This window comes from Calonectris borealis, chromosome 8 (assembly GCF_964195595.1).
Source record: "Calonectris borealis chromosome 8, bCalBor7.hap1.2, whole genome shotgun sequence".
In the NCBI taxonomy this organism is placed as follows: Eukaryota; Metazoa; Chordata; class Aves; order Procellariiformes; family Procellariidae; genus Calonectris; species Calonectris borealis.
This window is the reverse complement of record NC_134319.1, coordinates 29,078,799-29,213,021: the sequence shown is the minus strand read 5'-3', so window position 1 is coordinate 29,213,021 and position 134,223 is coordinate 29,078,799. Positions and strand designations below refer to the sequence as shown.

Here is a 134,223-nt window from a genome sequence, read left to right as displayed (position 1 = left end):
TGGTCTTTACTGCCCTCCCTGAGGGAGGAGGCTGGCGTGTCCCCGTGTCCCTGCTGCCCTCCCCTTCCTTCCTGGGGGCTGAACAGAAGGGTTTTCCCCTTGCAACCTGGGGAAAGACTCTGCCTCTGATGATGACGTTTCATCCGTGCAGGCTCTCGGGAGAGGGAAGCCGTTGCGAGAAGAGGCACACGGTAAATTCAGATGGGCTGTGGGGCCGGGGGCTTGTCCCCATTTCCTCTGCAGCCTGGAGGAAAGTCAGGCAAGGTCAGGGCTGAAGCACACTTGATTCCTGCCCTGAGCTTTGCGAGTTCATTCAGCGCATTCCTGAGCGAGCGTCAGTAACATAAATTCAGCATCTTTCTGCAGACAGCTTCCTCCTCTCCCGCCTGCAAGGGGACTCTCCTGGATGCAGCGCTCTGCGGGATGCTGGCACCGTCACAGCGAACAGATCTACAGGTCCTGGCCGGAGGGTTTCAGCCAGGTTGTTTGGAGATTTTCCATCTGAGTGGTTCCAGCAGGAGTGGGTTTGTTCCCCGCTGCCTGCGTCTTGGCTGCCCCCATGCAGGACCCAGGAGAGGGGAGCCTGCGGACGTAGAGCTGGGCTGGGTGTGTTTGCACGCTTGTTTCCCTGCATCCTGGGAAGATGCTCGTAATGTCTAATGGGGACTGGGGGCAAATGCATCTTAACGGCTGGATCTTCCCCCTCGTGCTGTTGAAGGAGATGATGGTGCTGTAGGGGAACGTGGGGACATCGCAGTGCCTGCGTGGCAGTGGGTTACGTGGGTCCTGAGCCCTGTCCCTGCCCCGGGAGCTCACCAAGTGCTGTGTCCTGGAGGTGGTGTGCACGTGGGGCACAGACGATGAAAACTGGGCAGCCGCTGCGCACACTTGTCCTGCTGCCACGCTGGCCCCCAACACCGCGTTGCACTGCGGCTGGCCCGGCCTCTGGCCACGGGTGTGCGGGAGGGGCCACGGGACGGGGAGAGCTTAATGACAAACTGCCCCGCGGTGCCAGGAGCTGAACTTTGCCACTGAAGCCCGGCTCTGAGCACAGCCTGTTCCCCCGGGACACCCTTTCCTTCCCCCGGAAAAGCCAGGGGAGAGCCACCGGTGCCAGCCGCCCTCCGCACGGCCTCCCCGCTGCAGCCAGGGCTGGCTGGCGGCCCCCCCCATGGCACCCGGCTCCACCGGGGGTTTGAGAGCCGTCTCGCGTCTCTCCGGCTGGTTTGCTGCCTTTTTTTGGTTAGAGCACTGCGTCCCGCCTCGCGGAGGTGTCGCGCCTGCTTGATGGAGGTTCACGTGCTCCACACCAAGTATCTGCATCCTCGGTGCCCGCGTGCAGCCTGCTGGGATGCTCACTGGCCCTGGGCGGGCTGGCAGCTACAGCCCCTTGGGAAGGGGACACAGGGACAATGACGATGTCCATTCCTGCTTGCAAGGACAAGTGGGATGTCCGTAAACCTGTTTATCGCAGGCGTGACAGTGCTATCTGCCCTGCTCGATAACGGCGGGGGCTCGGATGCCTTTTAAAGGAGAGAAGCGACAAGTGGATAGTCAGAGCTCCAGATAGCGGGCGCCGGGGCCAGGCGGTGACGTGCCGAGCCCCGGTGGCATGTGCTGCCTGATGAGACCCAGCTCCTGCCAGCCCCTCGGCACGCTCTTGCTCCGATCCTCCATCTTCCCATCTCTTGCTAATCCTTCCTAAGCCCCTTCCTAAGCTCCCCTTTCCGAGCCCTGTACTTATCCCTGCCACCCTTCGGCAGCGAGGTTGGGTGCCTGGCATGTGTAGGATGTGTCCCCCCTGTGTGCGGCTGCCTCCTCGTCCCAGCCAGCCCGGGGCTCCTTGTTTTGGGGAGCAGGTTTCCCCCGCTGCAGGCAGGGTGCTGCCCTGCTCGCCCTCCTGCGCAGCCCAACCTCGGGCGGCTGCAGGGAGGAGAGGTGGCCAGACCCGGGCTGGCAGGTGCTGCACATCCAGGAGGGCTGTGCAGAAAAAATAAAACAAAAAAATAAATGTTTTGCCTCATTTTATGAAAGGCTCCTCTGTCGTATCCCTGAGCACCCCCTGGGAACCGCTCCCAGGCCACGGATGGGAGCCCGACCAGTTTTGCCATGAAGCTTCTGCCGAACAGTGAGGACTGAGGCAAAACGCAGGCAGAGCGGCCGCAGCCGGCGGTCACTGGCCATCGCTCGCCACAGCCTGCAGCAGCAGCTGGCTGCTCTGCCATTTGTCACCGTGAGCACCTGGCCACAGGCTGCCTCTGGGACGTGGGAGCTTTAGGGGTGACAGGAAGACCCAGCGTGTCACCCTGGGGGGGACCCTGACACGGGGGATGGAGGGGGCCGGGCTCGTGGGTGCCCACGATGCACCAGCTGAGGGTCTGCGTGCTGCGCACGGACGACTGTCCTCTGGGCGAACCCAGCCAGCAAGGGGTTTTTTTCCTTAACCTTTTTTTATTGGATATTTTCCGCCCAGTCTCTTCTTGCCCTGTAACAAATCCAACTGATCCCAGGTGCCAGAAAATGTGAGGCACACAAGCAGAGGCGAGCAGAGGAAGGCTTTCCAGCCCCGGCTCCCCGTACAAGAGGCTCTGTCTCGGTGCATGAGTTTTTTGTGGTATTTGCATCTGAAGGAAGAAGAAAGAGCCGAGGGGAGTCAGCACGGGGAGGGGGAGAGGTGAGCCAAAGGAGAGGCAGCCTGCGGGGAGTTACTCCTTATTTATTCCTTACTTTTCCTTAATCTCCCTGAAAGCTCTCCAGTTGACCTGCCCTAGGATGGAGTCCCGTGCCTTTTGAAGGCTCCCGGTGGAGGCGATCCCAGCTTCACAGCCGGGGCTGGCCCAGCACGGTCAGCAAAACATCCCCCCGTCTCGCAGCCCCCCCTTGGTGCTGGCACCAGCTTTAGGATTGGGGCTTGCTTTGGGCTCGGTCCCACCTGGGAAGGGGGATGCTGGAGGGATGTGGTTCCTGCTCCGCTCCGTGCAGCATTCCCTGCGGGAAGGGGGTGAGTTAAAAAGCCCTGACCTCATAGTCCCCAATTTATCAGGGAGGGGGGTGCTGGGCTGCCAGGCGCACCATGGACGAAAGCCCCCCCGGCCCCTAAGTGGGTAATTATGGGCAGGGCCAGACCAGCAAAGATCAAACACCAGTGCCCCGCGATGCCACATGTGCTGGGCCGGGGGAGCCAGCTGGCCGCAGCGGCTCAGGAAACCCCGAGGCTGCACGGGGCCGGGCGCCATCGGAGGAAAATGGGTCACCTGCCACCGTGGGGGCGAGGGCTGGGGGGGACGGTCCCCTTGGCGGGGACACCCCTCGGTGTTGGTTGTTGCGGGGTGCATCGCCCCCCCTGGAAACCTCCTCTGGCGGCTGAAAAAGCAGCTTTGGCGCCCGCTGCGAGGGAAACCCTGGTCAGCCCTCGGGCCCCCAAATTTCTGATGTAAAATGTATCATTTGCCGAAGGTGACACCAAGGTGACAGCACCCAGGCCGGTCCCCCGCCTGCTCCTCCTGGCCTTGGTGTGATGGCAGATGTGTCCCCAGCCTGGGCATTAATGCAACTGCCTGGGGACGCAGCACAGCAGGGTCAGGGATGTCCCCTCTGTGCCACTGTGCCACCACATGCATCCAGCGTCCCCACCGGCAGCAGGCTGTCCCACGGGTGCGCTCCCATGCCTGGCACCGGGCATGCTGGCCCCAGGGAAGCTGTGCCATCCCTGCTTGCTCAGCCATTGCCACTCAAGTCACCCGTTCCGCTGTCCCCATGGCCCCGGGACAGCCCTGCCCTTGGTGTGGGAGTGTGCCAAGCCTCAGCCAAGGCAGATTAAGACACGACCAGCTAAAGCCACTTTGCTCCTGAACGAGCATATCCTCTTGGGATTTAGCGCATTTGCAGGCGGGGATTCACACCTTCAGGTGATTTGTCTTAATTGCCCCCAGCCTCTATGTGGGAAAAGCCCTTGGTGGGTGAGAGCCTGGCTGGGTGCTGGTTCTGCAGCGCGGCCGAGCCCTGGGTTTCACCTGTAGCTGCCCCACACATGCTGTCAGGTGGGTGCAGCCTCCCTCCTCCTCCTCCTCCTCCTCCTGCCTCCCCAGCCCCCAGGGCTAGGACACCAGCTGAGGTTTCCTGCAGATCTGGAGGATTTAGACAGCAGACCCTTTCTGGGATGTCCCTCGCAGTGTGGGAGAGGAGCCACTGCGGGCGCGGGGACGATGCTGCTGGTGCCGTGCTGGCCCCTGCCTGCTGCCATGGGGTGCTTTAGGGCAGCAGACACACCGGGTGCTGCAGAAGGACCCACTCGAGTGCCCGTGGGGCTGAGCCGGCAGCGGCAGCTGGCCTCCCAGAAATCAATAGCTCCACAAATCCCCAGCTCCACAGATCCCGGCGCCGGGAGCGGCTGCCGGACGGGGCCTGGGCGCGCCAGCTCCATCCTGGGGCACGCAGGGCTCAGCCACCCCTCCCTGGGGCCGCGCGGGGCCAGGGCGTCCCGGGGGCACCACCGCCACCTGCCCCTGCGCGGGGACCCCGCGGGCCACAAAGCCCCACATTGTTGTGACAGCAGCTGGGCGCGGAGTGACAGGGACGCCTGGGTCCTTCCGACCCGGAGGGGTTCGCGGCCGATGGAGAAACCCCCTGCCAAGCATCCCCATCGTGCCCGGCCCCGCACACTCGTCACCCCGTCACCCCCTGGAGCCCTGGGTTCCCTTCCCAGGGCTGTCTCTGCGCCTGGGGCCGGGCGGGCGCTTGGCAGCCGCACCAGCTGCCGGCAGAGAAAGGAGGAATTAGATGACAATGGCGGCGGAGGAGAGCCAGGCTGCCGGCTGATGAATAATGCAACGGCTTTGCTTTTGGGAGCAGCAGATTTCCTGTTTACCAACACCCGGCCCGGGCCTGCGGGGTGGCGGTGCAGGGGTGCAGCCCCCCAGAGCGCCCCAGCCAAGGACCCTGCCGCCCCACTTGCCTCCCCTGGATACCCCCCTCCTGTGCACCCGCTGCCTGCAGCAGCGCTGTGGTGCAGGATCCGGCCATCTGGGCACAGAGGGGCTTCCCCTGGTGCAGGGGGTCTGCACCCCACCATGGGGCACGTTTTAGAGGGGGCAAAGCCGGCACTCCCGCCTCGGCATTGCTTCATGGCTCCCTGAGCATCCCTTTGCAGCAGCGGCAGCCGGAGGGATTTTTGACATGGCGTTTCCATGGCAACAGAGCAAAATGGCGCCAGGAACCAGGGGGCTGCTGGGCGCTGTGGCAAGGCAGCCTGCGCTGCCAGAAGCAGGGTTATGGCGGGGAAGGGCCGAGGGTGCCGGGGCAGCAAGCGCGTCTGCTCACCCTGCAGATGGGGTGGGAGATGCTTCAGCCCCTCTGCTGTGGCTGGCCCCAGGACCAGCGCCCTCAACTCATGCCCTGGGGCCACGGCATGCCTGTGATGGGCAGTGCTGCCCTGTGATGCCATGCTGTGCCGTGCCATACGTGCCATGCCGTGCTATCAAGGCCACCAGGAGACCTGCCTTCCTCTTTCCCCTCGTCGGCCTGCCGTCACTGCTATCTCCGCTCCCCCGGGGCCTCTCGCCCTCGTCCCCCCGCCAAGGTCTCCCGTATCAGGCCTGTTGTCCTGGCTACTTAATCTGGGTTTCTCGGTTACCCCATCTGGAAAAAATGTGTCTAAGAATACCCAGCACAGGCACGGCGCTCCCCGGAGCGGGGGGCTGCTGCCCACCCCCTCTGCATGCGCCACAGCCCCTGTGCCCTCCGCCCCACCTGGGCACCGTCCCACCAAACCTGCTCCTGCACAGCCGTGGCTGTGAGCGCTCCGGGGGGCTCCGGGGCCAGGGTTTCTGAGGGTGGTTGCTGTCAGGATGCAGCCGGTGGTCTCTCGACCACTGTATTTGGAGCTGGGCTTCTTCAGACACCAGTCTGCCACCCCGAAGGACCACAGCAATGGCTGGACACCCCTCTGCAGCCACACAGTCCACCTCTTCCAGCCTAACTGTGCAGGGCTGCGTGTGTGCACCGAGAGTTTGAAAGCACCCCCCAGGTGCTCCCCTGTCCCTAAAAGAGGGGACTAAGTGTCCCTTAGCTGTCCCTAAAAGAGGGGGCAAGAGGGCTCCTGTGCTTGCTCCATTTCTCGCACAGGCTCCGGGGCTGGGGGACGCGGCAATGGGACCTGCTGGTCCCGTGGGTCCGTGCCAGCCCGCAGGGATGCAGGACTCACGCAGGGACAGGCAAGGTGGCACCGCTCGGGCGTGCGCCGGAGGGGACCGGGCACAGGGCTGGTCAAAACCCACAAGTCACGTTGCTTAATTGCAACGTTCTTAATTTTTTTCCCGGGAAAGGCGAATGGTGAGCACTTGCATCCTTTGGGCTTTCGGAGGTGGGGAACAGGGCTGAGGACCGTACACCTGCCGCGCCCGGGACCGCGCCGTGCCGAGCCGTGCCGGGCCGTGCCGAGCCGGGCAGACGCTCCGCGGGCAGCCCCGCCCCGGCCCCCCCCGGGCGGCGGCGGGGCCAGTGGGCGGGGGCCGGGCGGAGCGGGGCGCACGGCTCGGCTCGGCACAGCGCGGCACGGCTCGGCTCGGCTCCGCTCTCCCGCCATGGCATCCAAGTGCCCCAAGTGCGACAAGACCGTGTACTTCGGTGAGCGCATCCCCGGGGCCCGGCCCCGCATCCCCCTCCCCGCGCCGGGGCGCATCCCCGGGACCCCCGCTCTGTCCCCGGTCCGGCGCTCATCCCTGCCTCCCCCTTCCGCGAGCCCCGGTGCATCCCCGGGTCCTCTTCTCCTTCCCGGTGCCGGGGTGTTTCCCCGGGTCCCCCGTCCCCAAGCCCGGCGCATCCCCGGGTCCCCCGTCCCCAGGCCTGGCGCATCCCCGGATCCCCGCTCGGCCGCGGCCCCCCAGCACCCCGTGACCTGCCTGGTAGAGGCTGCTTCTCCCCCGGGGCCCCCATCGCAGCGGCCGCGGCCCCCCTGCTCTGCCCCCCTCCAGCCCCCCGGGCTGTGCTGGGGGATGCTGCTGGCTGGCCCTGGGGCGGGGGACACGGGGGGTATGGGTGGCGGGAGGGTCCCGGGCACCCTCCCCTGCTCCCTGGGGTGAAGGGAGGTGAAGCAGGGGATGAGGAGCCCTGATTGAGGTGTGTGCCCGCAGCCTGTTTTGGTGCTGGGGTGGGGCTCATGTCCCCGTGTACCCGCTGGCTTGGGTCGTAGGGGAACCCAGCCCATCCAGCATGGACAGGGTGCCGGGCAGGGGGCTCCCATGAGCGGGAGGGGTCTCTTGGTGCAGAAGAGCAGGCAGTGGCAGGTGCAAACAAAACCTTCTCCCAGCCAATTTGTTCCTCTTCCCTGCAAACCTTACTCCAGGTGTGCCGTTCACCCCTCCCCATCTCGCCTCTCACCCAGCCCTCTGCGGGCTGGGGAGCTAATGAATGGTTTGGGGTTTCTACGGGACTTTTTCAAAGGCAGCATCTGGGCTTAGAGGTCCATCTCGGCATGCCCGGGCTGGGTTTGGGCAGCAGCAAGTCCCTGCAGGTCTCCGAGAGCCCTGTTTGGGGTTATGGCTGGTCAGGATCTCTGGGAACCAGGGCTGGGGTGTCTCCCGTTGGGCATCCCGGGGTGAGTGCCGCCGCCCAGGTTGCAGAAAACGCCGGGGGCAGAGGTGGGAGCGAGGGCTGATCCCCTGCCTTGGTGCCTCACTGCCGCTCCCCGAGGAGCCTGCCCCAGCCCGCTTCCCCCCTGCGCGGCTGTCCCCGGCCGGGAGCCTCCCGGGGAGCGACCTGACCCCCCTGGCCTCGGGGTGGGCATCCTCGGGGTGGGCATCCTTGGGGCTGCACTGCAGGCTCAGGGTGGCTTTGGGGACGGATCCAGCACTCCAATCCAGGCTGCCTCCTGGAACCTGCTGGCCACGGGGTCCAGCTGGCCTGGCCTGGCGCTGCCTGCCTGCACCCCTTCCTGTCCGTCTCCCTCCGGTGCTCCAGCGTCCAGCCCCTGCTGCCTTAGCACGTTTGTTTGGTAGAGAAATACCAAAGGGTGCTGATGGTGCCTGGGCGTTTGAGGCATTGGTGCTTTCATTCCTTTCCAGCCATCTCCAAGTAAACACAGAGAAATAGGAATTTGCTGTCTTCCTCCTTTAAATAAACCTATTTGTGTGGGGGTGGGAAGGGCTTGGCCCCTTGGATGTCTTTCCTTGTGTGAATCTTTTCCTTTTTAAGCAGAAAATAGCGTGTCCGTCCAGCCAGCTGGGCATTGGCCCGGGGTCAGAGTCACTCCTCTCGCTCCAGGGACGAGCCTGCCCTGTGTGGGGGGGGCTGGGGCCAGGCTCGGGGACCCCCGCCTCACTGCCGGAGGAGGCCAAGCTGTGCCAGGAGGTGAAGCGCCAGCCCCCAGCAGTGCCCGCGCTCTTTCTCTCTCCCCATGTTCTGGGAGACTTGTGGGTCTCTTGGGGACGTGATCTGGGGGGGAGCAGTGCTGTAGCCCATGCCCCCAGCTGCATGCCGGCTCTCCCTCCCGGCTGGGTTTCTGTAGGTGTAGTGTCCCTGTCCAGGTCTCTGCTGCTCCTTGGCTTCCCCGTTCCTGCCCCCCGGGGGGACGCCTTGCCCTGCAGGCAGGGAGGAGGCAGGTGCCCGGCAGCGGGGGAGCGGCAACCCCCATCACACACCTCCCCGCAGGGACCGCGCGGCCCCCGCTGCCCCTAAGAGAGACCGGGGGGTGAGTTGAGATGGGAGCGAGCCAAAAACTTCTCTGTGCTTGGTGCTGAGATAGGCTGGAGCACGTCCTTGCTGGCGCCTTGAGCTTTTCCTTGAGGAACCGCCCAGGCTCTGGCAGAATAAACCCGGGTCCGTTTATTTAATGCATAGAAACTGGATGCAACCTCTGAGCCGTCTTCCTGGGACGCGGCTCCTGGGGTTTCCTCCCGATGGACCGCGTGGCTCGGTGGGAAGGCGATGGGAACGCTGCGCCTGGGGTTTGGTAACGCTTGTGAATTCCTCGGCTGGCCCGAAGCTTAACGGGGAGGTGATTCATAAAGCCCCGCTTGTTCGGGAGCGCTCCTCGCCTGTGCTGAATGAACGCTGGCAACTATAACTTCTCGAATGCCTGGGATTGCAGCCGTGGGTCATGTGTGAAAAATGCCACCACGTCCCGTTCCCGGCCCTGTGCAGTGCCCGAGCGGCTGACCAACGCCAGCAGTCGTGGGTACCGATGGAAAACTCATTTCCAGCCTGCCTGTTGCTTCATGCTCCCTGGAAAAATCCAGCGGGCTCCTCCCTGCACAGTCAGGAGGATGTGGGCGTTTCCTGAGCTACAGAATGAGCTTTTTTCCTTTAAAAAGCACAGGGAAATATAAAAATAGTTTTCTGGCTTTTTTTCTATTTTTTTTTTTTTTTTAAAGCAGGCTGAGGTCTGTGACATTGTTTCCAGGAGCGGCTGGGGCTAACTTTCCCGCTTTGGGGAGGTTGGAGGGATGAGGTGAATGTTTAACCGGCGGAGCAGCGCTGCCGGCGGCTGCCGGGGCCGGTTCCCATCCCGCGCTGGCAGGTGGCGGCGGGTTGGGGTTGGGGTTGGGGTTGGGTTGTCTCTTCTCCAGGAAGCGCCGGAGGGACCAGAGTCGCCTGAAGCCAAACAGCCGCACATTTCCCCAGCTCCCTTTTGCATCGCTAGCCTTAAATGAGTTTTGCAGGGTCGCCGGGAGCCCTGGCCAAGCCTTTCCGCCTCCCGTCCTCTCTTCCCAGGGAACTGCGGGGGATCGCGGCAGCGGGGGGTTTCCTGTTTTCCCATCTCAAGCGCGAGGCAGGCGAAAGCCCCAGGGATGCGGCAAGGACACGTGCAGCAAGGTCTGCTGGTGGGCGGCTTTTGGGGAGCTCTCTGCACATGTTGGGGTGTTTGAGGGCCGGCAGGAGGCTGCCGCGCTGTTTGTTTGGGAAGGAGCATCCTAAAAGCACGTGGGAGTCACCCAGTATCCCCTGGCTTGTCCCGGCTGTGTCTGCAGCCGGAGCAGCAACGCTGCTCTCTGGGGACGGTTTGCCCATGGGGTGCCAGAGGGGGACTAAGGACATGGACACATCCAGCTGGGAAGCAAGGAGGGTCCAAGCCTGGCATGCTCGGAGGGGCAGATGCCTGACCCCGCTGTCACGCTGACGTCCCGACTGTGCTGGAGGAGAGGGGTGCGGCAAGAGACGGGGTGCAGTGAGGTGTGGGGTGCTCTCCCTGCAAAGCACCGCGCCGGCAGGTCAGCCCTGCAGAAATTCAAGCTGCAGAAGCCGCTTTGCAATTAATGAGTAACCGCTGTCCTTGGCTCCGGGCACTGGCTGTAGGGAGACGGTGGCCTGCCAGCAGCCGGGCAGGAGAGGCAGGAGGGCTTTATTTCGATTGCAGCCGTCCCTAACAAAGGAAGCGGCTCTTCAAGCGCAGCCGGCGTAGCAGTCGGCACGTCAGCGTCGGCACGGCCCCTGGCTTGCCAGCCCGAAGGCTGGCTGGGCTCCTTGGGTAACTGCCTGCTCCGATGTCTCGGGGCGGCTGCTCTCGGAACGTGGACCTTGCGGAATGGTAACTAAGGATGCACCAGTTCCCTGCTCCCCACGCAGGGCCCTGCTGGGGGGGGATGCCTCTGTGGGAAGCTGAAGGATGGGCTGATTAGCATTAGCTTTTCCCTCAGGAAAACAGCGCGAGCTATAGAAAATTATCTGTGGGAGGGCGGGACGGGACGGTGTGAGGTCTCGGCCCCCTTGCTCTCGCGCGCTGTGAAGTGCTCGCTTTGCTGGAGCTGCCGGGGCTCCTGCACGGTGCGGTGCCGGCATCTCGTATGCGTGTTCGCAGGCAGGTGCCTGCCTTGCAGGGAGCTGGGGCTCAGCTGCTGTGGGACACAGGGATCCGCGTGGATGTGCCTGCAGGGGTTGGTGCCGGGGGCCCTGCTCTCCCTGTGCCGCCAGCCTGCGGGGGCCGTGGGTGCTGGAGGCTTGGGGCTGGCAGGCAGCTCTCTGCAAGCCTGACTGGTCCTGAGTGACTCCGTTTGGTGTCTGGTTTGTGGAGCTCTACACCCACGTCTCAGGTCCCAGGCAGGTCTCGGGCAGAGCTCCTTGTGTTCCCGTCCTCCCTCCCTGCCCCTGGCAGGAGCACAGGGATGGGGAGAGGTGAGGTGATGGGACTGGAAAAGAAAGGCAAGGGAAGGTGGAGCAGGAACGCCCAAGGGAGAGGTAATGGAAAATCTGTCGCTGCAATGTTGCAATCAAATACGGAGCCTGGAGCGTGTGCCGTGGTGCCACTTTGGGCTGCGGTGGGGTGGTGGTGCCCATTGCTCCTGGCAGTGGGGTGGGAGGCCCCGAAGCAGCTGGGGAGGTGATGGTGGGGCAGGTCCTGGCGCGCGGGTGGGGAGAGCTCTCCCACCAGCCTGCCGTGTGCTTGCCGGTGGAGCGCCGGTGCTGCGGCCCCCAGGGAGGTCCCAAGCATCCTCTCCCGCTGCCGTCTCTGTTCACAGTGTGTTGCCCACAGCCCTGGGCCAAACCCTGCCTGGAGCTGGCTGTGCAGGGAGCCAGCAGGGCAGGGAGGTGAGGAGCCGTGGGGCTGGAGGGGCACTTAGGCAGGCTTGGCTGCTCCAGCATGTCTCTGAGTCCTGCTCTCGCTGACACGGGCCAGGAAACTGTCTCATCCTCCCGGCGCTGCCCATCAGAGATGGTATCTCAGCGCGCAGGAGGAACACCATGCTCTGGACCAGCAATTACCCCAGGAGGGGTTTTGCTCGCATGCCCGCCCGTGCCCCAGCTCTCCGCTGGCCGCTCTGCCACTCGCCGCGGGGCGAGAGGAGGGCTGCAGGCTGCCTGGGTTCCTGCCGCTGGCCGGGGGTCCTGCCTGCAACGCCTCGCGTGTGGGTCTGCGCCGCAGCAAGAAAGCAGCTGATTTCTTGGACTCAGCCCTGGCTGAACCCAATGCCTGGCAAGAAAGACTGCTGATCCTCTCCCCGCACAGCCACGGTCGAGCTGCCGGGTCTCAGAGCCAGAGGGATGGATGCATCCCGCACGAACGCTGCTTGATGAAGTACAGCAACCCTGTGGAAAATGGAGAGGGACTTGCTGGAAGCTGCCCTGGCCCCGTGAACCAGAGCGGGAGGTTGAAGGCTCACGGCCAGGAAAGTGCCTGCAGTAGGTGAGGTTTTGTCGGCAGAGAGGCGGGGAGCGGCGGGGTGGACGGGAGCCATGCCATGCATTAGGGCTGCGGCTGGAGATCAAACAACCCTCGCTCGCGCCCGAGTGGCTCGGCTACACAGGGGCTCGGGTCCTGGGGAAGACCTCGCCTTCGCCTCTCTGCTCGGCTGGGGTATTTCTCGTTCCCCCGCCCGGCCGCGCTCCCCGGCGAGGCCGTACTGAGCTGGCTTTGTTGCGCGCTTGGAGGGAGCCCAGCAAGCGAGCGGCTCGGGGCCGGAGGGCTTGCCTCGCCTTGTTGCGGGGGAGCTAAATATATATCTGTGTCTTGGCCACAAAACCACAGTGCGGCGTAACCGTCGGCACCGGCTGTGTGACGGGGGAGAGGAGCTGCCTGGCCATGCCTGAGGAGGGCGGGAGGGGATGGGGCGGGGGACATGGGAAGCCGTGCAGACCCTTCCCAGGGGACCGGCGGAGAACCACGGCTGGTGGCACGGCCCGGCACGGCCCGGCACGGCGTGGCAGGAAATCCGCAAGCTGTCCCTCCGCCTTTTCCATCTCCCGGCCATGCTGCAAGGGGCTGGGGAGGGGACGAGGCTGCCGGCTGCCTGGGCTCTCGGCTTTGTTTCCAGCCATTTACCAGGCTCCTTTCCCTGTGCTCATCTCTCTTATTCATTCCTTTGTGCCTGCGACCGCTTTGAAGCACATCTGCGGTTGGTCTGACAGCATCCCTCTCCTCCAGGGATGCCTGTCGCTGGGTCCCTGTGGGGATTTGGCATCTTTACCGCTGGACTGGGCTTTGTCAGCCCTTCCCCGCGTCCTCCCAGGGCTGCGGTGGGGTGGATGGGGCACAGCCCAGCCCTTTGCAGAGACGCAGCTGCAGCTACGGTTGCTTTTGCTGAATAAGCCTCCGGCTGGAAGCGGCGCTGACGTCAGGCTGTGGAAATACCTGTGCGAGGGCCCGGAGCCGGCTTGGCGTGGCCCCCGGCACTGAGGCTGGGAGGATGGATGCTCCCTTCCCACCCCGAAAAGATGTGCCCACCTCTGGCCCGCACCAGCTGCCTCGCCCGGGCAAGGCGGGTAATGAAGGGATGAGCCGCGTTGTCTCTGGGGTGGGGCTGCCGCAGAGCCGTGGGGAGCGGCTGCCTCGGCAGCCCCCTCGTGCGCTTTCCTGCTCCTGGCCTCCGATCTTCCCCGGCTCTGGTGGTGTCCCTCGTCGGCGTGGGCTGCACCCCCTGCACGGTGCAAATCCACCCCATGGCTACGTCCTGCAGCTGTCCGTGTCCCCGGCCGTGCCTCCACCTCTCCTCCGCGGGGGCATTTCCCCTAGGGGAGAAGTTTATTATCGATGGGCACCCGGTGCCCACCCACAGCGAGGTGGGTAACCCAGGGCAGGCAAACCCCGAGGCCAAATTCCTGCAGGCGAGTACCCTTAACTCTGCCCTTCCCGGGGGGTGCTGCACGGCTGGTTTAAATTTGGGGGGCTTGAGGGGAGCATCTTGCCACGGGCTGAGTGCGTAGGTGCGGGATCCAGCAAGCGGGGCGGGACGTGCGTGCGCTCGGTGTGACGCTGAGAGGGTGCGGGTGCTGGCCCGTCCCTTCCCGGCATGGCGGGGCATGGCGTTCGGTGGCGGAGGCCGGGTGCAGTGTGACGTCTGGCCGAGCGAAGCCTGCACCGGAGCCCTGTGCCATCCTGCGCTCCCTGTGCAGAGCTGGACGGAGCCCGGGCACTGCTTCGCCCCAGGCTGCTCTTGCAGTGCCGGTGGTGTGGTGTCCCCCCGGAGTCAGGGGGTGCGGAGCAGGGCTCCCCCCAGCAGCTCCCCGGGGGTCTCTGCCGCAGCGGGAGGACGTGGCCAGAGACTTCTCCTCTGGAGCTGATGCGATGGTGGAGCAGATGTGGCCGGGTGACAGGAAATCTGGGCGCTGGTGCTTTCCCTCCGCAGTGATTTACGGGGCAGCGCGGCCGCGGGCGGGACGCCGCTGCCCTGGAAATGGGCTGGGGTGGCTCCAAGCTGCTTCCTCTGCTCAGCGCGAACAATGCCGCCTGGAAAGCCGTCCCGGCTGTGCTGGCCCCGACCCCCGGGAGCCCCTTGTTTGCAGCCAGAGGATGCCTGACCAACCTCTGCGTGGCATTTCCACCCGCAGGCAAGGGGTAGCCCCCGCGGTTCCCGGGCTGTCCCCGTGCCCCGGGAACAGGACGGTGCACTGGGCCACCTCCTCCCTCCTGCCCCGTCCCCTGCCAGGGGCTGCGGGTGCCAGCGAGGTCCCTCTTGCTCTGCGTGGCCCAGGAGTGCCTTGGTGGGTGGATTCATCAGGGAGCAGCAGGGATTTACTGAAATATTACGGAAGGGGGACATTGGGGGGGCATCTCATCTGAGGGGGCAGGAAGGAGCTGGCGTGGGCTGTGGCCGGCTGTAATTGCAATGGCCTCCGGAAAACATCCGCCGGGAGTTTCCTCCTTGCTTTGTACGCAGGGCTGCGACGGCGCTGAGCCGGGGCGGCGGGGGGAGCCGGGGGTGACGCAGCCGAAGCGCAGCCTGACCCGGCTGTGCATCCGCTGTGACAAAGCCGAGTGGCTCTTTGGCCCCGAGCCCCCGGCTCGGCTTTCAGCCCATCACGCTCCATTTCCCTCCCTGGTCACCCCGGGGAGGCACCCGTTCCTGCCGGGAGGGCTGGGGCCATGCAGGGCTCCTGCAACAGCCCCAAGGCAGCGGGGTACCGGGACCTCTGTGTCCCCCTTGCTTCTGGGGAGCACTTGCAGGGCTGGGGGGCTGTGTGCCCCCAGGCGTGGCCGAGGGCTGCAGAGGAAGGGGAGGGCAGGGTCTGGCCCTGGCCCCTTCCTCGTGTGCTGCCTGCTGTGAGCAGCTGGGGAAGCACGAGCCCTCCCAAGCCCCCGGGCTTGGGGGCCAGCAGGGATTTGCCCTGGCAGCTTTAAGCAGGCAGGCACAGACCCCCCGGCTGTGGCGGGGCACCCCTTCACCCTGCCATCCGCTGCCACCTGGGGTTTGGTCCAACAGCCTGGACTCGTGCGTGGCATCAGCGGGAGGTTGGTTCGGAGCTGCTTCCAGCTGATGGTGGTCCCCCCAAGCCCGTCCTCCACGTGCTTGCTTGGGGATGCTCTCGGGGCTCCCCTGCACCCCGGTGTGATGGCTCCGGCTCTGCTCCCTCGTGCTGCCCTCCTCTCCCACCGGCCACCCCGCTTTGCACCGGGGCTGATTTTTTGGGTGGTGATGGCAGTTGTTTCAGCTTATCTTGGCCCTGCAATGTGCCCCGGACGCAGCTGTTTGCCGTGGGAGGAGGGTGGCCCTGGAAGCCAGGACCTGCCCTCGGGGAGCTCTTGACCCCCATCTCGACCTGATGCTAACAGGTGACATTTGCTGAGGTCCTCGGGGGAAACCCGCCATCGCAGAGGAGGTCGTCTTGTAGCGCAGGGCCGGGCTCCGGTTGCGCTTTTATTTGCTTGTTAAATATTTTATTTGCCTTTTCTGATTTAGTTTTACGGTGGCTTTAACTGGATCACGCTGTTTTCCAGCTGTCTCCGCACATGTGCAGGGGAGAGGGAGGGTGAACGGGAATTGGCGGGGGGCACGGGGCAGGGAGGAAGGGGGGACGGCGCGAGGCCGGGGATGCAGGACGAGGACTGGCAGCCCGTGCTACCTCCCGGGGTGCTCCTGGAGACGTACAGCTCGGGGCCAGCCGGAGGGGGTGCATTCATGTAACCGGTGTCCAAGCATTTTCCTTCCCTGAATTTGCCCACTGATGCTTTGAAACTGTTTTCGGTGCCGGCAGCAAGTTGCTCCGCAGGTTCGTGGCACTCTGGGGCAATGCAGGGACCATGCCCACGTACCCGTCTGCATGTCGCACCTGCTCCCGGGCTGGGGGCAAGCGGGGAGCACCCGCATGCCCAAAAGACGGGTGTTTTCCAGGGCCAAACGTCCATCCTCGGTGACAGTGGAGGCTGTCTGCCGTCCTGTCCTCCTGGCAGGCGGGTGTCCTGGGAGCAGCACCGGGGCAGCTCCGGCCGAGGGCTGGAACCGCAGCTGAGGCTCCCCGGGAACGCTGGGCGCGTGCGGGGAAGCGTGACGAAACGGGTGGCGTGGGGTGGGCATGGTAACACCAAATATTTGAATGGGAGCAGAGTCATTCCGGGAAACGTGGTGGGTAAAAATAGACGCAGGGAGTAGGAAGGCAAACGCTACCGTTGCTGGACTGGTGCGTGGGAAAGGGCGTCTGTGCGATGGCAGAGCCGGTGCTGGGGGGGTCAGAGGCTGGGGGGGCCTGCGCCCATGGCCTTGAACGGCCCCAGGGGCCCTGCGGGCTGCAGCAGAGTGGTCCCTGCAGCGTGGCTGATTTCCACAGCGTGCTGATGAGCAGCCCCCCTCGAGCGCAGCCCCCCGTGGTGCCTGGAGCCTGGCTTCCCCAGGGACTTTAGTAGGTGCTGGGCAGTCGCTCACCCCTCTCATGTGTTCCCTGCAGCCGAGAAGGTGTCCTCCCTGGGCAAGGACTGGCACAAGTTCTGCCTGAAGTGTGAGCGCTGCAACAAGACCCTGACCCCGGGCGGGCACGCCGAGGTAAGAGCCACTGGGCGGACGGGGTGGGGGAGCTGTGCTGCCATGCAGGGGTGGCCTGGTGGGCTCTCCAGGGCTCTCCAGCGACCCAGGGATGGGGAATCCCAGGAATCGGGCTGGGGCAGGTACCCGATGCCATGCGGATGGGCTGTCGCTGCGGCACGCAAGCCCAGGAGCGTGCACTGTGGCTTCAAATGCTGCTGCTGCTGCTGCGACCTGTGGTGCTCCAGAGCTCTCGTGCAGTCCTGGGCAAGCCACAGAGTGGTGCTGGTAGCACGTGTGGTGCCCCAGCTGTGCCACCCCAGTGCGGGCTCCCGGGCAGCCTGTGGCAGGGCTCAGCATGCCCCAGCAAGCACTTGAAGCAGCTCCATGCACCAGGCGGGCTTGTTTGGGCATCGCGCTGGCTTCGAAGGCGTGCGGGTGCTGAGAGCCTGCACCGGAGTGTGGTTAAAAACACCACAAATCAGGGATATGCGGGTTGCCATGGCGATGCTAACTCAGCACTGGTGCTTTTGGTGCCCTGGGGCTTGCGCTGGAGTGCGATGCCACCGCGGCTGCCCAGCGCTTGGGAGCACGAGGGTGCTGTGCCAGCGGTGGCAGGTGCTCGGGCCTGGGAGCAACTGTGTTCTTCTTGTGCGATGCCCCAGTGTGACACCCCGTGCCCTGGGTTTTGCGCGGTGCCTGTCATGCCAGAGCGTCACCAGCTCTTTAGCGCGGTTTTAGCACGCGGCACAGCTGGGGAGCGGGCGGCGGCGGCAGGGACAGCCGTGCTGGTTGCCACCAGCCCCTGGGGGGAGTGGGGCTGGTCCTGCCAGGGAGGATGGGGTTGTGCGGGTGGATCTGTGCTTTGGGCCGGGTTAAGCCTGGGGGATTTGCTGCTTTTCCGTATAAGGCCGGATTCTAGTCCCATGGGGGATGGCAGCCAAGCCCCCACCGACTGTGCCAACAGCTGGATTTGGCCCTTCCCTGCTTTTTCTCCCTCCTTTCAAGCCAGCGTGTCCGGCCGGGTGGGAAAGGTGTCGCCGGGAGACCAGCGAAATGTTTACCCTCCCCTCCGGCATGGTAACACTGCGAGCACACTCATATTTATGCCTTGCGTTATTTTGCAACTGCCTGCTGCCAGCCCGCTGCCGGGTTGCTCCCCCAGCCTTGCCCCCGCCCGCTCCCAGCCCTCGCCTTCGGCACGGCACCGCTCGGGGAGGCGAGGGAAGGGACGTCGCTTCTGCTCAGCTGCCGCCCTGCCCGTTTTGGGCAAGGCGTCCTTGCCTGGCAGCAGAGGGGATGGAGGGCAGGAGCCCGAAGCAGGGCTGAGATGCTGAATGGAGCCGAGCAGGCGATGGGGTGGGTTAGTGCCTGAGGACGGGGTCCCAGTGGGTTTTCCACACAGGGCGGTGTGCGTGGCGGCCCCGCTGGCCCCCTGCCCCAGCCACAAACGCTCTTTCTTTTCTCTTGGACTCGGTTCCCGGTGGCCCCTGAGAAACGGCTGTGGGGAGCTCCGGGGCTTATCGCCCGCTTCGTGCCTTCCTGCGATAATCGCCCCCAGCCGATAGCGGGGCCGATGGCGGCTGGGCTGGGACCAGCGCCCGCGCGGGGCCTCTGATCTCAGGCCAAGGCGAGGGGGAGGCGAAGCTCGGAGGAAGCCCCGGCGCTCTGTGCGCCTGACAACGGCCTGACTGCGCACAGGACGCTTGACGGGCGAAGTGACGCCTTACTGGGTCCTGCCGGGTCGGGGCTTGGAGATGCCTCTAGCTGAACTGCCGCCGGGTGCTGGCGCTCCAGCCCCGCGGTACGGCACGCGCAGAACAGCCGGAGTGTTTGATGCAGGCGAAATCCTTGAGTGCTCGGTTCGGGTTGGGCTGTCGCTGGCAGACCCGCAGCCTGGGTGCATTTTGGGGTGTAGGCATGGCCATGGTGCTCTCTGAATACCAGTGGGGATGGAAGCAATCCCGAGGGAACCATGGTGGCCGCTCGGCATCCTAACACTCCCCTCTCTCTCCCCAGCACGATGGGAAGCCCTTCTGCCACAAGCCCTGCTACGCCACGCTGTTCGGCCCCAAAGGTACGTCCGTGCTCCCCCCGTGCCTGTGCAGCCATGGCCAGGGCTGCAGGAGGGACCAGGCCCCCCATCCCTGCTGGCGGGGAGCACCCCAGGAGCCAGGCTAGCGTGGGCTGAGCATCAAGCCAGCACTTTGCAGTCCCAGCCCTGCCGACCCCTTATGCAGAGGGAGAGGAAAGCTGCGGGAGGGAGGGAGGGAGGGAGGGATCCGTCCTGACAGCTTTTTTTTTTTTTCATATTTAAAAAACAAATTCCCATTCAAACAGAAGGTGGAGTCGCTCTCCTATCCCAGACGTGGCTGGAGAAAGCCTGGGTCAGGAGAAAGCAAGCCGGGGCCGAGGTGCAGCGGTGTCCGCAGGGGCCCTGTGGCTCAGCGGGGCTGGGGGAGGTGGGACAGGGGCTGGGGGAAGGATGGAGATCCCGAGTGCTCCCAGGCCACCACAGCCTCTCTCTGCCCCACTGCAGGAGTCAACATTGGTGGCGCCGGGTCCTACATCTATGAGAAGCCGCAGATCGAGGGTCAGACCGCTCCGGGACCCATCGAGCACCCGGTGAAGGTGGAGGAGAGGAAGGTGAACGCTGCGCCTCCCAAGGGACCCAGCAAAGGTGAGGGCAGGGCAGGACGGGCAGCCTGGCCCTCCGCTGTGGCATTCAGCCGGTCCAGAACCACTGCGTTTGGTGATGGTGTGGGGTGCAGGGTGTGTGCGGGGGGTCCTCTGCACTCGTGTGTCCCGGCTGAGATGTCCCCCCGCTTCCCACGCCCATGCCCTCTCTCCTTCCAGCCTCTAGCGTCACCACCTTCACCGGGGAGCCCAACATGTGCCCACGCTGCGGCAAGAGAGTCTACTTTGGTAAGGTGGTGAGCGGGCAGTGGGTGCATGCCCCGGGGTGGCATGGCCCCACGGTGCTGGGGCTCCGTGCAGGACCCCTGGGGCACGCAGAGGGGCTGGGAGGGGGTTTTGGCTCAGAGATGGGGTTGGGGGCACAGAGGGATGTGCCCAAGAAACCTGCAGGGATGGGTCCTCTTGGAGGAGCTCCTGGGTGCAGGGCTTCATCTGCATCGTGTCCCCTGCTGTCACCTCCCAGGTGGGTGGTGTGGGCTTAATAGCTGTCCTCGGCCAACCTCTGTCCCCTGCGAGGCAGCAGAGGGGTGAGAGAGATGCGGGAGGCTGGGGTGCACAGGGCTGTCTTGGGATTTTATATGCAAAGGTGATGTCCCCACGGGGCGTGCTCCCCCTCGGCATGTGTGCAGGGGGGCTGGCGTGACCCTCCCTCCTTGTCCCCGATCTAGCCGAGAAGGTGACTTCGCTGGGGAAGGACTGGCACCGTCCCTGCCTACGCTGCGAGCGCTGCAGCAAGACGCTGACCCCGGGGGGCCACGCCGAGGTAAGGATGTCCCGGCCCCGAGAGCCCCGGGCAGCGCACGGGGGATGCCAGCGGGGCATGGCTGGAGCAGCTCCTGCAGCCTGGGGGAGCGCTGGGGGTGCTGGGGTGCGGGTATCTGCAGGGGACGAGCAGAGCGGGAGAGGTGCCCAACCAGGGGCATGTGTCCTGGGGACTGGCCTTTCCTCGGCCCCCCACCCCGGGTGACGTGCTTCTCTCTCTGCCCCGCACAGCACGACGGACAGCCATACTGCCACAAGCCCTGCTATGGGATCCTCTTCGGGCCAAAGGGTGAGTGCCTGGGGGTGCCTGGGCTGGGGAACCGATCCGAGGGCATGCGCCCCGCCTGGGCTGCCACTCTTGATCCTCGTGCCACCACCCAGAGGGGACATCTCCCCGGAGTGTGCCACCTTCCTGCCCAGGTCCTCACCCTCCTGCGTCTCCTCCTGTGCAGGCGTCAACACTGGAGCTGTGGGAAGCTACATCTACGACAAAGACCCTGAGGCGAAGAACCAGCCCTAGACGGCGTCCCCCTGCCCGCCCGCCTGCCCGCTCTGTGCCCCCATACTAACCTCCTGCTCGCAGCCGGAGCAGACCCTCGCCAGGCTGGCCACGGAGCTGTGCTCTCTCTGCTGTCTCTACTCCGGGCAGGACGGCCCTGCACCCCGGGTTATATATCATAGTCTCTAATATAAGCTTCAGTGTTTAAAGGCAAAGGTAGAAGGTGTCTGTGGTGGTTCCCAATGCGCTCTGCCCTCCCCAGCCCTCCCACCAGCCCCCTGAGCACGGGAGGCAGCAGGGCAGGTGTGGGGATGTCACCGTGTGCAGGGGACGGCGGGTGGCACCCGAGGGGCTGAGACCGGGGGGAAGGTGGTGGCAGGAGTCCCACCACGGGAGGGTGCTCCCTGCTGTCCCCGCACGGAGGGCGATGGAGGCGGGTGGTCAGGGCGCCCAGCCCTGTTCCTCGACAGCCGCTGGGGATGTGCGGGTCCCCTGAGGGCTCTGGCTCATCTGGCAGCACTGCCCTTCTCCTGCCCCTTCCTGGGGTCCATGCCCTGGCTCTCGCTCTGCCCGGGGCCCGTGGCTGACCCCAGCTGCCGTTGGAGTTGCAGGGTCTGGCACCTCCCCGCATCCCCATCCTTGCACCCCCAGGGCACCCCTGTACACGCACCCGGGCAGGTGCCTAACTTGCTCTGCTGGCTGGTTTGGGTTGGTGGCCCCCCCCAGCCTGGTCCCCCACGGCAGCAGAGCCCATGCTGGGGGGGGGAACCCCGTGGCTGCAGCCCTGGGGGAGTGGGCTGCTCCCCGCCTTTGGAGGGCAGAGCGCATTGGGCTGGCGGCTCGGCAGCGGGATGCCCGCCTTGCTTCCCAGAGCCGGAGGTTTCTCGTTGTTGTTTTATTTATAAGCAGTTGTAAATGTGCCCCTTGCTTTGGAGAATGACACGTGCCCCCCAGCCTCACCCGTCCCCCCCCCCCGTGCACGCCCAGCCCCGCTGCTGCCCAGGAGGCCGGGGAGGGGGCCGGTGCAGGGGACCTGCCGGGGCGGCGAGCCCTGCGGTGCCAGCACTCTGCTCTCTCTGGGCTCCCTGCGCCGCCGCGGGGCTGACTTTTGTTATTTGCTGACAATAAAGGTTTTGAGAGATGCGTTGTACGGCTCAGTTGGGCGGAGGTGGGGGAAGCTCTGTGCGCCATGCAGCATCCCTCGGGTCCCTCCAGTAGGACAGGATGGGGACCCTGCCGCTCCTCCTGGGGCAAGACAGAGCATCCTTAGCCCCAGCCGAGCCCGAGGTGCCCAGGCCAGAGCTGCTCTCGGTGCAGCACAAGCCGTGGCTGCTCCCCAGGCTGTGAGCAGGATGGGCTCGTAGGAGGCTGTGCTGGCCCTGCGGATGGGATGGGATGGGATGGGATGGGACGGGACGGGACGGGACGGGACGGGATGGGATGGGATCCTCCCCAGCTTTGCAGGGCAGAAAACTAAGGGAGGGATGTTACGTAGGAGGTGACACTGTTCCCCCCAGCCTGGCTTGCGGAGCAGGCGCAGTGCCTGAGCGGGGCTGCTGGTGGGAAAGCCCAGCCCGGCGGCAGCAGGGCAGGAATGCAGTGCGGGGGCACGGGCCACCCCCTGCCCAACCCCTGGGAGCTGCCATGTCCCCGGCCAGATACCAGCCCCGCTGCCAGGCCTGGTTTTAGACATCCAGCTATTCCCCCTAGGAGCTCGGTGTCTGGAAAGCAAGGCATGGAGGCTGGGGCTGCCAAGGCAAACACCAGCTCTGGGAACCGCTGCTCCAGCTCGTCCTCTCCAGCAGGTTCTTGCAAGAGCCCCGTTGGGCTGCCTGCTGGCTGTGCCCCCCGGGGAGGCAGGCACCCCGCCGGCCCCGTTTGCTGGGGAAAACAGGGACCTGGTGCCCCTGCAATATCTTGCATCCTTGCAGCAGCCTCAGCCCTGGAGCTGCCCCATCACCGTGCAGGAGAAGGGTGGGTGGGTGCCGGCCACAGCCCCCGGCCTTGCCCCTCGCCCGAGCATGGCTAGGGAATGCAGCGGGTGCTGCAGAACAGGAACGCTGGCTCTGCCCGTGCATCGCGTCTGCGGGGAGCGTTCGGCCGCAGCGGCGTCCCCCGGGCTCAGGCACCGCTCTGGTGTACGCAGCAGCCTTGTCCCCTAAAGCATCCGAGGGGTCAAGTCTCTATAGAAACCCCGCCAAAACACGAACACACACAGCCAATTCCCCGGCCCGGGAACCGCGCTGCCGAGCCCTCCGTGCCTGGGAAAAGGCTGTGTGCCGCTAGGATCACTGCCGGGAGAGGGAAAACCAGAGGCTCCCGCACCCGCTGCTCTGCCGGCTCCTTCCCTGACCCGCAGCAGAGAGCTGGGCCCTCGCAGCCAAACTTTGACCCATGTAGCAGCAGCGGTGCTGGGGTGGGGGGTCCCCATTGCCTGTCTGTGACCCGGCACAGCTGCCAGTGAAGCCCTTGGCACGAATCCAGCTCTCGTTGCAAGCGTTATTTACCATCATTAATTAATGCACTTAATACGCCAGCCTTTTTGCTAGCCTGTAGCAATCCCCTGCAGCAGGGAGTTTCCCCGATGGACTGCACAGGCTGATTTTCCTCCCCACCACCCCGTCTGCAGCTCAGCGGGGGGTTCACCCTCCTCAGCACCCACCTGGCCCCACGCCGTGCACCCAGCCCGGCCCGGCAGCCCTAACAGCATCCTCGCCATGGGCACTGGCCCCTCGATGGGGGCCGGGCAGCAGGGTCCCTCCCCAGCGCCTCCGGGGGGGATGCTCGCTGCAGGGGGGAGCCGGGGCCTCACCTGAGACCGAGAGCGTGGCCAGGGTGGGATGGGAAGGAGCTGATACAGGGCTGCTGGGATTAGTTAAGCCAGGGGTCTTGAGATAGGGGGGAAGGCAGTTTGGGGTGGCAGGGATGGGAGGGGATGCCCTGATGGCTGGTACTTGGGTTAGTTCTGGGTGTGAAGGGATATGGGGCAGGGCAGGTACAGCAGCCATCAAACGCAGGATTTTATCTTGGTTTGGGGATGGCTTTTTTTTTCCTTTCTTTCTGTTTTTTGCTTACATTTTCTTTTCCCCATGAGAGTTTTATTGGGGGAATGCAATGAAATTAAAAATAGACAAAATTCAGCTCTGCTGCGCAAGGGGGTGCGGGGAAGCCTGCATCCATCACGGCTTCCTGCTACCCCAAAGGGGACAACCCGGCTGCTCAGGCTCCAGGTGGGTGATGTTTCTTCACTGTCCCCCCACCCTGATGTGGCGGGGGGGCTGGGCACCCCTTGTGGCAGAAGGTGACCCCTAGGGGTGTGCCACAGGGTGGGTGCTAAGACCAGGACGCTGAAGGATGTAGCCGGGCTTTGGGATCCCACGCGGGGTTATCTGTGTGCGTGCCGAGGGGTCGGGGCTGTCCCTGCGCTCCCGGGTCCGTGTGGGGACCGGGGCTCTGACACAGCAGAGCGGCGCTTTGCTTGAGCAGAGAAAGCAGCTCTGGCCTCTAATCCTTGGTGCATTTTTGTATTTATTTTTGGGAGGCCTATGTGAGCTCCTTTACTTGAGTCTTAGAAAACATCCTTCCCCTCGGGGATGTCAAATATTTTATTTTTTTTTTCAGTTCAGACTTGCTAGTGGGATAAAAAAGTCAGAGGGCTCTGGTGATTATAGGCATGCTCTCCAGGGTATGGAGGAAAACAGAGAACAAAGTGGATGCAGCTTTGCTTGGAAGTCTCCCAAGCCCTGTGAACTTGCCCTGAGCAACTACCCTTGCTGGCTCCCAGCTTTCCCGGGAGCCAGCGGAGCTCAGCAGGGAGCCGTGTCTTGCAGCTCCTCACTGGGCGCAGGGCAGGGATCCCACCAGCTGCCTCGATGCACTGGTGGTCAACCTGTTTTGAGGGCAGTCTGGGTGATGGGTGCCAGCCCCGGTATCCCCGAGCTGCGGGAGGAGGAGGATTGTCACCTAGTGGTATTTCTCAACAGAAGGCTGAGGGTGCCCGTGCCACCAGAAACGGGGTTGCATCGCTCGCGCTGTCGCTAGTGACCCAGAAAAGGGACCAGTGAGTGTACAAAGGCTGGTCCCAGAGGGGCACGGCAGGCTGCACACTCGGAAAACACCAGGGAGGGACTTGGCGGGGGTAGGAATGGTGAGGGCAACCCTGGGCTACAACATCTGAGCTAGTCCGTGCAGGGAAGGGAGATGCAACCATCGCGGTGTGGAGGGGCTCCCGAAATGCAGGGAGATGGCAGGACAGCATGGCTGTGGCTGGCAGCACAGCTCTGACGTGCCGCGGGCTGGAGCAGCACAGCTGGGCAGCGAAGCAAGACAGATTTAAAGCATTTGCTGGGAAGTCAATAAATAGAAGCCAAAAGAGATGAAGTGCTGGAAGATGTGATTTAAGATGGGATATTAAAAGTGACAGCTTGCTTCCACGAGGGCCAAGAACCGGCTCCCATACTCCCTGAAGTCAGTGGTGTGGCTCTCCCTGGCTTGGCCGGGCTTTGGCTCGGCCCCGGGAGGAGGTTAAAGTACTGGGTGTAAATACTGGAGAGGGTGTAGGAGAGCAGGCAGGGATGAAGGAGGAGGAACGGCGTGAAACCAAGCAGAGGAGGATTTGGGCTGTAAATCCCCCTGCCAGTGCAGTGCACCGGGCTGTCGCGCAGGGAGAACTGCTGGTGCAGGCTCCGGCCGTGGCACTGGTGAGGAAGGTGCTGGCTCCGTCCCTCAGCGACTTGTTACTGCCTGGGGGCATCCATGAGGATGTAGGTTGGGCTCTGCACAGCCTTTATATCACCAGTCGGTGTCCTGGTGGGGTGAGCAGCCAGGGGACCGCCCTGGGGACTCGGGGGGCTCCTGGGGCTGCTTGCTGGGGGAGGAATACCTGTGCTGGTGGGACGGAGGTGTGCACGCTGCTAACGGGTGTACAAACCTGCGGCTCCTCCTCTCCTCTCCTCTCTCTTGCTCTGTCCTGACCCTCTGTCTTGCTTGGGTAAGGCAGAGCGGAGCAGCTATACCCCTCTCCCCTCCCTGCGCCGCCACCACGGCATGACCACGCCGAGCAGCGTGCTGACAGAGGGAGCAAACACCTCTGCACGCCTTCCCCTTCGCCGCACCTCCAGTGAATTTTTAACCAGGAACAAAAGATGTGGCGTCAACAGCCTTGACCCAGCCCAGGGCAAATGGCACTGCTGGGCGAGTGCCCCATGCCAGGGCAGGGCTGGGGAGGAGGTCCCTGGCACCGGTCCCCTGCGAGCAGCCCCTGAGCAGTGCCCACGCTCCCCGCCAGCCCCCAGCACGGATGTGCATCTCCCCGGCAGGCAGAGGCGATGCCTCACGGGTGCTGGACAGCTTCCCAAAGCAGCGGGCGTTGCTTCCTTGATGATCCTGACTGGATTCGATAGCCACAACAGAAACAGCTGGGGCCGTGCCAGGAAAATGCACCAAACCCTCCCCTGGCAGGCTTTAGCCAGGAGGTTTCCTTGGGCTGCAACTAATGGAAAGCTTGCAGAAAAGAGCAGATGGTAGCGGAGACTTTGGCTAGACCATACGCAGGGAGACGGAGGGAATGGTGCCTGGATGAAATCGGAGGAGATTTTCCATGCTGCTGGGACTTGGAGGGGCTGGAGAGGCGGGTGAGGGCTACCGCACCCTTCTGTCCCACAGATGGAAATCCCAGATGCATCCCCGGCATGGCCCTGCACGGGCAGCCCCACGTCCTCCCGGCGGCAGGGCTCACCCCGTCCCGCCGAGCCCCTGTGCCACGCGGCAGCACCTCGCCGGGCTGGGAGCGGGCGCCGGGGCTCCCGTCTTTGTTATTGCTCACGCAGTGTAATATTAACCGCGTGATAATCATTTACACCCTGGCTCTTGAGATTGAGAGCTGACCTGACGAGTGACTGCTGCGGGCGGCCAGCTGCCTTAGCCAGGCTGGAAACGTTTTTAGAGTTTCTGCTCGAAACAGCCGTGCGATTGCCCGTGCCCGCGGTGGGACGGACTCTGCACCGCGTCCGGGAGGGCAGCGAGCACAGATTTTGGCACAGCAGTGAGCTTGTTTCGCAGGCTCAAACCATTCGGGGCTTTACAGCACCAGTGGCAGCATGCTGGGGGGTGTGCTGGGCTCCCCCGCCAGCACCCCCAGGGTGGCCTTTTCCGAGCCCCTTCCCCAAGCCCCTGGCTTCCACACCGCCTTTCCTGCTGCCGTCCTGTTCCCAATTACTCCCAACCGTCGGCCGCCTGTCAGCTTTATGAAGACGTACCCCAGAGTTTTTCCTTAGGGTGTAATTTGCCCTGACAGCTGCCTTCATGCTGTTGTTTTCCCGGCTGGCCGGTAATGGGATTAGCCGCGTGCAAATCCGGAGGTGATGGAAGGCGAGTGGGCGGGGGGGGTGCGCTGGCCCCCTGCCGCGGGGAACCCCGTGCTGCTTCGCAGTGCTGCGGCGCCGGCATCTCGCGGGGCTTTTGATGGGATCATGCGTCTGGCAGCTCCCCCCCTGGCTTTTTTTGAGCCACCCTATAATTTTCTTGTCTAATTAGAGTCCCGTGCTAGGCTGGGTAGAGCATATTTTATAACAAATCACCTTGGCTGAGCAGGCCCTTGACGTGCACAAGGGCTGAAATACGGCCAGGGAGGGAGATTTTGCAGGACTCGCAGTTGTGCGAGTGCTGGGAAAACACCGGCCGTGCCTCCAGGCCACCGCTGCCCCGTGCGCCCCGCCAGCGCGGCACCCTGCCGCTGCTCCGCGATTTTCCTTAGTCATGTTTTTTGCGGGGGGGGACCCAGCTTGGGATGATCTGGGGCTGGGGAAGGAATTAGAGGAGGTGTCCTAACCCTTGGACCGGAGTGCCGCCAGCCCCGGGGTTGTGCCTTCACTGGTGCATCGGCTTCCCTCCCCCGTGCAAGCGTGCGTGGGGGGCCGTGACGTGAGAAGCGTGGGAGCCCCTGCCCCGCTCTGGCAAGGGGGGACAGGAGGGGAGCCGGGGGCTGCTGCCCTGGCAGATGGGCTGGTTTTCTACGCGGAAATAGCTGTTTTTTCTTGCTGTGTTAGCAAAACAAACCCAAATCGGCTTATGTTACCCGCCCTGCCTGCTCAAATGCCGGTGACTTTTCCAGTCATTACTCCGGTAATCACTGGGGGCCAAGTTGCTCGAGGGGGATACCTGGGCAGGCAGCGTGTGCCCACAGCTCTGGCATGCTCGGGAGCTCTTGCCTCGCAACCCTGCCCTAAGAGCTCGGGAAACTCTTGGGCGGTCCTTGGGGGCTATGAGGACCATGCACCAAATATGCTGTAGATGGACCCGGGGAGCTGGTGCTGGCTCTCGCCGGTGCTGGCTCTCGCTGGTACTGACCAGGGAGGGGACTCTGGCCATAACAACACCACCCAAACAAATAAACGGGACCAGGTTTTCCTGAGAGCCGTTGCTATGCCATCGGGGAGCGTTGGCGCCTGATGCTCCAGGATGGAGCCTCACCCACAGATTCCTATCAGAGGGCACAGACAGCTGAAGCATGCTCTGCTCTAATAGTTAAATTAGCTGGAACAAGGCCTCCAGATAAGATAAAGCTGTGGTTTGCTGAGGAGGCTGTTCTGCGTTGGCGTTGGCTGGGTTGTTTCCCTGGCAGGCTACAAACCTTGCTTTGAAGCAGTGCTTGGGCTGGGACCTGGCTTTGCTGAAGACACCACCCCTGCCCCTCTCCTGCTGCTCCTTGGAGCTGTCTCTGCCCAGCACCAGAGCTTGCCCGCTGCCTGCCCTTGCCTGTGTCCGCGGGCACGGTGCCACGGGCAGCGTCCCGCTGCAGAGGGACGAGCTGGCCGCTGCTCGCTGCTGCTCTGAAACAGCTCACAGATGGTCGCAGCATGGTTTTGGCTCCCGGGGGGGACCCTGGATGGCAGAAGGAACAGTGACCCCAAACGTCAGGCTGCCGCAGCGTTTCCAGCCAGCTCCCTCCAGCGCGGGCCGGCGGGGGCTCGGTTTATTTCCCCCCTGCAGCACGCTGATGGGTTTCACACCCCGGCATTAGGAGTGTTTATAGACTCGCTCCCTGTAAAATGAGCAAGAGGCCACATCCCACGGGCTCCCGAGGCGCTGCCGAGCTCCGGGAGCACCTGCAGCCCTTCCTCCTCCCTGCCAGGGGCCCTCCGCCAGACGGCTTTGCTGTGCTGCCCTGCCGCCGTGCACGCCTGCTGATCGATGGGATGAGAGCGGGGTAGGGCGACGAGCAGGACGCATGCATGGCCCCGGCGGGGTGCAGAAACTGGGGCGGCCGACCCGCAGCATCCTTCACCTGATACTGGCTCACCGTAATTCCTGTACAATTGCACGGCGTACCATGCGCCGACACCACGCTTCGGCTCGCCCCTTCGTGAAGCAGGCTGGGGGTAGCCCAAGGTGTGCTCATCCCCACAGCAGGGCAAGATGGGCTAAACCGGGGGGGCTGGGAGGGGTGGCTGCCAGGCGTAAAGTGGCAGGGCTGGCAGAGAGCAGCGCGCGGCTCGGCGGCGCCTGCTTTGTGAGAGCTGCTGCCAGTTTTGTGCCCGCTGTGCTGTGTGAACGGTCTCCAGTCAGTGCGTGGGGGAACCGCTGGGCTCTGCTTCAGCCAGGTCAGTGGGTGTGCGGTGCCATGCGGGGGCACGGGCTGCCCCAGCTGGGGCGGGAGCGTTCCTGCCACAGGAGGAGCTGGGCTGAGTGGTCCGTGGGGACCGGCCGCAGGGCTGGGCCAGCTGGAGGAGACCTGCAAGAGGCCAGTTTTCAGCTGCCCGTTGGCACAAAACCTGCCTTAAAAGGGAGCGCAGCTGAAGACGGCTGTCCTAGCTGGGCAGTGGCCTCAAAGCAGCCTGGCACCATGTGTGAGGGGAAGCAGGGCCACCGGAGAGGGGAGAGGACATGCCCTCTCCACTGTATTTCGTCAGGGTGCCAGCTGCACCCAGCATGGTGCAGGGAGGGGGTCCCAGCCCGGGCAATGCAGCCGGGTGCTCACCGGGTGCTGCGGCTTGGCGCAGGGGCACGTGGTGTGGCTGAAATACGGCGCTTGCATGTGTGTGGTGCCTCGGGGTGGGAAGGACAGGGTGGAGGCAGCAGCCCTTGCAGGACACCTCTCTCCTCCCATGCTGTAAGACACTGTCTCAGCGTGACTCACACCTTAGCCAGGAACGGGCTTCCCAGCGATGTCCCTGCCAGCGTGGGCTGCTGACAGCCCTGCTGAGCCCAGCGGTGCCCTTGCAGCAGCGTGCCAGAGGCGCTCCCCAGCCTGCGGTGGGGCTGCCAGCAGGTGGGGTGAGCCCGGGACCAAGGGCAGCAGCGGGGAGCATCAGCAGGACAAGGGCTCCCGCTGGGAAGGGAGGCTGGAGCCAGGCTGGGTCATAAAGCAATCCCAGCTGAACCATGAACTGCGTTTCCAGGCGCAGCTTGCCGCCTCTCCTCCTGCACCCACGGGTGGGCTCCGGTGTCAACAGGGCCCTGTTTGTGCCGCTGGGAGGGCGAGGGTGCCCTGCATTTCGGGAGGCAGACACTAGGCGTCCTGGCTCTGGGTTTCACAAGCCCTCATGACCTTTGCAGCACAGCAACGTGCCCTGGGGAGGATTGTTTCATACAAAACAGACCTTTGGATAGGCTTTTCATTTCCTTCGCAGCCAGGCACAAAGGAACAGCAAGTCCTTGCTCCTAATAAAACGATAACAGTCAGCGACGCAGATGGGCTGGTTCTCCATGGTAAGCGGAGCCGTGTCCCGCACCCACGCCATTCCCGAGGTCCTGCAAGAGGGGGGTACAGTCCTATAGCTCCCTCCTGCTTCATCTCGTACCCCAAACTTCCCCACAGGCAGGAGACACTACCCAAGGGTCGACTTTTACACTCCCTTGGGAGAAACAGATCTGTGCTTGGAGGGGGTGAGCCCTGGTGGTCACTGCCCCATGAATCTTTATCTGGGAGCGTGGTTAATTGACAGATGCCAATCATACCTCCAGCCCCACTCAGAGCAGGGCTCTCGGCCACTCGCACAGCACAAACATGGGCAGGGAGCAGGCAGGGAGCCAGGGTGCAGCGACTCGGGGTGCAGAGGGGGCAAGACTGCAGAGTGTGGGGTGTGCAAGGGGGTGTGGGGAGCAGTGGATGTAGGGGTGCAAGGGGTATAGGGGTGCCAAGGTGTAGGGCTGCAGGATGCAAAGGGCACGGTGGTGCAAAGGGTGAAAGGGGTGTGGGGTGCAGGTGGAGGGATTGCAGGGGGCAAGGGGTGCAAGGGGTGTAGGGCTGGAAGTGGTGCAGGATGCAAAGGGTGCAGGGCCCCACCCTGGGAGCCCCTGCAGGGCTGTGCCCTGGGCGGGTGCCTCCAGCTGCGGGCGGGGCCGCACATCTGGGCGGGGCGGGGCGGGGCGGGGCGGCCGGGCAGTGACTCCGGCGGGGCCGGCGCGGAGCATCTCACAGTCGGTGCGAGCGGCGCCCCGAGCGAGCCGAGCCGAGCCGAGCCGAGCCGAGCCGAGCCGAGCCGAGCCGAGCCGAGCCGAGCCGACAGCATGCCCAAGTGCCCCCGCTGCCAGAAGGAGGTCTACTTCGGTAAGGGCTTCCTGCTCCCTCCCCGGCCGCCTCCACCCCGCGGGGACCGCAGGGCTGTTGGGCTGCTTAAGCCGGAGTGTCCTCATGCTGCATCCCGCTGGGCTTCGGGTCCCCGGGCACCCCGGTGCTGCGGGTCCCCGGGGTGTCCCGGTACTGCATATCCCGATGCTGTGGGTTCCCGGGGCACCCTGATGCTTACGGGTCCCTGTGCACCCCAGCGCCACGGGTCCTGGGTGCTCTGATGTTGCGCGCCCCAGCACTGCAAATTCTTGGGGTGCCCCAAAGTTGCACACCCCTGCCACTGTGGGTCCCCGGGGTTCCCCGGCTGGGTGGCCCTGTAAATCCACTCAAGGAGAAGGTGCCTCGCTGCACGGTGTGGGGTGCAGTGGGTATCCCCAGTCTGCGGACGGGGCCGTGGCATGGCATGGGAGCTCAGCCCTCTCCTTCCCACCATTGCCCGCAGCCCCGTGCCAAGGCAGGCAGCTGGGCCAGCCCTGAAGACTGCTCAGTTTGGAGCCCAAAGGCCCAGCTGATGCAGCCTGCTGCTCTGAAAGCCTGGGCAGGCGAGCCAGCACCTTCCCAAGGGCAAATCCTGCCCTCGGGCACGTGCCTGGGTCAGTGGGTTGCCCACATGTCCTGTGTGGTTTAGCACAGCAAGATGACAGCCCTGGGATGTTATTTTTAAGCATAAAAATAAGAGCCGTGAGCCTTGTTGGACTTCTGTCTGCTGCTGGGCTTCAGGCAGATGTCTTCCCTCTGAACCGGGGCCCTGAAGCTCCAGGCTCCTGCCCCTTCTGGTGCCCTGGTCCTGCTTTCCTGCCTGAGGGTATTTGGGGTGTTTGAGCTTCTCACCCTGCTGGCAGCAGCTGCTGGAACAGGCAGGCTCCATCTGCCAGACCTCCCCTCTTCTCTGGTTTAGCTGAACTTGGGGGGGTTTGCTGGGAGCAGCTTGTACACACTCCCTGCTTTTTAATTTACTAGAGACGAGGGATCTGTGACTCGAATGCCGTCCCTGACTTCTGCTCTCTCTGCCTTGTTTCTGCTCTGCTTGTGCATGTGCCCCATCTTCCACTTCTGCTCTGCCAAAGAATTTGGAGGCTCAAACACAGGGGCTGCTCTCCCTGCCAAACAGCCGTGTCCGTTAGCGATGCCCACCCTGGTTGTTGTGCTGGGGCTGGCATGGGCGCTGCCTGGAGGGCTGCTGGGGACGTGGCTCCTGCGATTGGGGAACATCTCTGCCTAAACTTGAACTCACCACTTGCAGCCAGGCTTTGAGGTTGGATTTTAGCAGGGTACAGTTCAAGGCTTCCTCCCGCGACCAAGGGTCCTGGGGCACCTCATTTACCCACGTGGCTTGATGACAGGAACTACTGAGGTGCTGGTGTCAGTGTCTGCCTTTCCCGTGTCCCTGTGGATCTGTTTCGATCCCAGATGAGCTGGGTTTGCCGTGCCCACAGGCGCGGCCGCGGAGGTGCCGTGACGGGGCAGTTTGGCCAAGGAGGGGTTTGGCCAGGTGCTTATCAGGCTGCTCTTACGAAACCATCTCTATTGATGCAGAGGCTGAAGAGGGTTCAAGAGCGGCTGGAGGACCGAGCTCGCTGCCTGATTTCTGTGCCTGGATATAATGAGTGCTGGCAGAGGAGGCAGAGCAAGCCCTGCTCCAGGGCACCCCGGGGCTCCTGGAGCCTGGCAGTCATGCTCGGGCATGCCTTGGGCTGCTTTTGGACAAATCATGTCTGTAGACAAGAGGGGTGAGGGAGACATGATGCCAAGAGGACTGGGGATGGCGTTTGCAGGGCCACCACCAGCTTTCCAGAGGAATCTTGCCTGCGTGGCAAGGGGGGGGTCCCCGCAGCCTTGGCAGAGCTCCTGCCTGAGTGTTGGTGCAAATGCTTGTGCAAGAGGTAGGGAGGCTGAGCTCCGTCCAGAAACCCTGTGACAGGAGGGCCCCACCGTGGGCCAGGCTCGCGCTCCTGGGGCTGCCAGGGGGAGGACGCTGTGGCCCCTGCCAGGCTGCGGGCACAGGAGGCTCTTTGTGCCGCTGGGGGATGGCAGCGGGGCCGCCTCGTGACATTTGGGCACTGCCCCCGCTCCCACCTCTGCAGCCGCCGGCTTGCTTCTTGCGTAAGCTGTTGTGGGCATATTTGGACTCCAAAGAAGAGATGCTTCAGGCTGCCGATGGCCCCCCCGGGGCAGGCGCTGCCAGCAGCAGCTCGGTCCCATTGCTCGACCTCCTTTTGCAGGCATGGGGAGAGTGCTCGGACCTGGCTCTGACAGGGTTCCTGTGTAAAGCTCTGTTTTATCACTTAATAAATCCCCAGGAGCGCAGCTGCCAATAGGACGAGCACATGCGTCTGCAGAAAATACCCTCCGCCCCCACTGTGCCACAATTAAAAGCCACCCTGTTTTCCCCGCTCTCTCCATAAACACGTCCTGGCCCCAGCACACAGCACGTTGTCCCCCCTGCAGCTGCCTGAGCCCCGGCCAAGCTCCAGCCCCACTCTGGTTTGCCATGGTGTGTGTCAAATCGGAGCTGTGGCCGGAGCGCCAGCGGCTGGAGGGGACCGGTTTGGGTCGGGGCAGGGCATGGCGATGGCTTTGCCTCCCTGGTCCTCGCCAGCATCCCCCCTTCGCCCCTGCCAACTCTAGTGATCACCTGGCTCCAGCTGGCTGGGCAGAAATTCATCCCCTTGCAGGCTGATGTTGGAAGGTGGGAGGCCCCTAAATCTTTGGAAGATGGATGGAAATTGTTCCGTCCACATGGATTCACCCTGGGCATAGCACTGCGGTTTCGGATCTGGGCGCCTGGATGTGCATGGTGATGCGTGTGCACGGCGAGCACTTGGGTTTGAAACACGGTGCTCTCTCTCCTGGACAAATAGACTTGAGAAAATGCCCAAAAATGTCCTCCCGAGGGTTGGTGGCAGGGAGGCCAACCTGCCAAAACTGATCAGTGCCTCAACTAACCCATCTCCTTTCTGTGGCAGCCGAGAAGGTGACTTCTCTGGGGAAGGACTGGCACCGGCCCTGCTTGAGATGCGAGAAGTGTAACAAGACCCTGACGTCTGGAGGCCATGCAGAGGTGAGGTTTGCGGTCCCCTGCAGCTAGGGGCTGCCGGCGGGGTGGGATGGGCAGAGATGGAGCTGAAGGGTGGTCGGGGCTGATGCTCTTTCTCTCTCCCTGCAGCATGACGGCAAGCCGTACTGCAACCACCCCTGCTATGCTGCCTTGTTCGGGCCCAAAGGTAGGGTCGCTGTGGCTGGAGTGGTGGGAGGGAAGGGAAGGGGGCTCAGGGCACCTGCATCCCTCGGTGCGCTCGCCGTCCCGCGGCGAGGCTGACCCTGCTCTGGCTCTTTTCCAGGGTTCGGCCGGGGAGGAGCCGAGAGCCACACGTTCAAGTAAACCTCAGGTTGGTGCCTCCCCTCGGAGCTCCCCTCCTGCCTGCGGCTGGGCGGGCTGGCCGGGGCTGTCCTCCCCAGGCAAGCGGGGAAGGCAGGCACGCCACGGCGTCTCTGTGGGCTGGCTGTGACTCCCAGCCCTCGCGCCGGTGCTCGGGAGCAACCTACTGGGTGCCAGCTCCTCCTCTCCAACCAGCCCCAAGCAACCGTCAGCACCCGCTTAGCTCCGGCAGCGGACACCGAAGGCTTTTGCTTTGTGGCCTGTCGGCAAAGACGGGGTCTGTCCCGGAGCACCGTTGTCCCTGGGATGTCTCCGCTCCCAGCCCAGCCTGACTTCATCCGCCCCTCTCTTCCATCCCTCTCCAGGTCTGACGGCCAGGGTTCCCAGCACAGCCCGAAGACAGCATAAATGTACCGCGACAGACATGCATTTTTGTTTTTAATTCACTCTGTACTAGACTAGCACATTAAAAGCAATAAGTAACCGAGGCTGGGGCTGGTGTGGAGAGGGGCTCCGCTCCAGGTGGAATGCTGCCGGGGTGGGGGCGTTGGGACGCCCTGCTGGATAGGAAATTTGGCAGGTATTGCTGAAGGCCGCCTGGAGAGGAGACCGCACCCTTCCAGCCAAAACCCAGCCCTGCTTCTGGCACCCAGCTCTCGTGGCTAGGCCCACAGTTGTATTCTCAGTCTTTAATAAACCCAGTCCGAAAGATGCTTCCCCCATGTAGCAGCTGTGCTCTCTGTAACAGGGGTCCCGCAGGACTCCCTTGCGAAGCGCTTGCCGCTTTCTTGAGGACCCAACATGGCCTCTGGATCAAGCCCCACACCATGTGAAGGCTCCATGTGCTTTTGCTCCTGGTGTGCGCAGGGTCCTGCCCGTGGCTGCCCACCCCAGGGGCTGCCTGAGCCCTGCGGGATGAGAGCAGCCCCCGGGTGCTGTGGGCACTGGGGCTGAGCATGCCCCAAGGGAAGGGCTGGTGGGTGTCATGCCAGTGCTTCTCCAGGGTCAGGGTCTCCCTGGGCTCGGGGGGAAGGTCCTACCCCACCCATGGCCTCACTGGGTCTGTGTCAAGTCATTTGCAAAAGTCTAGAGCGGGGTGGCTCCCGCCGTGAGCCACCTCTTGTTGCCTGTGGCTGTCTTGGGGTTAAAGCATGCAGTGCTGCTGGACAAGGGTCTGAGAGTGCTGACCCACAGTCTCTCCGGCACTCAGCAGCCTCCTGGCCACGTCCCAGCCCCTGGCAGTGCCTGCTGGAAAGCCATGCCCCGGGGCAGCCCCCAGGTCTTTGCTCCTGGATCTGAGATGGCACTTCGCAGCCCGCAGTTGGGGCAGGGAAGTGTCTTGCTGGGAGGTGGTTACTGTCACATCAGGCAAACCTGGTGTTTGCTGCTTTTGCTCTGAGCAGCCATACAAAAAGGCCAATGCAAATTTATACAAATAAAGCGGGAGGTTACCTGGGAGGCAGCGCCAGCCTCCCTCGGTGGGGAAGGTAAAGGTGCGGTATTACAAAGCGAGAGCTGGCTTGCAAGCGCTTTGCTCTTCTATGTTTCAACCTCTTTGCCCTGCTGGAAGAACAGCACTGACAGTAAAAGATGTCGACTTGAGGGATGTTTCTAAAATGGTTTCTTAACCATGTCTTTCCCTAACCTGAACCACCCTATTTACATATTCAGAGATACTTCACAACACACTGGGATATTTTTGTCTACGGTTTATGCGTGCATTTCCTTAGAGACTGCTCTGCATCTTACTGTCACGCTGGCCGTACTGGGACTTGGCCAAAACCCTCAGGGGTCAGAGGTACATGTCTAATGTCAAAATCTTCAGTGTGAAAAGCAGCCTGATCTGATAAGCATTTTAAAACTTCCCGTGTGCTTGATGCCAAAAGGCTCTGCACCCGCTAGGCACAATTTAGCGGGACAAACGCGGCCAGCCGGCGCTGCCTCGCCTCCCACCCAGTTAGCACAACAAACGCAGGCGTCCGTGTCAAAGGCAAACCCTGGCTATTGCTGTGCGGCCACCCCCATGCCTCCCAGCCAGCCAGGTCTCACAGGGCCCCCTGCCCTCCCGCTTCCACGGCTGCCCTCGCCAGCAGCCTCCCCGGGGTGCCAGCACCCACGGCTCCCAGCCAGCGAGACACGGTCCTGCTCTGCACCTCCGCTGGCACCCAGCCCGCCCTGGGGCACTGGGGACGTGGCTTTCCTCTGCAAACCGGGCTTCAAAGCAAACTAGTGATATAATCTCAGCAGCCTTGAGCGTGCCAGTGAGATACCGTTTACCCTCAGCATTAAAAATAATGGCAAACACAAGCCTTGTCATCCTCTGGGCTTGCATAAGTGTATCCAGCTGGGAAAGGGACCCGTGAATTGGGCTCCCGGTCTTTCCCAACAGGGCCTGGCACCAAAACTTTTCAGGAGCAGCTAATTCCAGGTGCAAGGGGCCAGGCTAGAAGGGACAAGCAGGGAACGAGCAAGAGATATTGAAAAGCAAGCGCTGCTTGGGGAGAGGCTGGGGTGATCCAGCCCATCGGCTGAAAGCCCTTTCTGTGGGCAGTGGCCGCAGCTGTGGCAGGACGCAGTGTGTTGCCGTTCTCAGCGTGCTGCCTGGTTTGTTTTGGTCCCTGCCACTGATTTGCAGTGTAGGGGTGGTGGCTGGGGATGGCTTTCCCTGCCCTGGGTGCATGGAGGGATGTAGGAACTGTGCAAGGTCTGTGCAGCCTCAGGAAAACTGCAAAAAAGCTAAACCCGATCCTGCAGCTGCCTCCAGCAGGCTCTGGGAATAAGCCCTCGGGCATTGATTCCCAGTGCAAAAAGCTCCTTCAGGCTGTCCTATTTCTCTGCCCGCCCTGCAAGAGGCACTCCCACTGAGATGGCGTTTAGCCCCTGGACTTGCTGTCAGGATCCTCCCCTCCCAGTGCTGTGCTCCTACAAGTCACGCTCTCTGCCTGCTCCAGCCTTGATGCCGTGTGGTTGGGCAGTTCAGGAGTGGGTCACAGCCGCAAGGAGCCTTGGTCAAAGAAAATACATGATAAATTGATTTTTTAAAACTCTCTTCAGTCTTTGGAGAGGAAGCAGAAACAGCTGTATCACATTTGGATAGGAAATCCGCGCCCGAGCCAGGCACTCCCCTCCGATGCGCAGCGAGGCTCGGCAGCGGCCGGCGTGCCGGGGAGGTGGGCTGTCAGCAGACACAATCTTTTCTCCATTGAGCAGTAAATCTCCGTGGCCTGGAGCATGAGCTGCGCAGACAGGCAGCAGCGTGGCTTCCAGCGCAGCTCGTCTGCCATGCTCTCGGCTCTGAGCCCCGGCGGGAGCTGGGGACGGGCAGGGACAGTCCCTTCCCTCCCAGCGCGGCGATGCCCTGGCTGTGCTGCTCCTGCAAGAGGGGAGACAGTGAGAGCAGGGTGCTCAGCGCAAATCCCAGCTTTTCGGGGGGAGCAGCCGAGGGATGCTGGCTCGGTGTGCCCTACCCGCTGTTCCCTCCACTCGAGGCAGAGGGGAGACCCTCGGGAGGTGGCTGGCAGCCCCCATGTCCCGCCTGGTCACCAGCCAGCAGCCACGGGGATATCGCTGCTCTCGCAGGTGGGGTCAGGGCACGGCCCCAGCCCCGAGGTGCCCATCTGGGACAGCAAAAGGTGTCAGATGATTTCCAGCATGGTGATGCCCAGCACGAAGGTCCCCTGCTTTAGTGACCTGAAACACCACCGTTGCTGACCCCGGAGGAAGGGACTGTGCTTCCTCTGCCATTATTTCGGAAGCTTGGGCTGAGATCAGTGAAGTTTGTGGATTGCTGAGCCTTGGTTGCTATAAACACTTCATCACTGTGACAAAAAAAACAAACATCACCCGTTCCTCTGACAGCTGGGTGCGGGCGAGCCCCAACGCCCTGGGGAGGGAAGCAGAAGAGGTTTTGGCAAAGGACAGGAAACAGGATGGGTTCAGAAACCAAACTGCCGCTGTTCCCCGCCCCGGCTCTGCGGCTTTCTGTACAGAAGAAAAAAGGAGAGGGGACAGAAAGGGAGCTGGGGGGTCCTTTAGCTGATCTATAAGAGATGGGGGTGTTGCTTCAGCCCCCAGTGGAGGCAGAGTGCAGGCAGGAGGGGCCAGTGTAGGTTGCCTGGCCCTGCATCTTCCTCCCAGCGCAGATGGAACAGACCTTAATCCGAAGAAGGGGACAGATGTGTCCCCGAGCCCACAGCTGGCAAGGGGGACGGCTTAGGCTGGAAGCCTTACGCAGGGTGCTGCCCTCAGCATTGCTCCCTAGAGCTGTCCTTAGCGAAAGCAGCAGCCTGGGGACAGGGCCGTGTCCTGCCAGTGTGGCCGCGGGAGCGGGCTGCAGCTCACATCTGGGCTAACACGTGCTGGGGAGCCGGGGGGTCTGGTTCAACGCTGCCCCGCTGAGACACCAGCGGGGCCACCGAGCCTCCCCTGCCAGCTCTGATGAGGACATTGATGTGACACCTCCGGCACTTCCCTTGCGGTGATTTTGTGTCTTATCCGTGCAGGCTCCGGCGCCTCGGGGCCACGGCAGCCCCTGCGGCACCAGCGGGGCCAGGCACCTGCCGTGGGGCGAGCGGTTTGCTTCCCTGCCGGTGTGTTTCTGCAAATAAAGCTGCGTCCCCTTCAGGGACAGGCAGGGCGCAGGCAGGGCTGGGGCAGTGTGACACGGGGGCTGCGGTGCAGGGGTTCCTGCTCTTTGCTGCACGGGGCTCATGGGGACAAAGCCAGTCTGTAACTGGTGGTACCCAGCTCATCACCGCTTCGGGTATTTTTAAGGCTGATTTGTGTTAAGTTCAAAAAGCACTGGTATCTTATGGGAGAGCAGTCGAGAAAGTGTCTGCCCATCTCCTAACACCTCAGAAATCTGCCGTCTTACCTGGGTGATGGTAAGAGGGACCGTGCAGCTGAAGTCGGGCAGCGACAGCTCTGCAAGCTCATGCGGCGAGCTGGGACTTCCCGGCCCAGCTCTGCAAAGCAGCAGGTTGGGGAAGCCCCGTCCCACCAGCGGAAACAGCTTTGCAGAGGTGGCAAAGAGGGGGTCAAACCTCGTTCCTGATGGAGAACAACATCCCCAGCAAAGGGGAATGAAGCAGCTGAAGATACTGAAGGCAGAGGGGCTCTGGGTAAGGGAGACGGCCAGGGCTGTAACGAGAAGCGGACGAGACCATGAACCATGGTACTGGAGGCTGAGATCTGACCAGAGAGCAAGGAGAGGAGGGGACGGGCTGTTCCACCATCACCCCATCCCTGGTGCTGACAACCCAGTGTTAGAGGGGAGCGGGGCGAAGAGCCTTGGGGATGTTTGCCAGGTTCTGGGTGGCTTTCCCCAGCAAGGAGCCTGAGAAGAAAAGTTGGCATCAGGCACTAGAGCTGTGTTTTACTTTCACACCTCTTGTGTTATTTTCAAGGAAACAGGGAGAGTTTCCAAGAGGGAAGGTATAAGAGCTTCACACCAAAGCCTCTGTCTGTCTTTGGCGAGTCTTGGGTTAAAGGCCCACGGGGGGAAGAGGGCAGAGGGAGTTTCCCTCCGTGCAGAGGAACGTCAACTTGGCTAGTTAAGTAAAAAGGAAAGGGTGAAATTCCTGAGAACAGAGAATTGCAAGATCTCAGATCTTTTTATTCTAATCCTTACCAATTCACTTATCATTCTGAAAGTGCAGACCCTGCATCAGAGGGCCTGTAACGCCAACGCCTACAGTAAGCATCCAACTGCCGGGAGCTGACCTTGACTTTTGGTGCTACAGCCCACCCACAGGCCTGCGCAGACTAATTCACTGTGTCCAGGAACACCTGCGCTGGAGTATTTGTGTGGCCGTTACGGTCCCTCTCGGGGACCCAGTGATCTGTAACTGTTACGTGATGCGACTCGGCGTGCTAAACGTGTGCTGGCCATCCCAGCGATATCAGCACCCCTCGCACCCCCCAGCGAGGACGGTGCCAGGCGGCAGCTCATTGTTCTCTGGCAAGGAGATGCCTATTTGCCGCTCTGAGCGTGCTGACAGCTGGACTACAACAGCAGAGGTCCCAGGGTGGCCGTCTGGAAGGCACCATCCTCCCCCCAGCCAGGGAGGGCTACTCGGCTGACGGAGGCACAAGCCCCCCCGCTACACAGGCACTCTGCGTTCACAGCCCCGGTGCGGCTCTGCTCCTTCCTGCTGCCATGATGTTCGCCCTGCTGCCAGGCCGTGCCTTTTCCCACTCGGGTTAACGCGGCGTCCCAGCGAGGGGAGAGAACGCGTGTATAAAAGAGCCGGGAGGGCGTTGGGAAGGAGCTGGAAACGTTTGCAATAGGAAGCGGCGCAGCCTGCCTGATCTGCTCAGGGTGTGAAGCGTTACGGCCACCCAAAGCCTCCCTCGCAGGGGCAGGGAGCGCGGCTGCGCGCTGCTCTGACGGCTGCTGCGGGGAGGAGAGGGGAGAGGAGCGAGGAGCTCTCCGGCTGCCCTGAGCTGGCGGCGGAGCGTGGGAAGCACCGATGCATGGCCTGGGGGCCTGCCCGGCAGACAGGCTGGCTCCCGCCTGCGCCTTCACGGGGATAAAAGCATTAAAAAAAAAAAAAAAAAGAGCAAAGGGGTTGTTTTCCTAGGAGGAGAGCTCACACCTTCCCCTTGGCAGGGCTGGGCCGAGGTGACATCAGGAAGCCGTGCTGCTGCCGGAGCGAGCAGAGATCGCCGTTATCGCATACAATCTGCATGAGGCAATGGGACGCGGCCGTCATCTCTGGCAACGGCCGCAAACAGTGGGGCCGTCTGCGGCGGCGAGTTGCCATGGCGCGGGTGCAAACAGGCGCCCTCGGCCCTGGCTGAGTCACCCGGGGCGGAAATGACCCCAGCTGACACATCGCGCCGAAAACGGCCGGCTGTGCGGCTGCGCGGCATCCCGCGAGCCCCGGGAACCGAGGGAGAGGGCGAAGCCCGGCGACCTCTCCCCAGGAGGAGCATCCCTGGCCTCCCAGTATGTGCCCGGACCTTCCCTTCCCGTTGTGGTCTCCACCCCGCGCTCGCTGCTGGAGCAACCCGCAGCTCGGCTCTCCCAAAACTGCCTGGGCGCCGGGGCAGAGCTGGGGCGCCCGGAGGAGTGGCCGGGCAGGTCCAGCTGATGAGCAGCTCCGTCCTGCTTCCCCTGCCGTACAGAGGATCCTGGAGGCTTCCACCGGTCTCCTATGACCGCACATGTGCACACGGTGACATCAGAGCGGTGTGCTGACGTCAGCCAGTCATCACTTGTTTGCATCTGTCAGTCCCCGTGGGACTGGTGCTCGGGACAGGGGAGGTGACAGTGGCCTGGATGCAGCGGGGCAGGGGCCCTGCTGCTGGTGGGGTGGCATCGCCCTCCCTGCTGGGACAGCACGCCGGGGGGTGTCACACTGTCACCTCCTTCATCTGTCCACAGCACAAGGTCCATCTCTGCAGCAGGAAACCATCGCCTTCCCATCGGCTTCTCCCACCCTGGGAAAACCGCCCCGGCAGCCGGCAGAGCAGATAAGTGGGGCCTCACATGCCGGGACCGAGCCCCCGCCGCGCTGTGCCGCGCTGGAGAGGCTGGGATTTGCCGCCTGGCGTCCGACTCGCCCATGGCCGGGTGCCAACCCTCCGCAGCGCCAGGCGTCTTCTGTCAGCTGCGCCCACGGGGCTGCGTGCCGGGGGAGCCGCGGGGCCGGGGACCAGGGGATGCCGGCCAGGAGGGCGGCCAGCCCGACTCCAGGGCGCCTCGGGGCTGGTCCAGCCAGCGGGACAGAGGGGCAACACGGGGCATCTCGGCATGCCGGGATGGCGGGCATCCCAGCTGCCGCTCCCATGCCGGGTGATGATGCTCGCTGGCCAGGGGACTGGTGCGTTGGCTGGAGGACAGGAGCCCAGAGGCGGGGTGATGGGCAGGACCACCCACCGGTGCGTGCACTGGGTGCTGCAGGAGAGCCCTTGTCTCGGCAGCAGTAGAGCAGGCAGCTGCCCCGGGGAGGAAAGGCCTAGACAGAGGAATGTGTGTGGGGACAGGGATGGCTTTGAGCAGGGTTTATGGAGTGGTCAAGAAAACACAGGAAATTGTCTCCAGCTGAAGGTCCTCCTGCCCGGAGACTGCAGCAGGGACGGGAAAATAGGCAAGCGATGTGTCACGGAGGGACCAGACAGCGCCCGATAGCAGCAAGGTACGGAAAGCCGAGAAGGATGCCAAAGACAGCAGAGGATTATCCAGGTCCGATAAGGGTCTGGGCAATAGAAAAGGCCTTTATGGGCTGTTGGGAACCAAAGGCAAGGAACCGTATGGAGATGCCAAACCTGTTAGGAAGGAGGATAGAGATTGCTGAGCTGGAGCTGGACGAGGGATAAGGAAACTGCTTTCCAGGCCATTAGGAAAGAAGGAGGATGTGAGACAACAGCTGCTAGAGAAGATATTTTAAAAATCCTTAAGCTTGGATAACTCACACCCAGGGGTCCTTTCAGGGCTGGCTGGAGCAGCAGCCAGGATCTGCGGGACTGGGAGAGCACTAACGCAGCGCTCGGCGTCGGAAAGGGCTCCCCGGCACAGGGGTGGGAGGCAGGAGAGGCAGCAACCAGAGGGAAAGAGTGCAAACGCAGTTCATGGTAGCAAGTGGGGGGGTAGTGAAGGTCTTGTCGGACAAATGCAATTTCTCTCCTTGTTGTGAGCAGGCGTTTGGCTGCTAGAGGCCATTCCCTAGCTGGAAGGAATTTCACGTGTTGTTTCATGGTGTTCAGATGTTGGAAAAAAAAAGGGAAAAGCACCGTGCTAGATCCGTAGATAGCACGTTAAATGGGTTATGAACTGTGTAATTGGCCAAGAAACCATCAGTGGGGGTTTTGAGGAGGTCTTATGTATAGGCACAGGCAGGATCCCCGCTGTGCTGGCGGAGCAGAGCGGCGTCCATGGCACGCATCGCTTGTGGTCCCTCTGTAAGGCCTGCAGTGGGAATCCATCTCAGGGCCAGGTTTCGGCCACGTAAACCCCAGCCAAGAGGTGGACTTTTCATCTCAGTGCCTCAGGCTATCTCCCAAAGGGCAGAATCGTTTCTCCCGCGCTGCCCCCCCAAGGATTAATCTCTGGGATTGCTTCAATTAAGAGGCCGCCTGCATCACGCCCCATTGAACTGAGAGGAAGGTGGGAAGCCGGGGATTGGAGCTGAGCCCCTGCTGCCAAAACCGTGCGCTCTCCCATCGGCCGAGAAACGATTTCTTGGTCAGACAGCAGCAGAGTCCTATTTTTGGAAAAGCCGAAGCTGGGGTTTTGCAACAACTCTTTCAGCCAGGAAGGGTGGGGGAGGCTTGCAGGGCTTGCTCGGGGTTTTCGCTGGGCGGGAGATGTGGCCGTGGCTCAGGGTGAGCCTGCCTTGCCACACGCGGGTGGCAAGAGGTGACCTGCACGTGTGCTGTCCCCTGGGCGCTTCCCACTCGGGTCACTTCCCAGGGGAGGCAAGAGGTGAGTTCCTTGCCCTAAGGCATGAGCACAGAGAGAATAAATAACGGCCAGATCAGTCAGCTGTAAGAAGCCAGGGAGAAAGGCGTTGGGACGCCCAGCCGGGCGGCGCCGCGCAGCTCCAGCGCACCCCTCCGCGGGACGCGGCCCACGCGTGTCGCCCCCGCGCGGCGCAGGGGCCGCCGGTGCAGTGCTCCCTCCCAGCGGCCAGGGGGCGCTGCAGCGGAAGGGAAGGGGCCGCCCCGCCGCACTGCGCATGCGCCCGCCGCGCGCCGGCAGCGGGCGGGAAGCGGCGGCGGAGCGGGATGCGGCGGCAGCAGCAGCGGCAGCAGCGGGGCCGGGCGCTCCCGGGCGCCGTCGGGGCTCTGTGCCGGGCCCTGCCGCTCCGCGCCCGGCCCGCCCCCGACACCCTCCGCCGCGCCAGGTTCGACCGGCCGCAGGCGGTGAGCGCGGGCCGCCCCGGGACAGCCTTCGCCGGCGGCCCCGCTGTTGCCTAGTGCCCCCCCCCCCCGCCCCGCTTCCTCCGCGCCCTCCTGTGGGGACAGGGACAACCGCTCGGGGCGGACCCCGGCTGGGTCTCTGTGGGCGGGCAGGGATCCCCGTGCGGAGCCGGGCCCCGCGTGGGGGGCCGGGGCCGGGGCCAGGGCCAGGGCGGGGAGGCTTCTGTGCGGGCCCCAGCCGGCACTGCGTTGTGTGACTCTCTGCAAACTCGCTGCTCTTGGAAGGGCTTTATTTTCTGGTGGTTTTAACTTAAAGCTTGATATTTCACCGTGGTCTGCAGCACCTTTTCTAGTGTCACCTGAGGTTTGCTTCCCTTCTCTGTACACCGGCTCGGTCTTTCTGCTTCGAGGCTTTACAGAGCGATGCTTACGAGGCCTCTGTCTCACACACAGCGTGCTCCACTTGCTCAGTTAGATATTTTAAGCATTTTACGAGTGTTGACTGAAATTCAACTGTAAGAATCACTGTTTCAGTTTGTCAGCGTCCTGTCCTTGTGTGGCCAAGAAATGATTTCCAGTTCCAACTCATTGTGTGCTGCCTCTTGTTTGTGAGTTTTTAATACTATCATGGTCAGATCTTTTCAGCGTTTTCAAGTGCTTGTTGGACTACAGGCGAGTTTTGCCGTATGTGGTTATATCAGAGCAGATAATTTGGAAGCCGCACTCCTGTATGCCTGTGCCTCAAAGTAGAAGTGCTTGCTGTACAGCCAGCACTGGTAGCCCTTCTCTTTTTGAGTGTACCTTACTGTAGGTAGCATTCATACGACAGCTAATACATGAACCTGCCTGACTCGATAGTGTTGGCAGGATGCAGGTGTGCTCTTCCATGTAACAACTGGTGCTCAGGTATGGGTTTAATTGCCTAATTAAGGCTAAATATGTGGCAGATCTTTTGCCTGCTGATCTCCCCTCACCCTTCTCTTTTGCAGAGCCTGGATTTCTGGAGGCTGCTCTATGCTCTTCTGAAACAAATCCATAGAGGCAAGTGGACCGAGTCTGATGCCACAGGTAACCTAGTCCGTCTGGCTGACTGTGATTTCTGTCTGTCCCAGGGAACTACTGGGGCTGGTTTTGTAGCATCTCGTCTTGGGCTCATTGCTCCATTTTGAATACCTTAGTTTATGCCACTGACTCTTATTGTTGCATCACAGGTGTGCAGGCAGGTTTACTCCTCTTTGGCTTGCTTTGTCCAGGAAATGGATGTTTTTGTGTCTGCTGGGTGTTCTTGCTTCCCTTGGACATTTCACTGCAGGTAAATCTCTGCAGTGATCTTACGCATTCTCTGCATCTGCAGAGGTAATTACAGAAATAGATTTATTTTTCTTTTGATCTCTTCTTTCCCCATTCCAGATATGATGCATGATTCTGTGGTTAATTTTTTATCAAGTCCTATGTCAGGGCCATGGATTTTATAGCATATGAACCATAAAGGCAGTGTTTTGGGTTGAAGTTCTAAACAAAACGAAAAGTAAAGTGTGTGTGACTATTTTAGAGGGACCATGAATATCTCTATGGACAGGGCCACTATTCCAGAGAGAAGCTGAGCGCAGGTTGGCTTCTCACAATGACAGAGCATTATTTACTTCTTAAATGTACGTATTTCAAGTATGGTACCACTCCCCAGACTTCTCTCGTGAAAGATGTTTATCTAGGGCCCTTTCATTGTCAGAGGAAGTTCTGAGAATGGAATCGTCTGTGATGTCCTCAGACCAAAACCATTTAAAATCCACTTTTGCCCTTGAAAGCAAAAAAACCCAAACAACATTGTTTAAGCCTCTGAAGAACTGGGAATCTGATGGCTCTGTAAACAGAGTTAAAAAAGGCTAAGCATTGTGGACAGTATCTCTCCAGGAGTGTGGAGCAAAAACAGCATAGTTTTGGTGGTAGCTCAGCAGGAGATCAACATGGTTGTGTGTTGCTCACAGGACTGCTATTTTTCATTCGGCTGTTTTTGCTTTTCTACTCACAATCTGCTGTGTATGATAGGTCAAGTTATTGGCTGTCTCCTACAGCTTTGTGGAGGTGGTCCTGCACAAGTGCGGCCTCCTTGAATCCTGGCTGCTCCTATACTAACCGCTTGTAGCATTTGGAGACAGGATTTCCATGTGCGTGTGGCAGGTTGCTGGCTCTAGAGAGAGCAAACCCAGCCTCTGCTGGTAGATTGCGAGGTAGGAATGTGTGGGTCTGATTTTTAAGAAACTTGTTTAGTCACAACTTGGTGATTAAAGCTGAAACTCAGGTTGGATAGCCATACTGTTTTTCAAATTACACTAATTACCTTTGCTTGGCCAAGTGAATGAGTTGTCTGCTGTGAGCACAATCAATATTTTACTGCCTTTCTTTTCTGTCCCCGCTCCGGAGCACTTATGGTCTTTCATGTATTTATTTCATGGAAATGAAGTGGAAGCCTTGGGCATAGGGACTAAAAAACTTTCTCAGGTTTGCACAGGATCCTGTAGCACAACAAAGAATTGAAACAGATTCTTCTAATCCATGTCCAGTGCTTTAGTCCATGGATCAGACATTCCTTTCTTTGCTGTTTTTGTACAACCTATTAATTATTTTAGGTAAAACAAGGAGAGCAGCAGTTGCCAGATCCCAGAGGAAGGCTGTGAAGTATGAGGGGTGCTGTGTGCACAGGCATAGGAACAGCTTTCTGGAGAAGAGAAGCCATACTCAAATGGTCTTGTACCCTTTCTTTTTTTTAGGCTAAAAGTTTTTCCAAAGGAAACACTGAGCTTGGCCTGTAGTCTGTGTTTGTTATTGGGGTCAGAGTGGTTCTTCTCACTGCTCTGTAGAGTGAGACCTACATTTCAAGGACTGCATTCCAGATGTTGGGCATTTGCAGCTGTGAGGTGCTAGAAGAAAACAATGCGTTGCAAGGGCAGAATGCTCTTACAGATTTTGCCCATGGAAAAGGACAGATTTTTCCAGAAAATTTTTCCTTGGTCTGGGAAGTCCTTTTTATCAAGTGACTTTCAAAGTTGCACCCCAGTGTGTATTTCTGTTTCAAGTTAGTGTTTTCATTAGTCAGTTTTTGATCTGATCTTGTCATATAGGTGAATTAGAGGAGATTAAAATTTGAATAGAGCTTTGAATAGAACAGCTACTAGTCATTCCCTTGTAATGGCTGTGATGTGATATTGTTTAGAAAAACTTTCTGCATCATGTTTTTAAATGGTTGATGTATTTTGTTGCCTAGCTAGCAGAAAATAAAATAATTTGAAAAATCACATATAAAAAAAAATCCACACAGTTTGATGTTTTAAAATGTAGGAATTATTGCGTTCTTGCAAAAAGAAACCAGAAACCCCACTGAAGCCTGCCAGGCAGTGGTTATAAAATTCTGCAAATGGCTCTTTTCATTTCTCATTTTGGAAGAATTTTTTCTTCACACAGTAAAAATCACTTATTGTAAACTTTGGTGGGAAGCCATTAATACACTCCAGCCCCTTAACCATGTCAGAACAATGGGTCTCTCGTCAGTGGAGTATGAGTCAAAGTAAGCTGTGTGATATTAGTCCGGGCATAACCTCACTGATGAAGTCATGATCCGTGGTTTCATGCTGCTCTTTCTTCATAGAGGCTGGGAGCTGATAGACTTGGTTAACAACCGAACAACCACACCAGGTGCAATATGCATTTGGATAGTTGGAGGAAATGTTTCTTTTCTGGAGTTGCAATTCATTTTTTATAGTATGGGAAGGAGGTCTGGAGCTGCAATATATTTTTGTTTGTTTGACAAATGAAGCAGAAAATGTTCTTCTGCAGCAGTAGTTTCCCATAGTACCACTACCTATGCAGGTGTTTTTTGCCTGAGTGCATGAAGTAATGTATCTGTGTCTGTTCTTGTACTTGATTTAGTTCCTTTCCATCTTAGCCAGGCTAATGCATAACCCTTATTTGAATATCACGTTGTAATTCACTGAAAATATTCTGCAGGATTCATAAAGCGGAAGAGCACAGCTTGAGTATAGTTTTTAGAGAGCTGAACCCTGAGGTTCATCCACAGCTGAATGTACTTTTATAAATAATGCACATGCAGAAGGGGATTAGTTGGAAGGACTGTGTGGGTCTTTCTCTATAAATTGCCTGATCCTAATGAAATGCTGTAAGAAGATGTTGTCAAAGAGGAGATGTTTGAGTGACTGGTGTTATCTGCTATCTGAGTGGTGTTTTTTCCTCTTTCTCGGCTGCACACTATGGAGGAATCCATCTGGGTCTTGGGTACTTAAACAGCCTCTACTGCCATTTATCTGAGCAGCATTTCCTTGTAAGCAGAGCACTGCAGAGATGAGGAAAACTAAGTGACTTCTCTAAGGTCATGGAAAGGCTCTTTGAGCCCCAGTTCCAGATCCATGCTTTGACCGCTCACCCACAATTCCTGCCTGATACTCACGCCAATCGTATCTTCTCGTGTGAGGGCAATGTGTTGCAGAGGGACGGATGAAATAGGGGGAAATAAAGGACCAGAGTGACACAGAAATTCAGGTGGCGAATTGCCTTGGTGGATCTGGTCCTGAGTGGTATATCAGAGCCGGGGAATGGTGATAAAGGAAAAAACCACCTGGCTTGCTCTCTATTCCTTCTCTTTGATATGTGATTTCTTGGGGAGCTCCCTGAACTGCAGATGGCAGCATGTGATGCTTGTTTGCTTCGAAAAAGGAGGAAAGTATGTACTGATCTTCCTTCCTTTTGGAGTATTTCTGCCTTTACCTGTTATGGCAGTTCCTTTCTTTACAAATGCACAAAGAGAAGGAAAAGGCAACATGAAAACCTAGCTCATGAGAGAATGTTCAAGAGTGATCAAAATAAAATCTCTAATATCTGAGTGCTCCCCTGGGCATGAGGGATTGGAGTGCATATCTACAGCAAGATTTTTAGCAAACCATAGACATTTCTGCCACTCTAGCATCGTGAAGGGAAGCTGCTTGTTTTTACGTTCACAGGTTCTGCAAAAAGAGCAAATGGAGTGATGTAGGTGTTTGGATTTCCTTTTTGTGTCTACAGTGCAGAAACAAGCTAGGTTTAAAAACAGTTGTCCAGCTGTCATGTGTCTCTCCAGAAGCTCTGCTACGCAAAACACTAGTCCTGCAAAAAATTAGTAGCTCTGCACCATTGTGTCACCTGCTTAATCATGCTCCTGATCTTGTTTGTTGTTCTTCAGTCATGGTTAATGTCTGTGTCAGGAATTCCTTTGTAGCTTTCATGTGGCTAATCATGTATTCCTGCTCCTACTGCTGAAGATGTGTAGTAATCTGTATAACGGGTTCAGCTGTTCAGTTGGGACTGAGGAGCACTCTGGAAGGAGGCATCTCCTTAGGGATCCACACTTTTGTTTCCCTAAATCCTAAAGTTGGTCAAACAGTGCGAACAATATACCTTCCTCTAGTTTCTCAAGGTGCAAAGGGCTTCGTGGCTCTTTATGACTAATGGCTTCTTCCAGCCTCAGCAGAGCTGTAGCAATGTACTGCTCCTATAGGGTTACTAGCATAGGTCAGCTTATAGCTCCTCCCTGTGTCTTGGCTTTGTATTACTTTTGGTGGATAAGACTCCTTTAGCATTTTGCCCATCAAGTTAGATCAACCACTCTTCACCGTGAGAGTCTCTTGTAATTAACACATTACTTTTGAGAGCAACAGGATTTTTTTCTTGTTTTTTGTTTTGAAGTTGGTCATTATGTGGTTTTTGAGCTTCAGCAGTTGACGCCAGACAAAGATTATGATATGTGTCAATGCTAAGGGATCTTTTTACCACAAGTGGCAATGAGCAGGCAAATGAGTGTGTAATGTGATGAATTGGTATGTTAATTAAGGACAGCAGTGACAATCCCTGATTGTGTGAGGTTTGTACTTCCTGTTATTTTTGTGTGTGTGAGTGTGTACCTTTTTTATGAAACCCTACGGAGATACTGAAGCATTACACTGGAAAAGGGGAGCAGCTTTCTTCCTTATTGTCAAAAGTGGATGCCCAGGGGAAAGGAAAGGGTAAATATAGAAGGATGCTTTCAGGGGGTATTCTTTCAGCCTCCAGTAATTTACATCTCAGACTTCCCAAACCAGAGAGGATATCTTTGTATATCATAAGCTTCCATGAACTCCTGTTCTGTAAATCCAGTTCCTCCTTGAACCTGTGTAACTCTCAGTGTCCATAGTGTCCCATGGCCAGAAATTTCAGAGCTTTGCTGTATATGTGAAGAACATCTCTTTAACTTGTTTTGACTCACATGCTTGCTAACTTTGTTTGGTGGCTCACAGTTCTTGTATTGGATGTCGAGCAAACAAGTTATTCCCTATTCACCCATTCCACAGCACTCATGGTTTTAAAGAGTTTTGTCATATCCACTCTCAGTCGTCATCTTGGCCTATGCCGTCAGTTCTTACAATGAAGCTGTTCTGTACTTGTGATCATACTTGTCTTTTCTCTTTGTTTTTTTCCAAGTCTTCTGTAGCCGTTTTGGGACTGAAGAAATAAAATAACACTGAATTTGAGATGTGGGGTCACAGTGGGTATAGACAACAATATAATGTTGTTCCCTGTGTTCTGTTTAATTTCCTTTCTAGGTTTCTCACATTCAGTTTGCTTTTGGATGCATATGAGAACCAAGTGTGATATTGTCATGAAAAATCTTACCATCTAAGATTGTGTTCCTGAGTCCAGTGGTCAGCTCCAAGCCCATTTCTATGTCAGTAAAGTTAGGATTCTTTTTTCCCCTTGTGTACATAATTTTTCATTTTTTCTAAAAATAATTTTATCTGTCATTTCAAAGTTTGGACTCATTACGTTCTGCAATCCTTCACGATCTGCCTTCATTCCTTACTACTGAGTAATATCACGTCAGCACCAAATTTTCTGTCACTATCACATTGTCTGTGTGTCATTTTGAGTTGGTTGAACAGCAACTGTTTAGCACAGAGCCCTCATGTGAAACCACCATTTGTTCCTTCCCTCTGGTTCTTGTCTGCTAAGCACTTGTCACTGATTCAAGGACCTTCCCTGTCTCTCCACCGCAGTGGCTTAGTTTCTTTGTGCTAGTTGAATCCCACTGGGAAGTCCAAATGTCCTGCATTGTTCAATCTTCCTTAATCACTTGCTTGTTGTTGCCTTTGGAGAACTCCAGTAGCTTTTTGAGCAGGACTTCCTTTTACAACAACTGTTGGTTCTTCCCCAGTATGTATTGTTTCTCATCGTGCCCCCTAATTATGTTCTTTATTACAGTTTTGACTTAGTACAGAGCTGAGGCTTACTGGTCAGAAACTTTTTTAATAATAATCTTCTCTGTGTTTCCTCAGTATTTTGCAGTTCTGAAGTGCCTGTCTTGTAGCTGTCAGGTAACATTTGCTGGTGTGAAGGAATACGGTTCAGAGCATTTCTGAGAATTAAATGGTCCATGTGGTCTGGTATGCAGTGTGGTGTACTGCATTATCTCTGCCTGCTCACTGGTGCTCAGAGATTTGCAGCAGGCTGTGAAACTCCTATCTCTAAATTCCAGTTTCATTCAGGAGTAAAGTGACTCAGAGTGTTTACTAATTCATAGCATGCTTGGTGGCTCATAAAAAATGAATAGGTGAATTGGAGTCCTGTTATAGTGGGGATCGCTATTTACCTTTTTTGCCTTTGTTAATCTCCAAGAGGCCTTGATCTCAACTTTAAATTTCTTCTTTTCCCTTAAGCAGTAGTTCCTGTAGGTCAGAGTGAGGCAGCATAAGAAAGACTTTTACCCTTTACCTCCTGTCCTTTATCAGTTGTTGATAAAGACTGTAGTCTCCACTGTCCTCCACTAATCTTAGGCTTGATTAAAAATCTTGCTCTCAGAGGAGACAGCAGTTTCTGGAACTGAATGCATAAATGCATTGAGTAGTGCAGTGTGTTATTCTTAATTGTTTTCTTCTTTTCAGATAACCAAATTAGGTTTGTAAAATCAGCGTTGTGGTACCATGGCTATGGCAGGCCAGAACTCTATCGGCTCCCCTCCGACGGCTCAGCGGGTAGTCGGGAGCTGCTGCTGGCATTTTCCTGGCTGCTGCACAGACTCAGCCTCTTGGAGCAGCTTTTGGCTCGGAACAGAGTAAAGACTGGGGATGAAACCTCTGTGTGCACGGTGAGCATGCTTGTGTTCTTCCACCTTATCTGTCCATAAGTAACGTTCTGTGACAGCAGCCATGTTATCACTAGTGTGTACTGTGTGGTGTCTTGGTACCTTTACAAATAAATGCCTTACTCCAGCGTTAAAAAAGCTTAAAGGGGCCAGCATCTGGAACCCGTTTTCTTTCCCTTCTCTAAACTTTCTGTGTGCAGGTGATCTGGGTTCCTCCTCTTTCTCAAACTCCCATCCCTGCCTGAATTCCCCGATTTTTATTTCCAGTATAGATGGGACCAGTGTGGAGGAGTGCAAGTAAGTGAATGCCTTTGATCTTTGTGCTTCTGAGTTTTGTGCTTCTGGACTGTAGCATGGGTGGTTCTACAGTGTAGGCAAACAGGTTTGCTGTGAATGCTGGGTATGTTGGCATTGGTTAGAGCAAGTAATCCTAAGGCAGTTAGTACTTTTTAAAAACATCGAGATCTCAAATGGCAGCTACTGCTCTTGGGGTAACTGATGACCTTGTAGCCTCCTTGAGAGAACAGTGGGGGATGTTGTTGTGTTTCCATCAATAAAAAGATGTTAGCACATAGAAAGCCTGTTCTGAAGTAAGCTAAAGATAGCTGTGTGTCTGCTTTAGCTGCAATATATATACGTGATTAAAAAAAAAAGCAAAAACCCCCATAAAAACAGTCTAATAATGTTTGGTAATACTGCTTTTAAAATCCATTCCTTGCATTTAAGACTGCATACACGTGTTACTGTATAGACAATTGCTCTGGAGCGTAGAGTGAGAAGCTCAGGAGATAAGATGATGTTTTTTCCGTGTTTATATCTTGTTTGTTGCAAATAAACTGTCCCTGCTCTTAACACAACAGATAAAGTAGGCTGAGTTTAAACTGATTAGTGCAATGCATTAGTGTGGCCAAGGCCTCTCTAGATGGTTGTGAGTTTACTCTAATCATCTTCATGTGGTCAGACATTAATTGCTGGTCAGTCTGGTTCAAAATGACAGGCTCACAGAATTGTCTTAAGTTTTGGCAAAGGACATTGTAGGTCAGAAACCCTACCTGCTGATATCTTGTAATGTCTAAGACCTTGTGGTCTTCATGATCCCATATACCTGCTTCCCCTAGGTGTAGGCTGCCTGGTTTTCTAGAATCTTTTTAGGGGACAACGAAACAGGAAAGCGAGAGTTTGGAAGGCTGTGATATAGATACAGTGTCTTCAGAAGGAAACCACGTGTACAAATGGAAAACAGCTCAAAGGGAAGAGTCACCTTTGTAACAACATTATTAACAGTATTTTGAGAAAATGGCCACTCTTGCTACAGTACAATTGTTTGCTGCACAGAAGAGGGAGCACAAGAGGCTGTGCTTGGTGCACTGGGTGTGAGTGGTGGTGCCCTCTGGTGATGTGAAGGGTGCCTTGAGACTAGGAAAAACACACTTCTGGAGAACTTTTTACTTTAAACTTCTCTTATCTTTTTCTTATTTTTCTTATGTGGTAGCAGATTATTTTTTGTGTCCTTAATTTCTATTACAAAAGAGTGATGAGTGAAGTATAGCAGCGACGTGAATTCAGGAAATGGGGCAGCACCTATGTTATTTTCTCTGAAGGTCTTAAGTTTTGCAATTTCCAGAAAGAGAAGAACGAACTATGATAATACAATATTATCTCGTATGGCCACACAGAGGCACACTGAGAAATTTATTACTGTGCCTTTCACTGCAATTCTAACCTGCTCTACCTGTGTTTCTCAAAACGCATGGAATACACGTTTTATGTTTTTATCCAATAACTGTCTGAAACAGTGTTTGGAAAGGTTTACAGGTCTGGAAAATTTTTTTCGATAGGCCAGACAAAAATTGTATAGGCTGGGAGTTGGAGTTAGCATGTGTATGTAAAGCTCATTGTATTAATGGCAACATTTCTTGTATGGTGTTCATCTAGCAAGTTTTCATACTCCAATAGAAATAATGTTCATGGGGAAAAAATAATAGAACATAGTTACAGGGGAGAATGTGTAAATAGTGTATTTTGTGATTCTGTATTACAAGAAAGTTAAACAGAATTGTGAGGGACAGGTCTTATCTTTTACTTCATCAATGAGGCATTACAAAACCAATAAATTCAACCAGTAAGACCCAACGAAATTAAGATCTAGGAATGCACAGGTAAGGAGGTAATGGTGAGTGTGAAGGAGAAGGTGGGTGGGTCATACACCTCATTTTGATTGGTAAGCCAGTTCCTTGTAAACCACTCATGAAAACCTGTTTGTTGCATAAAAGTATGACAGTTTTGTTATTGTTATATGTTGTTATTTTATAGCTATTGTTATATTATGGGGTACCTTCATGTGGCAAAGTCTACTCATCAGTCAGACAGTGATCAACAAGCCCCTAAAATCATAGTAAGAAAGGAAGAAGATGGGCTTGTCAGTTTGATACCTGACATCTTGTGAGTTAAAGTAGAACGTGAACAATTGAAGTGCTGGAATTTTGACTCTGGGAATGTTAAATTCTAGGCATTTGTGATACTTAAGCGAAGTGTTGGAAAATCTGTAACAAATTGTAAAGGTGTTGCTAAACATGCCAGAGGTGTAGTCTTAGCAGTTGTAACTCTCTTCTATTTAAGTAAATTGAAGGAAAAAGGTGAAAGAAGAAGGAAAAAAAGCTTCACTAGAGAAAGATCTGTCTCAAAAAAGAAGAAAGGAAAGGAAATGCTTTTTAAAACAACTGAAATTCTCAGCTGAGAAAGAGCTTGAAAAATCTTCCACCTCATGGAGTCTTTTTTTTAAATGGTTGTAAACAATTGAAAATATTTTCCTGAAATGAAAATGTTGCAAAACAAAAATCCATGAAATAGTATTTGGTTTGGTGCATTGCTGAGATCTCTGTCAAAATCGGCAAAGCATGAAAGCCAGTACTTACTGGCAAAGCACACCTGTTGGTCTACTAGTGAGAGTAAATGTGAAGAAAATCCTTACCCTTTGTCTTCATCCAGAAAAATGGAGTCTCCAGAATTGTAGGCATAGCTGTAGTTCAAACTGATATTCATGTGGTTTGCTTTTAGAATTTTGACTGAAGAGTGGACAGGATCTGTTGTATGAAGAAGAGAGAATGCAGCCAATCCCTAAATTAAGGGTGCAATCGTGTTCTGATTATTCTTTCAGCCTAAGTTTGAAACAAAACCTACAGCCTGCTAAATTGCTGATAATATGCCAAATACCCAACATATCAAGGGCCAATTAAATTAATTCCTTTCATTTCATTTCAGATTAACACTCTCTGGCCTTTTCTTCTTTGCAGTTCCTTAGCAACACAGTTTTCTTCCCCTGCAAATTGAACACTTCCATCAGCTCTAGAGGATTTCAGGCTGGTTATTTATAGAGGGACAAGGGTATTCATGACACATGATGGACATGGAGCTCAGCCGCTGCATGGAATTCGTAATCTTATGATCCTGAGCTGGGGAAGGCTTCCACAAGCTTGCTTTTACATGCATTTACATCTTCAGAATCAAAAGTTAAGTGATTCCTAAAATTATAAACTAAACAGTGGTGAAAGCATGATGAAAGGGTTAAGATGGTAGGAGGTAGTGCTTAATGTGGCTAATGTAATTAAAAAAATAATCTTGAGGTAATTGTTGATAAGGACAGGTATGGTTAGTAACCTGGGATGGTTATATGGGTTGACTGCTTTTGTGTGTTAGGTAAGAAAATCCTTCAGGGCACCTTGTCTCATGTAACTTCCAGCTCATTTTTTTTGGAAGGGTAGTGCTGCAGTCTCTCCTGAGCCAGAGCACTGTGTGCCTGCTGCAAGATGCCTCACTGAGCAGGGCTGAAGGAGCCACTGCCCTCTCTAGCCTTCCATCCGCGGCTCTCTTCCAGTGTGTGAAGTTTATAAACTGAGGGGGTTGACAGTTAAGAGCTGACTGGTGCCCGTGTTGCTGTGCAGGAGGAACAGGAGAGGGAAGAGGGGATCGATGGTGCATGTCAAACTCTAGTACCGGCTGCTGTAGTGCAAGTCTGTTCCCTCAATTTACTGTCCTGATCTGTCAGCAGGTTGGTGACTCCAGAGGCAGTAAGTGAAAGTTCAAACCTTGCATTGGTCAAAGCCTTGGGAAAAAAAAAATCACTAATTCTATTAGATCTATAAAGACTTAAGTACAATCTGAATTGGAGGTTCACATCTATTTACTGAAGTGTCTACTTGGGAATTCTCCCCTGTTGTTATTGCCTTAAAGCACTAGGCAATTAATTGATGGACATTGTCTTCAAAGGCTTTTTACACCCCTTGTGGATTTCCATCTCAAATATACACTGCTGTGATGTCAGTCTTAACAGCTTTTGTTGCTCTGGTAATCCTGTACATGCAGATGATTCTCAAGTGCCATTCTTTGATTCCTATTTACGCATGAAAATCCTAGAGTACAAAACACATCTGAAAACTGGTAGGTGAGACGCTGTCCTTCACTGAACCTGTAAGGCAGACCTGGGGAGTTCTCATATTCTCTCTCTCTCTCCGAGAAGCAGATAATTGTTTGATATAAACCTGCCTTTTTAGCACATTCAGTATTTGACTAAATTTTTTTTTGCCTCGCTTTTTAAATTCTAGTGATGTCATCACAGCTTTCTCCAAATCTATGATGGTTTGTGCAGGTAATAGCAGTACTCTGTGAGCATGTATTCCTTCTGTTTCCGGGGAGGAATACTGCCTGTACTAGTATTATTTCTACAGCTGAAATTAATCTATGTGTGTCCCATAATTTAATTATGTGTGGAGGCTGTTGAGTTTTTTAGGTGGGGCTAGTGATGTTATATCCCTCATTATCACCAGGATATGTTGTACAAACACTGGTTCTTGGTTCCACTAATTCCCTCTGCCTGCCTCTTGCCCTTTGAGTGAAACTGAACGCCTCTCCCCTTTTGTGAATTTATAGTAATCAACAAATAGAGCTATTATGGCTATTATAGTTGGAATTCATGCGTGTGTCTCTAGCATGCCAAAGAGAACTCAGTTTAATTACTTCTGGTGGGGAAAAATGAAACTAAACATGCCTTCTGACTCTTAGGTTTGCAATTTGATTAATCTTTTGTTTGTCATGGTCTAGTTTGGCTCACTGGATATTTCCAATATAGTGTAAGGCTTATGCTTGGTCTAATCTTGTTGTTGAAATGCCTTTCTCGTATAGAAATCTTGACTGACACTGCTGTTCCATAAACCACGTTATTAGAGGAAAGTGTTAATGTACCAGCCAAGCTTGATGTTCCCCCCAGCAGAAAACCAGGAAACCTTTGGCACTAGTGTCAGTAAATATAAATTTTCTGGGTTTTTTTCCCCTCTTCACCTATTCCAGTGGGGGCGGAGGAGGGAATTTTATTAACCTATTGATTCTGACTCAGAAGCATAATTACTTTCCAGATCTTTATGGGCTATATTAGTCTGTCAGCTTTCATTTTTTGATTTCCCTCCCTTATTCCCTGTGCTTACACTTCTGTTCTCTTTGTCTTCCACGTAACTCTCACCATTTATCTTTTTGCCCTTCTTTGCTACTATTGTTGCCCTATTCAGTAGCTGCTAAGGAACACTTTTAAAAAAGCTGTCCCCAAAACCTGAACAGAGGGCAGTTTCTCCTAAAGTTTCTCCTGCAGAATTTCCCTCACCTCATTTTTGCCAGCGAGCATCGCTGCTTTGTCCGGGGCAGCCTGGTGTGTTTGGCCTGTGCGCTGCACCCCTCGCCTCGCCGCTTCTGCTGGGGTGGCACCGCGGCCAGGCCCCTGCGGCTCACTGGGCTCCTGCGTGGCTGACAAGGCTACTGTAGCACTCTCGTTGCACTGCCACCCGCCCTGTGAAGGCTTGTACCAGAAACTAAGGGCAAGAAACACTTGAATTTTGCTTTTCTGCCTTTTGTACTTTTTAAAGTCACTTCCTGAATAGGTAATTATTGAACCCTGAAGTGTTAATTTTTATCTCCTTAGTTACTGATATTGCGTGTAGTCTTAAGCGTATTTTGTGGTCAGAGGTGATTAAATTAGGAATATGTTTTTGCCATACAAGAACTGGAGCACATTTCAGTTTGAACTCCTGAAATGCACTTTTTTTGGTGTGTTAAAGCACAAGTTACAGGTGATAGTTAAAATTGTCTCCCTGTCGTTCCGCATGTGCATATGTACATGCTATTCCTTCTGATCTTTTGTGGTTTTTTTAACTCCATGCTTCGGACTTGTCATGGAACCTTTTCCCCAATAAAAACAATTTCCTGTGGTGCACGGGAGAACGAATGCTTAACAACATTTATTTTTGCCTGACACAGTGAATACACTTTAAAGATTTTTTTTTTTTTTTTTAGATAGCATGTCAAGGCAAAACGCTGTAAAAGAGGAGTCTGAAATGATCAAAAAGGCTTATAATTTATTGAATTTGCTGTTTCTCTGGGTAATGTCTGAATTTCAACTAACGCAAAATTTCTTGAACCTGACGTTACAGCTGATGTGTTCTGGATGGGGCTCTACCACCAGGCACTGGGGTCACTCCAGCTTTCAGGTGAGGAGAGGAAGATGAGGGCTAGCATGCCAGTAGGAAAGCTTAGCATGGTCATACTGGTACTCTGTACTGAAATGCTGTGTACAGAGCACTTCGCCTGCCTTGTCTCTTGGAGAAGCCAAGTGATTTCAAGATGTTTTAGTGCCTCTCCTGCCCTCCAGTGGCGGGGAGCAGCCGGTACCTCTGGTACCTATCTTTGTTCTATGGCCTTTTGATTTAAATGGCAACGTCCTCTGCTTTTGCTGTCCTGCTTTTTAAGTAATCAGGGTTTAACTCTCATTGGAGGATCTTTTGAAATAAAGCACTTCTTCCTCAGGAGGACAAAAGGAACGTGCAAGGAAGGGCATGGCAGGCCATGTGTATACGGCAGAGCTCTCCTTCCCCTCTCCTGGAGGGCAGTTACTGTTTCTTCTCCTGTTGGCCTCTTGCTCCAGATTTACTGCTAATGTAGCATGCTGCATCTTTCTCTCTTCACTGGTTACCTCCTGTCCAGCAGCTTGCCACAGTGGAGCAAAATGGATGTGGGCAAGCAGGGCTGCAGCTGCAGGCAGAGAAAATGCAGTGCAAGGCATTATCTATATTGCATTTCCTGAGCTCTACAAAATGCAGTGCTCTGTGAGTTAAGGTCTACCCTGCCACGAGTTTGTTTTAGTATATTTGGATTCCATGTTTTGTCTGAATACATGATGCAGTGAGCTTTGGGATTTAAATGTTATTTTAAAAGTAAGTGGTACCCTCGACCTTGCAGCTCCAAAGATCAGGCAATGCTGCTGTGCTCTGTTAAAGGCGTAGTGCTTTTGCTCTATTGCAGAGCTCTTAAGTAACTTCCTGAATGAGTGAGGAGGGTTGGGATAAGGGACTGGCTTGCTCTAGTGCCTCAGGCCTGTGGCTACTGCCAGACAGGCTTGTTTGAACAAGGCAGGAATGGGTAGGAGCTGTGTTCACATTTTCTGTCTTCCCCCAGCACCTTCTCTTTTTCACTCTTTGTCACTCAGATACTAGCAGAGCTCTTGGGAGTGCTGTTGTGAGTAGTAATTTTTACAAAAGGCATTGAAATTTAAAAGCTAAAAGGCCTTGCGGAAACATAGGATTTTACATTTTTTTTTTTAATTGCTGAATACGCTATGAGCATAACTTCTACCTTGTGAGCACTTATGTTTGTGGAGAACATATTCTTCTGTGCAAATATCCGGATATTTAATTGGTATGTGCATCATGTGGGAATGGGTTCTTACACCATCTATCTTTCCATGCATATGTCTAATCTGGATCCTACCTTGTCTAGGAGGAAATCCAATTAGTGTTGTTGATGGTGCTGTTAATGAAAATAGTGTGGTCCCTTTTGCATTCATCTGTTCAAATTGTTCCTTTTCACATTTTCTCCTCCTGCAGATAGATATATGGCTGTATTAATTAGGAAAGCATGTCTGATACTGTTGTTTCTGGCTATGGTGTTTAATTTTTTAAAAAATTACACTCCGTTTAAAGATCTGTAATTACACAGGTTAACATATGTTATGTCACATCAAAACTGTTGTCTGAATTATGAGCAGTTCAGAACGAGTGCTCAGTAGAAGCTGCAGAAGCACTTTATTGGCTTGATTTATGTGATTGCTTTGCCTTTCCCGAGTCCTGCAGCGAGGGATCTGGATATGCTCCTTCCCACCTTTGTGAAACCAGGCTGCGTGCTTAAGCGTAGTTGAGTAGTACCTGAGAGTAAATAGTTTCTGTCTAGACCCAGGTTAACTCAGGTGAAAGTGAGTAGTGGGGTGGGAGCATGCATTAGTGGTTTTAACTGGCAGTTGCTTTATTTTGCTCTGCTCAGGGACTGATGTCAGGGAGTTGACTTAATGCATATATCTATGGGTTAAATGCGTTATCCATGTTCCAGTAGGGCTGCTTCTCCATGGGAGGAACAGCAGGCTGTTTGCTGGCTGTCCGAATATGGAAGCAGAGAGCTGATCCTTGGAGGGATTTGGAAGATGTCCCGGGCAAAGCCACAGCGTGCCAGGGATGAGCCGGCGGCGGCCGGGTCCGTCCGTTACCAAGAGGTGGCAGCTCGCGGTCGGGAAGGAGTGAGGAGCGTCAGCTGGGGAGCTAGCCCTGCCATCGCCTTGCTTTTACAGCAGTGCAGGCAGCACAGGCCTTTTCATATCCATTGTGTGTACAGGGCATAGCAAATTTATTAAGGTAAGAATTTATAAGCATTAAGATCTCCATATGAATTGGAAAAGTACAGAAGTGTAGAAGTGTGATGAAGTTGTACAACAAAGGGTTTTCCTTGCAGTACTGCTTGTGGCATATGGTAAGATCTCCACTGAATCTGCATTATTTATATGTGTTTTTTCATAACAATTGGACTTTAAATAGCCTGGGGAGGAATGTTTAGGGCAAAACTCGTGTGGTGTTGGAGACTGAATTCTAGACTGCCTTGCAAAAATTTTAAATATATGTTCTTAGAACATGAACTGTGTTTACCTCTGACTAAGCCAGAGATGTATTTATGAGCTTGCGGTAGGTTTTGTAGTTTGTGAGCTACCTTAGTTGGGATGGTGATGCGTCACGTCTTGGAACGTGTATTTATTATGGGGCTTAGCTCGTTATTTGCCTGGATCTTTTACTACAGGAGAGCTGGGTTTAAGTTCTGCCTAAGTGTGGGTAAGGTGTTAGTACAGGAATTGGCTTGAAGAGAGTTCACGTAAACGTATGCACGTCACCTTTATCAGGTTTGTGCTTGCTTTTCTGAGTCTTGCCAATAAATGGATATTGAGATCTTCCAACAGCAGTACCTTGAGCTTTTAGGACAGAAAAGCTTGTTTGGAGTGAGTTACAGTAGGAGTGCAATTGAGGGGCTTCATTCTAGCTTGCTTAAGTTACACTAATCACAGGTGCTGTGGCGAGTCCACATCATCCAGTTTGACAAGACTAGCTCTGATATCGCCAGTGTAATGGGAAAAGACTCTGACACTGCAATGAGGGTATCGGTATGTGCTGGTGTGGCTTTTGTACTGCGAGCCTGTGGCACCATTCTGTAGCTGGAGTCCATGCGCCTCCCTTCTCTGAAACAAAATCAAAGAGAAACATTAATTGCAGCAAACAGTTTACAAGCAAAAAGCTCTTCTGGTAAGTGGCTTTGAAATGATCTCTTCCAGAGCTGGTGTGGAGCATTCTAAGTGCAGAGAGGCCATTGAGAGCCCTGGGTAGTTGCCTTGGCTGCTCTCTTTAAGATTTTGACTAAATAATATGCACTCCTGTGTCCCAGAAGTGACTGTAAGTGTATACCCATATTGCTGCATAGATCAGAAAAATTCACAGTGATATTTGAAGCAAAGGCTCTAGCTTGGCCTGATATTTTAGTGATTTTTTTCCCACTGGGAGAGCAGTAAATAGTCTTAGATTGTAAAGACGGGACTAGAAATTGAGGTCACAGTATAGTATGCAAGACCTTTTTTTTACCTTGTTTACTTTATGCCAGGCTAAGTATTTCATAGCAAAAGTAAATTTCTTGTGCAGTTTGTGAAATAAATAATAGAGAGATCCTGTTAAAAAATGCATTGGCTGGCTTCCTTGTTTTAATATTAATAAGGCAGGTTGCTACAATAAAATTAGCTCTGCATGGTGTTTGTCACTGTACTGCCAAAGCAATCGAGTCGAATGCCATTTCTTCCTGAAATGAATCCCCAGGAGAGCAGTGTTTGTGCTGTTCTGAAACCTCTAACCAGGGAAGTTGGCGTTGAACTGTAAATTATGGAAAATGCAGATTTTAATCTGGGAATCCCAAGTCTGATCTTTGGCCTTGCGGCTTTCTGGATGCTTATGTGAAGTGTTTTAATGTTGTTTACCTGTGCATTTTCTCTGCTGTAGTGACTAATATCCAATTGCTTGGTTCATCATGTTTACGGACAACTTGGTAATCATAACTGTATGGTTTTGTAGTCCAGAAACCTCTCCTGGTGGGAGCAAGACAATCTGAGCCATGAAGGTACTTAGCTAGGACTGCAGCGCCCTAGGACACAGTGCCTTTTGATTTAGGGGCAAGGGGCTGAAGGCATCTGAGGAAAAAGAGTGACATTGCAGTTGGCACAAAGATGATACTGTCTTTTTCTTTTTTTTTAAAAGATGAATCTGTGCCTTTAAAAGGAAAAGCCCTCTACCAACCCTGTGCCCCTGTGATTTATAGCATGCATTTATCTGAGGCACGGAGCAAAGGGAAAAAACCTGTAATCTTGATACGTTTTGTTATGTGACCACAACAGCATTTTTGTCCTTACAAATAATATGAACACTCATTGTATTAGAGGCCTTGTCAACTGAGGTGATATTCAGGTTAATACAAGCATTAGGTTATTTGATCATGGTTACAGATACACTTCTGCTGAAATCTGCATTTAAGGCAAGATAAAACTCTCTTCATTTTACAGTTTGCATTTTTAGTTTAGGATCCAAATTGGAATTACATTCAAGCTTTGCCTGCCAACTGAATCTTTATAAGATTTATTGAACATGGAAGTCTGTGAAGCAGGGACGCACATATGTTTAAATACCATCAAGGTCTATGGGTCCAAATATCTGCGTAAGTGTTTTCTTGAAAACAGTCATGTTTCAAGTAGGCTTTTTAAATTTCCACTTTAAAGAAATGTCTTGAGAATCCAGCAACTGGGAGATGCTTTCTTAGCTGGCGAACACCTGTTCTGAATAACCAGGCCTTCGCAGTTCTATGTTATTTCTACTTCTTATGATATGCTGTAGTAAAAAATTTGGAATAATAGGTTGTGTTTATTGAATGTACTTTCTATAGACTGGATGAAGTTGACAGCTCAGCCTTACTTTAAGTGGTGTTACTGGCGTCAGAAGTAAAACAACCCATGTCTTCCTTTTTAATTTGCAATCTGCAGGAGTCTTAGCTGAAAATGGAGAGAGAGATCTGTTTGTAGATGTGAATGATCTCTTTGTGCAAGAGGCTGGGGGAGGTGGAATTCCCTCCATGTTCCTTGGGAAAGAGATACAACAGAAATGTCTTGCTTGCTTTATGCCATTAGCCAAGGAGAAATTTCATCCAGAAGATGAAGGTGGTAGTGTTTTTGGGTTTGGTTTTTTTTTTCCCCCTGCAGCAGAAAGAAAGTGTGACAAGATGAACAAAAGGAAACTCTTAGCTTCTCCCTTCTTTCCAAATTACTCTAGAGAAAGGCAAAACAAGGCAAGATGGGTGGTGCAACTGTAGCTGGGAGTGCCCCTGTGGACTCCTGGCCAATGTCAGCTGGATGATTGTTTCTTTTCCTCTATCCTGCAAGATGGGAAATGCTGGATGGAGAAAAGAAAATAGCTGGGTAAGCACAGGCCCACAATTTTGTCCCTATATAAGGCATTGATTTACAAAATGGGGTCACTGAATACAGCAGCAGCACTTTCGGGAAGACAGTGGAGGAGCTAAGTCTGGTTTTTATGTTCTTTGACTTATTAGAATCTAGGCAAAATGTGATTTTTCCCATCTGGGTAAAGAACATGCTTGCTGTCTCAGGAACACTGTGTCTTCCTGGGTACAGAAAATGAAAGACGGGAGAGGAGACGGCTCACCATGTCATAGCTGAGAAGCTGATATTTATTCCAGACTTCAGTACTTGTTTAGTCTGTTCCCAGTCCTGTATTCTAAAAGATTACAATTTCTCTCTATTGCTGGAACTTACTTCCTTTTGGGGGGATTTTTTTCCTCTTTGGCCTATTTGCCTTGTATGTTCTTCACTACTGAATGATTTGGAAGTGTTGAAGCTAACTTAAAACATTTTGGTCTTCTCTTCTGCTTTTAGTGTGAAGATGATCTGCCTAACAGCCAGAAAGATACAACTGAAATAGCACCTGAATATGGGCTAGAAGACAGAGTAGATGTTCGATACCTTCAGTGGTTAAATGGGAGACTGAGGTTCCAGTGGCGGAGTTTGCATGCTCAGCACCAAGAGCAATGCAAACTTTTGCACAAGGTAAATGATTCTTCTAACTCACTATGGCATTGTTTATTATTTAAAAGCCTTGTCAGCTAGTGCTAAATGTACAAATTATTCTTGTTTGCTAGTTCTGCATTTTCTGTAGGTAAGAGTGAATTACTCTAAATATAAATACCCCCACCTTTCCTCAGTGGGGGAGAACCATGAGAAAATGAAGTATGTACGGTGTTCGTAAGGTTATAATTGTTGTATAAAAGTCTGTCTTACCAGTTGGCACATTAGTCACTTCTGCAACCATAGGCTGTCTCCATTTTTCTCAGAAAATGCCTGTTAGAAGCAACACAGAGCATTCTGGTCCCATAGACAAGAAGTAGTTACTCAGAACTATAAGTTCATCAGAAATGTGGATTCAAAATATTGAGCATGGATGTTGGAAGTAATAGCAGCAAAATAAAATGCAGTTTCCCTTTCTGAAGTAGTAGCAGAACCCAAAATCTACCTGCTTTTAAATCAGGAATCAATAGTGGTCTCTACATTGCTAAGATTCCAGTTCTGTTCCCATTTATGAATAATGTTTATATGCCTGTCGAAAATCACAGACATCTGGGAGCATCATGTCTGCTTAGGACGGAAACAGCCTGCAGTCCCAAAGTTGACAGTGATGGTGACTGCAGAGACAAATTTAAAAAAATGGTTCTAAAGATAGTCCTAAAAGTTATTCAGTAATGTTTTCCCTAGGCCCACTTTCTCCATTCATATCTCGTCAGGTAACTTATATGGAGCCACTTGGTATTGTACCCAGAACCTTCACAGAAAACCTTTTTGAGACTAAGAACAGTTTTGAGAAATTTCTCCTCAAAGAACAACATTTATCAGAAAGTTGTCAGAATCAGAACAAGAGGGTTTTGAATGAAGATGCCTTCTTGGTTTTAATCCTGTGTCTGACAGAGCAATGCTGAAAACTATAATGAGGTTACATTTTGTTCTTCACATGAATTGATTGCTAGGGAAGATGTCTGATTGACAGCCCTAGGGAAAGATCAGGTGCTGTGCGTGCAGCATCTAAAATAACCTTTTGCTTCTCATTGCCTGCTGCGATCGTGCTTCCCTGATCTGGGAACGAAGACAGCAATTCACCGTAAGTGCAGGTGGAGTCCTTGGTTTTTGCACTGAGATTACAGACAGTGGTGCTATTGGGAGAGGTGGCTTAGTGATATAAAACTCAAATGAAATGATTGGCATCTTCTCCCCTTGATAAGCTACCTCTGTTTAAGGTATGCTGATTTTTATAGTAGGTGAGGCAAATATCTCCATAACTCATCATCAGTGCTCTGATTTATGTACTACTTGGCAGTAACAAATCGTTAGGCAGCTTCAATACCTGAGCTTGCAGTTAATGACACCAAGGAAGAATTAAGAGCAGGTCGAACCTGGGGCCTCGAGTACAAACAGAGATACTCTCAATGGTTCACATCAGGCACTGAAATGATGAAGAGATGTGGTGATTGGGCAACATGCTAAACTTGTTGACAGGGGAGATGATGCCCTCCTATGGAGATTGTGCTTTGAAATAAACTTGGACTTTTTTTTCCCCTGTGGCTATCCAAGGAAAAATGTTTGCTAAAGTTAAGAGTGTTACAGTCAGACAAATATAAGAGACAAGTTAGTTATGCTGCAGTTCCCTGGACCATGATTTCCAGAATCTGGAAGAAGAAGCAGGAGGGAGAATGTTTCTCTGTTCATCCAGTTTCCCAAAACTGCCATTGCTGCCTTCTCCAACAGTCATCACTGGACTAAGTTCAAAGCAATAAGCGGTGCTGGTTATGATTCTTATGATCAGACTATGCTCTGCAGCGTATGTAGAGGGCTGCCATCACGGATGTATACATAGGAGGATAGATTGGAGCCCAGCTCCTCCATACGTGATCACACACTGACATGCATGCTCAAATACCTATGTGCAACTGTGGGAGTTCTGTTCAGAGCTGTAATAAAGTGCAGTGCTCTGATTTATATTTTAGTCTGAATTAAAAGCAGGAAAATTGAAAGGTAAAAGTGACTTTGGAAGGGACTTCATTACAGTGCCACATTAATGTTAACATTTACGGTAACACAAAATATAACATACTTATACAATTTAACAGCTGCATAAACAATAATTGGTATTTCCTGACTCTTTATAGAGAAATTTTGGCAGTGCTACTGCATTAATTTTAAAACTTTTAAACTAGTCTGCTATGTGCTAGAAGACTGAGCTGACCCAATATGACCTCTATATGAGCTGCTGTTTTTCTCATATAAACCACAAACACAGTATGCAAAAGGCTAATGAGTGTTATGTTTTTTAATTATGCTGACAGATTTACAGAGGGCTTTCTCTACAAAATGATAATTATGGCTTTTACTCGCTCTGTTTAATAACTTAACAGGTTATGTATCTCAACTGTGGAACAGTCTTATTTACTGCTGATCACGAGCTATAATTTTTGCCAAGTAGTGGCGACACTTCCACAGATTTCATTCTGTGACTCACACGGGCTCTAAAATACCATATTGTCTATTTGGGGCTTTCTGAGAAAAACACATCACACTTGGAAAATATGTTCTTATTCAGGAGATGACTGCTTTGCCGCTCTGTATTTTTTAAGTATGGATATTGCTACTGGAAGCAAGAATTGTGCGTAGAGGATCCAGCCAGAGGCTACCAAGATAGTCAAGGACTAGCTAAATTGGGCATGACCTTCAAGAAGAGGTTGAGGGAGTTGGGCTTGTTGGCTCTGGTGGAGAGGAGGCTGAGGGAGAGGTCACCTAATAGCTGCCTTCAGCTATTTGATGGTAGTTCAGTTATAAGGATGGCAGTTACAAAGATGGATCCATGGTCTTCTCAGCAGTACCAGAAGACAAAGGGGAAGGAGCCACTGATTATGGCTTGGAAGGTTCAGGCATATTAGAAGATGCTTCTCTGGGATGACGGGCAGCATTGGAGCAGGTCACCAGAGACGCTGAATAGTCTCCATCCTCGGAGGTTTCCAAGACTCATATACAAAAGGCCACAAACTGATGTTGGCGATAGTCCTTGTTAGAGCAGTAGGTAGGACTAAAGAGCTCCAAAGGTCTTTTCCGTTTCTATGATTTTGTGGAAAAAATTCTGAATTGCTTGGGTCATCAGGGACACGTACTTTCAGGTTAGAAGTGATGACTCATGTCTTAATGAAATAGTATTGTACTGCCTGAAGAAAGGGTAAGGGAGAGGTAGGAGGGAAATAGGAGGAGGAAACAAATGAGGAGGCAAAAATAAATGGCTGTTCTTTCTCTAAAGTACACAAATGATAACTGAAACTGATTGCTGGGGCCTCTATCTACTCTGTCTTGGTTGGCGTGAAGTTCTGTAGCAACCAGTGTAGGTTACTGAAGAGGGAAACCTTCCTGGAGCTACAGCCAGTCATGTGTTGGGAATTGCTTGTTAGCGTCTGACTGGCTGTTCCTCTTTGCTAGTTCTTCTGATGAGCTGCTTTTCAGTGACTTCAGCTCCCAGAAGGCATGTTGAAGCTTACAGACGCACACATGTCCTGCTGTAGGAGGAAGACTTCCTAAGGGAAATCTTAACCTCTCTGTTGCTGAGGAATTTTGCAGCCTGAGGCTATGAGCTGTTGAATAACATTATAATGGCTTCTTAACATGGACAGGTTGGCCTGCTTTGAAAGTATAATATAGTAATACCATTATAATTCCCTCGAAATCCTCAGTGGTACATATTTACCTGATATACATTCAAATATATGGAAGTGTGAAGGATAAATTACCATGTTAAGGCATGCCTCTTGGTTCCTTCTATTCTGTTTCTTCCTCTTTCTGTCAAGTGCCAGAGGAATATCTATCTGCCTGGTTTTTGATCCCTCTTGAATTCTTAGGGGAGAGCAGCTGGTTTTAGTTAGGCTTTGAATTACCACTTTGCCCTAAAAAATGTGAATGAGAAGCCTTACATAGTTTCAGAAAAACAGGTAGGAACCTGTATAGTTTAAAACTGGCATAGTTTTTTGGGTCTGTTAAATGCACTGTGCCACAATCAGCATGTGAAAAGAAACAGTGGAACGAGTGAGTTTCTGCAAAACTGATGGATTTCCTGTGGGTATTTTCAGTATCCTCCATCCACTAAAGACTAGGACAGAAATTGCACCTGAAATAAGGGAAGGTTAGATCAGGTTCAGAGGTGAATTTTGTTAAGCAGGTTTTGTTTGAACATCTGATTGTGGACTATGGATATAAGTTAGTAGGAATAAAATTACATTAAATAGAATTCTTGATGATAGAAGAAGAGTTTAACATAGCTGACAGTATCAGATCATGGTAAAATGACAATAATGGTCATTGGAATTTGTAAGAGCAAGAGTTGTATTCTGTCAGTAAGAATGCAGAGCAGCACTGGGAAATACCTCCTACAGAGTGATTTCTTGTGCCTCCTCTAAGATAAACAATATAAAATCATAATGTATTACAGTGGATTGGATTGGTTGTATCTATGTATCTGATATTGTAGTAAAAGAGCAAAGGGACAAGGACAAAGTCTTGATCTCTGAATAACAGAGGGCAGAGACTGGTGCTGGGTGATTACCTCATTGTCAGTAATTTATGAGTGAGCTAAACTGCAATTGTTAGGTGCATCTGCATCTTGGCATGAGGAATCTACCATGTTACTCTGTAAATTACTACATTGGTTAATTATATCTTTTTTGTCTTGAGATATTTGGTTTGAAAATCTTTGTTTTTTCCTAAAGTGAATTTGCCATTAGATCTCACTAGCGCATTCTTTAGTGCAGTAGAAGTTTTTCGTCTCGTGCAAGTGTGTGTGTACTATGAACAAGCCCCCTTTTCATCTTCTCTTAGATGAATTAGACAAGCTGATCTCCTTGCAGGGTGGCTAAGCTCAAGGGCGTTTAGGAATTGGTACTGGAAACTCCCGGGAAGTGGTGCTCAGTGGGGGGCTGCGCCTGTACTCTCATGCAAAGGTTAGTGTAAGGTTAAATCCGACCTGCCGCCACCTCAGTCCATTCCAATGCCACGCAGTAACAGCTACACGTGCTCTGTCTCTCACCCTCTCACCTGCTTCTTTTACCTTGGTACTGTTTCCCTCTTTAAGCCTTATTTCATCTTCAGTATGTTGTGGTTATCAATAACAGATTGTAAAAATACAAATACTGGATTATTCCAGTATCTGTCTAGTCTGGTCTCAGGGGAACACCTTATTCCTCTGTTGTTACAGCTTCAGAGTATTTGTTTTGGGCTTTAGCCAGTGATGCTGCTGCAATATACTTTTGAAGAGGGGCTGAAATTCATCCCTGGTGCTGGAGGCCCAAAGGTTTGGCAGCCAGAGTTACGCAAGAATGCAGCAGGGAGAGGAGTGGCAAGTAGAAAGGAAGAACATTGTGTGGGGAGGTGCTCTTTTATTTTTAAACTTACATAGCTCTGCACATGTGACAGATGGTTGTCAGCAGAAGTGAGTTTTGGGAAAGGAACGCTAAAATATTCTGAAATTTCAGGGAAGGGTTGATAATTACCCAGTGCCTGTCAACTTTAAAATAGTTGTCAATACCCAAGTGTATGATAAAGTTCATATTAAAATAAAGGAAGAAAAGCAGGAAACATTCTCTGTCTTCTGGCAGAAATATTAATGAAATATGAGTGATTGTCTGACAAATGTGCACTGCTATCTTGTTTGGCAGCTGCAGTTATTACAGTAACAAAGGGATCAGCTCTGAATAGGAGGAATTGCTTTTTATTGTTCCCTTGACTAACTTGGGAAGCTTCTTCGTCAAGTAATTGATGATACCATCGCCAGCGCAGCTGGGACAAGGTCCCAGTAAGTGAAAGCTGACAATATACAGCAGCAAAAGAGAAACTTACTGTAACTAGGTAGCATTTTCTGCTTTAAAGAAAGAAATCAAAAATTATTCTGAGGGTATCCTTTACCTCAGTTAAGACTTCTGATATCTGTGTAAATGGTTCTCCTTTCATGCTATGCACAAGAGCATGTGTAGTGTAAGGAAAAAGACTTTAAGACAGGATGAAAAGAGAAATCTTTCAGTTTTATTGTGGCAGCAGCAGTAGCAATTCCTGCATGTGGTTCTGGTAACAATACCAGGTGGACCATTTTGTGAGATGATTGTGGTGCATGATCATCATTTCCTGCAGGCTGTTTTAAAAAGGTCTGTTGTATTGGTTGTAGTAGTTACATTTGTATTTGTCCATTGGGAATGGGCTTACAACCACCGGTTCACATCACCATTCCAATCCATGCAGCCATTAGATGGTAGCTAATGATGTTGTTAATGATCTGGTCCGTGTACTGACTTTTAAATTAATCTATTCCAGATTCATTTATTCACTAGTGGCTCCCATATGGACCAGACCCTTGGACATTTTTCTGTCATAGAAACAGATCTCGTTAGACAACCGGAGAACTACAAACAGGTAATGCTTCTCCTGTAATTTTTGGATGCTTAGTATGCTTTACACAAACATTGTTCAGCAGAAGACTGCACTCCTTGTAACATGTTTTTAACTTGGTTTCCAACAGAAATAAGGGCTTATATATTGAATTGTCAGTTTCCTTACTCATAACTTGTATTCACCAAATGGTTTCTTCTGTGTTTGATAGAACATAGACACAAAGGTATTAGACTAAGTTTTGTAAAAACTGGTAGACAGGGAGTGGGGAGAGACCTGACTGAAAGTGCCACTGAAGAGAAGGCTTGTAGAATAAAACATTCTAGATAGTTGGCTGACTGTTGTCGTATACTACCAGTAACCACATCTGGGCCAGCCAGGCAGAGAGTCTGCCTGTGACCTTGCCTGAGCGGGTTGTCAGTGAGAACTGAAGAGATCTGATTTATCTCTCCAGGAGAGCCAAAGCACATCTGATGCCAGCATTCATTAGTTCCAGAAATTGTACAAGTTGAGTACCTTTTTGGATGGTAGTAAGGGGCTTTATTTTGAGAAGTATTTTAGAAGCACAGAATGGTTGAGGTTGGAAGGGACCTCTGGAGGTTACCTGGTCCAACCCCTCTGCTCAGGCTGCCCATGACCATGTCCAGATGGCTTTTGAGTATGTCCAGGGATGGAGACTCCACAGCTTCTCTGGGCGACCTGCTCCATGCTCAGTCATCCTCGCAGTAAAAAAGTGTTTCCTTAAGTGTTCAGACAGAGCCTCCTGGGGAAACATAATTTTTCCTAGTGTACTGTTTTACCCTTAAGTATATATTTCTGCTGCTCTCAAATACTCAATTATCATAGATGTTTCAGTTTATTATTTGAAGTAGTACAATTCACTTATTTTAAAACAATATAATACATTTGTTTTACAATGAAGTAAGTTTGTGAAAGTTCATTCTATGTGAAACTGAAACAAGATTTTAAGCTCAGCCCTAACAAAATCAATATTTGGCAAATTCCTGCAGTCTGTCCAAATCTGTTTACTCAAAGAAGGTATTCTTTCTGCTGCTACCTTAAGATCGGAAGTTGGCATTCTAAATACCGTGCACAAAGAATTTCAGAGAAGTAGATTTGAAGGTGGGAGATAGTCTTATGTTCAAACCCCTAAAGTAAAGTGCATGTTAATCTTTCATTACTGAGCATTCCTTGGATGAATGGTTCACATCCAGCCTCTTGATAAGGTTCAGCTGTTTAGAACACTTTCCTGGAAAATTATTGTTTTTCTAGAGCAAATGGCTAAGTCAGCTTGAGATTTCTTTTTCATTTCTCCTTCACAGTCCTCCTCCTACGGTTTGCTCAGCAGCTCAGAACACACAGCAGCACAGTCCTCTGAAGCTTGTACTTTATAGTCTTCCAGAGCTTAGCAAATGTCCAGAAAGGACTGGTGGGCTGGTACTAGAAACTTCCAGGCTGTGTAGAAGGACTTTGCAACTACCTTTTTCCAAAGCCTTACACTGACTATGTCACTGATCTGTTACAGTAAAGCATGACGATACTCTAATAAAGCCTATTTGGTTTTGACTGCGCTGTTAAAGAGTCATTCCAGGAGTTTTCTTTCTTGCACGCTGCTCCCTTTCCTGGATGTCTGCTTCAGGTGTGCTGTTCAGTGGAGGCTCAGGATAAAATGGAAAGGAAGAATCTTTTTGTATTTTAAACATTGTGATTAGGTAAAGTGCTACAGTGAAGAAGGTTTAGTGGGTGGCTAAGTTGCTTAGTTAAAATCTGTGGAGTCTTCATGCCACCTTTCCCAGCTTAAACAGCAAATACATGAAACAAGGGACACCCCTTCAAAACAAGGGTGATCGCTGAGAGGGACAGAGGCAGGGTGGCAGAAGACGTTTTCTTCAAATAAACTATGAGTGGCCACAGTCTCCATCTCCAGTTTCTGGGCTCTAATAGGTGCAATCCCAAACAGGCTCCAGCCCCAGTGCATGTGTGTCGGAAATTCTTTTCTTATGTCACTTACTGCTTGGACTGGTCCAAAATTGGAGTTGTTTGTCAGCATAATCAGCTGTGAAATTCTTAACCTCTTTAAGTTCTCGAACCTATTGAAGAAAAGGGGATCCTCTGAGCTGCTCTCTTGTGCCTGATTCTAAAATAAACAGGAAAAATTGCAGGAAAGCATCACAACACTTTAATATATATATATATATTTTCGAGAGACTTAGAATTCTTATTGACATCATTTGAGCAATCTTTGTAGTTTTTGTTTCCCCTTACCCTTATTTCCCAAAAGCAGCTTCCAGAAGTCATATGCTCAGTTTGTATGAAGAGCCCGATATAACAAGGTGGTATGGACTTGAAAAGGCAAGGTTGTTTCAAGTGTCAGTTTTCCAGATGGATGTAATACTCGATACGCAAAGTGATGCTTCTTTGGAAAACGTAATAAAAACCCTCTAATTTTCAAATATCTTGATAAGATTAAGTAAATTATGCATATTTGAATGGCTTGGTTTTCAAATATTGGTGCAGATGGCAGCACTCTGCCAAATGTTTTTTCCAAAAACTGTGAAATAATTTTTTCTCTTTAAGTAATGTGACATTTCTGTTAATGTTACCTCAAATAACAACCTGCTGCATGGATCAATAAAAAGAGCAAGCATGTCAATATGTCCTACTGTAATGCATCCATGTTGGTGGATGGTGTTACGAATTTCTTCTCATGTTAGGTATCCTTCAAAGGATAGAAATACAAAGTGGATCAATGTGTCAAAAATTAGCTACCACAGAAAGGACATTGCGCTGTTTTTGAAGCCTAGAGCTCATTTTCATCAAAAATATCCCGCGAGATAAGTTGCTCTGACCTGTAATAAAACAAGACATGTTTAGTCTGTCAGGAAAAGTGTGATAGGATACAGATAGCTGTGAAGTTAAGCTACAGTTTATGAAATGGAAAAGTCATGCTACTCCTTTTCTATAGAAGTTGCACATTAACTTGTTTAAAATGTTCTTCCCTTGGATTTCTGACTATAAAACTCTTTTTTAGTGCTTTTATATACAGGGATTTTACTGGACATTATTATTCTTTTATCATCATAAATGTCTTTGTCAGATTCATAGAGCTGGAACTTTTCCAAGAGTACTAGTTTTAATTATGTTTTTCTCTAGTGAGGCATGATCAAAATTCTAACTTTTCCTGTGGTTTGACTTGGCTGTGGTTATATACGTTGTGGCTGTGAGTCGCACAGGTCACTGCTGTGTCTAGTTCCTGTGCCGCCCAGGGCTGTCAGTGAATGGGAGGTGACGTTATTTCAGCTGGTGTTCAATTTCCAGTTGAAGTAGACGTGCATGCTCGTGTTCGCTCTTGACCTCTACATGTATGTCCTTTCTTTCCCAAGATGCTGTTGTGTCTTTTTGAGCACTCCCTGGCTTGCAGAGTGTTGCATGAGAAGTATGCTGGTGGTCATTTTCTCGGCAGAAGCGCTTCAGCGGTTATGGAGCTGTTTGCCTGCGAGGCCATGCTAGAGCGTGCCCATGGGGGACAATTACAGCACGGCAGCGTGCAACAGCTTGTGCATTGCTAGGGAGCTTGGATGTTCATTATGTCTTTTCTTTAAAACCTCTCGCATGTATCACTTAGAGTGTGCTAGAACATAGTCTAGAGCATCTTGAATGTCTTGTGTTTTGGTACATTTTCCAAGCTGTATCAGTACTGCTCATTTTTAATCGGTTCCCCTAGTCAACTGGCGAGGGGCTGGGGGACTGCTGTTATTTGCCAGCCTGAAATATCTCAGGGCAGAAATGGAGTTCTGGTCTCTGGCACTGCGGCTAAAATAGTTTGGAAGCGTACTGGGGAGAGCATGCAGAAGATGTGGCTGAGGGTAAGCATCATCTGCCCCAAACTTTCCAGGGCAGTGTGGTCTATCTCTGAGGATGCGGTCACATTCCTCTTGCAACTGTGGGGATGGTGGTTGTGATGTGTGACCGATTGGGTAGTTTTTTATCGCTATGAGCATAATATAATCCCATTCTTGTCTATGAAGCCCATTTACTTTAATTCTGCATTGCAGTGTCACCAATTCTGATGTTTTACCTTGAGCTCGAAAAAATGTACGTTGCACTTAAGAGTCATTAAATTAACTTTCTCATCAAATTGTTACCATATAGAGATCAATGAACTTTGAAGCAAAGCAGCCTAGTCCTTTGGTTTCTTCTGTCTCCTCATATACTGCTTTATATGTGGAATTCAATCTTGCAGGTTTTGTGATTAGCAGAGATTAAAAGTTGTAGTCAGAACTCAGGTCATTGGTACAATGCTGGCGGTGCTGGAATGATCATTGAAATTGTAATGAATAAAGATGACACCTTTAAATGCCAGTAGATCAATTTACTGAGTGTGACAGCAAATAAATAATGCAGCTCTCTGCCAGAAGGACATGCAGAGAAGTTCATAGAACTTGGGTGTGAATAGCTAACAATTTTGTTTCAGAATTTTATGAAAAGTATTTATACTTGTTGATCATTAACACGTTTTAAAGGGAATTTATTTGGCTTAAGGAACTAAGGTCCTTGGTAGCAAGTAAATAGGAGCAAACAAATAGTCTGTCTTACTTTGCATACATAATGTATGGTAAATTCCATGCCCATAAAAAATTCAGGTGAGCTTTAGCTCTCCAAGCAGCAGGGATTGGGTGGGATGGGATAGGATAGGATGGGCATAGCATTGCTCTGCTTTCTGGACTGTTCGTCTATCAGGGAAGGAAGCCAAAGTACAGTATATGTATTGCTTCCTTCAGTCACATGGGACTCCATAATTTCTTATTGGGACATTCAAGGGGTAAATGATCAAGTTGTAAGGTAAGTTGATTGTGGACCCTAAATCTTGTGGCAGTTTCCATTTAAAACATCTGTCCCAGATGGCTGTTACAGATGGGTGACACAACGTGGTTATTCTCTGTGAGTAATAGCCCGTGGTTTGAATTCATGCACTAAAGCACTAAAGAGCTTCTGTTCTTTTCAGAACAAGTACATTCAGATTGGGAGCATTAGGAACTGATAGGCTTTGAATTTTCAAAAATGTTGAGCACGCATTTACTAGTTACTTTGCATGAAATTTGAGTCTTCAGTTTGCATCATATGCATGCACTTGTGGGCTTGTGCAGTTCTTGCATGAAGTCTTCCTAATCTGATGAAGTATTTTATCTTCATAGGCATGTTAAACGGTAAGATCAACCAGTATATTCAGTGCACAAACACCATGTGAGAGTTTTTGGTCCATTTCTGTCCGAGTGACAGCAGCGCCTCCTGGAACGTATGTGAAGGCAGAGCAGCAAAAGTGAAGTGTGTTGTCTATTGCAAGTTATTCAGCTGGTTATTGAATGATTGCTATGGTATTGCATTATCGCCAGAAATGGATCCTAAGTTGCTGACCGTCTTGGATGAAAATGGAATAACTACGGCAGGATAATTCCAGCTGCTGTGTGCCAGGCTATATTTGGTGCCCTTGTGCTGATTGTTTGGGACTTCATGGAATGTTCCTGGTGGTGACAGACACTGCAGGCAGGCACTAAATGAAAATAAACAGTTAAAACCCTGCTGCTAAGGTTGACACTGTGTCACATTACTGATTTGACACAGACCTGTACTAGTACATAGTATTTCTGTAATCAGCCCTGTTATGGTCTTGTATGGCAGGGATGAAGGATATGTAGCCTTATTTGAATTTCAAAGAGCCTGCTACAGGACCATCTGATATTTTATGATGTCCTTCCATCTGTTGTACAAGAAGCAGTTGAACCTACACATTTCTCAGAGTGTAGGTACCAATGGAAAAAAATCACATTCATGCTATAGTCCGTGATGCTGCTGTGCAGAAGATTAATTCAGAAAGCAAAGGCTTGTACTGCATGCAAATTCCAGAAAAAAGATTTGTTCTTTTCTGAAAAAATGACCTTGAGCTTCAAGGACAAGCTGCCTTCATTGGTATAAATTGTCGTAGATTCATTATCTTCTCTGATGCTCTGGCAACTAATTCTGTTTGATCTGGCCCTCAGCTTTTTTTATGTTCATTGCTTCATTCCCTTGGTAAAAGCCATAATTCTGTCATTTCTGTCATGGAACAGGATCAGTATTTCATGTTGTAACTACCATTCTAATTAAGGACAGCTTTGCCTGTTTGTCATCGTTTTTCAGTTTCTTGAAAGTAAAAAATACTTGAAATTTCTCAAGTGGACCCTGCATAAAAAAAAATGCAGCATAAAGTTCAAGAGTAATTGCATTGGGGCTTGTGAGTATTTGTGAAAATGTGGGTCTTTTTGTTTTGTGGGTTATTGTTTGGTTTTTTTTTTTCCTGTGCATGTTCTGTCTGAAATCCCTCCTTGGCCAGTCTTGACTCCACAGAAATCTTCACGGAGATTCATTTTACTAGGTGTTATGCCAGGCTCTGTGTGAGCTCTTCATAAAAAAATTGTAGCACAAACCAATTTTCAAGGTGGGGAGAGACTGTGTTGCTGTGAATGAGATCGGAAAGGTGGAGAACAATCTTCCCCAAAGGAATACAAAGGTCTGTGACACAGTTCTTGGAGCAATAGGGTAGAAGAGACAGCCAAGCCCCAAAGGATCTAAACACAATGAGATTTTAGACTTACTCTACACACTGCCAGAATAAACTTAGTTTGAATCAGTAGTGACTCCTGACCATTTACTAAATCTGCTTACAAGGCTTCAGATGACCAGAATCTTTGGATTCTGGCATTGCTGAATTTTCAGAATAACAAGTAAGCTGATAGATTCTGTAGCAAGAACAATTGTTTTTCTTTTCCTTTTGCAGAACTTCTTAAAGGTACAGGTTTTTCTAACCCAATGCATCAAAATTTTTACCTGTTTTTAAGCAAGTTTGTTTTTCACTGATGATTGCTGCTGCGTGCATCTTAAATAAGTTCTTTAACGATGAAATGATAAGAAGTTCTAGAACTGCTGATCTTTAATAAATTTCAGGGTTCACCAATGAATTGTATGTTAGACCCATGGACACATATGTTTTGAAAAGGTCAATTATGACAAGTTTTTTTGAATTTGCATAATTATGCTCACCACAGCACTTTGCATAAAAATAGCAAATGCTTTGCCCTTTTAAAGTATTAAAGGTTTTCTTCTCTTCCTGTCTTTAACTTGCTTTTACTAAGCCAGTCTAACATTATTCATTGAAGAACACGGGGAACATGGACTGACTGTGTTAGGAGCTGGGGGCTGGGAGCAGAAGTAGTGCTCTGGACAGGCAGAGGAAAGAGGTAGGATGGACAGTGAAGAGCCTCTTTGCTCTGGCTCTCATTCAGTGAAGTCAGGAGCTGGAAGAGACCCCTGGACAAGACGCCTGCATGAAGGCAGTGGGGAGGCAAGGTGGCTCTGGTGATGTGAAAAAATTCAGACTATCTGGTGAAAAGAGACTGAGTGACACTGGAGAGGGGCTGCAGCAGGAGGGGCTGAATATGGACAGAAAGGTCAAGACTGGAGAGGAGAGTTAGGACAGGGAGCCGTGAATGGGAAGATGAGTCTGTCTAGAGACTTGAATCACTGTCTTGTTCCTTGCGGGATTCTGAGAAATTTCCTACCTGCAGGAAAATGTCATCGCCCTCCAGCGATGGTCCAGTGCACAACCAGTAGTCCTGCGGACAACCTACTACTGCTGCTAGTTAGTCTGTTGACCCAAAATTCTGATCCTGCAGATAAGGAATGGATATCTCTGCTGCTGCAGGACGAATTTTCAAAAGTATCTTTTTAAAAAACCAAAGTAAGTAGTAGTCTAAATTGGAGTAAGATGATGCAGTGTAACATCAGTAGTATTACTTTAGGTATGTTTATTAGGATATTTTATCCTAGAACTATTGTATTATCCAGAGTGCAGTGTCTTGTTTCTGAGTCAGACCTGTGGTGGAGAAAGTGGTTGAATGAAGGTGAAGAAGTAGCAGTAAGAGTGGGAGAATTGTTGGAAGAGGAAGGAAGCCTTAATAGCCGAGGCAGTGGAGCTTTGTCCTGGAGAGCTGCAATACTCCTCTGCCTTTGGGGTCTCAAGTTTCCTGTGGCAAATTACTTAAACTAGACTTTCCATGGTGGGCCGCTGATGGGATGTTCACATTTTTTTGTGTGCCCAATTTGATGCTCAGAGATCTGATTTCTGGAAATGTTGAGTGTTCCTAGCTGCTACTGAACTTGGTGGGACCTCTGCTTGGAGCCCCTCAAGAATGTCAGCGGTGCAGGCAGCAGCATCTAGAAATGTCAGATTTAACCCCAGGTGGTGTAGTAGGTCCTTGCAGCATGCTGCTCTGCTGAAGTATGAGGCTGGATCCTAGAGTCAGTAGAGTGGTGTGCGTTGATGCAACCTGGGCCAGCTGCCCGGTTTCTTCCACTAGAGCTGACCAGCCGAGGCAGCGTGCTGTGGCTATGTTGGCTCAGGCACTAACTCAATGAAAACTACCTACGGCATCTCTGCAAGTTGTTGAGTTGCACTGGGTAGGTGTATCCATGAAGTGCTTTATAGTAATTTTAAAATTCTTTGAAAATTGGATCTCAGAAGTCTCAGTTAAGGCATCCAAAAGAAATGGGAGCATTTTACTTTCATCTCTTTGCTTTCATTTCCCATTTGTAAAATGACAATAATATTATCATCTCATCTCACATGGGTCATTAGGAAAGATAACTTGTTTATGTGGAAGATAAAAATTCTCTCTTCAGAATGGGATTTGAATGATGTATGGCAAATAAGTCCATGGCTTCCCTCTGAAGAATAGACAGAATAACATGCAATTTAAAAGGAAAAGGAATAGCTTGTGGAGTGAGCACCAGCCATTCTGTGCCCTTGGTGAGACAGATTATGAAGGGAAATATTTTGGTCACATAATTCTAGAACTTATACACATGGGATGGTCAAATTAGTGTTGGTCAGGCAGCTTGAATTCTGGACTTTTTAACTTTGAATGCTTCAGTTTCCAAGATAACCTTAGCAGTTATCTTGCTGGATTGTGCATTAGAAGTGTAAAACATGCTTACTGCCATGTGCTCTGAACAACACTGCCAGTCAAAGCCAATGCTTTTTTTTCCCCTGTTAAATTACTTAATGTTTTGTGTTGTTGTTCCAGCCACAGTCACTTGAGACATTTTACATGCATGGTAGTCAGATTGGTGAGAACTAACATGGGAGCTGACGTATTAATACTGCAGAGGAGAGCAGATCTGGTAACATATTGAATTATATATGGGGCTCCAGCACCTAAATGCAGGAGACCTGGAGGCTCACACAGGAAAGCTCGAGGGAGCTGAATGATCCAGAGTACTCAATTTTTGATGGTGGTTGTTCAAATAAGAAAGAGTGGAGGCTGTAAGGATGGATTTAATATGAAGGTCACCTGCAGGCTCAAACGATATATAGCCTCTGTGCTGCTGTATGATGAGCAGGGTCAGGAGCACGGCAGTGGTACTTGGCTGGTCTGAGCTGGCATTCTGACCCTGTCTGAGAGTCCTGCCCTGCCCTAGACTACTGCTTTCCCCTTGGTGCCCTGATACCAGTAAGCTGAACGATGGAGCAAGAACTGGCTTTAAACCCCCATGGGTTATGTTGATTGAAAGATTTATTTTTTCTCTCTAGATATCTCTACTTTGGTCTTTTGGTGGTGTAATGTCAGGAGCAGAGTGCCTGCTGCGGTGCCGTGCACGGTGAAATCTGCTACACTGGGATGGGTAGAGTTTCAGAGCCTGCAGGGAGGATGAGCTGTACTGGGAAACCCACATTTTCCTTGTGTGTGAGGATGTTCAGCACAATACGTTAAAGCGTTTTGTTCCTCTTAGCAGGACTGCCTAGATCACCTTTAAAATCCAGAATACCTACTACTTACGGTTATTGTTCTGGGAGAAGGCTGTGTTGGTTTGAAGCTTGGTACATTGAAGGTTATTGAAATTGGAAAAAGCTGTTGTATTTTGTTTCTTCCGGCTGTGTACATGGGAACCTCTCCTTACAATTACTGGAGCAGCAGTGGATACTGTCTTACAAATGGGGTGATTTGGTTGTTGTTATATATTTCCTGTAGAGTAGGAGAGTGACTACTGAGAAAACAATTTGAAAATGAAATCAAAAAACTTTTGGTGATTCAGGTACCATTTTTCTTTCTCACATTTCATCGCAAGTAAAGAATAAGCACTAAGAAAGCAAAGAAACTGTCAGTGACAGCATGTGCTGCCCACCCTGTGCTGTGTGGCAGGAACAAAGAATTTTATTCCTGCCTTTTTTTAATGATTCACTCTACAGAAGGAGGGGGTAGGCTGCCATGTCATTTTGCTTCTGAAATACTGTAGGCAATTGGTTTTCAGTTCATTTGCTGACATTTATCACATAAAACATGGTTTGCTACAGTAGTTAGTAAAACCTGTTGGAAACAGTGGATCAGGTACTCGTTTGCAAAAATGAGGCAGAGCAGATACAACCCTTGTCATCTGTGTAAAATCAGGAGGAATTACAGAGGTCAAATGGCTTCAAAGCTGCTTTTAGACAGTGTCTACTTGTAGCTGGGTTCCTGATCCTTCTTAAGAAAGTGAAGGGCTCTGGCCAGGTAGGCACTGTAGAAGCAAGAGCAATCAAATTGTGCAAGATAATATATATTGATAAGGCAGATTCAAATCAATTTTAGAATTGAAAAAAAGTTAAATATAAATTACTTGTCTTTGGATCCCTTGTGTGGTCTCCTGTTGGAGCAGGAAGCGGACCAGTTGTCTTGGGTGAGGAATTGCTCTTCTAACTTCCCTGGTTGTCCCTGTTGTGCTGCTGCTGGACGTTTTACCCCCCTCCAGAAGCGTCGGGCTTGGCTTCCAGATCCTGTCTGGAAGACGGACAAGGACTATCCAGAGCCAGGAAGCAGCTGTAGGTCAGGGTGGAAGTTTGTGGTTGGTGACAGGAGAAGAGATGAATGGGTACCTGTGGGAGAGTTAATTTAGGGAGGTTGGAGAGGCTAGAAACGTATGGAGTGACTCTTCCTCATGCTGCAGAAAGAAAGAAAGAAGCCTCTGCAGGAGCTAAACTGCTTTAAATCTCAAAGAATGAATATGATCAAAACAATCTCCTCTGTTTCTCCTTCCCTGCAACTGTCTGTGGCGTCAGATGGTCTTTCGCTCATCTGATGCCTGCTGTTAGCGGCTGGTTCAGTTCCGCCTGCTCTGGGACAGGCACTTTCCACCTCCGCAGTCCCCTCAGATCCTGCTGGTGGTTCCCTTTCAAAGCAGTGTGGAGTATCCCATCCCAGAAGGAGGCAGAGACATGTAATTAAAGAGCTTTGAGAAAGGCAGATAGGGACAGAGAATGTGCCTGTGTTTATCTATCACTAAAGGAAAATCCTTACATCCTTATAGCCAAGTTGGTTAGAGATAGGCTGGATACGTGAGTGATAATGTGACTGGAAAATTGTTTGGGCAACTGAACTCAAATTGGTGTCTGGTTGTTAGTGGTGTTCCTCTGGGATCAGCTGTTGGGCCAGTACTGTTTAACATCTTATTGAAGGCTTGAATGATGGGATGGAGCACACCACCAGCAAATGTGCGGACAATACCGAATTGGGCATACCAGTGAAAATGCTGGAGGGCAGCACTGCTGTTCAGGGGGACTGAGGTGGGCTGGAGAAATGAGCTGAGAGGAGCCTCAGGAAGCTCAGTAAAGGCTAGTGCAAAGGCCTGCCTCTGGGGTGGAATAACCCCTTGCAATGGTACAGGCTGGGAGCTGACTGCTTAATAAGCAGCTTTGCAAAAAAGACCAACCCCTGGGGTTCCAGGTGGACAAGTAGTTGCCCAGGAGCCAGTAGTGCACCCACGCAGCAAAGGCAGACTGCATCCCGGGCTGTGTTAGCAGGAGTGCAGCAGGCAGGGCAAAGGGAGGGATCCTGTCCCTTTGCCCAGCGCTCGTGAGACTGAGTGCTAGGTGACCGGTTTGGGCTCCCCAGCCCAAGGACAGTGGCATGCAGGAGCAAGTCGTAAGGCCACTGAGGTGGCTGGGGCTGGAGCACAGACCAGGCTCTTCTCAGAGGTGCACTGGGACAGAAGGGGCAACAGACACAGGTTGGAACATGAGAAATTCTGGCCAAATAAAAGGGGAAAAAATTGCCATGAGGGTGGTCAAACTCTGGAACCAGATCCTGGAGAAGGGGTAACATCTCCATTGTTGTTGTTCAGAACTTGCTGGACAGAGCCCTGAGCACCTTGCTTTCAGCAGGAGATTGGATTAGAGACCTCCAGAGGTCCCTTCCCACCTACGTGGTTCTGCTCAGCAGCTGACAGTGTTAGCATGAGACCAGCTTCTTCAGCTGACAAGCACTAGCTTGTCACCCAGCCATGAATCATTTAGTTGTTGAACTCTGTACTGTACCTGATTTCACTTTCCCAGTGCCCCTTCTTGGGAAGGATGCTTTATTTTTTTGTTACTCTAGACAGTTTTGGTGCTAAAATATTTCTTTAGATATTTTTTAAGCAAGGTGGCCTCTGGCTGCAATTAGTGTCCCATTGGAAGAACTGGCAGCATTATATAGCAACAGTAAAGCAAATCATTCTACCTCATGGCATTATTACCTTGATCTGAAAATTTCCCCAGGCTGCAATTTGTCACTAATATTGCCTTCAGCTAAACTTATCCATACAAAAAAAAAAAAGGAGTTAATAGAGCTGCAGTTCTGGAGTTGCCATCACCATTTCTTTGGGATGAGTTATTACTTAGTACATTTTATTGACCAAGCATGTAGAGTTCTTGGTCCTTGAAAAACGATGCAGTGGTTCATCACGGACTCCATAAATTGTTGGACTATGTAGCAGCAATATCTTAGTCTCATACACTGTAAGAAAGGAAGGTATCTGTGAAACACAGTAGATACGTACTGCACTGAAGTAAGAACTGCACTATGTGGCTTGACTGATATGAACACTTCGTTGTGATTGCCAGTGACAGAAAAACTGATAGGATGATACTGAGTTTCACTGCTGCTTTTGTGCTTTTGCTTGTTTTATGCCGTACTTAACATAATTTGAATGCTGTGACAGTGATAATGACAGTGACATACTATAATATAATTCCACCTGAGACAATGCAGCTGGAATTAATAAGCTGGAGAGACAAGGCTGAGGTGCTTTGTCATCAGTTGGCATTGGATAATTTTTTTTTTTTGGTGGAAGTGCTAACAAACCCAGCAGTGGGAGCAAGCAGCCCCGGCTCAGGTCGTGCTTTGGGCCAGCACAGGGAGGCAAGGCAGGCTCTGTGGTCCCATATGGTGCTACGGAAAAGGTTATACCAGCATCACATCTGGTGTCTGTAAGCTGGATGATGAAATTCCCATTTATCAGCTGGGTCAACTGAAGCTGATGTGCAGGGACATGCGTGGTGTGAGAGGGGTGTCTTGTCTCCATGTTCATAGCAAAATACCCAGGTCATGCTGCCTCTTAACTTTCCGTGGTAGGAGACTTCAGAGTGAGAGGTGCTTACTTGCTGCCATTCTTTAGTGATGGAGTCTGAAAGGGTGTCATTGGTCAAGCCTAGTGGATCTTAATTGGGGTATTGGGCCCTGAAGGAACAAATTAAATCTCAGGAAAAAAATGTTAAGGTGAGGAGCTTTAAAACTCATAACCCATCCCTTGAATTGTGCCTTGAAGCTAACAGTAGCCACTAGAGAGTACAGAGCATCTTTGCTTGTGGAGTCTTTACTGTTGTTTTTTTCATCTGAAAGAGAAATCAGTTATCAGCTTCTAACAGAAAAGGGACTTCAGACTGGTCACTCTTCTCTTATGCCAAAATATGGCTATTGATGAAGGCTGATCCTGAAGCGCCCCAGAGCTATGATGATCTGGTGATCCCTCGCTGGTACCTCTGTTGTCCTGCATCCACTGCTGCACCAAAAAGACGCTTAACCCATCCAGAAAGTCAAGCAAAACAGGATCACTGCATTCTCCAGCCTCATGCTAGTTAAAGAAGCAAACTACAGTTAAATTCATATATTGCAATGGCTTTGGTCACAACTGAACTGTTGCTGGAAAACTGAACTGAACTCCGTTTTTTAGAGGTGAGAATGCAGCTCAGATTGGGAGGAGACTGGTAGAGCTCTTTTATAGCCTTGTAAAATTAAACTATGTGTGCAATTGGCCCATAATGTTAACTCAGCTTACTGGCAGGTATTTTTTGTTTTTTAAATAGCCGAGGAAATAGAGTTATAAAATCAGTGTGTTACTCATGCTTTGCAAGTGGTTTTGGATTTGTGGTTCTTTTTAAATATGTTTGTCGCTTAATTTAAAGGACTGTGTTAAGAGACTAGCAAAAGAAATGAATTGACATAAGGGAGACTCTAGCAGACTTTAAATTAGTAGTTTCTCTAGTCAATAATCCATATTTTAAAATGTGTGAAAATACCTGCATGCATGATAGGCTATGATGGTTTGTCAAAGAAGAGCTAGGCTGGGAGAAACTGTATTTATATCAAGTTGGCAAGCTTAGACTAATCTGCATATCAAATAACTTTTAAATTCATTGTTTAACTAACATGAACATCTGTGATAATTCTATGTGCTGTTGGGTCTCCAATGGTGGAAGCCATTCTTCTTTGTTTCTTTTTCTGTCTCTGGCCGAGAACTAATTTTATTTAACACTTATATTTGTTAGGGCTTAGAGGTTGGGTCTGTGTTGCTGTGCATGCTGTACAAGCCAGTCCTAGTCATGATGTACATCTGATGGTGCCCCGGGAGTGCAGGTGAAGCCATGCAGCTCTGTCCCTTGAAGCAGAACTGGGGAAGCCCTGGATGTCACTGCTCATCCAGTCCTAGGTTAAGAACGACCTGGTCCTTACAGGCCAGTAGGCAAAGAAGATGGCAGGGAGCTGGCAGGCACCTGTGGGAAGGTCTGCGCCAGGAAGGTGCCTCCAAGCGCCTGTTCTTACAGGGAGCAGACAGGGAGGGAAGAGGAGGCTCGGGAGCCTCACGTGGCCTTTGGGATTGGCAGCCTGTGGGGTACTCAGTTGAGAATAGATGAACCCATACGATAAAGCCCCCACAGGGGTTTAAGACGTCACTTGTGCACAACTTGTGCTACATAGCCCTTTATTTTGAAGAGAAAGTACTAAACCTCAAGGGGAGGAAAGAAAAAAGCCAACCACTTGGCTTAGTAGGTGTTTGCAATACAGGCTGATTTAAAAAAAAAAAGGCATTTCTTTGGCTTTGTATAAGGGTAGTGTTTTTGTCTATTCATTGCCAAATGCAGGATAAGAATGTCAAGAAAGGACACAGTAGGTGGCAAGGATGGATGGGATAATAAAGGGGGGAGGGTAAAACCTAAAGGGTTACTTCCCCTGCTGAAGTTAGTAGTCACAACACACACACAGAGGAAAGGAAATGCTCCTCCTATGACTACCACTTCTTCATGGTGTAGTAATATCCAGTGTGGAAACATACAGAAACCAGGATATTGGTACTCTTCAGAAGTGTAGCATCAATTCTGAATTCTCATGAGTTTAAAAAATGAATTAGGAATTACTTGTTCCTGTTGATTTCTCTGTGTGTCTTTGTGGTCTGTTAAAAATATAGGAAAATGGGCCAAGTATATGGGGGGAAAAAAAGAAAAAACTGAGCATGGACGATGCTTTGTTCTGTGTACAGAAACAGCCTGAATAAAAGCAGATGAATAATGGTCTTTTTTTGACATCAGCTACATGGGGGTTCTGGTTGGCAGTACAATATGAACAGCTGTCAGGCAGTACTGTGATACAATTTGGTGCTTTCCTTTGAAATCCTCTGGCTGAGATTTCTCTAAAGTAAATTGTGATTTTTGGTACCTACTGGATACCAAGTGCTTTAACTGAGCATATATTCAGCTAAAAGTACTTAGTACTGCCTGAAAATTTGGCTCTTCAGGTATGCCAAGTTAGGCACCCAAAATCAGTGGTACCTTTGGGGAAGAAAATGTGTACCTTTTCCATTCTCATACTTCTTGATCTTGGCTGTTAAAGTATAAAACTTGCACTTCAGTCTTCTTTTTCCTGATCTTTTTTCCCTGTTTTAGTATGTGCCATTTTCACAGGGAAAGATGCAAAGTGGTCCATTCATTGACCTGTTCCTCTGCAAATGAATGTCGTTGTTAGTACATCCCAGTTCATTGCCTATCAATGTGAAAGCTGTAGTACAATTTTTATGTGCCAAATGCCTCATTTTGTTTGCTTTAAATTCCATTTTCTTTCAGTTTCATTTTAAACAGCTGTTTTCTAAATCCCTCCACAAATAGCAATTATGTTTTATAATGATGATCTTTGTCACTTAAGTTTTTAACTAGTGGTTTGATTCCGTGCTCTCAGCAATGCAAAACTGAGATAGCTCAATTGAAGTTCGAGCTGCGGTGGTATAAAACTGGTGTTGGCGAGTGGAAAAGTCACATATTTTGTTTTAGGTGTTGGGGGTTTTGCACACATCCAAGCACCTGGAATTACACTCCTCCACCCAAAGCTGCTGTGTTTTGTATTTTATGTATTTTATCTTCTGCAAAAGATCCGAATCCTTTTTTCCCTTACAGTCTGCACCACAAAAAAAAAATGCCATTACAATTCCAAAAGAGATGATGCTCAGCAGACACAGAAACACCTGCTTCTGGAGCCACAGATGGCCCTTCCCCATCCCTGCTAATGTTTCGGTCAAGGTCCCTATAGGGTCCATAGCTGGCGGTGGGAGAAGTTCTCATCCACTTTTGCATCCAGGAGCCTTTCTGATCCACCCGCCTTGTGATGGCTGGGCTGCAGTGTTTCTCCTGCTCTGTCTCAACACTCAGCAATATTTCACAGGTGGAGAAATGACTTGAGTAGATCTTATTTGCCTGTGGCTAGAGGCTGCTTATTGGTCTGTTGGTTTTTGCTCTTCAGCTGCTTGTACTTCACACCACTCCAGTGTGACTTCTTAGTTTTCAGGCCTATTTATTTTTGCTTCAGCCTTCAAGGGATATATGGGAATGTCTTAAACCAGCTTTGCTTCTGAAGAAATCACAATGTGGAACTGAATCTTGGAGCACGGAGCGTGTCCACCTACCGTGTTGTTCTTTTGTCCCAGCTTGAGATGTTTATGATATCAAGATTTTCTCTGTTTTTTGGTGAAGGAGTCTCAAAACTTAGCCCTGCTAAAGTGCAATTTGGGCATTATGTGCCATTTTAAACCAAATCCACCTAACAGCCTGCCTGCCGAGAGGCTCTCATTTGTCAAGGTTTGCTTGTTTTTTTGGTAAGGGAGTTTTGTATTGGTAGCAGAGATGAAGCTGTGTTGTAGTTTGTGTATTTCATCTGATGCTTGACTACGTCTCTAAGCCTTAATCCCAGTTATGGTTTACTTCTGGTAATGTAAATTGTGTAACTTTTTCATGAGTGTTTACCCCTTTCTTCGCATTTTTTGGAAGGAACTTCTCCACTTATCTTCTCTCCTGCAGTTGTTAGCTATTCAGAACTAGTATTCAGATTACCAAAATTCAAGTTGAATAAAGCCATTTCCTATTAAACAAATGGAAGTATGAAATAGTCTCTTGATACTTTCCCCATATAAGCTTTCATACTAAGCCAACCCCATCCAACCCTGTCTGGAGCCTTGAGTCATACTTCAGAGATGTTGGCATTTGGAGTGAGGTTTGCAGCAGTCTGGACTCCAATGCAAGTTTTCTGTCTACAGTCATACGTGAATAGGTGATGAATAGCAGTATTTTGTCTCTGAGCCAAGAAACATAATTTGTTGCTGAAAGACCGTTTTTTGTCTGTCTAACAATAGGATGATTTTCTGAATATTTAGGCAGAGCAATTTTTGATTAAAAATACTTTTGCCAGTGATATCGTAGCTGAATTATGATCTGTGGGCATCAGAGATTAAATACTTGTTGCAGGGAGCTCTCTAGAACTGAGCCTATGAAAAGGATGCATTATTCTGCAAATTATTAAATATTGATTTCTGTAACAGTCTGCAGGCATCAATGAATTTAGCAATATGCTAGTAAATAATATGAAAAAGATTAATATCTCAACAGAAAAAGTAATTACAAATATGTTTAAATAATGATTTTGGTGCGAGTTTGATTTGTGGATACCAAAGAGGACTCGACTTCGGCCTCTTGTTGAGTGTCCAAAACCACGTAGAAGATGTTGTCACCTAGGACTTTTGCAGCTGAAGTTCCCAAAGTTTCCCGAGTTCCGTGAGCCGCAGCGGATGCGGGATGTTTGGCTTTGGAGATCACAGCCGCGTGTCAGAGGAAGGGAGGCTTGTTCTTTACAGAGTTTGCATTCTGCTGCATCACTCTCAGCTCTCCTGGCAGCCTGCTCTGAGACAGCTCGGTTAAGCACAGTTTAGCCTCTATAGCAAAGCTGTTGCTTGCAAGTGGTTTGCACCAGTGATGGTTTCTTTACAATGGTTTAGAGAAGTTGTTACTGCAAAGTGTTTGCTCTCAGCATTCATTATGGAATTACCTCTCCACAGAGATTAGCAATTTGAATTTGTCATTACTTTTTCTCTCAGTGTAAGTGTTTTAGAGCAATAACTTCCTCCAGAAGAGTGAAGGAAATGGATTTCATTGTCTTAATTTTGTGTGGAGGGAAAGACAATTTTCATACGTTATACTTAAGCATCATTTAGATAACCACGTGAGGCACATTTTTGACTTGCTGCTTCACTCTGTTCATGAGACAAAATTAATGCTCTTCTGCAGATGTTAGTCTTTAAATTTCATTAGGAGGCATGACAACATCTGGGTCCTTAGGTCAATGAAAATGAGCAGGCAGCTTTAGTGAATTTGTCTTGCATTTTGAGAGGTTTATGTAGCAGCAGAAGTGGAACTGCTCATCGCATGTAAAAGCATCTCTTTGTGAACTGTTGTTGGTACTAAATGAATACGAAAAGGTACCGTATTTGGAGAAAATGCAGAGGTACAATTTGGGCTTTCTTTTCCTCAATTGCAAATACAGCTGAAATACCAGCTGTGGCATGAGTGTGATGAGTGGCCTAAGAAAATGTATGCCATTGACCTCAAAGTTACAAAATGCGTAGTTTAGTTAAAGAACAAAAAATATTCATGAGAAGCTTGAGTACAGGATGAGGTTGGGGGAAAGAAGCTGGCTGATACAGATGTTCATTTGCTAAGTGCAGGTATGTCTGAGTGAAAGCCTATCACCCCTGGGTCATGTGGAGTTTGTCCTTGTGACCAAATTCATGGCATGCAGACGTACAATCCCTTGTCCCGTCCCCGCCTTGAACGTTTATTTGTTATGTTTTTTCCTAAGGTATCTCAAGGATATTTGTAGTACATTAGTTTTTATTGTGTTCTGCTTTATTCTCCGTGCTGCAATAACATCAGAGTCTTGCAAGGCCCATATAAAGGATGGCAGAGGATATTGGCATCCAGGAACAGTGCCTTCAGTCCCTTGGGGCAGAAACTCAAATGTTGGCTATTGCAGGCTGCCTAACGCTGTCACGGCGCATTCCAGCTAGGTTGAAAAGTGTCCTCCTAGGATGAGCAGTGTAGTCATCCCATAACTGATTTATGGCTGAGACAATCTAGCACACAGTTGCTGGCCTGGTATTTCCAAGGGTGGTAATAACTTAGTGAAAGGTGAGGATGCCATAACTAGGTGAGTCAGATGGATGCTTTCAAATGAGCTGTTCCAAGTTTTGCATAACTAATGGAGCAGTTTAAAAAAAACAGAAAGGCAACAAAAAAACCCAAAACGCAAAAGATCCTGAAAGGCTTGAGGTTAGGAGACTGCTTGTCGTGGTTTAACCCCAGCCAGCAAAAATAAACGCCACGCAGCCGCTCGATCACACCCCCCCCCCCCCCCCCCGGTGGGATGGGGGAGAGAATCGGGAGGGCACAAGTAGGAAAGCTCCCGGGGTTGAGATAAAAACAGTTTAATAATTGAAATAAACCTAAGTAGAACAGTAATAATAACAGTGAGAACAACAACAATAACAGAATACACAAAACAGGCAATGCACAACACAACCGCTCACCGACCGCCGACCGCGTGTCACGAACGGGGGGCTAGTCCCCCCCACACACCTGGTTTTTATACTGAGCATGATGTCCCATGGTATAGAATACCCCATTGGCCAGCTGGGTCCACCACCCCGGCTGTGCTCCCCCCTCCCGGTGCAAGCATCACCCAGCAACAGCCAAAGCATCAATGGGCCATCAACGCTCCTTTCACACCGAACCCAAAACACAGCACACCCCCCAAGCTACTGGGAAGAAAGTTAACCCTGTCCCAGCTGGAACCAGGACGCTGCTTAGAAAGCTTTGATTGTTGTTAAGGCCAGTTAACTCCAACAGTCATTTACAGGTTTGGTGAAGTTTCAGAACCATATCCTTTCAGTTGTGGTGTGAAAGCAAGTGGCATATGGCTTTTTTAACATTCAGGAGCTCCTCTAGTAAGACTAAAACTAAAGATGATGACTATGTTTTTATTAAGTTTTTTTTTTTTGAAGGCTTAAAATAAAAAGCTCCCCATTCCAACCTTCAGCCCTCTTTAGCTGTCACAAGACATGTTCTTGCTGCAATCACACACAGCTCATGACCACATTACAAAGGTACTTTAAAATCAAGTAACTTAGCTGTTGCCTGAATATTTAATCAACTTTTTGGCTGGGTTTTATTGCCAGCATCAGATCCCATAATGTAAGCCATTTGCGCTGTAGATATACCTATGAAAAAAAGGAGAAGAGAAAAAAGGAGACAGAAACCCATTCTGCCACCTTTCATATACCAGCTGAGCTTGAAACTAGTAGAGTCATTAAGCGTAATGCCAAGTGTCAATTGTGCGAACAAAGGTGTAATAATTGTATTTTGGATCCAGCAGTGTTTTACAGCAAACTGCTCATAATTTCCAGCAGTTAGTCTTGCAAAGTGCGTTCCTTTCTTTATCTTCAAGTTTTATCTGCAGAATAAAATTGCAAAGTCGACTCATGCTTTGCAGTTACTTAAATTATATGTTATGTAGTAAGTAACTAAACCCAACAAAGCTAGCAGAAGATAGTTGTCTATATAAGGTGGGTTTAACTGGTTCTGATCTGGCCCTTATCATTCCCTTCGAGACCGTATACTGTTTGTGCGTGATCTTAAAAAGTTGCCTTTGGTGTCAGATTGGTGTTAAAATTGTTCATTTCAAACATATGGCCAGTACTGAAATTGTTAAAGCTGGTAAGCTCCGATTTATACCTAATTTGTTCATCTATTATTCTTTCCAAGAACTTTAGTTTTACTGATATATAAATATTTAGTCTTGGAATGTCTCTTTCTCCATATATGTGTGTGCATACATGTGTGTTATGTATATATTATGAAAAATTTATAATTCATACAGCTAGAACACAACCTCTCTCCTTACAAGTGCTCTCAGGTAAAGGGAGAGATTCCTCATGCAGCAGATCACACAATTTATAAGATATGTAACATTTTTAGAGGGAGTTCTTCCATGCTATTTTGGAGCATCAGAGATCATCTCAGTTTGAGTGATCTGAATAAGGAATGAAAGGTTTTGGGGGAGGAGGCAGAGAGGACTGGAGATTCTGGAGTTCTGAGTTTTCTACAGGTGTGGGAGCGGCATGGGAAGGAGATACATTGGGCTAGTAGAGGGACCTGTATATTGCAGTTGGGGACATTACTACTGAAAATGAGGAGACCCAGTCAAAGACCAACTGTGTAAGTTTTAGCTAAGAGAAGGCTTACGTGGCCTGGAAGAGAAGACGGTGTTTAGATCTTACAGCCTTGATAAATGTGAGTGAATGGATAGATGAAAAAAGTACTCTTGGAGAGACAGAGCTTATTTTGGTAGTCAAGAAGCGTAGAAGATTTGAAGATGGTCATGCATCTAGGCCTTAATATATCAGAATTATGGCTCTTTGATCCCTCAAAACAATATGGAAACTCACATTTATGTTTGTAAAAGCTGAGGGTGTTTGTACATTTGGGGTGAGGAATAAATCAGTGATGCTTGGAAAAGTGTTTCACATCATGTTTCCACAGCTGGTTTTACAATGTTCTTGTAAAGTAACCCAGTGTTGTCTCGTATACTACTGACACTCTTTTTGTAATTTAGACCAAACACACATTTCATTTAGTTCACAAGTGACCAGTGTTACCTGATTTTCTTTCCTTTGTCTCCTTTCCTTTAGCTGTTGCAGCTTCTGGAGTCTGAAACCATGCAACTGGAAGCCTTTCTGGAGTGGAAGCAACTGGAACCAGTTTATTGGCAGTGGATGGTAATGAATCAAACTAATTTCAAAGGGTGCAGCTTTCTTGACTCTAACAAATAGCTGACCACTTCCGAAGGCCCCTTCCCACAAAAATAAATGCTGCAAACCAACTGTTCAACAGCACTTGAGAAGAAGGGAAAAAAGCCTTTGGTAAAGTAAGGAGTGTTTTCTTAGTTCTCCTTCATCCCTCTGTTTTTCTTGAGTAAGACTCATCCAGCTAAGCTGAGGAATTGCAGGGCAGAGTGGCAGAATTTCATACAGTTAACACAAATGAAAATGTCTGATCTTCATCTCTTTAATGTTTTTTAAACGTAGCAATCGTACATTTTGTTAAAATTAAATGGCTTTTCAGAAAAGGGCCTCTAAGCTTTATTGCAGACTCGAGAACAACTAAATTTGCAAGCAGCTGATATTGAAAACTACTTCATTTTTCCCAGCCAAATAATGTGTTGAAATTGCCGATTTCCCCTTGAACTGTGTTGAATGATCATAAGAAAATCAATAAGCCTTTCTCTGTGCATCTTACGATTTCTCCAGTGAGTGTAAACCGTACCATCCATCTCACTTCTCTCTACAACTTTTGCCCATTCACACTTGCTGAAAATAATTCTTTAGAGCACCACATTAGCCATATGAGTTTACAAAATTTTGAGAATCAGCGAGCTGATTGTTAATTGCCCATATGCCTTGTTCTACACTAAAAGCAAGGCGAAGGAGTGTAAAATTACCTCACCTGTTTTGAAGAGTACTTCCAATGCAGAGCCATTCAAATTTCCATTAGTTATATAACGGTTTTTGCTTTACATAGTTGTTTGGAAAACATCAACACTAGCAGAAGCCTGGCTCCAAATAGGCAAAATGTAACTGCAAGTGTTATGGCATTTCAGTGTATTTACCAAAACCTTTGCCTCTGACATGTTGAATGGTGTGAGGAGTATTGTGAGTGTTAGTAGGCTTCCTGGAGTTAAGTCCTAAATAAATACTTGCGAAAAACCTGACCAGCACCTCTTTTTAAATTATTCAACAGGCTGGATGGCGCATTTGCCTTTTTCTTTTGTTTTGCTAATGATGGTGGTTGTTTCCGGATGCTGTAGGATGTATAGGGAATGAGATGTGCTTTGAGGATACAGTAGCTTTCTCTTTCCACCTAACGCGTGTTTTGCATTGCTGATCTGATGGATGGGATGATTCGTGCATAGCTACTGCCAGGTCTTCCTGAGGGTTGTGGGCAGGAGCATGACAGAGCATGGCATAACTACAGCAACTGCCGTGACTGCAGTAATGTTACTTTAAAATTCATTTAATGAATTTCAAGTTAAACGAACAACAAAACCCCAACAAAACCAGAAAAGCTTTGTTTTATTTCCATGCAGTTTGTTAGCCTGTTGGTGCCCAGAACATGTCTGCGTTGTCATGAGTTGGGCCTTTGGTCAGCATGAGCTGCTGGCCTCAGCGCTGCTTTGTGCCAATTTGCAATGCTGATGCTTGCTGAGAAAGGAGGTTTTGTAGGATATCTTTTGCCATTCTCAGCTATCTTACAATGTTTTTTCTTGTATAAGCCTAAAAATCTCTTGCGGTGAATTAAGCCAGAGTTTTTAACCTACCTGCAGAAAAGGGAGAGAAAGGGGGTGGGCGGGAATTCCCATCCTCTTTATAGCAATCTCTTGTAAAAGTGAAGGCTGTTAGCATGTCACTGCCTTCCCAGTCCCCGTTGCTAGGCTAAACAAAATGGGTTCTCTTAATGTCTCCTTGTAGGCCATTCCTTCAAACTTCTGATGGTTGTTGCTGCTCTCATATGGGACTTCCCTTCCCATTTGTCTGTGTTTTAACTTCAGGTGCCTCACCCCTTCGTCAGTGTTACAGTCAGCGCTCTTCTATCACAGAGACTTGTGTTTATACTTTCTAAAATGGTACTTGACGTTAACAGTATGACATTGGTGACTTCTGGTTTTCTGACATCTCTTCCAGCAGTGTTGCTGCTGAGCCAGTAATTATGCATTTGGTTTTCCCTTGCTGTGTGTAGATCATGCTGCTCAACTGCTGAATTTCTACTCACTGTTTTCAAATTACTTCTCCAATTTCTAAAGATAATTTTGAATGCAAATTATGTCCTTAAAAGAGATTATAACCTCTCCTATTTAATGTGTTCTTGATAACAATATGGAAATAAATATTTAATACTCTTCGAGTGAGGAGGCCTGAGTCCTTTAGTTATGCTCTGCTACCCTGGCTTGAAAACTGTGTGTTTCTACATAATCCGTGCACCACGGTGTATAGGTACATGCATTTCAATGACTCTGAAATTATTTGGTGTTTTTTTGAGTATTTCAAATAACAGCTGCTATCTCCCAAGGCAGACTTAATTGTAGAACCAGCTAGGTGGTCATGGTCAAGCAGAGCTGACAGAGCTCCTGACTGGCCTGGAGCAGGGATCTCTTGGGGTTCCTCAACTTGTAGAGTTTTACAGGGGCACAAGTGATCCCGTGGGTGTTACAACTTATTGTGCCATATAGCAGATGGGGCTCTCCTGAACAGTGTAACCATGTATCTCCATCCTGGTCATCACTTGGTTACAAAAAGCCATAGAAGTGCATCCAACCTCAGAGTTTGAGGGGAAGGGGCCTATCTAGAGCTTCAGCAGTACTGGTGATCTCTGTCCATGAGTGTTACTTTATGCTTTAGTGCAGTGGAGAGTAGCTCACAGTATGCAGTGCTTTCTAAAATAAGCTAGGTTAACAATGTAAGATTTCTGTTAACTTAGAAATATGTTACAGTGAACAGAGGAGGTTATCTCTTAAAATAACTGAAATTGTGGAGCAACTGTATACTGAGGTGGCAGCAGTGAATTCCTAGTTATGAATTACCAGGAAGATGTGACGGGGAAACCATCTTAGCTCCTGCTGAAAACTAACTTTTATTGTTTTTCCTTTAGGAAACTGTGTTAGATAATATGGCTGAAGAAGGAAACATCTGCGAGTCCCAGGACGCTCATGTGGAGAAAAGTGGGCTGCCAAAGGCGACCTCGTGCTGCCCCTGGGCTGACTGTCTGACTGGGCAAATTGACAGATTATCCAGAGATCTAATGACTCTCCGTGACCAACTGCATGAGTTTGTAACTCACCGAAAGGCTGCGTGGTGTGAGAAGGTAAGGCTTTGGGTGGCGTTATTGATCATTAGTGACTTTTAAGATCCTTTATTTTTCATCTGTCTTGCCACGGCCGATCCTAGGGCAGCCTCCCTGTTGCTGCTCTGTGTCAACCTTGCTGCAATCTCAATGTCAGATCTACAGCTACTTGTCTGTTTATGCCCACAGCATGCCAGGTGCTCTTTCAAACACAAAGTAGGCATCTGTCCCGGAGAGGCAGCATGCTGAAAGAAAACAAGTGTTCTTTTGGAAGGGAAGGCATCAAAGGATAGGGGTTACAGAGGAAAGAAGAGAAGAGGAGGAAATCATGGCAGTCCCCTGAGGGGATAGAGGCAGCAGGTTGAAAGAATCAGTAATGGTTATAGTGAGAAAAATAAAGATAGGTATTTGCAGGGAAGGGAGGGTGGGAGAGGCCAGAGCTTGTCATCTTTCACTGAGTTAGTAGTCTTTGAAATGTCTGATGGGGGAAGGAATAAGAAAGATTTGAAACCTGTGAAGTGAGAGAAGGGACTAAGCACAAGATTTGGTGAAAGAACAGACTGGCTGTGGGAGGCTGGCTGCGGAGGAAAGCTGGTGATATGAAGGAAGTGTACATGGTATTCGCTGACATAGGGATGGGGAGACACTGGGAAGTACCCAGAGGGGGCGGTGGGGCATAAATAAAGGAGCTGTTAATGTAAATGTAGCAGGTGAATCTGAATATTAATATGCTGGCACAAGGAGAAGATATGATGAAGATGCAGGCATAAAAGCTAGTAATTCTTTTCAGGCATGAAGAGGAAAGAAGGATACCAGAGAATCTATGAAATCTGTGGATGGAGAAAAAGTGAAAGAAACAGTTGGGACAGATAGAGGAGTAACAAAAATGCTGTATCACTGTTCTGTGTCAGCTCAGGAGAGGTTTTTTTTTGTTTGGGTGTCGTTTTGTTTGTGTGGTGTCGTTTTGTTTGTGTGTCGTGTTTTGTGTTTTTTATTTTTAGATTGTAAGTGTTGGTAGACAGGTTAGATCAGCTCACAAAATGAACAGTGGCAGGTTGTCAGATCAAGAGGTGTTTGCCCAAGAGTTCAAAAGGGTCTGGCATGGAAAAAGTGTGTGGAGAGCTGATCACTCTCTCTTCCACTGTGAAGATAAGGAACTAGTTAGGATCAGTTGGATAGAGACAGGCACAAGGAGCTGCTGCTTCACACAGAGTATGGAACTTCTTCCCACAGGGCACTGTGGATATAAGCAGTGTACATGGATTCAAAATCTGTTGGACACATTCTTGGAAGAAGAAATCCATCAAAGACTATTAAATATACAGATATGAATTACAAGCTTTAAGCAGTTGCAGGAGTACAAATCATTGCAGGCTGAGGGAATATTCTGAGGAAGTATCTCCATATATTTGCCTTTGTCTTACAGTCTTCTCTAGGCACTTGCCGTCGATCACTGTCATTGATGGGTACTGGACTAGGCAGGTCTCTAGCATCATCAGATTTGGTTGATTTTTATGGCAAAACAGACGTGACTGTTGCAGGACAACTCAGACCTTGAATTCTAAAAATAAAATTTCCAATGCATGATTTTCAAAGCAAGATATGCTCTGACTCCTCTTATATATAACAATATATATGCAATATATAATAGTAACTGGTCTTACTATTAAAGACTGAGGCAAAGAAGGCATTAAGGACCACCTTAATGCCTTAGGCAGTAATGCCTTAGGCGGTAAAGACTGAGGAAAGGCACTATGTTTCCCCCCACATCCAATAAAGGATGGAGATTCTCCTTAGCCCTCCTTTTGTTGCTAATGTATTTATAGAAACATTTTTTATTGTCTTTTACAGCAGTAGCCAGATTAAGTTCTAGTTGGGCTTTGGCGCTTCTAATTTTCTCCCTGCATAACCTCACAGCATCTTTGTAGTCCTCCTGAGTTGCCTGCCTCTTCTTCCAAAGGTCATAAACTCTCCTTTTTTTCCCCTGTTTTTTAATGTTATATATATAAAAATATCATATAAATTATAAATATTAAATATTATACAATTTATAAATATTATTTATTATATATTTATATATTTTATATATTTATAAATATTATAAATTATACATTTATATATTTTTATATTTTTCTATATATACTGAAATTTTTTTATGCTTAAATTTGGAAATGAAGTCCAAAAAGATTAACTGATGAATTCTTCATTGTACTTTGAAATATTCAAATTGGATTTGAATGACGGTTGATGAAGTTCCAGTGTTTCTGAGAGTCCGTGAATGTCGTATGAGTTTATGACTGTGGTAAACAAATGGAGTGCATCTCCATTTGTTAAAAGTGTATTGTTAAAAGGGTGGTTTATCACAAGTGCCTCCTCTCTACATGCCTTGGAACAGTATTGTTTGTAATGCTACACGACAGCATTTTTTAGAATACTGGGGGTCAGATGACTCTCCATCAATCTTCTTTATATCAACCCTTCCTTTGAATAGTGTTGCTGCTTGTGTGATGCTTTCTGCCTGTAGTCTGCCTTTTTTCCCCCCCAGTCGGGATGCTTGCTGAATGCAGGCTCTTCCATCAATTGTATGTTTCTGCCCCCTTCAGTCTTTTCTCTGAAGAAATAAGCTTATCAAATCTTTCCTTCTATATTATTTTTTTAGTCAAACAAAGAGACGATACAGCGGTAGCTAAAGTGGTCATTATCTCTAACTTTGTATCTTGCAATACTCAGACATCTGGAAATTATCTTGGCCCTCACAAGCATGCCCGGCTGAGGGACGGTACAGTTTATTATAGCTCTTGTGCCCACTACCTTATACTTCATGAAAAATGTGATAATCCACAGAGTAATTATGTCTGTTGTTACCAGTAGGCCTGATGTCTGTGCCAGGCAACTGAGTAGAAACTGTTCTGAAGAAAAGAATTGAGGGCACATGACGAAACGTGATATACTGGGGAAGAGACAGCACAGATTTTGCAGAGAGGAATCATGAATCTAAAATCTGTTGGAGCTCTTTGAAGGGACCAGTGAGTGTGTGGGCAAGGGAGGTTGGGTTGATGTTGTTTAATTGCATTTACAAATGGCATTCGATAAGTCCCTGAAAAGATTCTCAACAAAAATAAACTGCCCGCATGGCTGTCTTTCCTCTTACCCTTGCGCAAACAGCAGAGCAGGGAGCGGAGCGGAGGCGGCTGCGATGGGCTGGCGGAGGCGGTCACCAGTGGAGCCGCACGGGCCCGTGCTGCTCAGCCGGTGTGTAACTGCTTTGGGAAAGGAGACGGACAGCGAGGTGCCCAGGTTGAGATGAGACTAAATCCCTGAGAGTACATGTGAAGGACAACAGCGAAGCGTTGTTCAGGGCCCTTGTACTGAGTAGTGAAGTGGTAAAATGTCAGGTAAAATTGGATGGAGATAAATCTGACAAAATGCATCTGAAGGGAGAATCATAATTTTACATGTGTTTTTTCTGTCACAAGAATGAGCTCTCAGGTTTATAACGATAGTTCTGTGGCAATATCAGTGGTCGAAAATCCTAAGAGTGCTAGGAAAGCAGAAGAAAGCAAAACTTAAAATGTTCCTGGAATGCTGTGTGCAAGTTCTGGTCCCAGTCCTAACTCAAAAAAAAGATGTGGTTGAGCTGAAAAGCACAGGTAGGGGAAGCGACGATGATCCAAGTTGTGAAAGTGTTTCTCTGCAAGGGAAATTTACCTAGGTTAGGGCTCCTTGCACTACAAGAGGAGAGAATGAAGAGGGGTATTGCACTGGAGCAGGAGCAAATATTTTTTACTGTTCTGATACTCCTTGTTTCTCACGATGGGTGAACCTAGAGGGAATTACTGGACAAATTAATGAAGGAAAAAATCATTGTTAAGCAAACTACTGGAGTTTAGGAAGTTGTATCTTCAAGTGAGGTATTGTTCCATACTTGTCTAGTCCTAAACTTATTCCCTAGCTATTTGCTGTTGAAGACTATTGGGACAGTGCTGGGTTAGATGGAGCTTTGATACAACAAGGTACAGTTGCTCTTTCTTTAAATCCAGTTTTGAGCATCACAATTCAGGAGAGAAATTAGGGAGAGTGCAGAAGAGGAAAATGAAAATCATCCTAAGTCTGGAACGTAAGGTCTTTGAAGGCCTTTATGTTAAAAAAGGAAATACTAAGGTGAGATATGTGATTCTTTGAATATGAACAATTTTTCTGTGGAAGAAAGATTTTTATTTTTATTTTTTTCCCCATGTCCTCAGTGAATGGGACAACAATGTGTGTAAATCGCAACACAGAGATTCTAATTAGATACTAAGGAAAAAAGTTCCTAATGCCCAGGGCAGAGAAACATTGGAGTAGTTTGTCTGGTGAGCTGTGAAGTCTCCGTTCTTGGACCGTGCACAAACCAGGTTATGCAAATACCTGTCAGGGACGGCTGAAGAGGACTTGGACCTGCTCTAAGACTGTGGATTGGGCTTGAAAACCTGTTGAAGTCTCCTTCACTTATGCAAGCCTGTAATTGATTGTTTTATGTATTTTGTACTATGTAGAGGTATTTCAGGTGTGTTAAAGTCATCCTACACCACAATGTCTGGTTTGCTACACCACAGCTGCTTATTACCCAGGATCTGGTTTTAGTGGCAATATGTCTATTTGCTGCAAGTTTGATCATTTGCACACTGTGATTCTGGTAGTTAAAACTATCGATCTTAAATCTTTTAAAATTAAGGAACTTATTTTCCTTATTTTCTTCTGTTTCATTCTTTCTTTGTTTCCTTATTTTCTTTTGTTTGTTTCTGCCTGCCCCCAGCTCTTTCTTTGGTTATGTGCTTGGAATGACCCTGAAACCATTTCCCCTTTCAGGGACATTCACTAGAAGACATCTGAATGTTGCCATGAGATTTGGGTGATTTGTGAAACCCTGATTAATATGACATTTAACTGATACCCATCTCTAGGCAGCAATGTGTTCAGTATCTTGGAGGAGAAAAGGCATATGACAGAGGTGTGATCTGAATACGGGGCTTTCTTATTGTTAGCTTTGTTCTTTTCCATGCAGTACTGGGCAAATAATCGTCATTTCTTTGGTGACATTTTGGGGATTTGTAAATGATCAAAAAGTTGAGCGAAATGGTTAAGCTTTAAAAATGTTTCTCTTCTTAGAAACAAACTTAACTGTAAAAGATGAAATCTCCTAATTCCAGAAGAGAACTTGTTTGTTTGCTTTTTCCTTTCTGAATATGTCACGTTATCTACTCCTGTATTTGAGAGGGGGATTTGATTTCACTCTGTGTGAAACATTCGGCATCCACAGGCTGGAATGCAGAGTATTTGACTCCAAATGGTGATCATTGCAGTTCCCACCACATAAATGCTCACACCATACTGAGCTTTTGTTGAAACTTGGGGTATTGTATCTTGGGATCCTCTGTGTTCACTAGCAGTTAAAAGCAAGCCAGACTCCTTTGAGATGGCAATATGATGGGATGGAGCTTGCTCATGCATATGCCTCTGAAGCATGGCCTGGAAAGACTTAGAGCCGTTAATCTGAGCTTGAACATGCTCACTCCACAACAGAGTCCTCTCGAGAAATTCTGGTGGCTGTACTTGCCTGCTTGGCTCACACTGTGCCGGAGTACCCAGAGTTGAGACTGAAGAGGCTCTAATCCCTGGCCTGTGTCAGACTTCCTTAATGAAGCACACTGAAACCTGCATTTTGTCTTTGTTTCTGTATTTTTCTCCTGATCGGTCACCTCCCCTTCAATTCAGTAACCCCTTACCTTCCCAAACTGTTGCACCTGCAGCCTTGATAGGGATGGGAGAATGCAGGGCTGCCCATTTCGGAAGAGATACCCTTTGGATTCATAGGCTGTTGGGGAGAAGCTGTATGGGAGAGGGATGTTTTGTTTGCGTTGCTGGGGAGAGGGGAGGTGCAGGGGTGGTCAGTGGTGGCGGCAGGAATGACCTGGGACACTCCAAGTGGAGATGGCAGGGGCTGAAACGCAGAGAGGCTTTCGCTCCATCCCAAGAGTCCTGTGATTCACTCAAACTTTTTGCCACTGCCAGCTCATCACAGCACACTGCTGTAGACCTTGTAGGTTCTAATAAAAAGAAATTTTTTTTTAAGGATCTTACATTTATAAAAGACTGAATGGTTTTTGATGCACTTTGATTTAAGGCTTCGCTATCTGAAGTAGGGAAGCAGCTCCAGAGGCTATGCTGAAACATAGTCCTACATCCTTATGGTTTTGCTTGGGGTTTTTTGTTTTTCTTACCGAGATTGAGTTGAATTTTATCTACTCAAACAAGTGCACTTCCAAAGTTTTTCTGTAAGCCTTGTAATGAATTGGAGGGGGGATGAGGAGCTGTGGGTACCCTAGTAGCCACTGCCGGTGCTTGGTGGCTGTGCTGTGTGTGCGACTAACCTGCATGAAAATAAAGGCACGTGCAGTGTGTGATGTGGGTGAGGGAAATATAAAGGTTCATTATTTTCTCTGCCATGTGAATGGTGAGGGGCGACAGGGAGGGTTGGACTGGCTCCTGGTGTGCTGCATTCCCTCTTCCACCAGTGCAGGGCTGGCTTGTGTTTCTGCTGCCTTAAACTTGGGACTTGTGGCAAAGGGACAGCTGAATTCTCGCTGGAGAACTCCCTGAAGGCTTGTCAAAAGCTCTTTTTTTTTAAAGCAAACTGTTCACATTGCATCTTTGCTGTTTCTGCTGTTTATTCTAGTTCTCTGGGCTTTCTGCTAATATGAAGATGTTAGTGTAGCGAGTAGTTAATTACCCAGGCTGTCCGGGGTGCAGGAAGTGGGGGAGTGGTAGGGAATGGTTCAGTGCCAGCATATTTCCTCAGTCAGCACATTCCCTTCCCCTGCCCCTTCCTCGGTCCCAGAGTGCTTCTGTGTTCCACTTTGTTTTTGCAAACCTCCATCTGGAGTACTGAGCAGCTGTCAGTGGAGCTCTTCTTGCAAAAAGAGATTGAAGAACTAGTGAGGCCACAAGAGCAGCTTTTGGAAATGCGTGGCTGGCTGGGCCCAGATGCCTGGGTAGGGGGAGGAAACCAGAGAGATCAACAGAAACATCCATCAAAGGGAGCAATGGAGGACATGGACAGGAGGATGGCAAGGAGGGACGAGGCTAATGGCTTTTATGTGTAGTTCTTACTTAGTTAAATGTAGGATTAAATTTGCTGCTGATGGAATTGCCATGGTATTAGCAGATTTAGGTTATTAGAAAGCATGGATCTGCTGTAAACAGTAGGAGGTAAGATCCCAATGTCTGTATTCACTTTTTGCTCATGTATTTTCTTGCATTGGTTTATTTGTCAATATGCCTAGCAGGACATCTGAGGCTGCTTGCTTCTGGTAAGTGCCCGTGGAGACTGTGGTGGAGATCCAAGTGATTGTTCTTAGAGGGCAGTGTGCTCTCGCTTGTGTTGGAAGGAGGAAAGAAGCCATCTCCGTGCGTCGGTTCTCCTCTTAACAGCAGGATCCAACATTTGCGTTGGACCTGAAGCCCCTAGTTAGGCTGGTTTAAGGCTGGCGTGCATGTGGAAAGTTACTGCAGATGGGCAGAGCTGGGGAATTTTGAAAGAATCTTGCTCGCTTCTGAGAACTCTGTGCAGGTTGGTCAGACTTGAATAGTCAATGTTAAGCTTGTAGCATACAAAGAGATGAAGAAGATAAGTATTTATTCTTCGTTTGCAGATGCAACTTGCTGTGCAGATTGCTGAATGAGTGCTGAACTGTGTGAGAGACAGAGAGGCTCTATGTACCAGTTGCTAAATCAGCAAACCGATTTAAAACACGCACAAAAACTGTAACTGAAAATAAATTACCCAGCCTGACATTTTTCATGGGGCTTATGTATTCTAAAAGACTCTAGCTCCTTAGGGAAGAGAGAAACATTAAAAACTTGAGTGCTGTCTCCTGTTTGTGTGCAGAACTCTAGGCTTTGAAGTAAGCGTGGGTGAAAGTTTTTCTTGCTTTCCAAAAGATGCTGTTTCCCCTTCCTTTGCCGAAATGCAGAATGTTTGCTCAGGTGACAGGATCAGTTAACGTATAATCAATAACCAGTGTTAATATTTTACTCGCATTATTTGCCAAGATATTGGATACTGACCAAGGCAATGAAAAGTAGTAAATGTGGCTGAAGAATTATGCTCCAATAAACTTTAGATGAGCTTTATTTAACAATAAACTGTAAAAAAAAAACACCACCATTCCAATGAGAATGTGTTTTGTAGCCACTGTAAATGTTTTAGTGCATTTTTAAGAAATAAGTGTAGTACTTATGTTCTCACAGTTAAAACACAATAAAACATGGTCAAAGACTAGGAACGCCTGTAGGGCTCAGATGCACAAGGTATATAAGATCGCAGGTCCCAGCACCATCTTTATCTTTTGAATGTGAAAAGCTTGGAGGCTGATGGGTGGGGTTTGAGGTACCTGTGACCACAAGGTTGCTGGATTTCAACACTGTCTTGCAAGTGGTGAGCCAGTGCAGCATATGTCCTCCACAAGGGCAGTATCTTGAGGACATAGCTAATTCTGGCTGACAGAGGCCATATTAAACACTATAGCCAGTGGCTGTATTTTAGAGCAGCTCTACCTGAAACACTATTAGTCTGTTTTACTGAACCTTTCAGAATGGGTTTTGGGGACAGTAACTTCCAGGAGGTATCTGCCTTGCTTTACAGCTCCGGGCAGACTGTCAGGATGGGTTCCTCCTCTGCCAGCAGGAGTTACGAGCATTGTCTACTTTGCAGTACTGCTTGGTTTTTAGGTGAGTTGATAGAGGTGCTTTTGGGATTGTCTACTTTGCAGTACTGCTTGGTTTTTAGGTGAGTTGATAGAGGTGCTTTTGGGAGGACTGTTTGCATTCATGCATTCAAAGCTTAACTTTAAGTTTCCTTTTTTCTTAAAACCTTGGCCTTGTTCTCTCAGTTGTCTGCCCTGAGGGTACTTGATCATAAGAGAAAAAAGTATCCAGCTCCTTTTTGAGTCTTTGTCCCTTGTGCTTGTGGAAGAGCTGATGTAAAAGTAAATCTGTAATTTAATATTGTCACATCTCTTTTTCCCAGCCAGAAATGCATCTAAATAAAGCTTTAGTACACTTCTGAGCTCAGAACTCACTACTTTTAACTCTTCATCTTATCGGCTCTCACAAAATCGTGAGAGCTGTTTGGTTTTTCTCTTTGCAGGTTAGCTGTAGGATTCGGCCTTTGACAGAGTAGTGGCTTTAGAAAATGTCTGCTTTTTCACCGGGACTCTGAAAATGTTTTATGTAGACAAATCTCCTCCTGGGAGTTAAAGTTCATTTGCCTCATGCCATAGTTGTGGATAGGCTGAGTTGCTGGAGTGACCTTTGCTGCTCTGGCTGCACTGCTCCGAAAAGCAGAGAGAAGAGCTGTAGGGCTGGGTGCTGGTGGAGGTTCTGCAGCGGTCATGGAAAGCCCCTGGAGGGCACAAGGGAGTATTTTCTAACTGAAAACGAAACTGGTTTGGGGGTGAAGAAACTCCCTAAAAGTTGTGGTTTTTTGGTGTGGGTTGGTTGGTTGGTTTGTTTTCCTTTTCATTTTCCTTGTAATTTTTGCATAAGACAGACCCTTCTCTGAAAATTTGTATGACTAGGTGGTAATACCTTCCTCTCATCTCTGTATTTTAGGAGTGATTTGTATAAACATTCATTTTTTTGGCTATATATATAGGGACTACATTGCTTGAATTTATTTCACATCCTGTTCTCCCAAAGCAGGATCATATAGAGAAGTGCAAGTCACAAGCAGCACTCTGTTTCTGGAGTGGCTACTTTCATGTTGCACAGTGATAAAGCTCTGCTTAAAACAAAGCGGGGCCCTCCAAGCCTCTGGAAGTCACTTAGATCTGAGATGATATCTCATATCATCAGTGTTTGTCTCTGCTGCCCAAGATAAAAGTTTGGAAGAACAAATTGAAAAATAAGTGAGCAATTTATTATACGAAGCAATACTTGTCTGTTGCCTTCCTTTGTAATTTGTAGTTGTCAGAGTCTTTTTCAAAGTAGCACTGCAGCCTTTTTGCAAGTGTCTAAATTACTTACACTGACATATTCTGGTTTTCATATCATATATTTTCAGTATGTGCCTATTACTACATTAATTTGTGTGATCTTCTAATTGAATTCAAGGATTTTGGAAAGTCTAGAGATAAAACTGTAGTTAAAAAGAAATGCATTATAAAAAGCCAGGCTGTTAGAATGGAATTCTTTTCATTGCTGTAAAATGCTAAAAATTTATAATTTGGAGAAGGAAATGGATGTTTATCTTTTACTCCCTGTGGTGCGCATTCAGGATTGTGTCGCATGTGGGACTTTCACAAGTCTGAACTGTGTCTCCTTGTAGTCGATGGTGAAGAATCTGCAAGTTTGATGCTCCTGCCTGGAGCTGTCCCACCTTCCTGAGAGCAGTGGGAGCGTACTGGGTGGTGGGCTTGCATATCTTCTCGGGAAGTAGCTGAAGAGGTTTAGATGAGCTCCAGGCTCCAGAGCACAGTGATTCTGGACATCTTGTTGTATGCTCTTGCTGATGCTTCATGTCTGCTCTTTTTGTGCTGGCATCCTCTTTAGCTGAACAGAGGTGATGCAGAAATTGCTGATTTCTTTGAAGACTATTTATTATTTTAAGGTTTGTCCCTCGCAGGTTCTGCCCACAAAATTGCTGCAATAGAGTAATCACATTACATTTTTGACTCCCGTCTTTTTTTTTTTTTTTCTTTTTGCTTTGAGTTCAGTTATTCTCTTCAAAAGTTAACTACTGGAAAAGCAAATTACTCCTGCCAAAAACTCAGGAACAGAGAGTTCAGAAAATATCCATACAACAGGAAACTTTTTTGTTGCTTTGTGGAAGAGGGATGTATCTCATGAGGCTTTCAGCATAGCTGCCTTTGTTCTGGGCTGTTTGCCTCAGGTATGTCCTTTAGCAATCCAACCTAGAGGCTGTCCTTGAAGCAACTGCCTCTTTGTGCATCTCTTCAAGGATGCAGCGCATCTCCGTAGGATCCAGTGCAGCTCTGTCACAGCAGGAGGGCTGGGTGAAGCCCTTACTGTAAGCAAGTCTGCTCGCGCGGGCTCATTGCACAGCAGTCACAGAGTTCAGTTGCTTTTAGGCCTAAGAGGATTAATTTCCCTTTGCTTTGCTGGTGTGATAGATATTTGTAGGCTCAGCAAACATGCAGTGCTTTTATCAGTCGTGTGCTTTTGTGTTTCGTATTGATATTTGGAGATAGACTTTGCATTTTTCTGGTAAAGACCCTGACAAATCTTACTGTTGTTCTTTTCCTGTTTTCTTAATCGTATATTCTTTTCCTTTATCTTAAGCTAAACTGACTTTTCTGACTCCTATCAATGTGGTATTTAGATACATGAGAAAATACAGACCCATTTGATTATCTTCAAAAAACCCCAAAACCAAAAAAAAAAAAAAGCAAAAAAAACCCCAAAACAAACCAAAAAAAACCCCAACAAAAATATGTTATCCATTCAGACAAGATCAGGTCGCTCCTCTTTATGAAATTATCTCATTCAAATGCTTTAACTTCTAACTTTCCATTACTGTGCTTCCTCACCATCTGAAAGCTTTCCACTGGAGAACAGCATGGATATTGTTCTGAAGGCTTACGAAATGCTTCGCAGTATTCAAAGTATGATAAAAGGAAGCACAGAGCAGCAGTGCCCTGCCAGACCGCGGTAGCTGTTCTTGTCGGATGCAGCTATGTGCGTTCCTGGTATTAAAACTATATTTTTAGTTTCTCCTCAGAGGATTTCTCCCTCAGTTAAAAGATGGCCTTCTATTCCTAGGTAAAATAGGTACGTTGCCTCTCTGTGGCTTTCCTGTAATTTTGTTTTGGAATGACAATAGGTGTGCCTGGGAGCTAGCATTTGGATAGTGAATGTCTTGCTTAAAATGCGTAAGATGGAGATGCATACATTCCTCTCTAATTGCAGGAAATTGCAAATCCGGGCAAAATTTGGAATGCAGCTGCTTGTATAATTACATTTTCTGTCAGTTGCTATAGCTCAGCTTTACAACACTTCTAAAATGTCTTCGTAGATTATGGTACCAATAATGCCCCCGTTAATATTGGGGGCTATTTATTAATATTGGGATCACCCCTTTCATTTATTCACCACCAATTCCAAAGGCCTAAAATTTTTCCTCTTGCTGAACTTAATAACAAGTGTTAGAAATTAGTAATTATATTAAGGTGAAATTTTGCTTTAGCTGTTATAATTACTGCTAAGCCAAAAGAAATTATTTGAGTTTCTTACTGTTGCAGGGGTTTGGGTTTAGTAAGAAATACCCATGCATGTACCTCAAACCAGTTTGATCTGCCTATAGCATCAGGTTTTGGATATGTGCAGACTTTTCTATTTCATGGCCTTCTGAAATAGATGGTGACGGTAATGGGTCATGGAAAAGTTGTTAGGTTATTGGCAACTAAGTGTTGCTATCTGCTACTGGTCATTAAATGACGGATAAGATACAGATCACAATTCAGAGCTTAATGAAATGTGTTGGCCCCACTTATACCACCATCACAATTGGAAAATGGTTGAAAGGTTGGAAAGGATTAAAGGAGGGGTAATAAAGGAATTATTTGGTCTGTCTTTTTGAGAGGTGAGAAAAGTGTAATTTAACCAAGGCAAGGTTATAGCTGGATCATGTTCTGCAAGTTCTTAGGCAGAAGTGGAGTTCTGAGGGTATAAGGCTTTAGATGAAAGATGGTACAAGAAGACCCAGTGGCTAAGGTGGAACTCACTGAAAAGGGGCATATTTTTAACCATAAATGTATTTCAGTGCTGACATAACGCAGTGATAGAGTATTTTCTTGATCTGCTGGAGCCTGTGTTTAAAAAACCAAAAGTATATGTTTCTACAAGAAACCCCATAGCTTACCAAAATGTAGTAGAACACTGCAGAAATTACTAGGTGAGATACTGTAACCTGTGCTTTGTGGTAGTTTAGACTAATCAAACAGTTTGTTATGATTTTAAACCCATAAATGCATGAGCATGGGTATTAAATGGGCTATTTCAGAAGAACATCAAGTCTCTTTGTGTACAATCAAGGATCTCACAAGAAGAAAGAAACCTCATTTAGGCAGGACAGTTCAGCTATTAAAATAGAAAATGATGGTTTCCAGGGTTTTAACTGGTTACTCTTCAGTGTGTAGAAATTGCTGCAGAAAATTAAAAACCTTGAAAGCTTACAGCAAAGAAGCTTGATTCAATGAGACAAGTTTTATAGAGCTGCAGTACTAACTCTATAACTTTCTTAGAGGTTTGAAATTACATTTGGGCAAGTTACTATAAGACGTAAATTTGAAATTAGAGTAAGGGTTTTTTTTATAGTAAAACACCTGCTTACTCAGTGCTGTGGTGTTTCCAGAACAGCTGATTGCAGCTATTACTTTTGCTTTAACTTGTGAGTTTTTTTGTATAAGCAGCAAATGCCTTTAGATGTTTTTGTGAAGTTTGGGGTTCTGATTTTCTTGGAAATCACTGTTCAGCAAATGTTTGAACTTCATAGGCTCTGCAGGGTCCTGTCTTCCCCTGCTCCGTGATTTTTGCCAGAAGTAGGAGCTGCAGGATTTGATTTTCCATCACTTAAGCATTCACAGCATCCCTTGAAATGGCGCTTTTCTCTGCTTCTCTGAGGCTGAATGGGTCACTGTCTACAGCTAAGAAAGCAAAGCATTTGTCATACACTTAACCATGATTGTTCAAAAAAAAAAAAAAAAACCCAAACGTTTTTGTTAAAAGAAACTGACCCCCTAGCCAAATTATTATTTATTTATTGTTAAAGAAGTGTAAAGACCTCACCCTACTTATGTGTGAAAAAGGTTTTATTTTTATGCCTTTGGGGACACACAAGCCCACAAAACACTTGGGTTATTCATAACTGTTCTGTTCTGTACAGAAAACAGTGACAAAAATGGAGAGCAACAGTGTTGGCTTGTTCAGTTCTTGCTATCTCTAATGATGTTTGAGACGAACTCTGCTTGGGCATCTTCTTTCACAGACAGACCATGGTGTATGTTTTTCAGCGCTGCTCTGTGTGCAGCAAGGTGCAGAATGTGTATTGTATAGCCAGGAAATTCTTGTGTAGGAGCAGAAAGAGGTTGTGGGTGGGAATTGTGGGATCCCTGTGACTATTTTTATTGTATTCCACTTTTATTTAATACTTACAGATCTTTTTGCTATGCTTATAGTGGACTCTGCTCTTTCCCTTTTTATGTTATTGATACTTTTGCTTATTACTTTCTTTTGCTCTCTTTCCTTTTGTACTTGGTGCTGTGTTTTCAGTGCTGACAAGGAGGACTTTCTCAATGCAGATCCTTCGTTATCCTGTTTTCTGTATCCCAGATAGACTGTCAGCTGGGATTGCAGTTCTGCAAGGTTTTTCTCGGGGGGTGGGAGGGGATGGTAGTGGAATAAACACTAGGCATAAACTATAAGACAGCAAAAGGTATAAATAATGATAATTTATAAAGTGTTATTCAGGCTTGTACTGATTAAAGACAAGTGTTTGCAAGGTTCAGCTCCTGGACTGACCTGGATTCCAGTCTGGAAACTGAAAACTCCTAAACTAGCCTTAATTTGCCGTGCCTGGTTTCCAGTGCTCAGCTGTCAGGATTTCTGCACATCATCCATGCTGGCAGTCTCTGAGCGATGCCAGTATCTCTGTGCTTATTCTGCTTTCATTTTTTACTTATAGATTTTTATCTATAATTGATGCTTGTCTGTTGAATGGGAGTCTGCTCAGTATACATGGAGACTGCGAGCTCTGGGCAGCTCCTCTAACCTGGGGAACGCTTCTCAGTGCCGTGTTGGGATATTGCGATGTGCTGGGGAGCCGTTCGGAGCCAGGCAGGTGAGTGCACTGGCTGGCCTGGCAGGTCTTTTCTATTTCTGCAGTCTGGCCCCTCATTAATCATATATTTCCAAGTGTGCAGTATTTCACTTCACCCTTTTCAACTCCCCAGGTACAGGGGGCCATCTTAGACGTGATAGCTTTAAAATAAAGCTCGGAAATGAGCTTCCTTTAGGAATAAAAAATTCCGCAAGTCAAATGCTGTTTGGTGTTTTCAGAGGAACTAGATGAGTTTATGAAAGGTGTTGGGTGATTATGCCCTGATAGCAAATGCAGTATGACTTGGTGGCTTGGATATTGCATCCGTTCTTATTTCCTAATTTCCTTTCACTCCCCAACCCAAAAAGACAAGATATGAGATTTTTCTGTTTGTTCCTTGTGACTCGGAGCACAAAGGAACAGGCTGCACTGTGTTTTCCAGCAAAGGCAGGCATGGCAGTTTGTAGTAGCTGTACAGAATGGCAAGAATAATTTGTATTTCATGTTGTATGCATATGGGGACTGCTCTCTATTCATAAGAAAAATACAAGAGAGAATGAGTGGACAGATAGGACTGGAGGCAGAGAATGTGCCATTTCTAGGTGTGTGCAGTTTGTTTTACTGAACAGTACCATTATTACAGCCATTTCTGCAAAACTCCTAGAATAATTTGAAGAGATTGCAATTTAAAAATAATGACATGATTTTGGTCTTTATCATCCACTTCAAAAGGAGCTCCTTCCTCGAAGCTGGCAACAATGTGATCACAAAATGAAAATGCTCCTATGCCTCCCCACACTCTCTTCCTTGAAATAGGTGTTTGGACCTTTGATTGCTGCTGCATTTAAACTTCATCTCTAGCTAGTGGCTTCATTCAAGTATGTGACTGAGAGGCAGAGCATTCATTTGCTTTCTGAAGCTTTCAGGTTGCCATGTGAAGTCTTAACAAGCTGAGATGTTGACTTCCAGCATTTGGAAGATTGTCACTTTTGTTAGGTCATTACTGGAAATGATTTAAATAACGTGATCTGGTTATCTAGATCTCTTAGCATCTCTTTGGGATGTCTGGCATGTTGGTAAAATTCTCTCTAAATAAGTTCACATCCAGCTTGCTTCTTAGCAGAAAAAGAACCCTTTTGTGCATCATTTTTACTGCACTTTTCATTAGTGAGCTGTTAAAACTCTGAGACAGATCAGCCTCTCGGGGATGTTTGAGCCGCACGGAATGAGACACAAAGCTCTGGGAAGCTCATTACTGGGAAGGTGCAGGAAAATGTGCGGGAGCTGAAGAAACCACAGTAGTAATTGTGAAGGGCTGGAAGGTCTCCTCTTTGAGAAGAGATCAAATGAGCTAAATGTGTAGGTCATCTAAGCAGATAGAAGTAGACCTCCACAAGATGGACAACTGAAAGAGTGGGACCGTCCACATGACAAATAAGCACACATCCAGAGGAGGTGAATTTGAGTATTACTGTTCTGGTCTCAAAACAGCAGAACGTGCAAAGAAACTGGAAGGCAGCTTATTTAAAATGTGCGACACATTACCTTTTCCATGGTTTGCCAGCTGAACTCATTGCTATAAAATTTATTCAAAGCCAGAAGATTCCCAGGACTGAAAATAGCTGAGATAGCTGTCTGGATGAAAAGGACAGCCAGTGGTACCTTAGGTTGGAAGAAATTTCATAGTAGGTAGGGATGAGGAACTGCTGGGGAAGTTAATCATGTGTGTAAGTGTTTGCAGGCTTGCGGTCTCTCCTGTGCATCAGTGCATAAGTTAATCCACCGTGGTGGGGACTGAGCCAAGCTGCCTGCTCAGCCTGTTTCTTGGATGTGCCTCACCTCACTGCCCCTTTCCCATTCTGGACCGGGCCCACCCTTTTCTGTTTTGGCTTGGCCATTTTCCTCAGTCAGACCTCAGCCTGAACATTTTTTGAAACGCAGCATCAGTCATGGCACTGTCCCTGGGGAGATGGGAAATCCTTTCCACACTTGATGGACGTCCCGCCTGGCTTAATTCCACCGCGTCAGGAACTGGAGGCCTCCTGTCTCTGCCCACCCTCTGGCTGATGTTAGAGAGATCCGTTTTATTCTAGTGCTGTTCCTTTGTATATTCCTGCATGCGAATCTGGCAGCAGTGTCTGTGCACACCGCAAGCCTTTGCTCTGTGCCAGGTTTGGGAAGGGCAGCACAGGCTGTCTGTCCCTTCAGTCGCTTTTCAGCCTGTGATCTAAGATGCCATACTCCTATCTGCAACTACACTAGCTTCTCCTTAGAACATGAAAATTATTTTAGTTTTCCCTTTAGCTTTTAGTTTTTAATACCTTTTGAAAAGCTACGGTGGTCTTTTGGAAGACTTAAGTTATTTTAAAGGAAACCATCTAGGAGCACTCGGGGCAGTTTGGCCCCTATCCTGTCCCAAACAGTGGTTGGAGACATGGTGAGGCAAAGAGCTAGAAGGAACCCAGCAGAGTACTTGCCTCGGTGTACACTCATGGCATCTGTCCCTCTGCAGCCCTCACAGGGCTGGTGAGGTCACTTGTGTGCCACCACACTTGTGCTAGCTTATCGTGGCCTTGAGAGTGTGAAACCTGGTAGGGTGCGTTGACCCTGGAGTGCGTGGAGGGGCGTCACGCTTCCGTGGGCTCAGTCTGCAAGTGGCTGCTCTGTTGTGCCGCTGTGAATGGCTAACCAGATCGGTACTCGCTGCAGAGCTGGAGAGGTGTCGGTTTGAAGATGCTGATTCCTCATCAGCTGATTCCCTCTACATTTGACATGGCTTTTCTCAAAATGCACCGGGTCCCTTTGGGATGAGGTTGGTTCTGTAGAAGTGGAAACGATTATTATCATGTTGTTGTATTTATTTGGAGAGGATGTGCAGCAGTTGTCAGGCAGCACGACGTACCTAATTGGGAATTCAACTTCCAGCTGGTAGATTGAGACTGAAAGGCAGAGCTGTGGGATAGAGACGGGCAGACACAAAATGCTGAGGCTCCTAATCTTTTACAATATGTTTGTTTAATACAAAATGGTCTGCTGAGATGGTTTTGCAGTGTAGAACAATCATTGTGTGCTGACTAATGGGAGACAGCAAGCTGTTAAAGAACATCAATTAACCATAGAGGAGGAGGTTATTGAGTGTTCTCACAAGTGTTCAGGATGTGAAGAGTAAAGAATATTACTTCAAGGTAACCCTTAGAGAATTTTTAGCTATTTGAAATCTACGAATGGCAACGAGAGTATTTGTGGACATACATATGGTTGCAGAGCTTACGAGGAAGAACAGTGCAAAAAAGAACTCGAGCCAGCTTTTCAACTCTAGATTGTGCTGATACGAAATAAATAGTGCTTTGCTAAACTTGTTCTCTTATTTCATATTCATTATTTTGAAAATTTCCCCCGTTAAATTTCTCTAATGTTGTCCCAGGAAACACTGGTCCTCTTTACAGCAGATAACATGTGCAGTGCCCTTCTGATACTCGGATGTCAGAATTTGTTATACTTCTGCTTCCCCGACTGCCTAACTGTTGTCCTTGTCCTTACAGCTGTTCCTGCTTCAGTGTAGTAATTCCTATTCCTACTATTGCTGTGAGTTAGAACTCAATGCAATTAGTGCTGAGAGGAGCGTGCTCTTCCATCATGTGCTTTGCACAATGGGTAATAAAATTCTCCAATTTTGGCTGGTGGAGAGTATGAAAACCAGGTTTCATTAGGAATCCTTTTATACAGCCCTACTAGTATTCTGCCTGAGTTTAATGCAAAAAATAAATAACATTTTGTGGGCTCTGTTTGCTGAGTGATTTTGTTCTTTGTAAGTAACGGGAAATTTTTCCCATCCTGGATTCCAGTGTTAAATCCACTTTGTGCAAACATCGTTTTCTATTTATTCATTGGCAGTGGGGAGGCCAGATAACATTGAATTTATTTTTTCAGTTTTGTTTCTTCTAAAGCAGTGTTAGAGAATTGGACCTCAGATACTCTTTTAGCCAACAGCAAGAGATGTCCTGGGATTCCTTGGGGATTGTGATAAAGAGGGACCCTTGGTTCTTGGACAAGGGCAGAGGTAGACTTCTCTTGGCTTCAACTCTCTATTGAAATACCTTAATCAACAAAGGTCTTCTTTAACAGATGGTTCTGCATCGATAGCGCCTTTAACATGTTAGGAAAAATTCAGAGAAATTTACTCCTTTTCTGATTTGACTGATTTTCTTAATCTTTTTTGAGCGGGGGTGGGGGGGAGAATAACGCATCAGAAGACTATGGGGAGGATTAATTACTTGGCTGCAAAACTCATGAAGATATTCTGATGAAAGACGTGGGATAAGTAAGTGAAGCCCTGGTGAAGTTGGTGTCAGTGGGGAAACTTAACTGTGACTGCAGCCCTCGTGCCTGCAGTGTTTCGCACCGTAAGAGAACGTAGTCTGATCCCCTCTATGTCATAAGCGTCTGAATTTGTTTTAGTAGTGAAACCCTCTCAACTGATCTGTGGAAAAAATCCTTTTGGCTGCAGGTGTGGCAGCTGGTTTGACCCTGAGCAGTTGTACCTTGGCAGTGGCAAAGGCAGGGAGGGCTTTGCTACCTTAGGACTCTTGTCCTTGCAGCTGGTGCTGCTTTGAGCTCTGACCGATCTCTGGTGCTTCAGAGAGATGCCAAAATATCCCTGAGTTTACAGGGAACTTGTCAAAGCCCTAATATGTGAGATACCAATATCTTAATGCTGATCTGCAGATTTAAAACCCCAAGGAGCTGTTCAGCTTCACCCGTGGCCAGGGAAGGGAGGGGTTGCAGAGCAGCTTCAAGGCTGGAAGGGGGTATCGTTAGCACAGAGCTTGACCTGAGCTGAGCTTTGGCCAAAGGATTCATCCCTGGAGCAGCAATGAAGCGTTTCATGGTTCATTATCCTCACAGTAGGAAACAATGTCTTATTCTGAAGCTGAATATCTAACTCAGATTTTCATCCATTTGATCATCTTATGGCTTTATTGGCAAAGTCTGGTCTCTCACCACTTTCTTTTCCACTTTCTTTTAGGATCTAAAACAAATTATATATCTGTCTTCATGAAGGGAATAGTTCGAGCTCTTGAAGTTTCGTACTATAGGGCTTGTTTTCTGGGCTGTGAGTCTTTGGGTGACCTGTCTTTGAATCCTACTCTGTTTCCCTGTGGTTTTTTTGAAGCATGAACTCCAGAACTGCGCACAAGTTCCAGGAGAGCTCTGGGACTTGTGCAGGTTGCAGAGACAGCAGCGCTTTTCTGAAACTTTGCTGCTTTTTGGCTGAGATGATTTGGCAGCTTGTTGCCATAGCAGAAACAGAAAATGCCGTTGGACCAAGAACCGTTTCCCTGAAGGCCTTAGCACAGGGTACCTCTTCTTACGGATGTTTCCCCACTGACAACTACATTTTGAGATGAGTCACTCAATTCATGTTTAATCCACTAGTAAAATTGGCAAGGCAATTACCATCTTGCAAGTTCTTCAAATCAAATTGTTAGAGAACATTAAATCAAATGCTTTGGAGAAATCCCAGTATATACAATTGCTTTTACCATCCAGACTGTGATTCTGTCACAAGAAAAGCTTTGTTTTATTGGGCCTATCTTCACTGTAAGTGTGCTGCCTGGTATTCAGTTTGGTTTTAGCCTCTACTTTTTTGTCTCTGCTCCATTATTTTCCTTTTCCTATTTGTTACCCCATCATGAGAATTGAGAATTAAGGAATTTCTAGTTTACAGTTGTCATCCCTAATTTTTTAGCATTGCCAAGTACAGAAAGCATTTGCAAACTGCATTAATACTGTTAGTCATGAGGCAATTGACCTGTTACGACAATGTGGTGGCTTAAAGCACAACGGTGATGAAGGTCACTCTGCTGGGTCTCCCTTTTTGCTCCGTGTCTTTTGCTCTGAAGTCAGACCACCCACTCCTGGGTAAGAGGGAAGCGTGCAGAGCCCTTGTGTGTTAGTCATCAGCGGAGGGGCTGGTAGACTGTGAATCTGCAAACAGATTACCACAGGCAGCTTTTTGGTCACTGAGGCTGCTGATAGAAAGCACGTGTTAGCCTAATTCAGTTTTCACTGCCACGCACTTAGGTTTACACTCACGGTTGGCTCTCTTCTCTTTGGTACATCCTAGTCCAAACATGACATTTTATGTTGTTTCCTAGCAGGAGGATTTTTTCACAGAAATCTACCATATTCTTTTTTTTTTGTTTTCCTTTTTTCCTTCTCTCTACAGGTGAAAACAAGAGAGGAAGAACTACAGAAGGAGCAGTTCTCTGCCACTGCTAGAAAGATACAGGAAAGTGTTGAACTAAAACTGCTAGATCTTACATCCTTTTGTGATCCAAAAAAACCCAAAATGCATGGTTCGTGCAGACTGGTCTTCAGAAGCAAACATCCTGCCAGCAAAACGGGCTTCAGTAGGTCTGTATCCAAGGAGCCTGTTTCAGCTGTCAGTGCAACAGAGGTGATCAGAGAACTGCAGATGAGAGAGGCCAGCCTGGAGAGAGAGCTGAAGCAGCTGCAGGAAGAGTGCAAGCAGAGGCTGGATGAAATTGCAGAAGGGTTGGATGGAGTGATTTGTATCTCCCCTTGAAGAGATAAAGCTGGACTGAGAAGAGCAAAGGAATAGACTGACTTGATCAGAACGCATTGTGCAGCTTGGCATGGGGGAGTGCGAGGTGAGGAACCAAATGTAATTTCTAATTTTTAAGCCTGGGAATCATAACTTGTTACTGCTTTGTGACTTGCACTGAGGCCATAACCTTGGTGGTTCTCTCTGCAGCCCTTTTATTGCTAACCTTGCCAATTAAATTCTGCAGCAGGCCTTGGTGGGAGTGTGCGTAAATCTCCCTTTTCTCTTTCGGGCTTCTAGTTCTTCTGCCAAGCACTGGGCTCTTTTACAGTGCTCAGCTGCTAGGCACAGCATACTTGGAAGCTGTGCATTGAAGTACTAATTGCATTCAATATTTTACAGCAAATGGAGGAGTTCATTAGTCAGAAACATCCAGGTATTGGATTGGAAATGTTCAAGAAAGTGTGCTGTTTTAATTCAGCTAGTTTGCATACTTGTGGCAGCTATAATGCAGTCACCATAAGGAAAAACAAATGCTTAATAATAAATAAAGCAGCACACTGATTTCATTTACTGGTGTGATGCACTTGAAGTAATTGGGTTCTCAGAGAGAACAAACTAGAAACACATTCCACGGAGTTATGAGTCACAATGAGGTAACTTACGGATCTGCTATAGAAAATTTCTGTAAAATAGAAATATGACCTTAACTTCCAAGCTTGAGGAATCTCCAAGCTCTGTCTCTGGAGGCTTCTTCCCCTGGAACACTTGGCATTCATTTCCTACCCTTTTCTGTTTTGCTTTCACCAAGGAATATTTTTATATTCTAGTTGTACACTTTCAGGAATAAATAAATTTTAAAAAAACAGTTTGCTTTTCATTTGTGAATTGCTACGAGCAATGGGCTTTCCTCAATCTGGATTTCTGTCTACCACCTCAGCTCGGTGGTATTGCTGATTACCAGCCGCTCTTGGCTCACTCAGCAGCCAAACGTGAGGAACCTCGAAGGACCTCTTTCCAGGCATCAGTACGATTGCTGCTCTGCAGGGAGACGGTGTGCAGGTGGGAGGGGGTGGACAAGGCTGAGGTCTCCTGGTTTCTACTGCACCAAGTAAACTTCGGATGCTTCCAGGCCCTGCTCGTCTGCACCACCCGTATGGGTTCTCATGCAGTTTTTGCAGAAGTGAGCAGCAATGCAAACGTCAGCGGAGAGCCATATAGGGAAGACTGGTTTGCCCTGGTTTCACCCTGTTAAACACAGCGTTGCTGGTAAGCCAGGAGTATGCAAGCTCGGTTTAATACATGCCGAGTTTCAGACAGCCTTTCCTCCGCATGGACTTGGTGGCTTCTCCAAGGACCAAGCTTGAGCAAGGCTGGTGGGAAGTGCAATTCCCAGCCAGAGACCGACTCCAGTCAGCCCTACGCAGATGGGACAGCCCCCGGGAGCGGGGTGTTTGTGTGTGTTGACCGAGGCTGTCAGTCACAGCCAGTGTGCCTGCTGTCAGCTGGCACCGGGGGTGACAAACATAGTCCTGGAGCAGAAAACCCCAGTGGGCTAGTGAGATCTATCTCTGGGGCAGGTGCTGCTCCTGGAAGAATAGCCCTGGCCTTAAAAAGGCAATCCACATCGCTCTGCTTTTCAAACCATCTCAGTAAGTGCAGGGTACCAAGCACTGAACTGTTTCAAGCTGGTACAACTCTGGGAGGGTGTTGGCTCCAGGGCTGCCGAAATTCAGCGCACAAGAGGACTTATTCAAACACAAGTTTCACAGAAAATTATTCAGGAATGGGAAACACTACATCCTAGAACTAACAAGAGCAGCACCAGAGTATCTCTCTCTGAGCATTTTATATTGTCCCTCAGCTTTTGTACAATGGAATTTTCATACTGCATTGCATTTAGGTTTAAAACATTGCCCTCAAAAGATCCTTTGTTCTCGTGGGATTTTCAGCAGAGAAGAGTGGGCAAATATTCTTGAGCGTGGCGAAAGCACTCAAATTCAAGTGCAGGTCTAGCTCATGCTTTGCTGTGGCTTATCAGGGTTGGCTTAACGCCGAATGCCATGATGTATTATGCTGCCATCCACTTAAACTGGCAGTAGTCACTCACAGGATGACTTATTTCCTAGTATCGAACACTTGTCACCGCGCAGCACTTAGTGCAGTGTGCTTCAGTGTTCATCCAAGGATCCCGTTTCAGCAGAGACCACAACTGGCAGCGCCTTTCCCCTGCCTGACCCTGAAGAATAATTTTTCTCTCTGGTGAAATGCAAAAGTGATGGCCCCCGGTGTGTCTGTATATATGTGTGTGTGTGTGTGTGAAATATAGAAGTGCCTACAGCGAATTGCAGACAGCTGCATTTACTGGGCGGCACAAATCACTGTAGTGAGGTGGCTGTGCTCTGCATGGGAAGCTGTCAGGAGAGCCAGCGGGTTGGAGCTGGAGCTGCTTGTCCTGGCCTGTTCATCAAGAGGGGCTACAGCTGAAAGCAGCTTAAAAGAAGATCGCCTTTCCAGCCGTGGTGCCATGCTGGCGTTGCGCACTTCAGACACCTCGTGTGAAGACCGCAGGCAAGCATAGTTTTTATTTTCTGGCACCAATTTCCCACTGCCTTTTGTTTCAGGTACCAATTAGCAGTTTAAACCAGAGCAGATACTCTGCAGCCCTGTTGAAGGAGAGCAGGGCATTTTGAGCTGGCAGTGTTTTTAAAACCAATACCTCTTTTCAGCACAGAGAGCCCAAAGCAGGGGGTACTTTAAGGGCTTGATGCTCTCACACACCAAATTTTGGAGTGTGGTTTTCCTGTGAAGGCTGCCTTTTAAAAACCACAGCACTTCCTCAGGAGTTGGACGCAAAGGGACTGAGCTGTGGTCATGCCTCGGTGACTGGTCACAGCTTTTGATCGCTTTTGAGGCATACTGATGCATCTGAAATACAGATGCTTTCTGGTCCTCGTGAGCTTGGCAAGACATCAGCTGCCTCTCCAGTACTGCTGGGAGATGCTATATGATGAACACCACTTAAAAGCTTAAGAAAATTATCCCTGGATTAACACCAGCTGCAATGAGGGCAGGAAAGTGAACTGGGTGACCTCAGTCACGCTTAATGGGATATAACCTAGGAACAAATAGATGTTTGTCACCTCATACCATTACTGTGGCATTTGAAGTGTTTTCCTTTCCTTGTTTAGGCTGAACTTCTCTCACCCACCATCATAGCCCACTGGTTTTAAAGGCTGCAGTGACCTCCTTGGTCACCGGGCTTGGCCCCGTGTCAGCAGTTGAAGATGCTGTAGAAGGGGGAATGGCTGCTCTGGGAGACGTGTGGCAACCAGCAACCAAATGACTGGTAGGTCTCTGGCAGATGCTGCGACAGGCAGAAGATGACTCAAGCAGTACATTTCATCCATGGGCACAAGCGTGCTCGGTAAATGTTAAGTATTACTTCACAGAAATTGGAGAGTGTTGTAAACAACCCACTACAGACTGAAAAGCAAAGATACAAGCTGTTAAGCGGTTTGTCTTTTGCCGTATCACCACACTGGTTGTACATTTCCTTGTGAAAGCAGGAATCTGCCCCAAAATTGTTGATGGAGTTGAACAGAGAAGGGTGCTTATCGGCTGGAGAAGCTGGGAGAGAGCGAGTCACACGTTGGTTGCAACTGGTCGCTAAATTCAAGTGGTGGGGGAAGGCTGGTGGTGATGCTGCCCTAACATCTGGAATAGGCAGCAGGGTTGGTTTTGTTTTGTTTTTTGAAAAGGCTACAACAGCAGTTCTCCCTGTTGGTGCGTCCTAAAGGGGGTTAGTTTGGTTTGGGTTTGGATCCATGGTTTCTAAGTGATCTCAGGAAGACAGGAGCATATTAGAGGTGATGGCCCATGCTGGAAAAGCAGGAAACCAGGGTTAAATCAGCACCTGCCAGAGATGCTGCACATGGTTGCAGAGTACACCTGACAAGGGTCAGGCAGTAAAGAGCTGTTCCAGATATTCACTTGGTGGTGGCTTACAGCAAAGCCCCCATAGCAGCTAACCCTCCTTGTGGGGCTGGGAGCGCGTGGCCTTTTGCTTCATGTTCTGGTAATGCTTCACTGACGACAGGCTGAGTTACTGCTGCAGTGTTTAAACCACGCTCTCTCTGGTGATGGATGGCTTCCAAGCGTAGCCTTAAGAGAAGCTTTTACAGGACTTCTGTGTGTGTAGTTTCTGGTAGGCCAGCATGGAGGTGTTTACAGAAGAGCACAGTTTAACCTGTTTCTCTGCTGTAACTGGTGCTTGCTTTCCAAACATCTTGCTAGGAAAATGGAATTGGCCATAAATACTTAATTGGCTGATAACTCTGGCTTGTACTGTGTAGCTAGAAATATTCCTCCCCGAGTAACTGAGCATCAATCAGCTTGCAGTCAAAACAGGAGATTTACTTTGCAAAAGGCAAGCGAGGCATCTGCAGTCACTGCTCCTGACAACATTGCGCCTGCTGGTAAATAAGGGCTGCAACCTATGTTTAAAAATAAGAGCTGCTGGGAGTAGTGATTTCCAGCCTAGAGTGTTTTGGGTTCCCTGTGGGATTCCTCCACCAGCTCCTGCAGGAGGATGAGCTGGTAGCAGTCGGTGTGAGCGTGTGTGTGTGGCAGCGTGGTGCAGGCTCGGTGGGAGTTGACACACGCCTGATGGGCGAGCTCCCTCTCCTCTGACCCTCAGCCACTTGCAGCGAGAGCCTCGGGTCTTTCACCCTTCACCCCCTGGAGCCAACAGCTTGTGTGAAGCCGTCTGCCGGTACCGCTGCTCCTCGACCGACAGCCCAAGCCTTCGTGGCCGGTGTCCTGTAGCCTCCAGGCGGGGAAGCTTCTCGTCCTCCCAGACCCCCTGTACCTGCCCGGTGTCCCCCTGTACCTGCCGCCGGGCCATGGCCAGAGTCCTCGCCCTGTCCCTAAGGGGTTTTGTTCCCCAGCTGCTCTGAAACGGGTGACAAGGAAGACAGAAGTGTGTAGCCCATGGGGACTGTGCAAGCATCCAGTCTTGTGTAGTGCAAGCTCAGGCCCGGGCTGGCGGTGCCTGTCCCATCCCCAGCTTCTGGGTCCGATGGGCTTTGTGCATATGAACGGCTCTGCCAGTCTTGCACCATCCTCCCCAGCGACAAGGCCGCCGTGCCCCGCTAAGCCAAGGAGCTGCAGCAGGCAGGTGCCTTCACTGTTAACTCTGCCGCCTTATTTCCCAGCAGGAATCTTAGGGTCTGCATCCAGTCCTTCTGGTTTGCTTTCTTCTGCAGGGCTGGAGAGCCCTTTACTGACCAAGGAACACTGCTCGTGCAGGTCCATCAGAGCATGAATAAAGGGAGTGCAAGCACTTTGCCAGCCGGTAAGGAAGGCGGGTTACCCAGAGTTTGGCCTTCCCTTGCCTCTTGGCTCTGACTTGTTTCACCCTTTTAAAGTGGGGTGCAGTCCTGCAGGACCCCCGGGTAGATGGCTGTGCCTCGGGCAGCCCCAGCAGCTGGGGAAGGCAACCCCCTGCGCCCCCGGGGGCTGGCCGGGCTGCAGGGAGGGAGGGCAGAGGCACGGCCCCAGCAGCCCCGCTGGTCTGGGTGGGCAGCCGGGCTGGGAGGGAGCCGTGCTCTCTTGGCGGCTCATGCTTTGATTTAGCATTAAGTACAGCTAAGAAATGTTTGAGTGTTAGCTTTCTAGCGTGGCTGACTGCCTCAAAGACAAGCAAACAAGGAATTCGCTAGGGTTGCTGTCAAAGCAGGCTCTCAGCCCCCACTAACGTTCCCCTTCTCCCATCTGACCTTATTAAGGCAGCCTGGTTGTTTTGCAAGAAGCCTCCTTTGCCTTGCAGCAGCCCTCGGCTGCTCTGGAGGGAGCGGAGCTGCGAAACCTCTGGAAGGACTGAATGACTCAGTGGAGCGTGACCGGAGCGCCCGCAGGGAGCGGGATGCAGGGGGTGAGCCGGCGAGCCGACGATGCCAGCCCTTGGGCTTGTCTTGCAGGAGCCACCGAACGCCCTTTGTGTTACAAATACAAATCCAAGGTAAAAAGCTCGTATTTACCGCTATTCCGACTGTTCAGCTGGCAAAATCTTCCCCAGCACTTGGGGGACAAGTAAGGGGTTTTGCTTAATCATGCCTGCCTTTTGTCTTCCACGTGGGATTTGCAGCTTCCGTGGGCTGTCCACTGACGGGTGCAGGGGTTGTGCTAACAGCCAGGTCCCAGGAGGATGCAGGGCATGAGGGGTCTGGCCATGGAAAGGGGGCAGGCAGCGTTTTTCTTGGAATGCTTTTACAGGAAGGGTCCCTGTTGAACTGGGTTGGGCATGGAGCGTAGCGGGGAGCTGCTGGGTCCCCCAGCCCCCCATTCTCCTGCCGCTGCGGCCCCTTTGCATCCCCTGCTGGGGAGGGATGAAAGGCAGGTAAAAGCCTGTTTTCTGTAAGCACAGAAATCGCTGCCGCTTGCGCTGGCTCAGCCCCAACACTCGACGGCGTCAGGCCCCTGTAATGACTTGGCTTCTCCAGGTCGCACCGTTAATGCCATAAAACGCCCGCTCCTGCCGCGGGCTCAGCAGGGAGCTGGGGGAAGGCTTAGGGTGACGGTGAGCTCTGAAGCGCAGTTCATCCCGTGTGTGGCACGAGACGGTTTGTGACTCCTGGAACAGGATTAGCCCCTGATCTGTGCTGGGGGGAGAGGGTCCTGGGTGGGCTGTGGGAAGAGCCTGGACGTGTGAGGTGTGGATGAGCCGTGAGCCTGGGGAAGTTCACTCTGTGCAAATGCTTCACGGCCCTGAGACGTGGTATTAATTCATTCTGGGCCTCTAAGTAAATGAACTTTCTAATTAGCTTTTTCTAAAGGATTTTTCTTGCTTATACTGATTAATATTAAAAATGCTAATATGTATTTTATAATGCTAACCACCCGCGAGGAAACCACGCTATCACTCTTGATTAACGCCAGCTTTAATGGTGCTGACATAGCGTCTTCTCTCTTTACAAACCCCTTTTAAAAATGAAAGTACACTGTAAAGCCCACGGCCACGGGTCGGGGCTGCCCGCGGGGCTGCTCACTGCCGGGCATGGGGAGGTCTCCTGACCAAGGCTGCGTGCCCGTCCTCCTGCCTGCTGGGTACCACCGCGGGGGACAGGGCAGCGTGGCCGGGTTGCCCAGTGCGGTGATGTCCCCTATTTATCCCCAGTTTCAGGGCAGGCATTTATTTCAGGCTCTTAACAGGTTTCCATTTGTATTCTCCCTTTTTCACTGCCACCGTCTCGAGACCAAGACCAGCAACAAAAGGCATCATAACAATAAAGCTCAATTGCAAGTTATTTACTTGGCATCGTTGCATCTGCCAAACAATATTAATTTTGTCTCGCAATGAAGGGAATATTCTGCTGATTAGCCATGGGGGCAGCATTTGTTCTAGAAAGCAGCCTTTAATAGGCCTTCAGATCATGCTGTAATTCATATCATAAGTCAAGAAGAGCTTTTCATTGACGTGCTTGGGGTCTGCACCTCCCAGCTCCATTGCGTGGCTGTGTCCGGGCAGGGGGATGGTGGCTCATGGCACAGGACGGGCACAAACCGGCATTGCTGCAGAAGGTCAAATGGCCACAATTTGGGCTGTAAGTGCTGTGGGGAAGGAGGGAGCTGCAGGGTGTCCTGGGCAGGACTGCAGCGGGGAGGGATGGCGTCACCCCGAGCTGCCATCCCGCGAGGGTGCCACGGGGACGTGCCGCTGCGGCCAGCCCAGCCGCAGGGGTGCACAGCTCTGCCGCTCCCCTGGGACCTGCAATGGGGATGGGGACAGGGTGGGCTCACAGGGCTCTGAAGCTTCCCAGGGAGACAATCACAGAGCCCAGGGGGTTGGAGAGCACGCTTTCTGCCAAGAGCGCGCCTCTGCCCACCGGCCATGGCCACGCTCCAGCCTCTGTGGCTGGCAGGGATAGGAAAGGGAGTGATTTATGGTCTCACGGCTCAGCGGGGATTTTTTGCTTGCCTGTGTTTAATTTTGTTTGGAGATGATGGTGCATTTTAAAAAAAAAAAAAAATCTCTCTGGTACATTTGAAGAGAAAACCTGGGGCTGAAGTTTCCTGGTGCTGCCCTGGTGGTGCTGAGCACAGTCCTGCCGTGAGTGGTTAATGTGGGGCACACCGCGTCTGCACCGAGGAGCTGGTGGGGATATTCCCTCCCATTTCAGCTACGGCTCAGCATTACTGCCTACGCTGCTGCTGCTCTCGAACGCCAACACCAGCCAGACTTGTGCTTGGCCCTGGGGTGCATCGCCAAGGGCCGCATCGGTGGGTCTGGAGCCCCCCGGGCAGCTCCCTGCCACCCCGCTGCCCTCCCCACCAGCAGTGCTGCACATTGCTCCCCTCTCTCGGCACCATTTTCCCAAGTACAGCAATGTGGCACTTGGCTTTGAGCTCCGTTTTTCCGGCAGGGACCCTACGGAGCGCCGCGGTGCCTGTGGCGGTGCCACCTTCCCGGGGATCCCCCCCAGGAGCGCTCTGCAGCGGCAGCCCGGGGGTCCCGGCGGGCGCGGGTGGGAGCCGGCTTGCCGGCTGCTCGGGGGGAGGCGAATGCCCCAGGCAATGCTGGGGGAGCAGATGGGATTGAATTTCTAAGGGCAAAGATGCTCTTTAAAATGCTTTTTTACATCAATTGCTCAGAAATTGTTTGTCTCAAAAGAAATGGGTTAGAACAGAGGAAGAAACAGGGATTTTTCTGTTTTGGCTGCAGGGACTCTGTGTGCTAATAAATTATCGAAAAGGCCTCAGTCCCCCTAAGAGCCCTGCTGGGAGAGATGCTCCGTCTGCCGCTCATCCCCTCCATTGCCACCTCTGGGTGTGGGGACGGGGGCCTCCCCATTTCCCCGTCTCAAGGAGCAACCCCAGTGAGAAAAGCGGGGAGGATGTCACCAGGCTGTATCTCCTCTCCTGTCACATGTTGCCCGGGGATGGAAACCGAGGTGTGTGCTGCTGTCCTGACCGAGGGCAATGGTATGTTCTTGAGCAAGGTGAAGCCGGGCAGACCTGGGGGCTCTGCCAATGGGACTATGTGTCCAGGGGAGGATGGCACAGGGTGCTCCAGGGCTGCATCTACCTGCTTCATGCCCTACCGGCCCGACCCAGCGAGGTCTGAGCTGCTGCCCAGCCCGGCTGCGGCCAGCTCAACCCCTCTGCTGCCAGGGAGCAGCCGGCAGCGACCCTTTGAGATGAGCTCGGGGAGGTTTCAGTGCCAGCGCATGGCCTGGAAGGCTTGCTGGCACGCGGGGCTGCTCCCAAATAACCCTCGGCCACCCAGGGAGAAAGTTACTTTTAGGTAGGAGCTTGCTAAACCTGTGGTTGAAACATTTCAGCTTTGCTCAGTGGGAGCATTTCAGTGAGGTGTAGGTATTTTCCCTGGCTATTCCTGAAGAACTGCCACGACCTAGTCCTTGAGATGAATATTATATTCATGAAAGTATTATTTCATAAATTATTTCTTTAATAGTATGAAGGTTTAATGCAGTTTCAAGTGTGTTTCTGTGCGGGAAGTCCACATATTCAGGAATGCTTATGGGATAACTTAAGATCTGCTCATCTGATAATTTAAGACCTTTCCCCTTGCACAAAATCCCCACGGTCGTGTACGGTTCCCAGGCGGAGTCACGCATCGACATGTTCATTTGTTTTGAAGAGGTGATACAGAATCTCTGCCGAAAATTACGTGGTGTCAGCCCATCTGCCTAACGCATTGCTGCAAGTTTAGCTTGCTGGTTTATCAGCCTCCTGAACGATCTGTATTTAATTCTGCATCCCGCCTCTCTGCTGACCTTTGAGACCATCTCACGTGGCTACCAATCAAAGGAAGAAAGAAATTAGAAATTATTTCAGATAGGGCTGAGGTATTTAATCATGTCAATCTCCAAAATACGCAGTGGAGGGTCTTCTAGTTAACATTCCTGATATACGGTCTAGTAATATGTAATCAAATAACGGAGTGGGCTATTTTTCAGGTGTGTTTTTTTTTTTTTTTTGATATTGCTGCTGTCTGTGCATCCCCCCTGGTCTTACACTCTGCATGGTGAAATACACATGAAGGGAAAATCCATGCATCTCTGGCAGAGCTGCATGTCCCCAGCACCCTTTGGCTTTAGAAATAAACTAATAAGGGAGTAAGAGGAAATCACGAGTCTAATGAAAAGGATTATTTTTCCACAGGACAGGCTGTACGCGGTCGTCCCCGTTCCGCAGAGCATCTCTGAGCCTCACTAAGTGTCAAATGAAACGGGCTAATGAAATGGATTAGGATCTTAATAGCACATTTGATTAGTGAAGCTCTCACCTCCGGGCACTCTCTCATGTGTGTTAATGGGCGCTGCGGGGGACGGCTGCCTAAATGAGCCTATTAATGGGGAAGAGCTGATGCAGGCTCCCCGCCACCATCAGCTGTAGCGGAGCGGTTCGCCCGGGCTGCAGCCCGAGCCCCCGGCAGCCCGTGGGGAAACCAGTCCAGCGTGGGAAAGTGCACTTTTGTGTAGAAAAGAAAACAAAAAAAAAAAAAAAAAAAGGAGAAATAATAATTTTTTTTATTTGTTAGTGAAAAAAATGACCGGTCTGTCCTTAACTTACAGGACTTCATTCTGGGAGGGTCTAACATTTTGTGTTGGATGGGGATGTACGAGTAGAGCTGCTGTGCTAAATGTATTCGTGGAGCCCGGTAAGAACGTGCTGCAATAATTCCTAAATACTGGCACACCACTCGTCCTCCCCGTGGCTGGACGTCGCCAATGTCTCGGGCACAGGGAGAAATGCCTCTGCGTTAGTGCTACCTCCTGCGGTAATTAATGCTTCCTAGAGTGGCGCAAGGGTGGAGTCAGTGTCTTTCACTAATTAACATGATTATGCACAGACAGTGCCTGCTCCTGCCGTCCTCAAGCACCTGGAGGAGGACGCGATGGGTGGGGGCTGCGGGGCGGAAGGGGCCGCTCCTGCCCTGCCAGCAGGTTGGGCAATGGAGGGTTAAATATGTTAGAGGGAGGTGAACACCGGTGCGTTTCAGGCTGCATCCGGGGCGCCCGAATAATTCCTTAACATATTTTTCATAATGTTTCTTATTTCAGTGTCAGGCAGTAAATAATGCAGAGCTGTAAACAGCTAGGATGCTGTAGGGAACCAGGAGTTATAAATTGCTGATGCAATAAGCTATCATGTTATCTTAAGGCAGGGATTTAAAATATATAAATGAATAAATAAACAGAGCTGGCCTGGTTTTTTTCAGATGGCTCCAGGATCCAGCAGATTACTGAGAAAAGGAGTCCGCAAGCAGTCAGCCCTGCACACGGCTGCTGCCTGCTGAGAGCAGGAGTCTCATCGTCCTGTCCCGTGAGTTGCCTCTGACTGGGGCCCTTTTTATGGTATTTGTCATTTAAAAGCAAAGTAGTGGAATAGCTAACCCCCTGACTGCCTTCCACATCGGCTGTTGTGGCAAAGTACCTTCTCCCCAGAGTTCTTCCTTGCTCTGAAGTCTGATGAAATCCCTGAAATGACATACTGAGGGGATAACCAGCATCCCCCGGCCCGGACGCTCACTGGGCAGTAGGGTGGCTCCGGGTACAATGCTCCTCCCTGCTGCACCACAGGGTGAAAGGTGCCCAGGCTGCCCTTAAAGGTTTTGGGCAAATTGCTATATTTAACAACATTGGGGGGAAATAAAAAAGCCTGGCTCTGTTTTTGCAGAGGCAGATGCCACCAGTCCATGGTCACCCTCTCTGGGTGTCTGGGCTCCCGGCCTGGCTGTGCAGCATCTCCTCCTGCTCACCGTGCGGCAATGGTGCCACCAGCCTTGCGGCAGCAAGGTGCCAGCGAGAGCAGCCCTTGAGGCGCTACCCAGGCAGCTTAAACAGGTACAAGACAGCTCTCGAGGAGCCTCAGAAAATTAGGATTCAAAGTGAAAGTGGGTTGGAGCCCAAACAGCCCCTCTGTGCCCTACATCCGAGCCGGGGTGAGGGTCCCCAGCTGTCCCCATCCAGCCCTGCCTGGCATCCCTGCAGGTGAAGGACACGTTTTGGCATCTGCCTGGGATCTGTTAGGTACAGATCTCCGGGGCCTGGTAATTGTTCCAGTAATTTGACTTGCTGCTCATAACGCAATTAGTCATTGGAGTAACGTTAGCAGCGCCTGATGTCACCGCTGTTTCCATGGCAATGGGCAGATTCCCGAGGCAGGCAGGAGGAGAGTGTGTGCGTGCGTGTGCGTGCACGCGTGGGGAGCTGAGGCACGGGGAGCGCAGGAGAGCAACCAGCCCCAGGCCAGAGCCCGGAGGTTTCCGAGCCATGGCACCAGCAGTGCCGACGCTGCCGGTGCTGCAGCCCTCGCGCCCCGGCGCTCCCCTTCGCACGGCTCCTCCGCAGCAGAGCCCAGGGCGGCTCAGCTCGAGGCAGCGAGGAGGTGGCGTTCCTGCTCCATCGCCCGTGGGGCTGTCCCTGCAGAAGCCGTGAGTCCCTCTGCTAAGGAGCCCCGTGCTTGCAGGCTGGACGCGGTGGCATAGGGCCATCCCAAAGCAGAAGGGTCCTGGTCCCTTCGGTCCTGTGTCCCTTGCTGGCTGCTAAACATTGCATGGGACAACTATGGCAGGAGGGGGAATAAGCCCAGAGCAGTGGCATTGCGGCCAGCCCACTGCAGGGGAGCGTCTCCCAGGGCACCCGCCCGCAGGAGGCACTCCCCGGGCTCTGCAGTGGCAGCCCGAGAGCAGAGGGAAGCGACGAGCTGCTTATTAATGACAAATGCCATTAGAAATGACGTGAAATACAAGGGCAGGTGAGTTATGACCTAACCTGTATCATATTTACAGTGTGCCAGCTACGTAAGACTATTTGTTCTGCTTTTCACCCTAAGTGCTAGGTTAGCACAGAAGCAACACCACGCTGTCCCCTGGGTACCTGGAAACCTGCTGGGGTGGAAGCAGAAACAGCACCAAAAGCCCTGGTTAGGAGCCGAGAGTGAGCAAAGGAGCGTGGCTGCATCCCTGCTTCGCAGGGAAGGTCTGCCTGGACTCTTCCCTTTCCTAAATTAAGCCCCTGGTGAAGCTGGAAGAGGCCCTCTGCCCAGCCTGGTCCGTTCCTGGTCCCGTGCTGCCGGCCTGAGTTAGGGGTTCGGGAAACCCGTGAGAGCCCGCTCGCAGCCCAGCAAGGTGCGACGGGCAGGGCGGCCCCTTTTCCACCGCCTGAGCTTCGAGATCTAATTCATGTTGAGGGCAAACTTAGCGAGCTGGTGGAGAGCGTCTGTTGGCGAGGTACGACGACGGGAGGGAGCGTGATGCAATTGCTTCATTTGAAGCAATTAGAGCAGAGCAAAAAACATGTTTTTATGAACGGACTCGATATTGGTAAGTGATGCCCGGCTGCTTTTTGTTAGCGCAGAGTTGAAAAGCAATTTTCCTGTGTGTTAGGGGCAGCGCAGAGGTCTAACTCGTTTGCGGTGTGGGCCGCGGTGGGAGTTTTCGGTCTGCATTGGAATGAGCTGCTCCGCTTCCCGGTGAATTTAGAAACAGACTGCGGGCGGGGAGGGGGGGCCGCGGGCAGCTCCCAGCGATTGCCAGGCTCTTGCTGGCACTTGACAAGGCTTGGGTCACAGCAGTCCTGCCTCGGCAGCATTTGTGCCATCGGGTTTTGGACTGCTCTCTCCTCCTGGGGCACCTTCTTGCCTGGAAACCGCTGCCAGGGAAGGATGCCAGGGGACGCCGGTGCCCGCAGGGTGCAGCGCGGGATGCTGAGGGACGTCACTGCGCGTCACGTAAGTCAGCTCTTGGGAGAAAGGTTGTAAAGAAAGCTGGAAGTTAATCCCATTAATCCGGTCTCGGGATCAAGGCTAGGCGAAGACAGTGTAATGTATTCAATCTGCGGATCGGGAGATAGCAGCAAGAACAAAACAGCATGAAAGCCGTTTTCTTCTTGCGCTGTTTCTTCTGGCACTTCAGAGGTGGGGCCAAGGAAACTGATACCCAGACGAGGCCTTTTGCATGGCAAAGATTAAGCGCAGGACAGGATTTAAGCTGTTGCCACAACAGCGCCTGAGAGCCCGAAGTGTTTCTATACCCGCAGAGAAGAGAATAATAATAATAAAACTGAGGAACAGGGTAATTAACGCTCTAAAATGGACCGAAAGGCTGATCCGATCCTTTGTGTGGGAGGTGCGAGGATGGTTTGTACCCGGTAAGGTCCCAGACACATCCAGCTGCCTGCAAAGCCGTCACCGCTGCCCCCTGCCCACGCCTCCCCGAAGCACGGCGGCAGGCGCGGCGGTGGGAGCTGCGCCCCTGAACCCCTGCGGGGGGGCAGACCTGTGTGGACACCCGGCCTTGGAGACCCGCAGCTGCTTGGTGGGGCTGAGCCACGCGGTGGTGGCTGCCCTTTCGCAAGCGCACGCAGAGTTATTTTGCAAGGGGCGTTTGTGTTTGCAGCCAGTGGAGGGCTGGGGTAAGGAGCTCACCGTGCACGGGCTTCTCCGTGGTGAAAACAAGAGGAGAATTTCTGGAGAGCATCAGTAGCGAAGGAGGGAGGTGATCACACAGCGAGATCATTCACTAGAAAAGAAAATGGGAAGCAAAGTGCTTCCTTTCTTGGGGCCTTTTCTGTGCTGGCTGCAGGCTGTGGGTGCCCTGTGTGGGACAGCAGCTTTGACCAACAGCACCGGTGCCCCTGCGGCACGGCATGGTACAGCACAGCATGGCACGGCTCAGCGCGCACCCAGCTGGGTGGCTGCACTGTGCCAGGCGAGTTGGGAGCTGATTTGGGTCAGGGACGCTGGTCCCCGTCCCCTCAGCTGTGTCCATGCCAGCTGTGCACGAAGGGACATGGAGCCGGGGCTGAGCCATGGGCACCCGGGCAGGTACAGCGTCCTGGGGGCTGTGGGCAGACCGGGGCATGGTGCAGGGCACCGGGGAGAGGCTTGATGGCTCTGCTCTGGGACAGCAGCATCCTGTGATATTTATCCAGCCTCTCTTGCTCGCATCCCAGAGCGCCTACACTGACAGCCCTGGTTTAAAAGTCACAGGCTGCGAGATTAATTGGGCTGTCAAGTCTTTTTCCAGCAAATTAACTATCCAGAGACTCTTTTCCAAGGTCCTCTTTTCAATGGGCAGAAATGTCATTTCAATATTTGGGGAGAAACATAGTTGGGAGCTTTATGAAACAGAATTTATATCGTGCTCTGTTTTAAAGCTGAAGCTAATTGGAGCAAGCCTTAATGGCCAAGGAGCCGATGGGTTTGGTTGATTTGAGTTCTTCCATAGCTGTAGGGTGAGCCGAGCCCTAATAGATGCAAGAATTTTCCTGTGGGATGGGGGAAGGAGTGAGACCTCCCGCCTAGAAGGAGAAGTGGGCTCTTTGGTGTCTCATATACTTTAAATTCAGTTCAAAATTTTTTCGACTCTGGGCTGTAAATACACCAGCCAACCCTTCCTTAACGCCTGCTTTCATGACCCTGCTGTTGTTCACCCCCGAAACATGCTTGCTGCTCACCCAGGACCTCAGAAGCGGTTGGGGGTGAGTGGCCCGGTGGGGACACGTGCCCGGTGGGAGTCTGTGCTGAAAGGGGGCTCTGGGTCCCCTCCCTCCCCATCGCTGCCGCAGCATCTTCCAGTCAGCATGGCTCACCACATTCAGTCTGTTAATATCTAACGAGAAATTAAGGCTTATTAGCCTAAATGCAGTTGCGTTTTCAACAGCCCACTAACCTTTTCCTCTTGGATCTTTGCTTATGTCTTAAAAATCCACTTTTGGTATAAGACTGTCAGATTTAATCCTTTTTAAATATCCTTTTCCCTGGTGAGGCAGCAAGATTTCCCAGGCAGCTCTGAAACTTGCAGATAAGATTTTTCTGGAATAAGACATCCAGATGAAATGAAGTTTCTGTTTAGAGCAGCCTTTTGGGGGGTATCCCTC

At 50.1% G+C, this 134,223-nt stretch overlaps 3 protein-coding genes across 5 annotated transcripts; all 3 read left to right on the top strand.

Moving 5' to 3' along the window:
- Nucleotides 1-6,494: 6,494 nt before the first annotated feature.
- Nucleotides 6,495-21,760, top strand: CRIP2 (cysteine rich protein 2). Of its 2 annotated transcripts, XR_012674552.1 has the most exons (9): nucleotides 6,495-6,624; nucleotides 16,588-16,682; nucleotides 18,681-18,738; nucleotides 19,201-19,341; nucleotides 19,518-19,586; nucleotides 20,027-20,121; nucleotides 20,352-20,409; nucleotides 20,573-21,367; nucleotides 21,441-21,760. XR_012674552.1 is itself a non-coding variant. In XM_075156617.1 (8 exons), the coding sequence occupies exons 1-8, from the start codon at nucleotides 6,582-6,584 to the stop codon at nucleotides 20,638-20,640; spliced, it is 627 nt and encodes a 208-aa protein (XP_075012718.1). In that variant the 5' UTR covers nucleotides 6,538-6,581; the 3' UTR covers nucleotides 20,641-21,760. The 2 variants fall into 2 exon arrangements, 1 of the variants encoding a protein (XP_075012718.1); XM_075156617.1 differs by having other exon boundaries at nucleotides 6,538-6,624; nucleotides 20,573-21,760.
- Nucleotides 21,761-30,995: 9,235 nt separating this feature from the next.
- Nucleotides 30,996-35,285, top strand: CRIP1 (cysteine rich protein 1). The gene is made up of 5 exons (XM_075156618.1): nucleotides 30,996-31,168; nucleotides 34,156-34,250; nucleotides 34,356-34,413; nucleotides 34,531-34,578; nucleotides 34,934-35,285. Exons 1-4 carry the CDS (start codon nucleotides 31,129-31,131, stop codon nucleotides 34,569-34,571), a joined length of 234 nt encoding a protein of 77 aa, XP_075012719.1. The 5' UTR covers nucleotides 30,996-31,128; the 3' UTR covers nucleotides 34,572-34,578; nucleotides 34,934-35,285.
- Nucleotides 35,286-44,248: 8,963 nt separating this feature from the next.
- Nucleotides 44,249-119,183, top strand: TEDC1 (tubulin epsilon and delta complex 1). Of its 2 annotated transcripts, none has more exons than XM_075156615.1 (8): nucleotides 44,249-44,416; nucleotides 45,422-45,500; nucleotides 52,391-52,593; nucleotides 64,925-65,095; nucleotides 71,429-71,527; nucleotides 93,668-93,754; nucleotides 96,681-96,893; nucleotides 117,977-119,183. In XM_075156615.1, the coding sequence occupies exons 1-8, from the start codon at nucleotides 44,249-44,251 to the stop codon at nucleotides 118,334-118,336; spliced, it is 1,380 nt and encodes a 459-aa protein (XP_075012716.1). In that variant the 3' UTR covers nucleotides 118,337-119,183. The 2 variants fall into 2 exon arrangements, with proteins under 2 accessions (XP_075012716.1, XP_075012717.1); XM_075156616.1 differs by having other exon boundaries at nucleotides 44,283-44,435.
- The last annotated feature ends 15,040 nt before the right edge of the window (nucleotides 119,184-134,223 follow it).

What these genes read in the sequence shown, in the direction of transcription:
- CRIP1 (XM_075156618.1), top strand. Translation starts at nt 31,129, where the DNA reads ATGCCCAAGTGCCCCCGCTGCCAGAAGGAGGTCTACTTCG. An exon ending in CCAGAAGGAGGTCTACTTCG is followed by an intron (nt 31,169 to 34,155) that starts GTAAGGGCTTCC and finishes TTTCTGTGGCAG; the next exon opens with CCGAGAAGGTGACTTCTCTG. An exon ending in CGTCTGGAGGCCATGCAGAG is followed by an intron (nt 34,251 to 34,355) that starts GTGAGGTTTGCG and finishes CTCTCCCTGCAG; the next exon opens with CATGACGGCAAGCCGTACTG.
- TEDC1 (XM_075156615.1), top strand. Translation starts at nt 44,249, where the DNA reads ATGCGCCCGCCGCGCGCCGGCAGCGGGCGGGAAGCGGCGGCGGAGCGG. An exon ending in ATGAAACCTCTGTGTGCACG is followed by an intron (nt 52,594 to 64,924) that starts GTGAGCATGCTT and finishes TTCTGCTTTTAG; the next exon opens with TGTGAAGATGATCTGCCTAA. An exon ending in CAGTTTATTGGCAGTGGATG is followed by an intron (nt 93,755 to 96,680) that starts GTAATGAATCAA and finishes TTTTTCCTTTAG; the next exon opens with GAAACTGTGTTAGATAATAT.
- CRIP2 (XM_075156617.1), top strand. Translation starts at nt 6,582, where the DNA reads ATGGCATCCAAGTGCCCCAAGTGCGACAAGACCGTGTACTTCG. An exon ending in CACGCTGTTCGGCCCCAAAG is followed by an intron (nt 18,739 to 19,200) that starts GTACGTCCGTGC and finishes GCCCCACTGCAG; the next exon opens with GAGTCAACATTGGTGGCGCC. An exon ending in CCCCGGGGGGCCACGCCGAG is followed by an intron (nt 20,122 to 20,351) that starts GTAAGGATGTCC and finishes TGCCCCGCACAG; the next exon opens with CACGACGGACAGCCATACTG.